We start from the raw sequence: 139,294 nt of genomic DNA, 5'->3' as shown, positions 1-139,294 counted from the left end.
GTTACTCTCTGCACCTACTGCAAGCCCCCTCATGGCACAGCCCCTTTCTGGGACCTGTCCTGGTGCCCTCAGGGGGTATGGCAAGAAACCCAGGCCTGGGCCTGGCCCTGGCTCCAGGACACTCCCAAGTTTGGTGGCAGTAACGAGGTATGGAGGAAGGGCTGCCTCCCACAAAGACCAGGTGAGCGGCCCTGGGTGACCAGCTGGCAGGCGCAGAACACTAAGGCCACACCTAGTTCTCCAGCCCCTCACTTTGCCTGGGAACGGAGATGAGGCTCTGACAGCACGCAGGAGGCAGAAGGTTCACAAGGGAATACAGAGGCCTGGGCCACCTCAGAAGTTGCTGTGCTCCAGAAAAGCCTGGTGCCTTGTAGGAGGACAGGGGGCAGTGAGGAGGGAGAAGGTGGTGGGTGTGGACGGGAAGCTGGTCTCCTAACTCAGAAGGAGGAGTATTTGCCTAGATGCCGCTTGCGCCTGGCTGGTCCTGGCATATCTAACAGTCCTGCCTGGGCCAGGACTAGTTTGTCCTGATTGCAGGGTGAGGTGCCTGGATTGGAGGGATGGAGCCTGTGCTGGCTTCTAGCCGCAGTCCCCTCCAGCCCTGTCAAGTCCCCCTGTGGCTTTTGGCCATAGGCTCCAATTTGGCGCAAGTGTGGATGGTGATGACGCCTTGACTGCAGGGGTGCTGAGGGCGAATGGAGAGCTGCCTGGGAGGACGAGGCCTCCACTGCAGTGGTACCTGCTGCCTAGGTTTCCCCTCCTGGCCAGGGCAAGGATCTGATGGTCAGTGCTGGCTAACGCCTCTCACTCAGGAGCCACCCTCATCAGCACCCCCTGTTCTGTCTTCAGCTGCGGCTAGGTGGCCCATGGCCAGAGTACTAGAAGCAGCTCCAGGAAGCAGCTGCAGTCCTCCAGGGCTGCTCCAAGGGCCCGCACCCTCTTCTAGCCACTCTGTCCCTGCATGGCCATGAAGTGCACTGCTCTGCTCCCAGCTCTCCTGCCCCCCCTCCCACCCCCAAACCTCTGCCTCATTCCACATTCATTCCTCGCCAGTGACTTGTGGGCCCCTCTGTGCCAGGCACTGGGGCACGGAGATAAGCAGCATGCAGTCGTAGGCCCTGTCAGAAGGGGGCAAGCCCCCAGGCCAGGACATGCACCCCCGAGAGGCAAGCCAGGGATAGGGAGAAGGATAACACTGGGGCTCGGAGGGGGTGCAAGTTCAGACCGCTGGGGCTGCACACAAGCCTGTGTGGGACCTCTGGCAAGTCATTTGACCCCTATGAGGCTCTGTTTGCTCATCAGATGGGGTAGTAACAGTGGCTGCCCTCAAAGGCGGAGCGTGTTCTCCAAGCCTCTGGCACACAGAAGTACTTCGCATACTTCTAGAGCAAGTATACCAGATCCAGGGCTGGAACAAGCATACTGCTGCAACACGCTTGCTCCAGCCCTGCAGCAGCACTGAGCAGAGAACAAGTGTCTGCCTGGGTGGCTCTGGGCTCACTGCACACAGGGAGACAGTGGCTTGTGGAGGATGCATGACGCTGACGCTAAGAGCTAGCACGGAACACCCCAGTCAGTGTTCCAAGTGCTCACGAGTCAATCACTTAATGTCCGTGACAGGGCTATGGCCACTGTTCAACTGGGGAAAGGAGCTACAGAGGAGTGAGTGAAGCAGCCTGCCTGGGGCCCAAGGAACCCACAGCCAGGTCAGAAGCAGGGCTACCTAGGCCCAGGCAGCATCAGGCGGCATGTCATGCCTGCAAGCTCTGGTGTGTGTAGGATAAGTGAGTCCCTGTGCCTAGAACTCAGGGTGGGCAGGCAACGGGGCAGGAGAGGCAGGGGCCTGGTGTGGAGGGCGTTGGTGTCAGGGGTTTCCACTGCTCCTAGAGGTCAGGGGCATATTTCAAGCTTGGGAGTGACATGGTCTCGGTTTTTGTGTTAAGAAGATGCAGGCTGAGGAGGGAGGACCGCCTGAGCCCAAGAGTTCGAGGCCAGCCTAGGCAACATAGGAAGACCCATCTCTTAAGAAAAAATAAAGAGAGAAAGAAAATATTTTAAAAAAAGAAAGAAAAAATGCTGGTGGTCTCATGCAGCCTTTTGGTTTGACTTATCACCTGTGTGCCCCGGCCTGCCTGCTGAACGCCAGCCTCATACCTCCACTGCCCACCAGACACCCCTACTCTATGGCTCCCGGACATTTCAGACAGCATCGCAAAACACAGCTCCTGATCTTCCTCAGCCCTCCTTTGCAGCAAACGGCTTCTCCATCCTGCTAACTCTCAGGCCAAACCTCTGGGAGCCATTCTTGACTCTGCCATGTCCAACATGTGAGTCAGGCACGAATCCTGTCTTCGCCACCTTCACAGGTGTCTAGACCTGCCCACTTCTTGCCATGCCCACTGCATCCACCTGCTCATGCCACAGCCATCTCCCCTCTGGATCTCTCCCCGACCACATCTCCCTGGCTGTGTCTCCGCCCCCGTCTGTCCTGCACACAGCAGCCAGCAGGGCAGGTCCCCCATGCTGCGCAATCCCTCGGTGGCTCCCGTGTCCTTCAGGCTGAAAGCCAAGGTCCTTAGAAAGGCCCGAGGCCCTATGTGCCCTGCCGCCCTTACCTCTCCAACCCTGCTTGACACTGCCAACCCCAGACCTTGCACTCCTCGGCCTCCTTCCTGCCTGATTTTTCCCACAATACTTATCACCATCCGACACCTCAAACGTGATACTCATGTACTGTCCATCTTCTACCATTAGGACGCAAGCCCCACAAGGCAGGGATTTTGTCTCTCTTGTTCACTGCAGTATCCCCACAGCCTAGAGCAGGGTCTGAGCATGGCACCCGTGTGTGCTGACTGGAGTGGGGAGACAGGACGGAGTGAAGGTAAACAGAGCACGTGGGCTGGTGCAGAGAGAAATGCAGGCGCTGGGCTTAGCCAGCATCACCCACTGAGTCCTCACAATAGCCCCCTGAAGTGTGTTATAATGTCCACCTTCCACAGGCATGAAAACAGGATCAGAGAGATCAGGTCACTTGTCCAAGGTCGCACAGCAAGTAAGCAAGAGAGTGAGGTCTGACCTCAGAGCCCAGGGCTGCTGCATGGCACAACTCCAGGGGACATGGGTCGTGGGGAAATGAAGTTGGGGTCATAATCCCTGCACTGTGCTGTGTTGGTCCCCACAGGGCTGTGAGAAAGTTGGGGAGGGAAATGGCTTGAGATAGCTGACTCTCCATCAAAAGGGGCTCTGCCAGTCTGTCACTGGTGAAACAATCTGAATGGTTCAGCCAAGGAACAGATGGCTCAACTTCTACCCTCTTTGAGATCATCTATATTTTGAACAGGAGATGATGGCCTTAACCTAGTAGTTCTCAACCAGATAGGGTCGACTTTTTTCCGCCGAAAGAGATTTTTGGCAGTGTCTGCAGGCAGTTTTGATTGTCATGACTTGGGGAGGGGGTTACTACTAGTATGTCATGGGTGGGGGGCCAGGGATGCTGCTAATAGGCCTACAATGCGTAGGACAGCCCCCACCATGAGCATGATCTGGCCCAAAACATCAGTCATGCCGCCGTTGAGAAACCTGCCTTAGCCAAAGAAGTGCTCTGTGACCCATTGCCCCCCGTACTGTTTCCAGAGAGCATGTGGGTGCGGGTCTCAGATGAGGAGGGCCCATGGCCCTCACCAAAGCCTCTAAGGGCTCTGAGACCCCCAAAGGTTAAGAGCCAGGTGGGTCTCTTAGCTCCTTGCTCCTCAAAGCGTGGTTTGAGGCCCAGCAGCATCAGCATCTCCTGGGAGCCAGTGACAAAAGCAGTCCCTGCTCTGCCCTGCTCCCACTGGACAGGAATTCGGGTCCAAGCCAGGTCTCAGGGGTTTGTTTGTCTTTGCTTTTTTTTTTCTTGCTATGGACTAGAGAACCAGGCGCCTTGTACAAACTTCAGATATGAGAAGCCCTGAACTAGCCGAGATGACAGGGGCAGCTCTGGACACAGACCTTCTCCAGCATGAACCTCAGGGACAGGCCCAGCCAACTGAATGCCTGGGTCACACACACTCCACACCAAGGTCAACAGGAATTATGCAGAACACTGGGGCAAAGCGTCTTTTTGTTTGTCTTTTCTTTTCAGAGTGGGTCACAAAGTACCTGCTCCCTGCGACTCACCTGGGCTGACCCAGGCCTGTGGTGGAAGCAGAGGCTGGAAAGCATCTGGGAGGTCACAGATTCCATCCTCCACCCCTTGGCTGCCCCCAACTTCACCACAGCAGGCAGCTGGGCACCCCCAACATCAAACGCCTCTGCCAGGCAGCCCTTCAGCTCATTCTCTGGGTTAACCAGCCTGAGTGTAACGAAAACCTCCGAGAGACTTGGGGCTGACTTAGCATAGAGAACACAGCCCTGACAGGCCAAGGGGCCCCAGCACTCACTTGAAGATCTCCCTGCTCTTCCCCAGCAGGGACTCCAGGTAGGAATAGCCCAAGGCCCTGTAGAAGCAGTTCCCATCCCCTTTGGTCTTGCGGATGGCGGTGAACCTTTTGCTGAGTTCCTGAGGGGGACAGAAAGAAATGTGGGCATTTGCACCAACAACGGCTCTGTGTGGTTTGGGCACTGGGACTGGCCAGGTGCCCCCCATCTCTCCCAGGAAATGTCTGCTCCCTCCCTTCAGGCTGCTATCCCCTCAGCCTCCCACCCTCGTTCATTCCCCTGATATAAAAATACACTGCATTGCCCTGTGTGTCCGTCCCTGCCCCCAGGCAGCCTACGGTCTGGGAGGGAAGATGAATAATTAGACAGTGGCATTGTGAGGGGACAGGAGTGCCTGGCTGGGTGCCACGGGGCACTGGCATTGCACTGGATTTTGGAAGTTGGGGAAGCCTTCCTGGGGGAGCAGCACTGAGAATCGGGAGCTGGCAGAAGTAGGGGGTGGGGGTTTGCATGTGTGAGCAGGGGCGGGAGGGGTGGGCTCCAGCTCCACCCCTAGCAGTAAGTAGGTGTCCCTCTGAACTGGCCTGGAATCCCCTTTCCTGCCTCATGGGACTATAAGCAGCATTTTGACAGCAGAGGATGGTTTTCAAGGGGTCTTGGAGTTCCTGTTCCCCCCATAGCCATGAGAAGGCTCAGAGCCGACTTGGGCGCACCTGAGGCCAGCTGGCAGTGGGGAGGCAGGCACTCTCTGGAGCCCCTGGCTCATCTCCCAGGAGGGCTCTGGGGGACACAAAAGTCAGTGGGCTGCAGAGCCCAGCTCCTGCCCTGGAAGTGCCCCGCAGCGGCGTTCGGATCACATGATGCCCACACCACTACCCCTGGCTGCTGATGGACATCTGACCCAAGCTGGACCTATCCGAGTCTCTGAGGATAAGTAATGGGGCCCAGCAACGGTGCTGCGTGTCTGAGAGGAACTTGAAGGGAAGGGCCTGTGGGGCCAGTGCCAGAGCAAGCCTGTCCTGCAGCGAGAGGAAGACCTGCAGAGTGCAGAGAGCGGCCGGGGCCTGCTACCAGAGGGACAGAGTGGGCACCCAGCTCCTCCGCCATCCACGGGTGAGTGCTCCATGAGCGATCCCTGCAGCCTTCCCATACATCCCTTTAGCCTCACTGGCGTAAACTTTCCCTCCAAGAGGTCTCCCAGCACAGCAGTTATGAATGTGGCTTGAGACTCAGCTGCCTGGGTTTAAATCCTAGCTTGGCCACTCATGAACTAAATGGCCACCACTTAATTTCTGTGCCTCAGTTTCCTCAGCTGTAAAATGGGGGTAATAAAAGTACTTACCTCACAGAGTTGTAATGAAGTATTGGTGAGTAAATAAAACATTAGGATAGTGCTAAACTTTTCAACAAAAAAAAATCCTTTTTTTTTTTTGGAATGAAAGGATTTATTGCTAAGGCAAATGTCCAACATCAAAATATCCTAGGAATCCTTTCATTTGCCCAGGAACCTGGCCCAAACTATCGGCCTTCAAAGAGGCATCACCATTACACTCCCAACTCCAGCCTGTTTAGTTTCGGATGCTCTTCTCCCTGCCCTCTGCCTCACCTCGATTTTCCTCCGGTAAATCCTGTTTTCAGGATGGTCCCGAAGAATGGATAGAATGTCACATTTTTCTGATATTAGGTTGAAAGATGTTTCACTCTGAAAGATAGGGAAGGAAGAAATGCTGTGACAATTTCAAAAGCAACGGACAGGACTCCCCGAGCTGGTGGCCTCTGAACTGCCAGTTACAGACAACAATGAATGAGACCTTCCCACCTTCTCATGCTGGGAGTATGTTACCAGCATCCTAGATGCCCGTTGGGATCACCGCATTTCCAGGACAGGGATAGTGAGGGCCGGGGCCATCGTGAAGAGATAGCCCTGGTTATAAGGAAACTCATCTTTTTACTGGAAGCCTGATTCATTTCACAGAATGTGTACCTCGAACTTAACGAACCTTCATGCTGGAGGATAAGGCCCTTTGTCTCCTTCCATCCCTCTTCTCTCATTCATGCATTCATTCATTCGTTCATTCATTCTTTTATTCATCCAACAATTCCTGAACATCCACATGCCCAGCACTGTGTCACATGCTGGAAATACAGAAGGAAGGACGTCTAGCGCTCCCTCACCCACAAGGCTCACAGTCTACAGGGAAAAACAATCAAGATAGGGGGTGATAAGGTCACCAGAAGAGGCCGCAGTGTGTGGCACTGGTACATGGAGATGCCAGAGAAGGTGTCAGAGATCTGAGCTCAGGGAGCACAGGGCAGGAGGGCATCTTCATGCACCACCTACCGGCGAAAGTTTATACTACAGCCCAGCTCTAGGTCTAGGTCAATTCCAACCCAGAAAGACAAGCCTCCTACAGGCAGGGTCTCTCCAGACCCGAGAAGAAATTGGCGGACAGAGAGGAGGCAACTGCAAAAGGAAGCTTCAGGGTGAAGGAAACTGCAGGAGACACGTTCTAGCAGCCAGCTCCCCGTGGGCCTGTTCTTTGCCTTGTGCTATCTTGTCAGCAGGGCTCAAACAAGCAGGAGATGCATCTCTAGCCTCCAACCCACCCAGAGTCGCTTTGATTGCAGCATGAACATACTGTGAGAGACATGGTGTTAAAGCCACTTATAGTTTACCGCTTAAAATAAATGAGGCTGGCTCCTGCACACAACCCAGGGAGACCATTTTTATGCAATAGAGCACTGTGGATGGTCACTGTTAATTAGGATTTTTGTAAATAGTAATCTAGTTTTCCATTCATTTATCACCATCATTGTTGACATGCAGTTGTAACTTGCCTTTTTCATGTCACACCGGCCACAGTGGCCTTCCCTGGTAGCCTCTCAGCCTCATCACTGACTAGATAATGATCTCAACCCAACACCATCCTGCTCAGAGAGGAGCCCTCTGATGCTACAAACCCCTTTCTCCACCTGAAGAAATATATCCGGATTTTTGATGATTAGCTTTTTCCAAAGCTCAGCCCACAGAAGCAGAAAGCTGGGCCATGAGATTAGATAATGAGGCCTAAATGACTTTTGTCGCTCCTGTCTCCACATGGGACAGATGGCAAACTTCCATCTGGCCCTGATCCTGTGTCCAGTATCAGGTCAGGGGAGAAGCTGGGACTGGGCAGGGGTGTTTTTAGGGGGCCTGGAATGACAGCTTGTCATACTGTCTGCCATCTTCCATTCACCCAGGGCCTGGCACGGAGAAGGGGGTGAGATATTTTTCATACAAATGAATAAAAGCTACCTCCTCCATGAAGCCTCCCTGATCTCCCCACCTCATCTGAGTCAGGCTTGTGCTCTCCCTTGAACTTACACTTTATTCTGTTTCACCCTTTCTGGTGGCACCAAACATGATCTCCCCCCGACATGGGGGATTCAGGGCAACTTCCCAGAAGATAGCTTAAGAATAGAGGATGAATTCATTGTCCTAAAGAACTGGATGGGCCAGGCACGGTGGCTCATGCTTGTAATACCAGCACTTTGGGAGGCCAAGGCAGGTGGATCACGAGGTTGGGAGTTCAAGACCAGCCTGTCCAAGATGGCGAAACCTCGTCTCTACTAAAAATACAAAAAAATTAGCTGGGCATGGTGGCACATGCCCGTAATCCCAGCTACTCAGGAGGCTGAGGTAGAGAATTTCTTAAACCGGGGAGGCAGAGGTTATAGTGAGCCAAGATTGCACCACTGCACTCCAGCCTGGGTGACAGAGCGAGACTCTGTCTCAAAAAAAAAAAAAAAAGAAAAGAAAAGAAAAAAAAAAAGAACTGGATGAAGAATGTTTCCAAAAGAGGAAAGAGGAAACAGGGCATGCAAACACTTGGGGGGTGGGAAGAAGGGATTCTGGATTTTGCTTCCAGAAGCTTCCACTCTGTACCAACCCTTCTTTGCGAAATTAATCCAGCCCCAGGCTCCTTCCTTCCTTCTGCCCTGACATCATAGTGTGGGCTGGCAAAGCAACAGGAAAGCCATCAGGAGGAATCAGACAACACTTGGGGGCAGGTGCCGAGGGCTTCTGTCTCATCAGCTGTGACCCGTTTCCTCCCCACTAATGGAATCCCACAGCATGATGAAAAATGACTGGGTAAGTCACAACAATCCTACCTCTTTCCCATTTTCCTAGCCTCCCTTGCAGCTATGGGCAGCCAGGTAGCTGGGGTTGGCCAGCTGGACCCATGAAAAGTCTGCTGGGGACTTCTGGGGAAGCTTTTGGTTTTGGATAAAAGGAACAGAGATGGAACGTTCTACTCCTTCCCACCGTCAATGCAGATGCAATGTCTACAGCAGCCATCCTGCGAGCGTGAGGCTGAAAGTCAACACATGGAAGATGATCTGGCAATCTGCTACCCTAGGCCCAAGAGGTATGAAGTGATAACAGGTGCCATTATTGTGCAAATACTATGTGCTAGGCTCAGGGAGAGAGGCTGACACGTCCCCATTATCTCACTTAATCCTCACGACCACCTCCCGAGATGGGTATTATACCCATTCTACTGACAAGCACAGGTGCCCTGTGCTAAGAAGTAATTTTAGGCAGATCTATCTGACTCTGAAGCCCATGGAAATTCTACCATGCCAAACTGCTAGGCAGGCAGAGCGCAGAGGTCTTGAGGGACCAAGGCTGCTGAACACAAAGGAACATTCCACGCAGGGCAGCCTAGGGCCTTCTTATCAACAGGCCAGGTCCCCACCTCCTGCCTCTGAGGCCTCACCCAGGAAAGTTCTCCATCCAGCTCCTGATCCTGGGGGCTCAGTGTCCACAACAGCATTTTCTAGCCCAAGACATGCTCATCACAGGTGGAACAGGACACGATTTACAGGCAATATCCAGACACGGTGGTAAAATACATCAGTGATATCTGGAAGGAAAGTGATTTGCCTTTCCACTTCCTTCAAGCCTTCTGATCGCATCAAGGAGAAAGACAATCTCTAGCATACCTTGAACTCCTTTCTACTTTGCTAGTCTCTCTTCTCAAGAGTGGGCAGGCCTCTGACTTGGAGCTTAAAATCATTCCATTTTCATTTGTGTTTTTTCTTTTAACTTAAACCAAGCCAGATTTATTGACTTCAAAGGCAAATTTATAAAAAGTTAACATGTTTTGGTCTATTCTAAATCATGAAAGATTGACATTACTAGCATAATAACAATTGCTAGTTGTACAATTAATTTGGCACTCATACTGCGTGCTAATACAGCAAATATTCATAGGATTCTATACATTTCAGAATGAAAGCTCTCCCTCTGCTGCCTTGTGTGGATGGTAAGAGGACAAACAGGTAATACTGAAAAACAAGCACACCTGCTCTGCCCAATTCGTTCCCACTCACGCACCCTCTGACTTCATTCCAAAGTCCCGTTATTTATCTAACAATTTGTTTATACTGTATAAAAGCCTTGTTGTTTATACAGACAGCTGACTTAAAATGATGGCTTGGGTCTTTTTAAATCATAGATCAAAAAGTAGAACAACTATAGTTAATACTGCTTGTGCTTGGACTGCCCGAAACCAAAACCAAAATGGCAGAAGGAGGACACAAAATCAGCTACATTTCCTCTGCAGGGTGTCTGAGGAGGTAATCAATGGAGGAGGGGAATGGATTTAAGGAATTAATCTTCAACATGCAGAAATAAGTACTTCAATGCAGAAAACTGCCATCAACAGTTAAAATGAGGAATATTTAAAGGTGGATTAGGAATGGGGGTGGCACCTATGCCAGGAAAGTCAAGTTAGGTTTCCACTTGCTCTATTAACATAAAATTTGCATTTTTGACAAATCTACTTAAGCTCTTTAAAAGAGCCAAGTTAAGGGAAAATATTACATAGGGCCGGGCTCGGTGGCTCACCTCTGTAATCCCAGCACTTTGGGAGGCTGAGGCGAGCGGATCACGAGGTCAGGAGTTCAAGACCATCCTGGCCAACATGGCGAAACTCCGTCTCTACTAAAAATACAAAAATGAGCCGGGTGTGGTGGTGGGCACCTGTAGTCCCAGCTACTTGGGAGGCCAAGGCAGGAGACTCACTTGAACCCAGGCAGCAGAGGTTGCAGTGAGCCGTGACCGCACCACTGCACTCCAGCCTGGGCAACAGACTTCATTTCCAAAAAGAAGAAAATACTACATAGCAGTTCGGAGCCCTCCCGTCTGCTAAGAGCTGAGCTCACCACACCTTCAGGACACACTGTGGCATCAGCCTCAGGAAGGAATTTTCTCAGGTTTTGTTGTCCTTTGTCCCTGATCCCTATTTCCATTCCTCCATGCCCCCACGCCCCTATAGGTGGTCTCTATGGCATGTCTTTCTAGATATATTTGTTTTTTATTACAATTATGGTAAAACATACATAGCCAAAAATTTATTATTTTAACCATTTTTAAGTACACAGTTCAGTGGCCTTAAGTACATTCACACAACAGTGCAACCCTCGTCCCCACCCATCCCAAAGCTTTTAATCGTCCCAAACTGAAACTCCCATACCCATTTTTTTTCTTCCGTGTACTTATGATGAATCTCTACTCATTAAACACTAACTCCCCATCCCCTTGCCCCCAGTCTCTGGCGACCACCTTTCTACTTTTCTGTCTCTAATGAATTTGACTACTCTAGGTACCTCTTATAAATGAAATGCATTTGTCTTTTTAAAAAATACAGACTTGTAAGTATGCATGCATTTTAAGTTTGCATAATACTATTCTATAGATATTCTGGATATTTTTTTCCCTTTACTCCACACTATTTAAGAGCTACCCCTGCTTACAAATGTCTCACAGGTGGGCTACCTCCATCTGCAGGTGATGGAACCTTGGGCTAGCTCCAGCGCACCAGTGGTCCCAGATGTAATTATTGGGGGACCTGGGGACAAGGGGATTCTCGCTTTGGCCCTTCAAGTCCCCACCTGGCACCTCCAGAATGACCCAAGTCCGCCGAAGTTGGTCCCCTGCCACTCCCCACTAGCAGGGCTCTGGCCACACCCCTGGCAAGACCAGAGACTCAAGCTCCCAGAAGAACCCCAGGCACACCCTCAATTTACTAGCCCATAAATCAGGCATGATGCTTGACCTGGCTGACTCTCATTCGTAATTGCTTTTAAAACCATGGCTGAAAATTTCTAGGATGTTATGGAGAAAGGACGGGCCACATCTGACAATGTCCTGTCAGACCTAATTAGGCCACCTAAAAGGACTTTAGCCCTTTAATTGCTGGTTTGCAAATAGATGCTAATTAATTAAGTCAGATAGCACTGTGGCTTGGAAACAGATTTAGCAGCTTGCGTGGAGGAATATATTTCAAAGTGAGAAAAGGATGTTCTTTAATCACTGCTTTTCCCCAGTAACCCTGGGAACTAGCAGAAAGCGCTAGGACGTGGGCTTGGTGTTCAGACTGGCTTTGAGTCTTTGGTGGGAGCCAGCACTACATCTGTCTGCTGGTCCTTCCTCCTACATCCCTGGAACGCCAGCTGAGATTAAAGAGCCAGGGTATAAAACTCCCACCATGACGCTGGAGAGGTTGCCCCTGATACCCCATCCCTAATCCATGTACCGAGCCCCACCTCCAAATTTAGGGAAAGTACGAGTCCCCACTGTCTTCTGGTTTTCCCTCCCAAGCCTCTGTATGTACCTGAAACCTGCCCACATTACCTAAGGACTCCTCAAGCAGCCCGCAGCCATGGGCCCAGCACTATGGACTGCTCCAGGGGCTGGAAGGAAATATCCCTTCAGATGTGTACTCAGGGGTATGATATGTGACATATGTATGCATGCAGTGCTCAACATTGTTTTCTTTTTCTTTTTTTTTTTTTTTCTGAGATGGGATCTCACTGTGTTGCCCAGGCTGGTCTCAAACTCCTGGGCTCAAGCAATCCTCCCACCTTGGCCTCCCAAAATGCTGGGATTACAGGTATGAGTGCCTGGCCTCAGAGTTTTTGTATTGATGAGGTGAGCGATGATAATTGTTTGGAAGCCATGGATTTGGGGGCAGCCGAGTGCCCTGAGTTTCCTGTGGCTGCTGTAACAAAGGAGCACAAACTTAGTGTCTCAAAACAACACAAATGTACGATCTGACAGTGCTGGAGGCCACAAGTCCGAAAGGAGTGTTGCTGGCCTAAAGCAAGATGGCGACAGAGTGGTGTTCCTTCTGTGGGCTCTAGAGGAGAATCTATTTTCTTGTCTTCCGTTTCTAGAGGCTCCCGGGTTTCCCGGCTTACACACCGGCCCCCACCCCCCCATCACTCTGCCTTGCTCTCATAAGGACACTTGTGATTACATCATCGCTCCTACCTGGATAACTCAGTATCCTTAACGGAATCCCATCTGCCAAGTCCCTCTCACCACGGTAACATAGTCACAGGTTGTGGGGATTAGGACGTGGACATCACTGGGGCCATTGTTCAGCCTGCTACATGTCCCTTCTCTGCTGCTCCACTAAGAAAAGTGACAAGACCCTGCACTGAGGCTTCCCCCCCGGGTCAGTTATTGGCTGGCTTTGCAGAGACCCTGACCTGGGCCCGGGCCTTCCCTCTTATCTTATGCCTAGACTCACACAGCATCCTCCCAACAGGCCCTCAGATCTTCCTCTCCGGGCCTGACCTCTCCCTAGAGCTCTGACTCCACAGCCACTCCTGCTCAGAAGTCTGAGAACATTACTGAATTAGCGTGTTCCTGACTGCTCTCCTGCCCACCTCGCCCCCAACCCCCGACAGACTTCTCCACCTCCCCATCCAAGCAAAGCTGATGCCAAGACCCAGAAGTGCTTCTCCACTCCTCTCTCCCCGACCTCCCCATTGGTCCAAGCTGCCATCATCTCCCCCCAGGGAGGCTGCACCAACATCTGCCCAAGGACCTCCTGGTTTCCACTCCTGCCCCCATCCCAGCTCATTCTCCACAAGCAGCCAATACAAGCTGCTTAACCAGCAAGGGCACACCCTTCCCCCATGCCCTCCACTGGACTCCCTCACTTAGGCCAAGACTCAATCTTTTGACAACGACCTCCCATGTCTGACCCCATGTGGCCCTCTCTGTGTTCCTTCACAAGACACACTCTCACCCCAGGGCCTTTGCACGGCTGCTCCTTTGACCTGGATTCTTCCTCTGCCTTTCCCAAGATGCAGGTGGCATCACCTCCTCAGAGAGGCCTTCCCATGCCCCACCCCATCCCTCTCACCTTTATTTCTTCATGGCATGATCTCATAGGCTCGCCTGTTTACCCGCATGCTGCCCGGCTCCCTCCACTGGAATGCCAATTCCATGAGGGCAGGGACTTTGTCTGCCTGTCAGTGCTGGCTCCTCAGTGCCTGGCACACAGCCATGCTCCAGAAATGTATACTGAGTGTTATGGGTTGAACTGTGTCCCCCCCACCAAAATTCATATGTTGAATTCCTAATCCTTGGTACCTTAGAATGGGATCTTATTTGGAAATAGGGTCATTGCAGATGTAATTAGCTGAGATGAGGTCATAGTGGAGTAGGGTGGGCCTCTAATTCAATACGACTGGTGTCCTTATAAAAAGAGGAAATTAGGACACAGACCGGCATACAGGAAGAACACCACGTGAAGATCAGAGTTCTGCAACCACAAGCCAAGGAGCTACCAGAAGCTTGGAGGGAGGCCTGGAACAGAACCTTCCCTAGCGCCTTCAGAGGGAGCATGGCCCTGCTGACACCTTGATCTTGAGCTTCCAGCCTCCAGCACTGTAAGAATCCATTTCTGTTGCTCTACACCAGTTTGTGGTACCTTGTTATGGCAGCCTGGGAAGCTCACACACTGCATGAATGAATAGACAGATGCATGCATGGGACTAGCCAGGCTCTGACTCCAGCCTGGCTACCTCCAACCCTGTGTCCACTTCATCGTCAGAGAGGTCGTCCAAGTCAACCATCTCTTACTTGTCAAAATTATGTTATGGTTTCCCCCTCATTGGTGGAATAAAACCCAAACCCCACAGCACAGCAAGTGAGGCCCTGCACAGAACATCCTGACCCCACCGAATTTTCTAGACTCAATTTCCCTGCCTCCCTCAATCTCCTTGCATCTTCAGAGGCTGTTCACCTTTGCCAAAATCCCCCATTCTTGACCGTGCTTCAAGGCCTGATAGCCCACTGTCCCCCCGCACCCGCCAAAAGGAATGTGCCCTTCCCAAATCCTTCTTGAACACTCATATACATCCTTCAACTCAGCTCAAAAGACCTCCTCTGCAGAACCTTCCAACACCCCCACTCCCTCAGAGCATATTGACCTCTCACTGTGTTCCCAATGTCCTTAGGCCTCTTAGGCCATGACCTGTAGCTCAGACACTGCTTGTGTCCAGCTGTCTTGGCCAGCAGGCAGTGAGCTCCTACAGCGGGCAGGCACCTTGTCTTTCTCATCAGTGTCACAGTGCCCAGCACAGGCCTGACAAAGGCGCCCACTGGGGGCCTGTTTGACAAATAACAGAACAAAGCACAATAGGACCCTGTGGTTTTCCTGCTTATGTCTGACTCATTCATTCGTCAAACATGAAATGCACCTTGAGTGCACGAGACCCCTAGCTATTTGCAGTCCCTGCCAGAGGTCTGGTCCTTGTCTCACCCCTACCTTCCCAAGTGTCTTTGTGTCTTCCACGGGGCGCCCTTCCTCAAGCTTAGCCCAGTGATGTAGAAACAGGAAAGCAAAGAAGATGCTGTATTTTCCAAGGATATTCCTTCTGTCACCACCATCCACACAATGCAAGTTCAACATAAAAACCCACCATGCAGCACAGGGCCCAGTATGGTCCCCGCATGCAGTAGGTGCTCAATAAATGCCATGTGAAGGGAAGGGAAAAGACCCTGCATGGCCTCCACCCCTGTGATTACCAGACAGACGTCATATTTTAGTGGGTTAACCACTTCATCCTTCTCCAAGGCACCCAAGCCCCCGGTGAGGGGTGAGGGCTTTGGACCCCATCTGCCATCTAACTTCCAGTCTCCTGAGTCAGGGCAGATAGGGAGCAGAGTGAGCGGCCTCACTGCATGGCACAAAGAGCAGCTACTGCCTCTGCTGTGCTCTCAGCTGCCGAGTGGTGGCCAGAGGGCATGCCAGCCTCCAGCTCCCGGGTGGCTAAGCCCATCATTACCCCAGCTCCACCACTCCCTGGTGGGTGATGCAGAAACACCTGGGCTGCCTTCCAGGAGCAGCTCAACCAGGTAAACCCTTGGGCACCAAGTGGAAGCAGGAAGCTGGTGCTTCCAGATGCTCCAGAGGCCCCCAGCTACGCCCCAAGCAGCAGGCTGGCTTGGCAAGGACAGTCCCAGCTCGAGTGCCCTGGCTGCCTATGCCACACCCAGATCATGCCAGGCCATGACCAGGCTTTGACCCATGCCCCAGCCCGGCAGCATGCTGCCGTGGTGACCCATTTTCCTGCCCAGTCATAGGAGAGAGGAGGCTAAGCTTGAAGAACCAGGCATCTGTGCACACCCATTTCCAGGACTCTGTTGTCACAGGAAAAGCTCCAGCTAATCATCTCACATGGTTCCCATGACACAGATGTGCAAAACGGTGCTGAGGGGGAGAGCGGACCAACCAAAGCCTCTTCGCTTTCCAACAGGTGGAAGTGAGACTTGAACCTGGGGCTGTGTGGCCCCGACTCAAGCCACCCAGCCCTCACTCCACAGGCTCCCCCTGCTCAGGGTTGAAGGGTCTTAGGCAGCCGTGCCACCCAGTCCCCTGCAGGATGCCTGACCCCACGGCAACCTGGAAGGTGAGCCGATGTAACACAAAGAGCACTGAACTGAGAGTCCAGAGCCTGGGTTCAAGCCCCAGGTCCACCACAATCAGTACCAGCCCTGCCCTGTCTGGCCTCAGTTTCCCCACCTGCCCAAGCCCAGGGTTAGCCTGGCTCAGAGGGTCTCTGGGCCTCGTTCTGCGCAGACAAGGCTCTCCATCAGGGATTCCTGAGTATTTTCTTTTCCCCGACCCCTAACTCATGCGCCTCACAACTTGAGGCATCCTCTCTACGTGGGTCCTGACTCCAAAGATGGAGACGGTCTAGTCGCCCACGGAGCAGACGACCTGGTCCCCCGTGCAACCCCTAGATCCTCCCTTGGGGTTGGGGCAGGGGCCAGGAGGTCTTTGACGGCCGAGCCGTCGGGTGGGTGGGGCCGTGGACTGCTGACTGGGGGGCTACTTAACAAAGAGGAGGCGACCCGTAGTGCTGCAGCCTCCCTGTCCCTGCTTCCGTCGAGGGCGCCCACCCAGCGCCGTCGAGGCGGCGCCCCGGGCCACCTGGGGCGGACACACTGGGGGCGGGGGCTCGGGGCCGAGCTGCACCTCCTTAGCTGCACATCCACGGGGTACAGGGGGGCGCGACTTGGCCCTCAGTGTCCGTCCGGACTCCGTATTTCAGGGGGTCGGAAAGCGGCGGGGGCGAGCTGGGGGCTGAGCCTCGCGTCCGACCCCCGTCCCGCGGGTGCACCCGCTCCGGCAGCGACCCCGCCCACCGCGCCCCCTGCCCGCTCCCCCTTCGCGATCCCCCACGATCACTGACCATAGTGACCAGAGCCGCCAGGCCAGGTCCCGCCCCAGCGAGGAGCGATCCGGTGCGGGAATGCCGCGGGAGGCGCGGGCGGGCTCCGCCGCTGGTTCGGTGGCGGGGACCTCGAGGGCGTGGGGGCGGCGGCGAATACACCCGACCGCTCCGCAAACCAAAGGTTAGACCTCCACTGTGTCCCAGCAAGACACACGCCCTGCGATTGACGTCTCAGGCGGGCAATCAGAAGCCGGGACGCAGGACGTCATAGAAAGTGGGTGGGACTTCACGTGCCTTCAGCCTATGCGTTAGGGCCCATTTGATAGGATGCCTCCCCCTTTTAAAGACACAGAAAGCTTTTAACTAGCAGAGGAGTTAGCTCAACCCAGAAAGACAGGTCCTCGTTTGTAAAGGCTGAAGGGCTTTTGCGCAAACCTAAAATTGGAGTCTTCTGAAGGATTAGCTGGCCGTCATTAATTCATAAACAAGGTCACATAAGTATAGTTTGCACAAGATCAGAGGATAGGCGCTTAGGGAACACGTGTCCAATAACATTAAGTATGGCTTCTATATAATATTTTACCCTCTTCCAACTCATGAATCAGTAGGTTGCCACGCACCCAGTTAATGTTTGTTGAATGAATGAATGTCCAGGATCGTTGACTCTGTGGCTCTGGAATTGTAGGGATATCCGTGAACCAGGTCTAGATGACTTATCTTGCCTACAAGCTCATTATTAATGGACATCAAAATAGGAATATTTATCATTCAAAGATTCATTCACCAGCCCTTGAGTCCTGGAGGAGCTGCTTGGGTGTGGGAGGGAGGGTTTGTAGGGGAGGGGGGCTCAGTGCATTGCATGCACCCACTTCAAAAAATTAATATTTCCAGGAGCGTGTATTGAGCAATTCCCCTTCCTGCTGCTGCCCCCCGCCCCTGCCCCCCGCACCCCACTCTTACTACGTAAGTCCCAGGTACAGTGCTAGGCTCTGGGCATACAGACATCTGAGTCTTCCAAGCATGTATCATGTCCTGGGTAGGGAGTGTGAGGTCAATGGAGGCTCAAGGAGCACTAACAATAGCAGGTAATTTTTTACAGTTATTTACACAGTTATGCAGAACACCTACTATGTATCAGGCGCTATCCTGAACTCTCCACATATACAGAATTATCTTACTTAATTTCCTCACAACTGGTTTATGGGGGTAGGTCCTGTTATTATTATCCCTATTTCACAGGTGAGGAAACATGTACAGAGAGTTTAAGTTCCTTGCCTTAGTCACATAGCACTGAAGTGGGATTCAGTCCCAGGCAGTGTGACTCCAGAGCTGGTTTCGAATTCACTCTGCATGTGACTACAGGGGCTGTGTTACCTGCCCCCGCCCCTGACCCCCATTTGTTTTCGGGGGGTTTCTCTTTTTTTTTTTTTTTTTACTGTCGAGGAAGGCAGAGAGGTGACAGGAGCAGCCCAGTGCTGCTGAGCTAAGAAGTGGCCTGGCTGGGCTGGATGCCCGGACTCCTGACTCCCCAACCAGTGCTCATTCCAAGGCGTGTTAGCTTCCCTCTGTGGAGGAATGACTGAGCCAGGTTCCATGGTGTCTGAGTGAGGGGTATGGGTGAAGAGTCTTTTCAGCCAAGGCTTTGATGAGCCCTCAAGTTTGGCTGCACTAAGCCCGGAGTCCTGGGCTCACTCTCTGCCCTTCCTCAGGCCCCAGCAGTTCCAAACCAAGCCAGCATGGGAGTGTGGAAGGAGCACTGGGCTGGAGTCCATGAGGAATTCTGGGCCCTTGGGCTCTGCCACTCACTGCTGTGTGACCCCAGGCAATGCCCAGGCCCTTTCTGGTCTTCTGGTTCCTCACTCAGTGAGAGGGTTGGACAATCTGGGTGGTTAAAAATGTTTTGTTTTGTTTTAATATTTGTAGTAATGAAGGCTTTAAACACACACACACACACACACAATCTTACAAGAATCTCAGTGTATGCGTAACAGAATATTTCCTCAAATTTAGCTCAATTAGCAGGGAAAATGTAATTTCCTTAGTCTAACTAATCAAGATTCCTCGTAAGCTCTCTAAAGCCTGGTTAGAAGGAAAAAAGTTGCAGAAGGGTTCAGTGGGTTTTCAAGCTGGGTCTGCATCGAAAATGCGGACAGCATCGTTAGGGGCTGCCCATGGCAGGGGATCCATGTGTTATGTCTGGAATGAATTTGCTCCAACTTTCCTGCACCCCTTCTCCCTGTTGTCCAGGTGTCTGGGTGGAGGGGTCAGGGAATGGCAGCTGGGGCTTCACAAGTCCAGAGAAGCAGGAGGCTTTGGGTGTCCTGTCTTCCAGCAAAGGACCTGTGTACCTGGGTACTAGATGCCCCAGATTTGAGGGCTGGGTTCTGCTGCCCATGCCACTCACGGTCTGGCCCTTCTCAGCCTGGTCAGACCCAGAGAGCTCTCCCAGGTTGACGTCATCCCACTCTCTGCAATGGAGCCCCAGCCCACCTTTCTCACCTTCTCTCCCTGACTTCCCCACTTGTCCAGTAATACATGAGCTTACAGGGATGGCTTTGAGGGCCTGGAAACTTCCTTGTGCTTTCACACCTCTCTGTACCTTTGCTCCTCCTGGAATGCCCACTTGTCAGATACCACCTGTCCTTCAAATCCTGGGTCATTGTCCATGAGGCCTTCCCGGATTGCCCAGATGGTCATGAATCCCTTTGAATTTCCCCACCATGTCTGTCCTCCTTTGGTGCTGATCCCTTGCTATTGGGATTTGGAGGGAGCAGGAGGCCATGGTAATTGAGTGTGGGCAGCGGAGTCAAGTATGTTCATGTCACCCTTCCCATGGCATTACTCCTTGAGCAAGTCATACCTCTCTGGGCCTCGGTTTCCTCACCTGTAAAGTGGGAGTGTTCATTCCTATCTCAGAGATTACATGAGATGATCGTGAAAAGCACTAACATTGTACTTGGCATTCAGTAAGTGCCTAACAAATGTGGGCTTTGCTTGGTGGCTATTCGGGGCCTGAGTCTCCTTCCTCCTGATGTGACTAAGCCTAAAGGGGACAAGGTCACCATGAGGCCTGAGACTCACAGCTTCTGTTAGCTGGTATAGATTTGCATGTGACAGGGAGGAGCCCCAACAAGGATGGTGTTTGGGTGCCTGAAAAGGGGGTTGTCTGCCATTTCCCTAGATCAATGGAATGAAGCTATGATGCAGGCATTTCAGGCAGCCACACCCATGCTGGCAAGAGCGGCCATTTTCCCAATGCTGGTTACACTGTGCTATTTTATTCACTTGACAACGCCTTCCCCACCCCGCCAGCTGCGGGAAGGGTGCTTGGTAGGAAGACCAGGCCCCCAGGAAGTAAAGCACTTCACCTCCATGCAGAGTGCAGGCTCGACTCAGACTTTGAGTTTCCTCTGCTGGGTGTCAGCACTCTCCTCCTGCAACCTTGAGCTGGAAAACTTGTTGAGATACAAATTCAGGTGTTGTTTCACTGCTGGGAAAGATCAAAAAGAAGAGCTAGAATTAGCCCTCCCCTCACTCCTCCCTTGCCCCAGTCCCAGGGAGCAGAGCTGGGGGCTGGCCCTGGAGCCAATGGCTGTCCTGGCTCCCACCCCCAAGGGCAAAGGTGAGAAAGAGGCTTTTGTTTTTGAGAAAAGAGGATCTTTCTAGGAAGAACAGTGGGACTGGGGGGATTAGGGAATGGGGAGGTGGATCTGGCTGAGTAGGGATAAGTTTCTGGAATCCAGGAAGGGTAGAAGCAGGTGTCCTAGGACAGAAGAGACTCGTAGTGCAGTACAGTGACTCCTCACTCACAAGTCACATGTTGGATCCTGAGAGGACAAGCCTGTATTGCCTAAGGGAACTCGGGCCCCTAGCCTGGCGGAGACTCCTTTGTCCTTCCCTTAGGAGCATGTTTTGGGTGAGGGGTGTAGCAACAAGGCAAAAGGCATTCATTCAACATTCCGCAAAGAGTTACTGGACATCAACTATGTGCCAGGCACCCACTGCACATCACTGCATGAAACTGACGAAAGTCGCTGCTGTCACTCAGCTTACATTCTCCTGGGGAAATAACCTCCAATTGTTCTGCACTAAGTTGCCCCAGACTATGCCACCCCAATGGGGTTGGGGGTGAAGATGGGGAGGGAGTTCCCCCAAATAACTGAGAGTTAATTTTCCACCAGCCCAGGGATACAGGATATATAGTGCATTCGTTTTTGAGAGGAGAAACAAAAGAACTGTGGGATTTCTTGAACCCCCAGAGAGGGCCCCAGAGGAGGCATGAATGGCTTTTCAAGTGTAAGGCAAGAAAATCGGGAGGAGAAGTCATTTTGTAAGGCTGGGTTAGGACCATGGCATAACCCCCTCTTCAGTTTACACACAGCCCCAGGAGGGTAACAGATGGGCCCGTTTTCCAGCCATTCACCCCTTTGTGGGTTCCGCAGGGCCTGGGTTTTGAAAGCTAGCGTTTTTCAGCTCACATGGCAAATGCTTGTAACCCATTCAGCCTCCTGGGCTGGGCAGGAAACCATCTCTAGTTTCTATGGGAGCAGGTGCATTTGCTGTGGTTTTCAGAAAGGCCAAGACCAGTAGCAGGAGGCCCCCAGGCTTGGAGAAAGCTGCCTGTTCCTGCCCTGTCCTCGCTCCCTGTGGTGGGCACAGAGAGCCCAGCTCCCAAAGGCAGCTGGAACACATTCTAGCGACGAGAGCTTGGGAAGATTATGTGACCTCTGTGATCAGTAGCCTCTAAATGGTTCCCAGTGACTACCCGCCCCCTCTATCTCCTGTGTTCAAGCCCTTGGGTAATCTTTTCCTTTGAGTGTGGGCTGGACCTTGCTTCTAACCAATACAGCACAGCAAAGTGATGGGCTGTCATTTCTGAGATTAGGATTCCCAAAGCCTGTGGCTTCCAGCTTGCTGGCTCACCCTCACTCCCTCAATTGCTATGTTAGGAACTGCTCTATGGAAAGATCCACAGGGCCAGGAGCTGAGGGAGATACCCCCACCAACAGCTGGCAAAGAACTGAGGCCTTCAGTCAAACAGCCAGGGAGGAACCTCATCTGCCAATGGCTGTGTGAGTGAAATTGGGAGCTGATTCTCCCTGGTCGATCCTTCAGGTGAGACTGCAGCCCTGGCTAACAGTTTGATCAAAGCCTCTGGAAAGACCCAGAGCCAAAGGACCCTTCTCAGCCATGACCAGATCCCTGGCGCATAGGAATAAGATAATAAATGGTGATTGTTTTGCTAAGCTTTGGGATAATTTGTTAGGCAGCATTAGATGACTCACACCGCCTCTCTTGTTCCCAGCCTCAGTCAGTTCCTCTATGGCATGGGTTAATGATACATCTCTAGATGATTGTGTGGATGAACACAGGCTTGGGGATGGGGACACCTCCCCAAGCTCCCACTGGAGGCAGAGTAGGTATTCTACAGCACATTCCTCCCCACTGCTCTAGTTGCACAAATCAATGTCTAATTGCAAATTATGGCAAGTGCTGGGGAAGAAGAGAACAGGGAACTGTAGAGCAGATGAGCAAGGGCCTGGCCTGTCTAGCAGGGAGGGGAGGCGTCTCAGAGGAGGTGAGTTTTGAGCTGAGGTCTAAGGATGAGTTGGAAGAGGCTTCATTTGTCCTCTTCCCTGTCCCCACCCTGATAGTCTCTTCCATTGCACTTTGCTATTTCCCATCCTAGCATTTCTCACAGTTCGTGATTATTCCCGTGTATCTCTCCACCTGTTAGATAATAAGCTCCAAGAGGGCAAGAACTAGGTCACCACAGTACACTGAGTACCTAGCACAGTGCGAGGCACGTAGCAGGCACTCAGGAAAAATGCCCTGAATAAATGAGTGGGAGTAGGCAAGGGCTAAAGGCACAACAATACAGTTAGCTAGGACAGTATCAGTGAACCTCCTGAAAAGGAGCCTGGTGAATTCTAGCAACTGGGAGGGGCCAGTCTGGCTGGAGCACAGGAATAAAGGGGAAAAGTGAGTGCTTCATATCAGGCTGGAAAGGTGGCCAAGGCCATGCAGGCTTTGTAGGCATTGGAAAATGGGTTGACATGTGGGCAATAGGGAGCCATGGAAGGGGCAAGAGGGAGGGTGGGCACGACTGATTTTGTTTATTTGAGGAATTGCTGGGGCTGCTGTGAGGAGAATGGGTTTGAGAGGGCAAGAGTGGAAGCAGAAAACCAGGAAGGAGGCTGCTGTAGTGGTCCAGGCCAGAGATGGGCGTGGTCAAGTCCAGGTGGGGCACAGAGATGGGGAAAAGTGGAAAAAGGTCCAAGAGCAGGAGGGGACATGGACAGGGCTTGGTGGTGGGCTGGATGTGGAGCTGCAGGAGAGTGGGGGCCCACCTGGCTGGCTGGATGGGGCAACCGGACACCAGCGCAGCTCAGCCTCCATTAGACGGAGCAGAGCGCAGTGCCTGAGGGAATTCCCCAAATAACATCTCCTAGAACATAAAAAATGGAAAAGCTCGAGGCTTTGTGATTTCGAGAAATGCTCCAGGCCCCTGGAGAGCAAAGCTCAGAAAAACTTGGGCTTGGAGTGGTTGGTAAAAACTTCTTGAAACAGGAGCCTGTGTTTACAGATAGTGGAGGCTTGTGTGGGGTGAGGGCAGCTACTCCCTAGAGGTCCCGGGTCTCCAAGCTCTGCCAGGTGGGACTTGAAGTGCAGCTTCCTGGATAATTTCTTTTACTGTGAGATTGTTACAAGGACAAAACATAATTTTTGTACTAGAGCAACGCATTATGAAATAGAATGCAAATTCACTTATATAAAATTTTCTGATGAAACTGCAAAGAAATCCTGTGCTTCCCCTCCGGCCTCCGCGCCAGTGCCCTGCAGGTCCGAGTTCACTCTCCTTTGCCGTTAGGGATGTTGGGGGAAAGTCTGAGAAGCTTTGATCAGGAAAAGCATCCCAGCCTTAAGGTCAGCCAGACTTGGGTTCTGCTGCCTGTTTGCTGTGTGACCTTGAGCTAATTACTATCTCCCTCGGAGCCCAGGCATCAGTGTTGGTTGCCCTTGAAAGCACCTGCCTTTCCCAGGCTGACCACTTGTTCCTGTCAAACTGGCTTTTCGACTCTCGCAATTCTCACCTTTATAGTATTTGCTGGAAGAAAATTAAAGTTTGTTCATCTTCTAGATAGCAGCATCTTGCCTAACATAATTTCTTATGGGTGCTCATAGGAAATAGAAAAATTGAAATCAATCATGCAGAAACAAATAATGATGGAGGACACCTCACACCATATCCAGTGCAGGACGTGACAGTAACATTTAAATTGTTAGAGGTCTTATATCAACTTTTTGAAATTTAAAAAAAAATTTTTTTTATATTTTTGAGACGGAGTCTCGCTCTGTCTCCCAGGCTGGAGTGCAGTGGCGCGAGCTCAGCTCACTGCAAGCTCCGCCTCCCGGGTTCACGCCATTCTCCTGCCTCGGCCTCCCCAGTAGCTGGGACTACAGGCGCCCGCCACCACACCCGGCTAATTTTTTGTATTTTTTTTTAGTAGAGACGGGGTTTCACTGTGTTAGCCAGGATGGTCTCGATCTCCTGACCTCGTGACCCGCCCGCCTCAGCCTCCCAAAGTGCTGGGATTACAGGCGTGAGCCACCGCGCCCAGCCTTGAAATCCTTTCAATGATGTGCTACACTGCTCTATGTGAAAGAAAAGAAAGTTAGAGAGCTCTCGACCTCACCCCCTCATCAGCCAATTTTATAGCTATCATGAGATCTTATTTTTAGTCAAATCTTCCCAAATCCATTCTTTAGAATTGGTGATAATCTATCCAGCCACCGTGAATAATCTAGGAACAGACAGTAATTTAAATACACGCACACACACACAAACACACCGCCCTAGGGTGCCCATCCTGTTTTTCTAGCCCTTCCCATCCCAATTCCATGTTAAAGGTCAGTAGGGCCAGGGAGTCTGAGGGACTTGAAAGGGCCCCATGGGCCTGTTTGGCTGCACTCAGCCCAGGATAAGTCCTGCTGGCTCCCAGGAGACAGATGCCATCCTCGCCTTGGCTCATGAGTCTTCTCCCTCCATATTCCTTGGCAGCAGCCTAGGGTGACAGGTGACAGAATTCCTGTGATTTATGATGCTGTGGAGGCTGGGCGAGGGAACTCTTCCCCCAGTAATTCCCCTGGAAAACTCATGGGCACTTGGCCGGCTGCGCAGGGCTCCTCCAATGGGTGCTAGAGAGGCAGCTCATCCCGGGAGGTGGTGTGGTGCCCTGTGCACAGGACACAGTTGATCCCGAAGACCAAGTTGTAGCTAATATTCTTCTGCCCTCCCTTAAATATCCCTCACTTTTGACTTCTACACCTTTCTTAAAATGTTCACTTAGAGATTTACTCCTATTCTTGAGAATTTCATTCATTCATCATGTGTTCTGAGGACATGAGGATGTACAACACAGATTTACCGAGGGCTTGTTCTGGACTGGGCTTCACACTGGGCTCTGGGTATGTGGTTAAGACAAAGCTTTTCCTCTTGAGAACTTCTCCTTCCAGCGGGGAAGAGAAGAGTGTAAACAACTAAGTGATGACTGTAACAAGGCAGGTGCTCTCAGGAGCCTGTGGGAGAGGCTGGAAGCCCAGGGAGAGCTCTGCTGTCTCTGCCTAGGGCAGGGACAACTGGCAAGGCTTCATGGAGGAGGTGAGACAGGAAGTGGCCAGGGAAGAGAGGGATGGGAAAAACAGCCATCAGGGCAGAAGGAAACTCCCCAAAAGCACACTCAGGACTGGGGCTTATCCCGCCCTGTGTCCTGCAGCTTGAGTGTGTGTCCACACCAGTGCAAGCTGGGGGTCGAAGGTTGGCTGGCCAGGGTCCTCATGTCTCTTGGGTCACAGCCCCTGCAGCAGAAGCCTTGGATGATGCCAGCTGTCCACAAGAGTCACTTTCTCACTGGAAGGCAATGCTAGACTCAGACCCACCTCAGAGCAAATCCGACCAGCACTTGCAACCCTTACCGCGCACACGGATCGCCTGGGGACCTCACTTGAATGCGGATTCGGCCTTTCTCACAAGCTCTCAGGGGATGCCCATGATGTGGTCCTCAGACCACACCTGGGCAGGGATACACAATAACACACTCATCCCTTGATTCTGTCTGTGGGCTGTCTTCCATTTGCGCTTGAGCCATCCAATCTGCCTCTAGATCACGATTCACTATCATGCTCCCTTCAGCCTATAGTGGCTGAGAGCTCTAACTCTGAAAGGAGGCAGACATGATGGCTGTGTGACCTTGGGAAAGCTTTTAACCTGTCTGAGCCTCATCTGTACAATGGGATAAACACTCCTGCAGGGAAAGCTGCCTAAGCTGTAATGAGCTTAGCATCCAGCAAGCATCCCACACGTGAGCTCTTGTTCTTACAGTTCCTTTACTACTGAACTGTCCTGTGACAGTGACAGTGGTTCAATTTGGAGCCCAATGCACTTGCATTCATGTCCAGGCTCAACCACTGACTGTCTGTGTAACCTCAGACAAGGCACATTTTCACACTGAGCTGCAGTTTCCTCCTATAAAAGGGGATTAGGAAAAACTTTCTGGCTCACAGGTTGCGGGGACAACTCAGGGACGCACGGTAGCCAGTTAAGCAGCATTCTGGTACCCCGTGAGGAACCTAACTCCCTTGTTCATGCACACACGCACCTGTTCCTTCAACACCGAGCACCACCTGCTTTGTGCCAGCCCCCCGGGTAGGCACAGGGAGTTGGAGACAAAGGACACAGGGCTCCTGCCCTCAGCATGTGCACTGTTCATGGTGCTGGAGAGCAGGTGGGGATGAGGCTCCCTCTCTTGGATCTGTGAATGCAGCATCCCATGCATGACTGAGTCCTACAGAAAGTCCAGCAGCCGCCAGCGAGGGCTGAGCAAGTTTTGGCAGCAAAGGGCACGGCAACAGTGCCAGCACCTTCTGGAGACTCCAGTCAAGGGAAATGGAGGAACCCCCAGGTTTGGAGACGTTTGAGACATTCCCATGGAGTGGCTTTGGCCAGACTGGCACTTACAGCCTGGGAGCACAGGCCTCCCAAGTGGCCTGGCTGCTCCTGAGCCAAGAGCAGGGCTGGGCCGGGCATCTGGCCCCCAGTGAAGGGGGTGGGAGTGGAGCTGGAATGCCCAGCACCTTTTCAGCTGAGGCCATGGCAGGGAAGCCTCTCCAACATATTTCCTGTAATCCCTGTCTGGCCAGCCTCCTTACCTGGAGAATAGGACTCAGGTTGGGACGCCAAGATTTAAAGTTAGAGACCAAAGGGGACCCCTTCAGAGAGCAGGAGCCAGTGGTGGTGGTGTCAGGGCAGGTGCTCATACAAGAACTAGAGTTAATGAACTTTGAGAAAACCCAATATGTGGAGCGCCAAGTACCTTTCTCCAGAGACTTGAAGACAGTTACGTGGGTGAAGGATTTGACAATTCCTCTTGTTCTTGGGGACACCAAGGGTGAGGATTGGTGAGGTGCCAAGAAGAGTTGGTTTCTAATTTTTTAATACAGTATTTCTTTCTGGTTATAAAAAAACGTGTTAATCACAGAAACTTTGGAAAATACACAAAAGTATAAAGAAGAAAATAAAAAATCCTACAATCTGGAGATAACCACTGTTAACACGGCAGAGCTCTTCTCCACTTTTATGCATCCCAGCATTCCTGAGACACAGGATCCATGCCCTTGGATGGCCTGGTTTCCCACAAGGGGTGATGCTTAGGTTGGAGAAAACACGGAATTTGAACAAGTGTGCAGGTGTCTCAGGCAGCTATTGCTATCATGCTGTGTAACAAGCTACCTCAAACTTGCCCTGGCTTGCAGGTAGAAGAAGCATTTGTCTCTCACTCATGAGTCTGTGGGTTGGCTGAGGATTGACTGATTTAGGTGCCTGCCAGCTGCAGGTTGGGTCCATCTCTGCACCACATGACTGTCATCCTCCTGGAAAGAGGGGGGGCTCCCTGAGGCAGGTTCTCTTCATGGGCGAGCTCACGGGTGGTAAGTGCACTGCACAATTATGTTTTAAGCCTCCGTGTCATAATCCACTGATATTTTATGGGCCAAAGCACACAGCCAACCCAAGTCAAGAGATGGGGATGACTGTTCTGTCCACCAGGAGGCCTGGCAAGAGTGTGGATGTACACTACTGGGGCTGATCACTTCGTCTACTACACTAGGTGGGTCTAATATATGCTGCTCTCCCCAAGGGTCTTGATCCTCCTGCTTAGAGCATTGTTTTAGTAGATTTCCTTCTACTCTTATATATGTATAATTTTTACTAAATTGAGTTTCTAGTCTACCTTTTTAAAACTCCTTCTTGGTTTCTGTTTTCACTTAGCTTTATACCTTGTACATTTTTCTAACATTAAATATTTTTGAAAATATGTTAATGGCTGCAGAATCTTAACATGTTTTGGCATAATTCGTTAATCTCTTCTTCTAGGATTCTTAGGGTTTTCCAGTTGGGGCTACTATAACAATGTGATGAACATCTTTGTGCAGAAACTTTGTTGGCATCTGTCATGGGCATTTCTTGCTTCTGTTTGCCCAGTACCAAGTCCAACCTCCCCCTGAATTCAGTGAGTCAGTGCCCTGATTTCCCTTTGGGGGAACCGCCCCTCACCTAGTTTGATTCCGTGTAGTTCATGTGGCATCCATCACTGGCTCCCGGGGAATGGCCTCTAGCCACGAAAGGTATTCCATCTCACTAAATCTCAAAAATTGGGCCCAGGCCTGGCCATCCAGAGTATGGAATCCCCCTCATTACAGAGATTAGTTCAGGAATGACACAGTGCCTAGTCCCGGCTAATTAATGGTTGTCTAAAAAGAGGTGCATGACCCAAGGTGATCTAATCAGAGTGAATCCTGAGACTGGCCAAGGAGTAGCTAGGAAGAGGCATTCTCTCTTCTCTGACTTCTGCTTCAGAGGGTGCTGGCAATCCTGAGGTTGCTGGAAGCGTCTTGTTTACACTGAGCCTGAGAATAAAGCCAAGACCTGGGCGATCAAACTCAGAAACGAAGAGACTGGATTCTGCTGACATTGTACTCCTGATTAACTGTGCCTCCAGCAAGAATCCCTGCTCTTTTCAGTTTCAGAGGCCAATGCGTTTCATTTGTCTCCTAAACTGAGTTGTGCTTTCTATCACTTTCAACCAAATAATAGCTCGGTGCTATTGACAGAAGTTCCTGAGCTGGAATTTCAGTTGTCCCTCAGTGTCTGTGGGGGATTGGTTTCAGGACTCCCCCAACACATATAAAAATCCTCAGATACTCAAGTCCCTGATATAAAACGGTGTAGAATTTTATGCACATCCCCTCATATACTTTAAATCATCTCTAGATTACTTTTAATACCTAATACTATGATGCTGTATAGTTGTTGTACTGTATTTTTAAAATTTTGTGTTATTTTTAATTGTTGTAATTTTAATTTTTAATGTTTTTCTTTTTTTCCTGAATTTTTCTTTTTTTTTTTTTTTTGAGACAAAGTCTTGCTCTGTTGTCCAGGCTGGAGTGCAGTGGCGCCATCTTGGCTCATCGCAACCTCCGCCTCCTGGGTTCAAGCAATTCTCCTGCCTCAGCCTCCCGAGTAGCTAAGATAACAGGTGCGCACCGCCATGCCCAGCTAATTTTTGTACTTTTAGTAGAGACGGGGCTTTGCCATGTTGGACTGGCTGGTCTCAAACTCCTGACCTCAGGTGATTCGCCCTCCTAGGCCTCCCAAAGTGCTGGGATTACAGGCGTGAGCCATCACGCCCGGCTTTTTTTTTTTTTCTTTGAGATGGAGTTTCACTCTTGTTGCCCACTATCTCGGCTCACTGCAACCTCTTCCTCCCTCATGAGCGATTCTCCTGCCTCAGCCTCCCAAGTAGCTGGGATTACAGGCGCACGCCACCATGCTCAGATAAAGTTTTGTATATTTTTAGTAGAGATGGGATTTTTTTCTGAATATTTTTGATCTGCGGTTGGTTGAATCCAAAGGTGTGGAATCCATGTATACAGAGGGCTGACCATACTGAGCTGAAGGACATAAACATTTTTTAAGCCTCTCAAGACCTCTTAGCAAATTGCTTTCCAGAGAGTTTATACAAACAATTCTACAGTGAGCCTATCTTAAAAGCATTTGTCTGTTGCTTTATTTTGATAGGCAATAATTGTATGGTTGAAATATTTTTATGTTTATAGGCCATTTTATTTCGTGGTTTGCTGAATATGAGCAACTGGTGTCAATTTTTTTTTCTTTTTTTACTTCATAAGTATCAAAAACATTGATATAAATATCAAAAACATTGATCCTTTCCCAGATTCCTCACCATTTCCCCCCAGCTTATTGTCTTTTGATATTTTGATGTACTCTGAAGTAGATGTATTTGTAACTTTTTTTTTTTTTTTTTTTTTTTTTTTTTTGAGACAGAGTCTCACTCTGTCACCCAGGCTGGAGTGCAGTGGTGCAATCTCAGCTCACTGCAACCTCCACCTCCTGGGTTCAAGTGATTCTCCTGCCTCAGCCTTCTGAGTAGCTGGGATTACAGGCGCCTGCCACCACGCCTGACGAAGTTTTTGTATTTTTAGTAGAGACAGGGTTTCGCCATGTAGGCCAGGCTGGTCTCGATCTCCTGACCTCAGGTGATCCACCTGTCTCGGCCTCCCAAAGTGCTGGGATTACAGGTGTGAGCCACTGCACCGGGCATATTTGTAACTTTTATGTTGTCAGTTTGTTTTTGGGTGTTACTCCTGTCGTTTCCATGCTTTCAAAGTCCTTCCCTATTGAAGGCCAGGTGAATATGGACCAAGTTTTCTTCTTTTTGACATTCAGGACTGGGCACAGTGGCTCACACCTATAATAGCAGCACTTTGGGAGGCCGAGGCGGGCAGATCACTTGAGGTCAGGAGTTCAAGACCAGCCTGACCAACATGGTGAAACCCTGTCTCTACTAAAAACACAACAATTAGCCAGGCATGGTAGTAGGTGCTTATAATCCCAGCTACTCAGGAGGCTGAGGCAAGAGACTGGCTGGAACCCAGGAAGAGGAGGTTGCAGTGAGCTGAGATTACACCACTGCACTACAGCCTGGGCTACAGAGTGAGGCTCTGTTGAAAGAAAGAAAAAGAGAGAAAGAAAGAGAGGACGGGAAGGGAAAGGGAGGGGAGGGGAGAGGAAGGGGAGAGGAAGGGGAGGGGAGGGGAGAGGAAGGGGAGGGGAGAGGAAGGTAAAGGAAGGGGAGGGGAGAGGAAGGGAAGGGAAGGGGAGGGGAGAGGAAGGTAAGAGAAGGGGAGGGGAGGGGAGGAAAGGGGAGGGGAGTAAAGGGGAGGGGAGGGGAGGGGAGGAAAGGGGAGGGGAAGGGAAGGGAAGGGAAAGGAAGGGAAGGGAAGGGAAGGGAAGGGAAGGGAGGGGAGAGGAAGAGGAAAAGGAAGGAAAAGGAAGAGACATTCAGATGCCCAGTGTTTCTCTGCCTATGATTTGGGAGCTGTCTGTGTTGGAATCACCTGGGGAGAATGCTAAAAATCCAGATTTCTGGGGCCTCACCCTAGAAACAGAGTCTCTAAGAGGAAGCCACAGTTCTCTCCATTTTTAGCAAGTCTCACATGTGGTTCCAGTGAACACTAAAGTTTGAAAACCACTGCTCAAAAGAATGATAGGACACAATTTGAAAAAGAACACAATCCAATTCCCCCCTCCCAAGAGCCAACTTCCCCAGCACCAGCCATTTGGCAATAATCCAATTCTTCCAGGATAGTCTGTGGGAAGAATTTCCTCATGCTTGAAGTTGCTTAAAGCTGGGATTCACTGGCAGGTAATGAGCTCTTGGTCTCAAAATGTCCAAGCCTGGGACTGTTGGTGTCTTGGGATCCCATGGTCCAGTTGGAAGGTCAAATGAAATGACATTTCATAAGTTACCTGAACTAGTGCTTTTTATTTTTTCTCCAAATGCCCTTGAAGGTTTTTCTCCAGCTAATATAGAACCTATGAGAAAAGTGCTTTGAAGGTGCAGGGTCATGGGGGAGTGAGCTTTCTGTAAGACAAAAAGCCAAGAAAGGAGAAACAGCATTCTGGTACTTACCAGCAGCCTGAGGTAGCCGCGCTGTTAAGCGCAATGCCGTGTCCAATTCATGGCCCCAGCCCTGCCCAGGGGAGGCTGGGAGCTCCCAAGGTACCCAGATGCTGGCTGCAAATGTCGACTGGTGGCCAGGCCATTGCCACGCCAAGCAACTGTACCAATCCCGCTCCTCCCCAAGGAGTGTGACAAAATATCTGAGCTAGATCAAGCACGACAGGTGCACAGCAGGCAGGTGACAGGGGACAGAATGACATAGAGCCCTCGAAGGCACAGTCAACAAGCCAGAGAACTGCACCCTGGGCGTAGAAGGCGGTGCTCTCTCCAGCACCTCCCGGGAGGTCAGACAGGATTAGGGCAGCCCTCCTGGAATGCCCGGTCCAGCCCCATCGTGCAGAGGGAATTCCGAAGTCCAGGCAGGGGTAGTTGGTGGTCACAGTGGAGCAGTGCCTGGCTTCAGCATGTAGGATTTGCCATTACTCTAAAGCAGTGGTTTTCAAAATGTAACCCCAGGACCAGCAGCATCTGCCACATCTGGGGATTTGTTAGAAATGCGGATTCTAGGGCCTGGAAGTTCTGGAGGTGGGTCCACACTCTGCATTGATACAGGCCCTCCTGATGCGTGTTCAAACCTGAGAACCACCAGCTTAATCCTCTGCACTGGGGAAGATTAATGGGATACTTTAGCTTGCTTTGGAAAGAGTGGGAAAGACAGAGAACAGAGAGGCATGAGTGTGTGAGGCTCCCCTTGCACTGCCCTTGATGGAGTCTAAACCTCAGCCTGGTGTTTGGGGCTCCACGTGGTCCCCCAGCCCACCTTCTCAGACTGCTCAGGGGGTTCCGCATGCTCCAGCCAAAATGCAAGTCCCTACTCTGGCGTTTCTGTCCCTTTTCTTTAGTGCAGCCTCTTCCTTCTGAAATCCCACTCAAGCCCTACCTGAGGTGCCCTCTTTCCTCTGAAGGTCTATGAGACAAGAAACTCGGAACAGCGGCTCCCTCCTGGCTCTCCTTTTAAAAACTACACTACTCACCGGGCACGGTGGCTCACGCCTGTAATCCCAGCACTTTGGGAGGCCAAGGCGGGTGGATCACCTGAGGTCAGGAGTTCGAGACCAGCCTGGCCAACATGGTGAAATCCCATCTCTATTAAAAATATAAAAATTAGCCAGGCATGGTGACACGCGCCTGTAGTCCCAGTTACTTGGGAGGCTGAGGCAGGAGAATCGTTTAAACCCGGGAGGTGGAGGTTGCAGTGAGCAGAGATTGTGCCACTACACTCTAGCCTGGGTCACAGAGCAAGGCTCAGTCTCAAAAACAATGACAACAAACAAACAAACAAACACCCCAAAATATAACTATACTACTCTTAAAACCTGGCCACAATCAGCCTTCCTTCTTCCGTGTATCTTTCCTATTTAACTCCCTGGCCAAGCCTGACTTATCCCCCACCCTCTCCCAGCAGCACCTGGAGTCAAGCGGGCTTTCGAGGTTCTTGGCTGACAGTCAGCATCTTTTCTTTTCTAAAACTCCCCTTTGAAAGTTCATGTGCTGACTCACCACTGTTCACAGCTCAGCAGCTGCTCTTAACTTTCTGCCTTTACCTAGATAAATTAACAGCAGCTGACCTCGAGAGTTGAATTATTTTTGGGGCTGTGGTGGTTGCTGGAATGATTTTACCCCAGTGGCACAACGAAAGCAAGCAAGTGCCTTCTATGCAGACCTGGCTTTTCCAAACTTGACCTAGAATGTCAGACTGGCGTGGGGGGCTTAAACATCCTTTCACCACCACCCCCATTTTTTTTAAAGACAGGGTCTCGCTCTGTCACCCACACTGGAGTGCAGTGGCACAATCACGGCTCACTGCAGCCTTGACCTCCCAGGCTCAAGTGATCCTCCCACCTCAGCCTTCTAAGTAGCTGGAATCACAGGTGTGTGCCACCATGCCTGGCTAATTGTTTCATTTTTTATAGAGACAGGCTCTCCCTATGTTGCCCAAGCTGGTCTTGAACTCCTGGGCTCAAGTGATCCTCCTGCCTCTGCCTCCCAAGGTGCTTGGGATTATAGGTGTGAGCCACTGTGTCCGACACTGTCTCCCAATTTTACAGGTAGAAAAACCAGCCCAGAGAGGGACCTTGCCTTGCCAAGGTCTCCCTGAGAGTACCAACCATTTCAGGCAGCTCAGACACCTGCAGGATGGGCAGAAGGTATCAACCTGGTACTCAACTTCTGGAAGAAAGTGATGAGATGCCCCCTACACATTCAGCACCCCCATTAGCTCTGCAGACTGCTGTGGGCAAGGTGAACTCCCATGGATCCCACGGCCCTGGTGGCTCTTTACAGTGTCCTGTGACTGGGACATTCCCAAGAGCCAAGCATCCGTCCAAAGCTCCTCAGTCTCAGGAACCCACCATGAAAGTGAGAGACGCAGCCCCGGCTCCCAGGAGGGAGTCTTCAGCCCAGGATCTTCCAGCCTGGCTGCTGCCCCCAACTCGGGAACCTGCCTCTCTCTCCCCGATCCCAGGCAGGCCTTACCTGGATCCCTGCCAATCCCCCAGGATGGGGAGCAGCACCCCCAACCCTAGCTGAGCCCAGGACCCTGACCACCCCCTCAATGCCCCCAGACTCTCTCCCACTGGCTTAGAGATGTTGGTGGTGAGAAAAGGAGGCAGGCAGGTAAGGAGAGGTCGTGATGCCGCGGGGCCTGCAAGGCGCAGGCTGGTCAGTACAGGCCGGAGCACTCTGAAGCATGGGGGCTGGGAAAGGGGGTCCTGGGGGTGGAAACCCGCCACCTTGGACATTTCCTGAAGGGTTTGGGGTGTCTTCTGAGCCACTGGTCCCTGAAGCTGTCCCACGACCAGCACACTTTGGGTTCCGTGAGCAGTGCGATCAGTCTTACAGTCTCCATTTTGTCCAACATGAACTCCTGGGAGGGAAAATAAATCTCTCACCTGACAGTGTTTTGGCCTCTGGATGCTGCTTTCTAGGTACCAAAGCATCATCAAAGGCTGACCTACTTCTCCTTTAACTCTCACAAGCGCCCTGCAAAGGATGTGGTATCAATGCCACTGGGCAAATGAGCAAACAGAGGCTCAGAGAGGTTAGGTGACTTGTCTGATGTGGCACAGCCAGGAGTGACAGAGCTGGATGAATAGGAGTCCAGATCCTGGTGTGACTTCCTGAAAATGGTTGCCTGCCTCTTCTCACTGCCTCTTCCAAGAAGCCCACCCTGACTGTCCCCAGCCTTCCTCTCCGAAGGGCATTCGTTTCTTAAGGACCAGATGGGCCTCCATCTCCTGTTGCCTAGCAGAATGCTGAGCATATTCAGGTGGCTCAATTCATGTTGGCTGAGTGACTGACAGTTGTCAATCCAGAGGCCCAATCTGATTGTTGCTTGGGACCCTGTGACATCACCACATAATTTCTTCCCTTTTCTTGGGAAGAAGATGAAATTAATACACTGTGACTATTTGGACAAACGTGTCCTTACTCAGAAATCTCATTTCTTTGCAATATGAATAAGTTCCAAGCTGTATATAACTAGGGATGCCAATTACACAGACTTCAACTGAATGGTGCCCACTGAGTTGTGCCATGCAGCAGCCTCGGTACTGCCTGTGAGGCTCCTGGAGAAGTCCTTCTGAACTGAGCCACAGGCTTGCTCACTGCTGACTGTTGCACTGGACACTAGGGAAGAGACCTGCCCCTCAGTGTTCCTGGGGAGCTAAGTATCCCGTGTTTGGATATCTGCACGGAACCTGCCTCAAATGAGGTAAGCAAGTTCTGACTTAGGATGAAGTCAGTGCTAAAGGTAGAAGACAGGAGAGCATGGAAAGGATGGGTCTTTGATGATGCCGCTGAGCCTAGGATCACACCATGCCTGAAACCCACCCAGGCACCAAACTTCCACTCATGACACAAGATGTGCCCTGGTAGAGGAGCCAAATGACCTCAGAAAAGAACGAAGTTGGAAGACTCACACTTCTCAATTTTAATATTTATTACAAAGCCACAGTAATCAAGACAGTATGGTACTGGCATAAAAACAGGCGTAGCGATGAATGGAATAGAATCAAGAATCCAGAAATAAACTTTTCATATTACGGTCAATTGATTTTTGACAAGGGTCCTGAGAAAACTCAAAGGGGAAAAATAGAACTTTTTAAACAAATGGTATCAGGACAACTGAATATCCTCATGCGAAATAATGAAATTGGACCCCTACCTTGCATTATATTAAAAAATCAACTGAAAATGAATCACAGACCTAAACAGTAGAACAAAAACTATAAACTTCTCACAAGAAACAGGTGTAAATCTTCATGACCCTGGATTAGGTAATGGCTTTTTAGATATGACTCCTAAAGGACAAATACATACACATACCCAAAGTAAAACTGTTGGATTCTCGGCCGGATGCAGTGGCTCACATCTGTAATCTTAGCAATCTGGGAGGCCGAGGCAGGTGGATCACTTGAGGTCAGGAGTTGAAGACCAGCCTGGCCAACTTGGTGAAACCCTGTCTCTACCAAAAAATACAAAAATTAGCCAGGTGTGGTGGCGCATGCCTGTAGTCCCAGCTACTGGGGAGGCTGAGTCAGGAGACTCGCTTGAACCCAGGAGGCGGAGGTTGCAGTGAGCCAAGATGGCGCCACTGCACTCCAGCCTGGGTGACAGACTGAGACCCTGTCTCAAACAAACAAGCAAAAATACAAACAAACAAATTGGATTCCATAAAAATTCAAAACTTCTGTGCTTCATCAAGATAGTAAAAAGATAACATGCAAGATAGAAAATATTTGCAATCATATATTTGATAAGGGACCTGTATCCAGAACGCAAAAAGAATTCTTACAACTCAACTAAAAAAAGACAAATAGGCCGGGAACAGTGGCTCATGCCTATAATCTCAGCACTTTGGGAGGCCAAGGCGGGTGGATCACTTGAGGTCAGGAGTTCGAGACCAGCCTGGCCAACATGGTGAAACCCCATCTCTAATAGAAATACAAAACTTAGCCGGGTATGGTGGTGCATGCCTTGTAGTCCCAGCTACTTGGGAGGCTGAGGCAAGACAATTGCTTGAACCCGGGAGGCGGAGGTTGCAGTGAGCCGAGCGAGAAGCGCCATTGCACTCCAGCCTGGGCAAGAGAGTGAGACTCTGTCTCAAAAAAAAAAAATACAAATAATCAAATTTTTTAATGGGCAAAGAATTTGAATAGACATTTCTCCAAAGGAGAGATACACATGGCCAATAAGCACATGAAAAGATACTCAACATCATTAGTCATCAGAGAAGTGCAAATCAAAACCACAATGAGATGCCACTTCACACCCATTAGGAGGGCTAAATTAGAAAAAGTTGACAATAGCAAATGTTGGCAAGGATGTGGAGAAACTGGAACCCTCGTACATTGATCATGGGGATGGTAAATGGTGCAGCCACTTTGGAAAAGAGTTTGGCAGTTCTTCGAATGTTAAACATAGAGTTAAGAGATGACCCAGCAATTGCACTCCTAGGTATGTACCAAAGAGAAGTGAAAACATATCTCTGCATAAAAATTTGTACACAAATGTTCTTAGCAGTAATATTCATAATACCTAAGGAATGTAACAATCCAGATGTCCGTCAACTGATGAATGGATAAACAAAAGTTCTATCCATATAAATACGCCCATACCATGGAATATTCAGCTATAAAAATAAAGCGCTGATTCGTGCTGGGACATGGATGAACCTTGAAAACATTATGCTAAATGAAAGCAGCCAGACGCTAAATGAAAGCAGCCAGATGCAAAATGTATCTTTTTGGGGGTGATGAAATGTTCTGGAATTAGAGAGGGGTAATGGCTGTGCAATTTTGACTATACTGAAAACACGGACGTGCATAATTGTAAGGGCTAAATGTTATGGTATGTAAATTATATCTCAATAAAGTTATTATTTTAAAAAGACATGCTGTGTTGTCAATCAAAGCCAATCTGATCACGTTTTCTGTTACTGCAGTAACAGCATCCTGACTGATGGGGGCGATGAGGAAAGAAGCCCAGTGGACTGACAGTGTGAAGTTTAAGGTGAGGACCCTGTGCAAGAGGCTCCCTCAGTCACTGAAATGCCCGCTGCCAGCGTTCTCATATGTGTAAGAGTGTGATCATACCTGTTTGCATCTTCGTGCGTGCAAGTCGATGTTTGTGTGCTTATTTGCAGGTGTGTCTGTGTATGTCTCATGTGTGGGTGTGCAGAAAGCACACATGGATGTTGATGGGTGTATACTTTGTGTGTGCGTGTGCCTGTGTGTGATGTGTCAGTGTGGAGCTACATATGAAGACCAGGTGGGAAGTTCCTCTATGCACCCTCTACACCAACCCTTCACCTAGTGGGTGCTCAAGTTTGTAGACTAATAGAGACCTTAGGACCTTACTGCACCAGGCACCAATGTAGCTATGGAAAGAAGAGCTGATGGGGGGCTAAACACAAATGCAGCCTGGGCTAAGGAGCAGGACTAGCTCAAGTTGGAGTCTTGCCTGGGGCAGTCAGGAGCCCCGCAGCCATCTGTCTATCCTTACCTTAATCAGATCGAGCTTGGAGAAGAGATCCATGCTCTTGGGCACGCCGTGGGCAGAGGGGCAGCACTGCCGGGCCATGTTGGTGATGGTCATTTGCATGTAGCCGAGCAGCTGATCCTGCAGGAAAGAGAAGGAGGAGGTGGTGGCTCAGGCTCTCTCCCAGCATCCCCTGCCCCTGCCCTGGCTCACTCCAGCCGGCGAAGTGTCGTGGACAGAGCTGGGACACTGGGAGTGTCCTTCTCATCATGGTCTATATTCCTCTCCTGCGGGGCTCGGTTGAGTTCCTCCCTACGTCAGAGCCTGAGCAGCCTCCTCTGCAAAGAGGCAGGTTGGACTAACTCCTTTCAGAAGGGCTTCCTGGCTGGAGGCATCGGGGTCCACACCTCGTTAGAAGCAGAGGACTGGGAAGGGGCATGGAGTGGGGCCCTGGACTTCAGACCTCCAGGATCCTGGTCTGCTGCAGCAGCTTAGAGAGAAAGACCTCAAAGGGGCTCTGTAGACTGTGACCCACCCAGCTCCCTCCCTAAGCCCCTTGCCTTGGCTGGAGGTCAGCAGCCAATAGCCCCCAAGCCTCGTCTTCCAAACTCAGATCCCTCGAGGCCCAGTCAGTCTGGACCTGAGCAGGTCTCACACTCACTCCATGACCTCATCCTGTGCAGGGAAGGTGTGCCCAGCGCAGCCCTGTGCCCAAGCCATGGTCCTAACTGTCCTCCCGCAGTCCTGGAGGCCAGAAGAACATAGACTGTTGCCTCCGTTTATGGTGAAGAACCGGGGTCCAGGGGTGACCAGACCACACTCCCAAGGCCAGTAAGGGGCAGTGCAAGAGCTGAATTCTGGAATCCCTGGAATTCATGGCCATGGACTTTGGCCATGACTTGTTCTTTCTGAGCCTCATTTTTCTCATTTGTAAAATGAGTGTGGGTAAAATTCACCAATATTTAAGAACACCTACTCCAGGTCAGACTCTCTGATCAGAGAGACACCAGGGTTACTGAAGACAGTACATAACAACCACTCACTTAAACACTGTTATCTTATTATTAACCACAAACATTATACAAGGACTAAGAGCTCGGCACAACACCAAGCCCTGGGACTGGGCTGGTGGATCCCGGCTCTGGTTCTTGGCAGAGCTCTGTCCTGAAATATCTGTGGCCTCAGTTTTCCCATCTGTGAAGTAACATCGGACCCCTCAAAGAGAGGCCCTTTGAAAGCAAACTGTCACCAAGGAGAAGAAAGTGGTGTGGGTCTGTCTGTGTGTGTGTCTGTCTCTATGTATGTCTCTGCATGTGTCTTTGTGTGTGTATGTGTCTGTGTGTCTGTGTGTGTGTTTGCATGTCTGTGTGTGTGTCTGGCTGTGTCTGTGCATTTGTGTGTATGTGTCTGGCTGGGTCTGTCTATATGTCTGGTTGTGTCTGTGTGTCTATGTGTCTGGCTGTGACTATGTCTGTGGGTGTGTGTGTCTGGCCGTGTGTGTGCCTGTGTGTCTATGTGTCTGGCTCTGTGTGTGTGTGTCTGCGTGCGTATGTGTCTGTGTGTTTTGGGATTGATGATGGAGACATCGGCTTCCCCTTCCCCACCCCTAACCCCACCCCCAGGCTGAAAGACTGGACTCACATTATAGCTGCTGCTGGTGTGTGTGTCAAAGTCAATGTCCTTCTGGTAAGTGATGCTGTGCTTCAGCTGCCACCACTGCTCCTGCTTGCGGTAGCACTTCTTCTGCAGCTGACACAGCCGGATCTTGAGGCTCTGGGGCAGAGGGAATGGGCCATCTTGGTACAACAAACCCTCCAGGGCATGCGCCCTGGTTTGAGTCCCCAGGGTGGTCTGTGCAATGACAGGATAGGAGGAAGGAATACTTCTGGGTGGCTGGGGCCATTCAAGGCACCAGAGATGCAGAAAAGGGCGTGTCCAGGCTGATGGAGTTTACCTGAGCCCCAGTTCCTGACAATTTTATAAAGGGCAGTTCCCCTACACAAATTCTCTTGCCTGCCACCAGGTAAGACGTGCCTTTGCTCCTCCTTCACCTTCCACCATGATCGTCAGGTCACCCGAGTCATGTAGAACTGCGAGTCCATTAAACCTCTTTTTCTTTATAATTTTGTGGTTTTTTTTGAGACAGTCTCACTCTTTTTGCCCAGGCTGGAGTGCAGCGGAACAATCTTGGCTCACTGCGACCTCCGCCTCCTGGGTTCAAGTGATTCTCCTGCTTCAACCTCCTAATTAGCTGGGATTATAGGCGCACACCACCATGCCTGGCTAATTTTTGTATTTTTAGTAGAGATGGGGTTTCACCATGTTGGCCAGGCTGGTCTTGAACTCCTGACCTCAAATGATCTGCCCGCTTCGGCCTCCCAAAGTGCTGAGATTACAGGCGTGAGCCACCATGCCTGGCCCCCTTTTTCTTTATAAATTACCCAGTCTCAGGTGTTTCTTTATTAGCAGCATGAGAAGGAACTAATACATGCCCCCAGCCAGGCCCTGTGGGTTAGGAATTTGAAAGATACAGAACAGGCCAGGTGTGGTGGCACACGCCTGTAATCCCAGCTACTGAGAAGGCAGAGGCAGGAAAATCGCTTGAGCCTGGGAGGCGGAGGCTGCAGTAAGCCGAGATCACTCCACTGTACTCCAGCCTGGGCGACAGAGTGAAACCCTGTCTCCCAAAAAAATGAAAGAAGGAAAGAAAGAAAGAGAGGGAGCGAGAGAGAGAGGGAAAGAAAGAAAGAGAGAGAGGGAGCGAGAGAGAGAGGGAAAGAAAGAAAGAGAGAGAGAAAGACGCAGGACATACCCCCGTGGCCCCGCTTCTCTGAGGCTTACTTTCCTCCCCTCGAAAATGGGAAGAATAGCATGGCTGGACTTGCCTTTCCCTAGTCCCAGCCCTTGGAATAGTAGCACCTACCTGGAGGTGCTGGCGTGAGATTTAAGTGAGATAAAGCATGTAAAGTGCTTCACGCAGTGCCCAGCCCATCCATGAATTCCATTCTCCAAAGAAATGGTACAACGTGGTGCAGGCTTGCAGCGCTGCCACTAGGGGGCAGATGCTCTCTCCAAAACTACGCAGCAACCCTCTGCAGTGAACCAACCGGCTGGTCATCCTTCCTCTGGGATCCCGAAGTCCCCGGTCCCAGTGGCAGCATGAATCTTCATGATGCCACCACGCCTTTGTCAGGGCAGGCTCTTCCACCTGGAGTGCCCATCCCTCCCAGCGGAAGTCCTATTTATTATGCGATAACTACAAAGGAAGGGAAGGGAAATGATGTCTCTGGCACTTACTTTGAGGCAGTTTGTGTTTGGTGCCTCGCAAGGACCCTAGCAACTAGGGTGTGTTGCCCCCACTTGACAGATGCAGAAACTGAGGCTCAGAGAGGCTACAAACTAGTCACACAGCTAGTCAGTGGCTGAGCTGGGAGCCGAGCTCCAGTCCCTCTGCATCCAGGACACCTGGCTTTTCTACCACGCAGAACAACGTTAGGCACGAGCTGAGCCTCAGGCAGCAGAGGGGAGAGGAAGGGGATATGGAAGGCGGCTCAGGAGCGACAGCCCCACCGAGGGCCCCCCAGCATTACACCGCTGCTCCCTCTAGGCCTTCCCCAGGGCTATGCAGGAAAGGGGGCCCCACGCCCCCAGCTCCCTGGGCCACGGGGAATGGAGCAGACTTCAGGCAGCTGTTACCAACATGAGAGCCCTGTGATCCTCCTCTAGAGACTGCAGGCTCCGGTGGACAGCCTGGCTCATCTGGGAGAAGGCCTCGAGGCGCTTCTGCGTGTCCTGGCTAGCTGTGAAGAGCTTCCCGTAGTGCTTCACCATGGCCTCCACCGGCACCTCCTCCGGCTCCTCCCATCCCGTGCAGCCTATGGAGACAGCGCCATGGCGGGATGGGTGGGTGCCCCTGCAGTGGGCCATGCCAACAGGGTGGCCAGGAATTCCAGCTGGGGCCACAAAATTGAGAGGTGCCAGACAGTCCATGACAGTAGGATGACCCCAGAGAGTAGGATGGTCCCGGAGTTCTCCGGGCTTGCCATCCACACCCGTCCCCCGCCCTCCCGCCCCCTCCACTTCAAGGGAATCCTCAATCTTGGAAAGTTCAGCCAGAGACTGAGACAGGGATTCTGGATCAAGACCACCGAGCGAGGCAGGAGATTGCCCTCAAGGAGACGTTGCTGCTTGGAGCAGCCTGAGAGGGGGATAGGAATTGTTCCTGTCCTGAGCGAGCAAGTGCCAAGTCCTGGTGGTTATGCATTTTGGATGGGTTGAACAGGGCAGAATTGCTGAATTAGGAAGGTCCCAAACCACAAGCAGCACTGGGTGCTGGGTCTGCCGCAAGCCCCATGCTTGACCTGCAGCCCTGACTCCTCTTTGGCTCAGTACTCAGTATATATCCCCAGCCTCCCAGCCACATCTCCCAGCAGCCGGGAGCTCACCACCCCCAAACCCACCTCGCAGCCCTATGGCTCCTGCCTACATTTGTGTCCCTCCCTCTGCCTGAGGGTCATTCTCCTTTGCTGCACCCATTTGAGCCCCATGAGAGGTCACCTCCTCCATGAAGCCTTCCCTGATCTCCAAGGCAGAGTTTTTGGAGTTTCCATAGCTCCTCTCATTCTAGCACTTAGTACAGTGGCTATGAAGTCAGACGGACCAGAGTCTGAGCCCAGTGCCACCACTTCCTGACTGGGTGACCCTGGGCAAGTTCGTTACCCTCTCTGAGCCTGAGTGACACAGTAGTGCAAAGCTCATAGGAGGGGTAAAAAAGATTTGCTAAAGAGCTTAGCACAGGGCACATATTTAATAAATGGTAATAATTATTATTGATGGTGTTGAAATAATAATGATAACAATAAATATGTGACTCCCCTTCCCTTTTCTAATGAGTTTCCAGTACTCAAAAAACAACACACAAAACCTCATCTCAGATGTCCTTATACTCTTAGTTAATAATAGCAAAACAAAAACACAAAACCAAAGACAAACAAAATAATAATAATAATGGCCAACGTTTACCAGGTACTAGCTAAATGTGGGGCCCTGTGCTGTGCTTATAAAGGATGACTTCATCTAGTCCACAAAATTATTGCTGTTCCCATTGTACAGATAAGAAAATCAAGGCCTTGAGAACTTGCCAGAGGCCACACTGTTAGCGACAGTGGAGCTGGAGTTGGGACCAAGCAGTCAGACTCGGCTGCCTGAGCCCTTCCCCACCACTGTGGGGTTGGCCTTTGTGGATTCCCATTCTGTAGATGAGCAGCTCGTGGCTCCATCAGGCCACACACCGTGTCGCAGTCCTGCAGCCAGTAGGCGGCTGTGGAGAGAAAGGGCTTTCCGAGGAAGCTGTGTACATACCCTCGGGGATTTTCTCAAGGACCTTAATCAGATAGTCTTCAAAAAGCTTGTGCTTCTCGACTTCTCTCTTGAGCTTCTTCTGCCTGTAAAGCCAGATGCAGGAACATGGCCTGGAGGCTCCCAGGTCACGCAGGACCCCCTGTGAATGAACCTGGACCACCATCTGTGATCTCCTGCTTGGACGTGCACTGGGCCGGCCACGTACCACTTTATCAGTTGGCCATAGACTTAGGAGTCTCTGCACCTTCATTTCACTGCTGAGCAAACTGAGCCACAAGCAGATCAAATAAATGCCCATAGCAGCATCTCCCAGGCAGCAAAGAAGGCATCTGGGGGAGAATGAAGGCTGAGCCTTTCTGGCCAGAGTCTACAGTGCCTCCCCTGGAGGCTGTGCAAGTGGCTGCCATCTCAGGAGACAGGCCGGCCCCTATTAGCTGGTGATGTGGGGCCAGCTGCTTCACCTCTCTGTGCCCGGGTTGCCCATCTACAGCAGGGATGATGTGAGCTGCTGGCCAGGGTCATGCGTGGGGCTCCCAGTGCCTTGGGAGCACTCCATCAGAGGTGGGGGCCCCACCAGCCCCCAGACGGGAGACGGCCACGTGCTATTGCCTGACCATACTTGACTCTTTGGGGAATCCCTAAGCAAGTCACCAACAGGTCACCTGCTCTGGACCCAGCCAAGGTCAGCAGTCAAGGGCAGAGACCAGAGTGGGGCTTGGCCTGGCCAGCTGGCCAAGCTCCCAAGCCACTCTGACTGTCCAACAGGGGCTGTGCTGGGGGTTTCTGAGTGGCCCAGGGCAAGCCACTCTGCTTCTCTGGGCCCTCCCTCTCTCATCAGTATGGTTCTGAAAAGTGCAGGACAACATCATCCTTCCCACAGATACCACGTGGGGCCCTGTGAGCCGTGACAGTGCTAAACCGTATTGGGATCAGGAAGGCCTCTGCATCTGTTGGGTCAGCCCTTTTCTTCATAAAACTTTGCATAGACACATCCTTTTGCATCGAATTCAGGCTTTTGTGGGTAGCCTGAAATGTCTTATCTCCCCAACCTCCCATCCCCATGGGGTGAGGACCCAGGGTCACCACTAAGAGTCAAGGCGGCAACCTCGTAGACTGGCCTTAGAGGGGCCGAGTGGACAGGTGCAGACGGATGGTCACCCACAGTCCTCCTTCCTGATGTAGAGGCTCAGCCTGCAGAGAGCCCGGGACTGGCCCAAGATCTCAGGCCAAAGGGCAATAGCCACACCTCTTCTCTCTCCCGTCACAGCTGTTGCTCAGCCCCACCCCGCCCATTTGCTTCCAAGCCACACTGCCCTCCTCATCCACCCCCTGTCCTGGCCTCCTCAGGGACATGTTTGCTAAGTCCAGCCACTTAGCCCACGGGGGAAGCACTGGGGCTGGGGCTGGGGCAGGGGTGGGACAACACATACTTAGCCTGGAGCTGGTAGAGTTCCTGCCACAGCCCTTGAAGGTCCCCTTCCTTGTCACCAGGATTGCTTGGGTCAGCTCTCTGGCCTGTGTCCATGGCTGCCATCACCTCACCACCGCAAGCTATGCAGGAGGACAGGAGCCCCGTGAGCCAGGCAGGATGAAGACAGACCGAAAAGGGACAGTCACAGCCGCAGCTTCCTCTTCAGATCCTTGGAAGCCAGGGTTAGCATCCCCACCTCACAGAAAAGGAGACAGAGGTTCAGAAAGGGGCTGTGACCAGCTTAAGGTCATCTGGCAGGACTGGATGAGGACCCAGGGCTCATTAAATCCCAAGTCCAAGGTCTTCGGGCTGCATCCCCAGCTCTGGAGAGGTTGAGGGTGCCATTCTGCAGGGGCCTTGTTTCCCTTGCAGCCCTATAACTGGTACAGCCCCATCACCCCCAAGTCTTCAGTTCCTGGCCACCAAGATGCCTGGGAACTTTCAACAAGTGCTGGCTTCAAATAAATGATGGAAGAAGTCATAGGGTCAGAGCCGGAGTTGGTTCAGAAAACAGCCTGCTTAAGGAGGAGGCAGCTTCATCATCATCTCTGCCCACCCACCCCCCATCCATGCATTTATTCACTTAACCAATATTACATGCTCTGAGCTCATACAGGTCTTACAGAGCTACAGTGGAGACTGAGCAGAGATGCTTTGAAGAAGCTCATGGTCAAGCTGGGAAACTGGTCTAGTTACAAGTAGCTTCAACACAGTCTTGCAAACCATTCCTGAGCCACTCGCCCAAGGCCAGTATGCAAGCATGACCCTCATTGGTCAACTGCTGAACCAGCCCAGTGCGTTGGGGAGAGAAGGTGAGGGGCTACAAGGTCAGTCTTTCTAGCCCCAAGCATCAAACATAGGTAGACAGGCACTGGAGGAGGAAGGGGCCTAGCTGACTCACCTACAGCTCCAGGAGCACAAAGCCACAGCCAGGCTGTGACATCACAATGCTGGCTTCTGTCCTTATGATGTGTCCATTGCAGGATCCACCTGTGGGTGGAGGGCCAGATTCTCCATGGTCCTAAAACCTCCCACCCCCAACTCCCAGTCCCGTTCCCAAGAAGATGGGGAGAAAGGGCACTGGCAACCCCGTGTGAGACTTGGGCTATTTTTGTCCTTTCTGTCAAGGCTGGTCTGCTTTATGTGCTGCCCAGTTCCCATTGACCTGTCCCGGGACTCTCCCTTGACCCCATCCCACCTGATTTTGGTGGCTGCAGCTCAGGCATTTCTCCATCAGCCCCCACAAGGCTCAGCCCCACCCATGACTCAGGACCAGGCCTGGTTCCGTGCAGGGGGTGGGAGCAAGCTGAAGGACCCATGTCTGGGAACTGCCCTTGCCTACGGCTTGGCGGTGAACCTCCTGTTGGAGCCACTGGACCTGTCCCACCGGGGAAGGTGGGGTGGGGAGGGCTGGGCCTCTTGCCCACCCTGACACCCCACCCCCACCACACGCACCACCCTGCTGGCTGGCCTGGCCTTCCCCCTCAAAGGCTTCCATTGGCTCAGAGCTGGGCAACCTCAGATGGCTCCTGGGAAGCCACAGCTCAGTGTGGGCTCCACTGGGAGGAACGTTGTGGGTGGGGAAGGTCCCCAGAGAGGGTGAAGGAGGCAGGAGCCAGGGCAGGGCCTGAGCCAGAGCGGGGGCCAGGAATGAGGGAGGGGCTGGGGTCTCTTCGGGGGCAGAGCAAGGGCCGGGGGTTCAGGTCTGTGGCTGGAGTTGGGGCACGGCTGGAGCAAGATCTGGATCAAAGGCTTGGGCTGGGGCCAGGGTCGGGGCTGGGCTCGGGGGCAGGAGCAGGGGTTTGGACTCATCCCCCTCACGACCCCTTACCAGCAGGCAGTGAGATCAGCCCCAGCCAGCCCAGGAGTCCCTGACAGGTGCTCAGGGCTGCCTCTTCATGGTCCTAGAGCTCCTCGCTTGTGTGCTGAGCACCGACTGAGAATGAAGGTGAAGGGTCCTGGCTCTGGCCTTGGGTTCAGACTCAGGAGGGAGGTGGATGCAGGTGTGGGGGACATGGATGCAGAGGGAGAGGAGCTCAGGGGCTGGGGTTGCCCAGAGAAGGAGTCAGCCCAGTTCGAGGAGGGGTGGGGGAGTCCCCCAGAGTCAGCAGTGTCCGAGGTGTTTCACGAGGATAAGAATGAAAGGAGAAGGTGGGAAGGGCATTCTGGCAGAAGGGATGGCAGGGACAAAGGTTCGGAGGCACGGAACAGCTTGCACATCCTGCGCAAACCGTAGGCAGAGCCTTCAAAGCAGAAGGGGGAGATCAGGGTGGGAGTGGTTTGGACCGTGGCTGGTGAAGCTGTTGGCAGGAGTCAAAGGGTATCAGCCAGCAGCAGAGACTGTCCGGGCTACTCTGGGCAAGGAGGGATGCATGGGAGGCTGTAGGGAGGTGCAGAATCAGAAGAAAAGCTGAAAATCCAGAGAGGACAGGGGCTCAGGGCAGCCCTGGAGATCCATGCGGCAGGAACTCAGGGAGGCGCCCCCAGAATGAATCCTTCCCAACCCCTTTTCATCATCCTCTCCATTCTCAAGAATCAAGAGAGGGTGCCCAATTGGCTGAGCCTGGGCCATGTGCCCACCCCTTGGCTTGACTGACAGTCATATCCTAAGAGCCCGCATTGGGGCCCGGAAGTTTCCCAGTGCAAACCCTGGCGCTGTTCCCAGGGAATCAGGACAGCTGAGCAACAGAACCCACAGGTGCTCCTCCATGGAGGCTCAGGGACAACAGGCTGAGGAGGCTCAGGGACAACTGGGCTGCATCCCCAGCTCCGGATAGGTTCAGGGTACCATTCTGTAGGGGCCTTGTTTCCCTTGCAGCCCTATAACTGGTACAACCCCATCACCCCCAAGTCTTCAGTTCCTGGCCACCGTGATGCCTGGGAACTTTCAATAAGTGCTGGCTTCCAACAAGTTCTGGAAGGAGTCACAGGGTGAGAGCCGAAGCTGGTTCAGAAAGCAGCCTGCTTAGGGAGGAGGCAGCTTCATCATCATCTCTGCCCACTCAGAAATGGTCAGAGCATTTCTGAGCATGCTGTCTGGCTCAGAGTGGCGGTGAGGCTGGCAGCGTGGCAGCGGGAGTGACTCATGTCTGTGTGGCTCAGGTCTAAGCACTTCCATGCAGGGGTTCATTCATCTTCATGACACACCGACGTCAAAGCTGTTATTTCACAGAGGGCAAAACTGAGGCCCAGAGAGGCTAAGTAACTTGCCCAAAATAGTTCCGATATTAATCCAGAAAGTCAAGATCCAGAACCATCTGGGAGGTTGAGTTGTTAGGACCTTGAAAGTGATGGATAGGGGGTCCCACAGCGGGAGGCTGTTCTTGGGGAAGACTCCATTAGCACCTCTGGGTATGGGACCTTCACTGGGGACAGTCAGACCACTGACCCTCCTCTGGCCGGAAGCAGATGCTGGAGAAGGCTCGCCAGACCCTCGTCCCTTCCCACGCTCAAAAATTCCAGGACTTTTCTTCCTAGAAGTTCAAGGCTGTAAACCACTTGACCCCATAGGTGGGGGTGGGCAGGTAGGTTTGGAGTGGGGATGGTGGCACTATTTGTTTTCCAGTGACAACTTCATTTTTGGCCTGAAGTGTCCCATAGGCGCTGAGAGAACACACAGATAAGGCTGGGAGAGGCTGCAGCTCCTCGGGAGCCATTTCTCCCACCCAGGCCCCTAAAGAGTGACTGTCACAAGCACCAGGGATTGAGTCCTATCACGGATTTGCCACTGCCTGACTCTTTACCGGGAGTCTCTCGTTTCATTCTCAGAACGGTCCCCTAGGGTGGTGGTAGCACTGCTCCATTTTGCAGATGAGAAAACTGAGTCTATGAGGCGAAGTAACTTGCCCAAGGGTACACAGTTAACACAAGGTAACAGGGCTGGCTACACAGTTTGTGGGGCTCAGTACAAAATGAAAACGCTGGGCTCCTTGCACAAAAATTATTAAGAATTTCAAGATGCAATAGCAGAAGATAAAGCCAAATGTGGACTCTTGCGAGTACAGATCCTGCATAACTGCATACGACCCACGCTGGGATTTGGACCCAGGTCCAGGGATTCCAGATGTAGTTATTCTCCATCCTGCTCCTTAAAACCCACAGGCCTGCCTCAGACCCCTCTTCACCGCCCTGGCTCTTCCTCTTCTTCCTCCCCCTTCCCCAGCCTCACTCAACCAGCAGACCCCACCCTTCCCTAATTAGGGGAAGACTCAAGCACTTACATGGAGGGTGAAAGGAACTTAAGAAGAAAAGAAATGATCAAGGCAGAGAGACAGGAGCTGGCAAGGTTCCACAGCGGTGAGGGGCGCAGGTCTCTCACCTCCCAGACTAGCCTCTACCCCCTGGGCCTTGGGCAAGAGAAATCCAAGGCAAGTCTGTCTGTTACAGGCAGCTGGGAATCTTGGGAGCTGGGAACCTGCTACAAGGACAGAGCTGCAATTAAATGGCAATAGGACCCCTTTTCAAAAACCTTAACAAGGACTCCTGGGGCTGGAATCTGCCCCCAGGCTTGGGTCACCAGGCACAGCAGAAGGAAGGGCCTGATCAGGCCTTCTGCAGAATTCACCCCATCTGCTCTACAGCCCCAAATGCCCCTAAACAGGGCCAAGGCCGGCCCTTCCTCAGCCATTGACGCTCAGGATGCAGAGTGGGGCTGCAGGTTGAGGCAGGGCTACCAGCTGTGTGGCCTCAGGAAAAGCACTGACCTCTCTGAGTTTCAGTTTCCTGAAAGGCAAAGTGTGGGTAATAGCACCCATGGATTAAACGAGATAATCCACGTACAACACTTAGCATCTTCTCGTTTTTGTAGAATTAACCCATGTGTGCATAGGAGAAAGTCTAGAAAGATATGAATGAGCATTTTATGTCTTAGGGGCAGGGAAAAGGGGAAACTTTTAAACTGGTACAACTCTTTAAGAGAGTATCTGTTCTGACCCTTTAGGAAAGCAAGCAGCCCAGAGCTGTCGTAGGTATTCGATGGGCGTTAGTTTTGTTTCCTGCCCACCTCTTCTCTCCCCCTCCAGAGGATCTCAATGGGCTGATCCCCTAATACAAGAGCACAGGAGCTTCAGCAGAGGTTGCTGGGGTTGGCTGGCAAAGGTGGCTCTGGTGGGAAGAGGTGAGAGGGTGCAAGGGAGACAAACTTGGCCTGTTGATTCGGCCAGAATTGTACTAAGACCTGGCACGATGTAGCTCCTCCCCCGTTGAGACAGAATCTCAGCAGTCTACCTCTGTCCCCTCCTTCCATTTCTAGCACAAGAGGCAAACCCAGGGCATCCTGGGCCCAGGAAGCTGTGCTGGGGCCCCACCTCCTCTGAGGCCCTCAGCCTGGCCCAGCACCCACTTCCCTGTGCCCCTACCCTCATCCTTGCTCTGCACCAGGAAAAGCTCCAGGTCCCAGAGCTGGGGAATCACCCAAGCAGGTCCTAGGACACTGTAAGGCTGTCTCCAGCTCAGTTCTCCCAAGACAGGGCCTTCCCGTGGTGGAGGATGGAGGCTCTGGTCATGGTCCGAGGGGCCACAGTGGAGTTCTGGGCCTTCCGGTGTCTATGACACTGACATCCTGCCACCCCTCACCTCCCTGGAATAGCTCAGAGGAGATGCCCTCCCAAGAGGCGGTGTGGGAAGGGGCTGCTCTGACCAGAGGGAACCAGGGCTGAGGGGCAGCCAGGGCATCATCAACTGTTTTCTTCTGTCCCAGAACCATCACCTTCCTAGGAAGAATCACTGAGGTGTGGGGCACAGAATGAATTTAGGGACCCTGCAGGCCTGGGTTCAAGTCATGCCCCTCCATGCCACCTTGTCACCTCCTGCTATGAATCTCTTGGTGGGGGTTGGCCCGGCAAGGCTGTGAGCTCTGCCTCCAAAGTCTCTGGAATCTCTTCACTTCTCTTCACTGGCCCATGCTGGTCCCACCTGGAGCAAGCACTGGCCTTCCCTGCTGTTCCTTCTGCTCCTGTCCCCTGCGGGCCACTCTCCACCTGGCAGCCAGAGAGAGCTCGTCTTAAAGCGAAAACCAGATCTCCCCATTTCCCTGCCAAAACCAGTGGTGTTCAGGTCAACAGTGAATGGGAGAAAAGCCAAGATGTATGGCATTCATCAGTTTCTGTGGTGTCAATCCGCCCGCCATGGCTGATTTCAAGCTACTAACAATTTAACAACCTGTTTGCAAAATGCCTGAAGACTTAACACTGGCTCTTATGAGCTGGTCTGAGCTGGCTACAGCACACCACCACTTTAAAACATGACAGATGAAGTTCACATTCTGGCTGATGAGGCTCCAAATGCCCTGGCTCCCCCTTGCCTATTCCTCTCACAGTGGCTTTTCTGTTCTCCTTCCTGGCCACAGGGCCTTTGCACCTGTGGTTCCCTCGGCCTGGAGCACAAGTCTCCAAGCTCTTCATAGTACTCTTTCCCTCTGGTCTTCCAGATCCCAGCTCAGAACCCACCTCCTCAGAGTGGCCTTCCCTGACCATCTCAGGTACCCCAACCCCAGCTTACCCTTGATGACCTCACCCCTGTGTGGCTCTATTTTAGCACTCCTTCCTGTGGAGTTTCTCCCTCCCCACTGGAATGTGATCTGCATGAGGTCAAGGACTGGGACCGAATTGTCCCTGCTGGAGTCTCCGTGTCTAGAAGAATAGTACTGGACCCACAGCAGGCGCTCGATAGATGTATGCATACAGACAGAGCTTCGGAGATGCACGGCTTTGGGTTTGAGTCACGATTCTCGCACCAACCACCTGTGTAGCCATCATGAATCACTCAATCTCTTTGAGCCTCTGTGTCCTCGTCTGTAAGTGGGGGACAACAACATTGCCTATGTGATGGAGCTGTGAGGGCCTAATGATGACATAGGTAAGGCACTCAGCACAGTGTCTGTCATACTAGGATCTCAGTAAATGAGAATGGCCTCTTCACTTCATATATTCAGTGATGGGCAGCTCATCCCCTCCCACGGTAGCCTCCTCATCCACCTCTGGGTCACTGTGACCACTAGAACATCTGCCCTTTCTTGTATTGAATCCAAATAAGTTTCTTCCGATGTCCCCTGCCTCAGTCCTAGTTTAACAACTTCCCACACGGAAAGTCTCTTGCTATTAAAACCACTTTCTTAATGTTGGCATGAAGGTTGATAGAGTCGTGCTTCAGCATGAAAAGAACACTAATGGCAGGTCAGGCACCCCTTGGCAGCTCTCATCAGTCATGAGCTGCCTGGCCTTGGGCAAGTCCCTCACCCTCACCTAGCCTCAGTTTCTTCCTCCATGAAATGAGATTAGCAATATTACCTACCTCCTGGGGTTGCTGTGGAGATGAAATTAGCTGGTATACGTAAAGCATTCGGCATCTAGCCCAAAGAAAGTGCTCAAAAGACATCACTATTGTCACTATTATCATGCCTGGTGCAGGACCACTCCCAGATCTAGCATCTGTGGCCTTTTTCTGCCCCAAAGGCCAGGCCTCTCCTGAATGCTCTCCAGCCAAGCTGGAGAAAGGGCCAGTTCTGGCTCACCCACCCCAATGTGCACCCCAATCTGTCAGAGCTGCCCCCTCACAGTCCACTAGAGGGTGATTCGGAGCTTCCCAAAATCTCCCATGGGACTACCTGACCCTGGGCAGTCATTCCATCTACTGGGCTTGGAAGGAGATGTCCCCAGCTCCTGGAAAATAGGCTGGCCTGGAGCAGGAACTGAGAGTGGCTCAGTCCACTCTGGGCTGGGGTGGCTTCTGCCAGCTCCCTGGGTGGCCTGGACCAGCCCTCTTTCTTATCATTTTTTATGGATTCCTGATGTTCTTAATGGTGGTAGGAGAACACGGCTAACGAGGTCAAGTAGGAGGCGAAGTGAAGAAGGAGGAAGACCAGGAGAGTGGTACGCTGAAAGCCGAGAAGGAAACAGACTCGAGATGGTCTAGGAAAGAAACAGATCTAAGAAGCCCCCAGGATTCCCCTTAGTCCCTGGGGCTGTGAATGTGGTGAGCAGTCACATCTATGATCATGTCACCTTTCATGACAATGGGGATTTTGCAGATGTTGTTTACCAATCAATTGACCTTGAACTAGGAAGATTACCCACGGGTCTAACTGATTACACAAGCCCTTTAAAGCAGAGCATTTTCTCTGTGGCTGGTAGAAGAGGAAGTCAGAGATTGAATGGGTGAGAGGGATTCAATGGGAACAGAGAACAGAGGTTCTCATTGCTGAGATGGCAGGGGTCATAGGGCAAAGACCAGAGAAGCCACTAGGAGCTAAGAACAGGCCCGACCAGCAGTCAGAAAGGAAACAGGGACCTCAGGCCTGCGGCTGCAAGGAACTGAACGCTGCCAACTACCTGAGTAAGTTTGAATGTAGATTCTTCCCCAGGGCCTCCAGATAAGAGGCCCGACCTTGACTTCAGCCTAATGGGACCCAAAGAAAAGAACCCAGTGGAGCCCTCCCAGGCTTCTAACCTACAGCACATCGGGGCTGGTTCAGCAAAGACCCTCTAAGACCTACAAGACTCACTAAGAATGAGTCTTGATCTTGGGTTTTGATCTTGGGGGCCCTGGGGACCCAGGTGGGCATGAGGAACAAGGTCAACGTGAGTTTAAAGGCTATTATTTGACCTCTTTCAATTCTAAGTATCCCAAAGCCAGGAGAATCATTGCATCTGGATGAAATCTTGATGGCTTCCTAGGAAGGGTGTGGAGGAGAAAGGCCATCCATGTGCCCCACTGAGCATGCCAGGGCCACTGATGGCTCCTGCGTGTATAGGAGCACCACACTCTGAGCAGCATCTGCCTGAGGGAGAGGCATGGGACTGGACAACTGAGGCAAGTGGTGTGTTCTGATATCCAACCCAGTGCTGGATGTCACTGTGCGTCACAGAGCAGCCTGCAATTTTCATAGAGTCTGTGCTTCTTATCCTGGGTCTTGGGCTGCAAAGCCTCTGACCTAGGAGCCAGGTGTCTGGGACAGCGTTAAAGGGATGGCTGACCCTTTTGAGGATAGTCAATCTGACTCCCTAGGGTCTGTGGCAGCTGTCAAGCATCTCAGTAACTCTGGCTGGAGGATGAGGCCTGACTTTACATAAGGTGGGTGCTATTTACCCATGTGTTCATTGAGACTCCCCTGCCCTCTCTCACCATCTCTCACATGGACCCCAAACATTGCAGTTTACACAATCTTTTTGTATCAGGATCTCATGGATCTGCAGGCACACAGCGTCCCGCACTCAGAAGTGCTTGGTTTAAGGCTCTGCTGTTGCTGTCTTCCATCCTGTCTCCCATCCCCTCCTCCCATTCCCTCCTCCAATCCCTGCTCCCATCCCGTCTCCCATCCCCTCGTCCCATCTCCTCCTTCCATCCCCTCCTCCCATCCCCTCCTCCCATGCCCTCTCCCATCCCTTCCTCCCATCCCTTCTCCCATGCCCTCCTCCCATCCCCTTCTCCCATTCCCTCTCCCATCCCCTCCTTCCACCCCCTCTCCCAACCCCTCCTCCTATCCCCTCCTCCCACCCCTCTCCCATCCCCTCCTCCAATCCCCGCTCCCATCCTGTCTCTCATCCCCTGGTCCCATCTCCTCCTTCCATCCCCTCCTCCCATCCCCTCCTCCCATGCCCTCTCCCATCCCTTCCTCCCATCCCTTCTCCCATGCCCTCCTCCCATCCCCTTCTCCCATTCCCTCTCCCATCCCCTCCTTCCACCCCTCTCCCAACCCCTTCTCCTATTCCCTCTCCCATCCCCTCCTTCCACCCATCTCCCAACCCCTCCTCCTATCCCCTCCTCCTATCCCCTCCACCCAGCCCCTCCTCCCATCCCCTCTCCCAACCCCTCCTCCGACCCCCTCTCCCATCCTCTCCTATCCCCTCCTCCCACCCCCTCTCCCATCCCCTCCTCCCATCCCCTCTCCCATCTCCTCTCCCACCCCCTCTCCCATCCTCTCCTCCCATCCCCTATCCAATCCCCTCCTCCCATCTTCTCTCCCATCCCCTCCTCCCATCCCCTATCCAATCCCCTCCTCCCATCTTCTCTCCCATCCCCTCCTCCCATCCCCTATCCAATCCCCTCCTCCCATCTTCTCTCCCATCCCCTCCTCCCATCTCCTCCTCCCATCCTCTCCTCCCATCTGCTCCTCCCATCTACTCTTCCCATCCCCTCTCTCATCCCCTCTCTTGTCCTCTCTCCCATGCCCTCCTCTCCCTCCTCCCATCTGCTCCTCCCTTCCCCTCCTTCCATCCTTCCTCCCATTTCCTCCTCCCATCCCCTCCTCCATCCTTTCCTCCCATCCCCTCCTTCCATCCCCTCTCTCATCCCCTCTCCTATCCCCTCTCTCATCCCCTCTCCCATACCCTTCTCCCATTCCCTCCTCTCTGGCCCCACCCCTCCTCCAACTCCTCCTTCTAGACTCCCCTACCACTCACTTTTCCGCCCTGACCTTCACCCCTCCTTCCACCCCCTTCCTCCCATCCCCTCCTTTCATCCCCTCCTCTCCTCTCCGGCCCCACCCCTCTTCTCCTCTCTGGCCTCACCCCTCCTCTCACTCCTCCTTCCAGATGCCCCCACCTCCCTACTGTTTCTCCCTGGCCCCTCCCCTCCCCCACTCCCTCCTTCCCACCTCCCTCCCACGCTGTCCTCCCTGAGGCTGTACCTCCTGTGGGTAGGAAGTCTATATTCCAGGAGCTGACACTGCTTCTGGCACTTAGCAGGGCTCATGGCATTTAATTTGTGCCTTGAGGATAAAAATAATAATAGTTCCACTTATTGGGCACTCGCCTCCTGCAGCCCCTGTCACGGACTTGCTGGAGTGTTACCTCTTTGAAGCCTCACTCCTGCCCATTAGGAAGCTGCTGCAGTCCTGACTCCTGCGTCACAGGTGAGGACCTGGGGCTGCCCGCCTCCAGAGAGTGGAGGGAAGAGGGAGGGAGCAAGGCTGCTGGCCCAGCGCCCACACCAACCCCACGCCAGCCACTCCCAGGGCCCACACGGCCCAAGGGAGAGGGCATTCCAAGCCCAAAAGGGTTCAACAGGCCAGACACAGATGGACAGACGGTGGGGCAGAGGCAGAGCCATGAGGAAGAGGAGGCTGCGCAAGTCGTCTGGGGCTGACCACACAGGCCGCAGAGGCCCTACCAAGAAGATCTGGCAAAATGCAGTCACCTGCTTTGATTCTCTCCAGGCCAGCCTTTCCCAAAAGGCAATGCACAGCAGCCCTCGGGTTGGACAGGCACCTGGGTCAGAAACCAGACCTCTGGGTACTGCAGTGTGGAGATCATCTGAAGGCCTCTGCAGTCCTTTCCTGGGACGTGTGGCACGGCAGACATTTGATCCCACTGGGCCAGGCAGTGCTGTTAAATATAAAGCCAGAGGCCCTGAGGGCAGGGCAAAGACAGAGAGGCCAGCTGGAACGCCAGGAGGGCCATGGGCAGGCCCTGCACTAGCATCCAGTCAGCACTCGTCCCACGAGCCCGGGGCTGGCAGTGCCCTGTGGGCTGCAGTGTATCCACCCTCAGGGCACAGCCCTGGCTGTCGATGTGACTGCCCAGGTCACACGCTCTTCAGGGGCCAGGCCAGGAGCTATGACAGTGCAATTTGGAGGGGATGTGGCTGGCTTCAGTGGCACCAGGAAAAGTGGGAAGTCAGGGAGAAAGGGCAAGGAAAGACAGAAAGAAATCTGGACCCTGCATTAACGGACTGAACCTAGAAACATATTTTCAAGTCTCTGTGCTTCCATCTCCCTAGCTGCGAAGCAGAGATGGCCACTTTGGACCATGAGAAATATCAATATCAAACGCCCTTTCTTTTCAAGCCCTCATCTTCCTCACCCAGTGTCAGCTCATATCAGGGGCCCCTGAGCTTCCTGGAAGGTCACCTTACCAGGTGCGTACAAGACCATGCATGTGCACGAGTGTGTATGAGAGTACCTGTGTGCACAAAGGTTGGCAGCAAACATGTTTGTTAAATGAATTCTTTTTTTTTTTTTGAGACAGGGTCTCGCTTTGTCACTCAGGCTGGGGTGCAGTGGCACAATTTCAGCTCACTGCAACCTCTGCCTCCTGGGTTCAAGTGGTCCTCCCACTTCAGCCTCCTGAGTAGCTGGGACTACAGGTGCACACCACCATGCCTGGCTAATTTTTGTATGTTTTTTGTAGAGATGGAGTTTCACCAGGTTGCTCAGGCTGGTCTCAAACTCCTCCTGCCTCGGCCTCCCAAAGTGCTGGGATTAGGCGTGAGCCACCATGCCCAGAGGCTGAATTTTATCCAACAACCAATTATTTTGAAATGATGTGGAACAGGAGGTTGCATCCCAGGATTCACAAACTCTTCCAAAATAATTATCCCATCTTTTATTTCTGTTTTTGAAAATATTTAGGTATGCTTGATTTAAATTCCAACTGACTTATGATTAAAATTTTTATTCTCAGAGAAAAAAGATTGGTGGATGCAGCAACTTTCAGTTGCTCATCTGGTTTCAGAGGCACTCAGAGTGTGGAAGGGCCTGTATTCCTAAGAGCTCCACAGTCCACTCCCTTCCTCAATTTCTCAGGGCTCTGGAGAGGGGAAAGGTTTGCATAGGGTCAGAACTTTCCAGAAGGGTGAAGAGCAGCACACTGGTGGTTAGGCTCAAGTCCTTTCCAACATGTGAGGTGCCTCACATGCCTGTAGAGTTGTTAGTTTACACATCTCACATGTGCTCATACGTGTACACTGGGGCAACCACACACACACCTGCACACATGTGCGCCAAGAAAGAGATGGAGTGTTGTATTTGTAGAAAACAGGAGACTTCAACAGGTAGGTACTCACTATTTTTAGAAGACTAGTTCGGCTGGGTGCGGTGGCTCATGCCTGTAATCTCAGGACTTTGGGGGAGGCTAAGGCAGGCAGATTACCTGAGGTCAGGTGTTTGAGACCAGCCTGGCCAAGATGGTGAAATCTCGTCTCTACTAAAAATACAAAAATTAGCTGGGTGTGGTGGCAGATGCCTGTAATCCCAGATACTCAGGAGGCTGAGGCAGGAGAATCGCTTGAACCTGGGAGGCAGAGGTCGCATTGAGGCAAGATCGCACCACTGCACTCCAGCTTGGGCAACAGAGCAAGAGTCTGTCTCAAAAAAAGACTAGTCCATTTGCCCACTGTCATACTAACTGGTGGGTTAAATCCACCTCTTCACTTAAAGAATGTAAACTATGTGTGTGTGGTGTGCTGTCAGCTAAGCACCATCTGTATGTGTGTGTGTGTGTGTGTGTGTCTGAATGCACCAGCTACAAGCAGGGCTGAGACCTGCCTAGGGCTCCCCTTTCCTGCTTAAAGGAGGACCCCAACCTGCACATGGTCACTATGGCTGTTCTTTCTGTGCTGCTCAAACCACAGCCACGTGTCCCCCTGCTGGTGGCCTTCAGAGCGGGTTTACGAGCCCCATTCAGTGAATCATCCCATTATATAACAGTCACAAGGCGGTGGAAATCCACTCAGTTCTCCTGGTGGCAGCTATTCCCGAAATCCAAACCTACCCCTTTGTCAGCTTGGCCCAGGCCCTGTTCTACTCCCTAAGAGCCACTTTCCACCGCCCCTGCTCTTCAGCCAGGCCTCCTCCCCATGGCACTGTGGACATTTGGGCCCTAATTCCATGGGGCGGGGGGCGGGCAGGCATGGGTCCTGCCTGGTGCATTGTAGGATGTTTAGCAGCATCCCTGGCCTCTGCCCACTAGATACCAAGAGCATCCTCCCCTTTCCCCCAAGTTGTGGCAACCCAAAATGTCTTCAGGAATTGTCCCCAATTAAGAACCACTGTCTCCAGCCAACCACCATCCTCTCTGTCTCTGTCAGCAAGTTTAAGCTAATAACAACCTCTAACATTTATAAGTCTTTATTCTAAGGGATATATATATATGAATATGAACATACATATATAAATATATGAATACTATATATAAATTATATATGATAACATATATTATGTATATATTGTATTAATATATACACATATTGTATATCTATGAGTGTATACATATATATATACACACATATATATACACAGAATGCTTGGGGTACTATGTCGTATAATTTAATCTTTGCAAACTTCCTGTGAGCTATGGATAATATTATTCTCCTCCTCCCTGCAATGTATATCAGGAAGCCAAGGCAGAGAGTTAAATAGACTTTCCACGGTCACACAGCTAGCAAGTGGTTGAGCTGGCAGATGACTTCAGAGTCTAGGCTCTTAGCCACTGGGTTCTGAAGAGGGATCTGGGGCAGTCACATTACCAGCAAGTCTGTGCTGGGAGTGGCCCCCAGCCTGACCTCCTGTGGTTGGGAACAATGAGGCACAATGACACTGACACCCGAGATGCCTGGGCTTGAAGCCCCTGGCTCCTTGCTGGGGCTTGTGATCCATTGCAAACCACAACCTCCTCACCCCTAGGCACTTCTGGGAGTCTCCGGGGGGTAGCAGGCATCTTGAATGTGCCCATGAGAAAGTCCAGCCTGCTGTCTGGGCTCATCCTTCTCCAGTGTGGTGAGGTTCCTGCCAATGTGCCCCACAACCTGGGTTTAAGGTCTATGGCATGATGAGATTATCATGGGAGGAAGCTATGGAAAAGCACTCCATGGGTTTCTGGAAGTCATGGCTCCTACAAAGGCCTGACAAGCCCCTCTTATTCTCCAGACTCGCCTCCCCTTTCCTCAGGAAAAGGATGTTGGAACATGAACTGCAAGGAGCTCCCAGGTGTGACATTCCCGGCTGTTCTGATCTTTCAGTCCTCTGCAGGACCGAGGCTGTGTGGACGGAGGCTGTGTGGACGGAGATCCCACCATCACCGAGTTCAGGCAAGTCCCATGAGGGTCTCAGCTCCTCATCCGTAACATCAGGATGATAAAGCCTCCCTCGCAGGATGGCCGTGCGAGTGCCCACATCCCAGGAGAAAGCTGGCAAATGGGCATTCCCTGCCCCATCCCTTCCTACCTGCACGGAAAAGGAGAGATGGCCCAGCCTCAGGTCATCAGGACCCTTGAGCCAACCCTGCATCTCAGCCCTGACTCCCACCCAGAATGCCGGCCTTCCTCACCAAGGGTCTGACTGACACCTCTGCGATGCTCATCACTAGTCACTTGGGATTCCCTGGTGATATGGTTTGGCTGTGTCCCCACCCAACTCTCATCTTGAATTGTAGTTCCCATAATCCCCATGTGTCATGGGAGGGACGGGGTGGAGATAATTCAATCATGGAGCGGTTTCCTCTGTCCTGTTCTCATGATAGTGAGCTAGTTCTCACGAGATCTGATTGTTTTATAAAGGGCTTTCTTCGCTGGGCACTCATTCTCTCTCCTGCCATCATGTGAAGAGGGTCTTTGCTTCCCCTTTACTTTCCATCATGATTGTAAGTTTCCTGAGGTCTCCCCAGCCATGCGGAACTGTGAGTCAATTAAACCTCTTTCCTTTATAAATTACCCAGTCTTGGGTATTCCTTCATAGAAGCATGAGAATAGACTAGTACACCTGGGGAGCAAAGCCTAGGGTGAAAAGTGAAGCTCAGAGCAGTTACCCTCCAGCTGGAGGCACCCCCCACCACTGCAGGTGCCAAATGGGTAACAGCTGCCTGTCTGGAGCAGGTGAATCGTTTTGCTCCCTGCGAGCTCAGGCTCTAGAATGGCTGAGCCAGGGACTGTGTCCACGAGGCACCCTCCTTCCCAACTGCCAATCACAGTTAGTGCTGGAGGAGACTGGTCTGACCTCAGCTCTGCCCACATGGCCCGGAGCTGTTGCATCCAGCAAGACGTGTAGGGTCCGACCCAGCCACAGCGCATCCCTGGCGAAGGAGGCTGGGCTGCTGCACTCTAGACTGGTGTGGGAGAGGCCTTTCCCCCCAGCCAAAGGGCACCAGAGAGCTCCAGCTCATGGAAAACCTGTTCCCAGCAGCTAACTTGGGCCTGTGGGCCACTCAGGGTTTAATTTTGTCCCTGAGTTCCCAAGGGTGATTCAGACAGGATGAGACTGAGCCCTGGAGGGGCCAAGTGACTTGGCTAGACAATAGAGCCAGTGGCCTCCAGGAAAGTGCAGCTCAAGGCCTGAAGACAGCAGGTGGGGAGGAAGAGGTAGGATTAGTGGGTATCTCCTACGGAGTCCTGGGATCTCATTTAATCCCCCTAACAACCGTGGGAGAGAGTCATCACTCCCCCAGTTTCAGAAGAGGAAGCTGAATCCAGAGAGTTGCAGGGCTGTAGCTGGGGGCCCACAGCATTCAAGGAATGGACTGGGATCATCTGACTCCAGTGCCTGGGCTAGAAACTAGATGGGGCGGTGCTAACTTGGATTGCACATGGGTGGCATCTTCAACAAGGAAGACACCATCTGCACCGGGCTTGCCAAGCGCACTCCCAAGCGGGAAGCCCAGGACCAAGTAGGCACTCCCACCAGGGGCAAGGTATTCATGAGAGACAGTCCTGGGCTTCACAGGCCAGGGCTTCTGCTGTGGAGAGGTCCTTACTAAGGGCTGGAATGGGCAGGCACAGTGGCTAAATCAGACAGCTTACCATCAAGGGATAGTGGCTAAATCAGACAGCTTACCAGTCAAGGATGGCTGGAGATTTGTACGAGGGGTTGGGGTTTACAGCAGGGGCTTGCAAGGAAGGCTGAGGTCATAGCTCTGCCCATTCTTTCTGTCCCACTCTTCTCTCTTAGCTACTCTTGCCTGAAGGAAAACCCCAGCCAGCTGCAAACAGCCCAGTGTCCCGCAATGGACTTTGCTCCTCAGAACTGCTAACTTGGGTGACACGCTTATGAGATCCCACTGGTGCCCCCACTACATGCATGTGGGTGTTGGAGAGAACAGGGCCAGGGTTAGGCCTAGTGGGGCCTGGGCACAACAGGAGACACAGGAGGGGAGGCCTCCAATGCCACCCTGAGCCAACTGCGGTCAGCCCTTCACTGGTCCCTAGGGGACATTGCTGGATAATGGATCCTCACCTTAGTGGGTGTCCCCCTACAGGTAGAGTGCCATAGGCTGGAAGGCTGCCCTGCCCCTTCTCTCCCATCCGAGGCATGTGGCTTCTGCCCTTGCTCTGCTCTCGATAAATGGGGAACACTGTCTTCTCTCCCTGGGACCTGGCTTGGCCCTCTGAGCTGGCAGGTAAGCTGGGAGCTGGTTCCTGATTGCTCCAGAGCAAAGGCCCATTTTGAAGAAGGAAGAGAGGACGTCTCACTCTTTCCCTGGCTCCTCTCCTCCCCTTCCATGGATGCTCCTTCCTCCCTCCCAGGACTTGGGGCCTTTGTCTGGCCTCCCCCATGCCCTGCTGTCTGCCCTCTGCCCATCCCCCTTCAGAACACCACCCAGGGTGAGGATCAGACTCTTGTCTGTCCATCTTCAGCTTGGTTATTTGAAACCAAAATAAACTGATAGCAAGAGGCAGCCAGGGCTGGGAGCCAGGACGCCAGGACCGCAGGGGTGCTTATTTTAGCGATGATGTTCCATTGCTGGGCTGGAGTCCGCCCAGGACTTGGCGCTGACTCACAGCTCAGCTCCCGGGGGCTCTTGGCTGGCTCTTCCTCCTCCACTCTCCTTCCCTCCTTCTGGAAGAGGTGTCACTGTCACAGAAACATGTGCTGGTCTTGGTTCCCCCTAGACCCGACTAGGTATAGGGCCCTGCAAATGGCCTCTCCAATACATACATGCACCCCTTTATTCCTGGGCATTCAGGCTGACATAAACAGAGAGGGATGTCTGGAAGGGAGAGACCTAAAGTGTGTGTGTGTCTTTGTAGCCACCGGCCAGGCTCGGGCTGGCAGGCAGAACCAAGGCCCTTCCCAATTCTGCCTCAGGGACTGTGGGCTTGAGTGTGGGCACACATGTCCAACAGTTATGGAATGAGCATCTCTTATGTGCCAGGCACTGCTATAGACACCGACACACAGCAGTGAACAGAAGGACAAAGTATTCTAGATGGAAGAAACGGGCAATGCACATATGGGAGATAAATATAGAATAGGTCAGCAGGGAGGATAATGCCAGGTGAGGGGGTAGAGTAAGGGAGGGCAGGTTCTAGTTAGGCTTGGGAGAGTGAAACCCACCTTGGTGCCAGGTGTGAGTCCTGGGGCTTTCCTGTGGTGGCCACATTCTTCTTCCCACTCCCTTGCAGGTTGATCAGTTGCATAGTTTCTGCCTCTGCATTTTTATTCTCCTTCTATTCCCTTTGTTTCCCCACAAAAACCCTCCCTGGAGGGCTGTTCCCGGGGTAGCTGGTGGACCTTGTGCAAAGTTAGGGACCCCGGAAAGGCTCCAGAGATCACTGAGGCCAGGGCTGCTCAAATGCTCACGGTAATTTGTCATCAGGGGTGTGCAGATTAAAACTGCAACAAGATGCCACGGATGCCCATCAAAATAGATAATATGAAAAAAGATGGAGGCTGGGTGCGGTGGCTCGCGTCTGTAATCCCAGCACTTTGGGAGGCTGAAGCGGGCAGATCACCTGAGGTCAGGAGTTCGATACCAGCCTGGCCAACATGGTGAAACCCCATCTCTACTAAAAATACAAAAAAAATAGCTGGGCGTGGTGGTGGGCACCTGTAATCCTAGCTACTTGGGAGGCCGAGGCAAGAGAATCGCTTGAATCCAAAAGGCGGAGGTTGCAGTGAGTCGAGATCTCACCACTGCACTTCAGCCTGGGCAACAGAGCAGGACTCCATCTCAAAAAAAAAAGAAAAAAGATGGAATCTACCAATTGTTGGTAAGGATATAGAGTGACCGGAACTCTTATGCCTGGTTGATGGGAGTGCAAACTGACACAACCTTGGAAAGCCATGTGACAGTTTCACTCAAGTTGAAAGAAGACCTAAACTCTGACCCAGTGATCCCCACCCAAGAGAAAGGAGTATGAATATTTACCAAAAGACATGTACTAGAATGTTCATAGCTACACTCTTCATCATCACCCAAAACTGGGAACCACCCAGATGTCCATCAACAGTAGAATGAATAAATTGTGATATATTCATAGCATGGAATACTACACAGCAATTAAAATAACCATCTACAACTCCATGAAACAATATGGGCAGGTCTCGCAATGTGTTGTTAAATGAAACGAGACACAATGATTTCATTCACATGAAGTTCAAAGGAACCTGTCCTGCTAGCAGTCCGGAGAGTGGTCACCCCTGGCAGGAGGTGGTGGGTGGTGGGAGCTCTTGAGGTGCTTGTAATATTCAGATGTTGGGTGTGTCCAGTCTGTGAAAATGTACTGGGCTGTACATATGTGAAAGTTGCACTTTTTTGTGGGTATATTGAACTTTAATAAAAAGTTTTAAAAAATCGGTCCTGTTTGGGCCTCGACACAGATTATTTAAATCAGAATCTCTAGGGTGGGGCAGGCATAGGTAAGTGTAATATGATTCTAATGAGCAGCCAGGGCCAGATCCCAGCACAGTTCTCTTTCCTCTGGGTCACACTGCCTGCCCTCCACAGGCTCGAGTCAGATGCTTGAACGCTGTCCCTGCCTTTGTCAGGAGCGTGTCTGTGCTTTAGGACATCAGCGTCTGATCCCATGGGGCATGGTTCCCACTGGCATGGCTTTCAATGTGTGAATTATTCTGCCCCCAAATTGCCAGGTGATCTCAGAGAAGGCACAGAACCTCTTGGGGCCTGAACTAGTAAATGAGGGCTCTGAACACCAGGATAGCCAAGAGTACCTCCAGTTAGAGGGACCACAATTCCCCTGTAAGACAGAATCTCAGCCAAAAGGAGCTTCTGGTCTGATAAACCCAAGAACTGGGAAATGACTTGGGACTACATTCTTTTGTAAAGAGTGAGGTAAAAAAAAATTTAGTTTGAATCTGTTTTTCTTCTTTTAAATGGAAACAAAGACAAGTGGAAAGTCAGAAAAAAGTTCATGGGTAGCACACGAGAGCTGAGGAGCATGCAGCTGAGACCGCAGTGAATATTTGGTGAGTGTCTGGGTTGATTATTACTACATATCAAACTACCTCAATCCCCAGTGGCATGAAACAACCATTTTATCATAGCTTGTGGTTTATGGGTCAGGAAGTTGTGGGTGGTTTTTCTCTGCTCCACGTGGCATTAGCTGTGGCAGCTGCAGGTGAAGGATCCACCTCCAAGAGGGTGTCTTCACCCCTCTGCCTGGTGCTAGATGCTCTGGGGGCCCTGGGTGTTGCTTGCTTGGACTTCCTCACAACATGGCAGCTACAAAGCATCTCATGACCTAGCCTTGGAAGTCTCAGGACATCATTTCCACTGCATTCTATTGTTAAGTCAATCACTAGGCCACCCCATATTCAAGGGGAGGGAAGGAATAGACACATCTTGGATGGAGTTTGGGGTGTGTATGTGTGTGTGTGTGTGCATGTGTGCATGCCCATGAGGCAGAGGGCAACCTAGGAAGGGCCTTGCCTGGCCACAGCCCACCTTCCAGGTCGGATTGGGAAGGGGCAGGTGGTGGGCAGGAAGTAGAGGAACCTGTGTTTTGCCTCCAGCAAGGAGCCCAGGAAAGCAGCCCGGCCTCAGGGAGCCGTCCCACAGAGACGTCTCTCGGGGAACAGCCTACTGGGTAGCAGAGTCTCCAAAAAGTAAAAAGAATCTGACAGCCCCTTCTCTGCCATTCTCCTACACTCCCTCCATAGCACATGGGTCTGGAAGGGGCTGAACTTGAGCTAACTTTGAGGGGCCACCCAGCCACAGTGGCCTGGGAAGACTGACCCAGCTGGGGTGATGAGCAATTTGGCAGGTACCAGGGAAGCTGGGGGACTGCCTGGGGACCACTGGTGTCCTTCCCATCTTTAGCACCAGTCAGACCTCCAGAACCTTGACTCAACCCCGTGGCACCTTGTATACTGAGATGTAGTTCCTTGTGGAATATTCGAAGTGCGTGTAAAGGCATCCTGAGGTTTCCTGAGTTTGAATCGGTGAGAAATCATGCTGTGGCCATCATAAATCCACATCCTCCAAGGGGAATGGGCCACTGAAACAAAAATGATTCTCCCCTTAGAGGAACAGACCAAGTCATGTTTCTGGACCCCTAACTCTGAGGCATGAGATGTGAACACACGGGTGGGAGAGTAGGTGCCTGGCCATGTCCTGTCACATCCCGGATGCTCAGTGCATGTGGCTGTGTATGTGTTGTCTTTGACATTTGACCTATTCCAGAAATGGGACGTTCTTCCCTAGACCAGGAGGTAGGGCTCTCTTCTGTTGTATATCTCTGCCCAGGGCTTGCCCGCATGCCTGTGTGTTTGTTTGTTGGCTCATTTGTACCCTGGCCCTTTGTATCCCCAGCCCCACCCCACAGTATCCAGCAGCCAGACACCTGCTATCCCCAAATGCTGCCACAAGCTCAGCACCAAACCTTGATTTCTCCAAAGCCCTTTTACAGCAACTCCTTCATCTCCTCTCTCCCCTTCTTCCCTTCTCTTTCACTCCATCCTCTTCCTTCCTGCTGTCTTGCCTTCCCTCCTTTGTTGCCTTTTCTTCTCCTCTTCCCCTTTCTTCCTCCTCCCTTGCTCCTCACTCTTTGTCTCCCAACTATGCGTCTCCTCGTCCTCGTTCCCTGCCTCTGTCTCTGACCCACTGCATCTCTCTCCTGTCTGGCTCTCCCCTGGGTAGTTCCAGAAACATACCCATATATGGCCTCCATGTCAAGGATCACAAATGATGATATCACGTGAGGGCCAAAGCTCCGGGATCCTCTCTGAAGTGAGAGTCTGTATTCGATGCACCCGGAGGAACGGAAGGCAGGATTGCAGCTTCCTCAGTGCAACCTCCAAACAGGAAATCTGAGATGTATAACATCTTATAGTTTGGCTTGTCAACGTTGGTCATGCGGTGGCCCCAAAATAAACTCCCTGCTTCAAAGGAGAGCGTTTCAGAACTGCCTGGCAGAGCAGCCAGAAGCTTGGGGCCAGGGCAGAAGGAAAACTCGGGGAGCATGTTCTGAATTAAGACACTTTCAAGAAAATCCTTTGTATTACCCTGAATTGTACCCTTGTTTCAGAGCCTAACAGGTAATGCATGCTTTCAACTTTCTTATACAGATCTTGCAAAAGATTCTTTGGCTGGTGGGGATTTTCGGCTGCAGTACTTACTGGAAACCTCTTGTAGTCAAACTGTGATGTTGCTTTTCCCTCTCTCTCGTATTTTCTTGAGTTATACAGCACGCTGGTGACTTTCGTTTTGGATGCAATGAACAGAGACTCAGCAATTTGCATGTACTTACCCATTCTTCTGGAGGACTCTTGCTCAGAATATCACTCTGCTGTGCACTTCTAAAAATGGAAATGCAAAAGGACTTATCAATGATGCTATTGTTGGGTCTGTAGGTCTTGGGCAGTATCTGTGTCAGACAAGTGACTTTCAGAAATGCTTTCAGGTCGGGCGCACAGATAGAGGTTTTCATGGGTGGGAGTTAATTTAATGTAACTGTTGCAGAGTGCCTAGGCATGCACGGTATTGTGGGAGACCATAGCAGCCAAGGTGCCATGGGCTCTGCTTTCAACTGTTTGGGGATTAGGAGAGGAAATGGAGGAATGTTATTTATGTGAGATCCAACAAAGCTGTGGAATGCAGGGATGCAAGAATACCATGCATGTGTGTGCACACGCGTATGCATGACACATTTAAGGAGGCCATGGCCTTTGAAAGGATGGGTGGGATGCCTCAGGGTGGAAACAGAGACCTCCGCGTGGAGGAGCAGCTTGGGCAAAGGCAGAGAAGTCAAGGGACCTGGGGTGATGGTGGAAAGTGAAATGTGGCTCTGGCAAAGGGTTCTGCATGTGAAAAATGGGGGTGAGGCTAGAAGGGGAGGCCAGAGGGAGAGGCACATCCTTCCAGGCCAAGCAAGAAGTTGGAACACTTTCTGAGAGTTTTTGAGCAGAGGACGGCATGCACATAGCCACATGCATTGAGCATCTGGGATATGAAGGGACACGGCCAGGCACCTACACTCCCACCCGTGTGTTCACATCTTAGGCCCCAGAGTTGGAGGCCCAGAAACATGACTTGGTTTCTGGTGCCTCTAGGTGGAGAATCATTTTCATTTCAGTGGCCCATTCCCCTTGGAGGATGTGAGATTTGGCTTCGGTGGCTCTTCGGGAAGCCAGGGGTATGCACTGGAATGAGGAGGCAAGGAGGCTGGTGACTCCTAGGGAGGGCAGGTAAATGAGGAAGGCCTGAAGCAGGGCAGAAGCTGAGCCCCTGCACAGGACAGGAATGCTCTTCTGAAGATAAGCTTGTTTCGTGAGGCGAGGGCTTGAGGGGGCTCAGAGGGACGCAGGCAGAGCCAGCTGGGGCCAGCACCCCCGCCACAGCCCTGACCTCTGCCTGGGCAGAAGCACCATGAGGCAGCCAGTGGCAGATGCTCAAGGCACTTCCAAAACAGTTGGACGGGTCCTGACAGCTGGTGGCAGGCCCATGTGCTGCACAGCGTCCCCAAGAAGCTGGCAGCAGCTCCGCTGGGTGCCATGCTGGTTTGCATCATCTGTTCTTGCACAAACAGGCCAGGTCATGAGTGCCTTGTGGTGGCGGGGGTGGGGGACACTGTCTAACCCACACATGGTGACCTCACAGTGAACAACAACACAGGCCATACCAGCAAGCCTTTGTTGAGCACTGGCCCAAGCTTGTGTGCAGATTTCTCTCATTGACTTCGGTCAAGGCTACCATGAGTTACAGGTGATCGTTACTCCCATTTTCAGGTCTGGAAACAGGTTATGAGAGCTTAAAAGTCTTGCTTAAGGCTGGATGGCTGCAAGTGTTGGAGTCAGGAATCTGACCTTTTGGTCTGCAAGGTCCACATTCAAAGCCCCAGCGTCCTGTGGCCTCTCAAGGTACTGTGGCAGTGGTAAACAGGACCATCGTGCACCCAGGGGAAATGTCTCTGGCACAGTCAAGGCATCATAAGGTGCCCGTATATTGTGGACAGGCTAGATCCAAAGAGCCTTCCCAAAGGAGGCACAAAAATATCTCTGGGCCTGCCCAGCGTCCTTCCATTTCTGCGCTGCAGAGGATCAGGCTGCCCACAGGAGCCAGCTGTCACAGGAGTGGCTTGTGTCTGTGGTTCTCTTTCCTTAGCACCATTGTTTGGAATAATTAACGCCCAGGAATATAAATGAAGTTATTAAGAGCTTTGTGGTTCGGAGGAATGTTTTTGGGGAGGTGGTGCTGAAATAAAAGTAAATTGAAATTCCTAAACTACCTGTTTTTTAAAAAGAATGGGACATAGAGGAGTAAAAAAGGAGAGAGGAAAGCAGAGAAAAGAGAAGAGAAAGATTTAAATGGAGGCGGGGTCAGGGGAACTCAGAGGAGAGAGGATAAAAAAGGAAAAAGAACCTCGCCGATTTGGGTGAGATCTAACTTAAAAGATTTCCAGCCAGCCCTGCAGGTGAGGAGGGGCTATGGAGGATTCCCCCTGCCCTGCCTGAGCCTTCCCGCTCTGCTGCCTGGAGTTAGAGCCTCCAGAACCCCCTGTGTCTTCTGCCACTAAGGAACCAAGGTGAGGGTCCGCCGTCTTTGTCTGCCCAAAGGACAGAACAGGGCTAGGCGGGCTGTGCTAGGACAGGGGTGCTGGGGAGGCTCAGAGGTGGACTGACCAGCCCCGTCCACCCCTGTTACCCCCACCTTCGGTCACTGGCACAGATGGCAGATCCTGGCATTGGTAGAGCCTGGGCAGAATATGGGTCAGGGGCCTGGAATCCTGTGTCCTGAGCTGTGAGTGTCTGAGCCACACAGTTGCGGGGAGGGGCCAGCCTCTGGCAGGGCCAGGAGGCAGCAGAAGGGCCCTTCACTCAGGAGGTGGAGAAGAAGGTCACCCACGGGCCTGGAGACTCAATAGCTCAGGGGCCCAAAGAAGTAAACTGGAAGCTTGACCTTTGTGGGTGCTTTTCTTAGCTGGTGGTGTGGGCACTGCCGCAGGTAGTGGGCATGTCCTGTGCAGAATGGATGCTCATCATTGCAACAGGGCACTTTCCACATTAAAAAAACCTTCTACAGGGAGGTTTCTCCTGTGTTTTTCCTTCTTCCCTCTCTTCCTCTCACCATCATTCTTGCTCTCTTTTTGGAGTGGCATTCTCAATGTACATCAATAAGTAAATAAATTACCAAGACTTTTCGTTAGGGTCTTAGACTCTTCGGGAGAGATTCACCAAGATTTGGATCAGCAAGAGGCGCTCCATTTCAGATGCAGCCTCAGTCTCCTCCTCTATACAATGGGCACAGAGTGTCTGCTGGCGTGGGAGCAGAGCCAGCTTTGGACAGGTTCAAATCCCTGGTTGTCACCTCCTACAGGGTTATGTAGGGGCAGTCACACCCCTACTCCATACAAAGAGAAGAGCCCTGTCTTGTGGAGTCAGCTGGGGCCTGCAGCCCTGAGCACACCTCTTGAATCACCTCCAGCAGCCCCAGCCCAGCCTTGGAAGCCCCAAGGCCCTGGCACCCGAAAGCTGGGAGCTTGAAATCAGCATCAAAAGGTCTGAGATGACGCAGCCAGTGGTGGTGGTGGCTGGGGGTAAACTGGAAGCTTGGCCTTTGTGGGTGCTTTCCTTAGCTGATGGTGTGGGTCTGAGCAAAGGCTCAAACTCCTAGCAGCTGTGAGGCCCTAGACACCAGGCCCCAGGGCAGCCAGAGGCTTGAGAGCACTGCCCCCATGGCCAAAGGCCCACCCTGGCTACGACTTGGCCACTCATAGGGGTCAAGGGCAAGGTGGCTGGGATTCCATTCCCCCTTCCTTACCAAGGCCAGATCATTTCTTAGCCAGAGCAGAGATGAAGCCTCCAGAGGGATGAGGTTTAGGGTCACAGAGCAACTGACTCCTTGCCATGCCCTTAATGATGTGTCAGAGGGCCTGATGTAGACGGCGCAGGCTGACGTGGTTTCAACCTCTGTACCACATACATTCCAGGACTTAGTCTCCTCATCCACGCCATGGGAAGACCACTCTTCTCCCTAGTACTGAAAAAGTAAAATGAGGCAACCTGTGAAAGTGGCCTGGATGGAGACAGGACAAGGACCCACAGGCACCAGCTTAATTTTTATTGATTAGGTTTTAAAACAACAGGACCCGGGAACGGAAGAGAACAACGTCCTACACCCCCGAGCACTCCAGCTGGAAGCGTTTCCTTGGGTTTCCTAGGACCACCCTGGATCCTGGGGGGAAAGGCAGATCAGAAAGATAAGTTTTGGCAGAAGGAGAGAGCATTGCAAGGAAGGAGGTCGAGTGCCCTGGGTGCCAAGGAACAGCCCAGTTCCCGACTCCTCGTGTGTCCCCAGGCTAGCCCAAGCAGCCAGGCTTCAGGATTGCCTTAGCTATGGGTCATGTGATATTTGGGAGACCTTGAAGCTTTTGGAGTAGATTTATAGAGAGTATGTATATGTGTGTATATTATATATATAATATATATTATATTATTAATATAAAAATATATAATTACCTATTATATACTTATATATTATGTTATTATGTGTGTATATTATATAATATATATAATACATGTAGCGTGTATGTAGTGTTTTTGAATATGAACACACACACACACACACACACACACACACACACACACATAGTCTTCAGTTTGATTCTGGCCTTCACTCAAATCTTGAAAAACATCCGGCGGTTGCTATTCATTGTGTGGGATGAATACTTGGTGTAAAATCAGATGTAGCCTCTAGTCTCTTCCTTGTCACTTTCTCCCTTAGTGTGCCTCAGTTTCCTCATCTATAGAATAGGAACTATAATACCCTTATAGATTTATTATGTGGTTCAAACTAAAGACAAATATGAGAGAGAAATTCACTGCAAGGGAAGGTGTTATGGTTATGATTCTCCCCATACCTGCTGCAGTGGGACGTAGTGACCTGAGGGTGACACGTGGATCTGAACCACAGGCTTTGCATAAGAGCTAAACCTAAAAGGTACAAGTGAACCCTAACCAAAATACTCGTGCAGCACTTGCTCTGTGTCCAGCACCGTTAAATGAATTACGTGCTCACTAAATGGCTGCTCTTGTCATTTGTTGGCAGTCACCTCGTGCAGAAATTCAAGCCTCCAAAGTCTAGGGCAGCAGATGATGTGAGCAGAGAGGGCAGGGGGACAGGAGGGTTCCTGGAGAGTGGGGAATCTGAAAGGAGTGTGCAGAATCCATCCTGCACCCAGGCTGGCTTCGGGGGAGGGCGTGGAGATCCCCCTTCCTCCCCAAGCTCCAGCCCCATGATTGACCCTTGGGACCACCCGGCAGGCTCTGCGCACAGCCCGGGGAGCTGACAGTCACAGCGGCAGTTTTGACCACAGCTGTCACGCGAAGGCTGGGCTTGGGGCTCATTTTCACTTTCACTCTCAATCTTGTTAAATGGAGGAGAGCTTGTGGGAATTCAAATGCCTTGGATGGAGCCTCCTAGAGAACCGCCAGCTGGGCACGAGTTTCAGGTAGCATCCTCCCAGCAGGAACAGGTTTAGGCTGTTTCACCCACTTTCTGGGATCATGGCAGAGAATCGCAGCATCTTGGGACCTGTGGAATAACACGAGCAGATTTTTAGGGGCCACCAGCTGTGTGCCAGGTGCTCCACATTTATACCTGTCACCTCATTTCACCTGACACCTCCATAGGCAGGATGCCATTAATATCTTCATTTTATAGATGAGCAAAGTGAGGCACCGAGTAACCTGCTTCACATCACGTGGCCAGGAGGTGGCAGAGCTAGGGTTGAGTATAGGCAGTGGGGCACTCGGGCCGTGCCACCGTCTACCACTGTGCAGTAAACTTCTCCATAACAGCTGTGCTTCCAAGGGCTTGAAGCACTGTCATGATCCTATCGTTCATTCACCCGTCTGTCCGGCATTTATTCAATACCTATTGTGTACCTGACTTTGGGTTAGTTCCTGGGGTTACAACATGAGTGCGACATAGTCCTGCTCCTCAGAAGTTTCTAGACTTTCTAGAGAGACAGGACCATAGCAGGCAGTCCAAGCAGTAGAATGTGAAGGGGGCCCTTGGAGGCAGCAGAGGACTCTCAGCCATCAGGGAGGCTTCCTGGTAGAGGAGATGCTGGAGCTGTTTCTGGAAGGGCACCTTCAGGGCAGGGTAGGCTGACGAGCAGCTCCATCCACAAACACAGCCAAGGATGCTAAGTGGCTTGTGCAGCCTCACACACCCGACCCAAGTCCCTGGCATGACCCAAGCCTCTGGTGGAGCTTGGTGTGTTGGAGGATGGCTGCCAGCCTCCTTCTTGGCCCCGCCTTCCCAGCTGTGTCTCCTCCAGCCCCCAGTTTTCTGCTAAGACATCTGGAGAGTGACCACCTCCCACCCCAGCCCCTCAAACAACCACATAGACCCACCCCATCCACCGCCAGTTCCCGGGCAGACCCTGGCTGTCTGCAAACCTGGGTTGGTAGAGAGGGGAAGGTACTAGGAGGAAAAGACCACTTTTTAAATGCAATTTTGGTCCTCACTATAACCCTGCCAGGGTCCATGTCTCTTTTCCCATTTCACAGATGTGGAGACTAAGGCCCAACTTAGAAGACAGCCGGCTGTGAATGAACCAGGTACTGCTCTGAGTGGATTTGCCTGAGTAATTTACGTGGATTAACCTAAGTAACCCTGTCACAGCCACTTTACAGATGTCACCTGGGGAAAGTTGGGGCTTCTCAAGAACCAATGTTTGGGGTTCTGCAAAGAGGGCAGGAGAGGCACTCCTGAAGGCCCTGCGGGGCCAGGCCTCCCTTGCTCCACACCGGCCTTGGACTGGCCCCTCCCTCTACCAGGAAGCCTCCCTGATGGCTGGGCAAGGGCTATTAGACTCCTGCTTTCCTTGGGAAAGGGCTATTTTTGATTCCAATCAGCCTCCCAGAGTGTCCCTTGAGGCTGCTGGCCTCCCTCCAAGACTTAGGCCCAGAAGGCTGCCCAACCCCCAGACAGAGGTCTCAGAAATCAAGCTGGGCAGCATCTTCATGACAAGGGGAAACTGAGGTCCAAAGAGGGGCAAGGCATCACCCGAATCAATGCCCTCTCCCAAGAGATAGGTGCTCTGACCTTGTCCATTTTACAGATGGAGAAACTACTCTTCCAGAGGCTCTCCTGGCTAACAACCAGCAAAGCTGGGATGTGAACTCAGTCAGGCTGGATCCACACACTGCTTCATAACTTCCCCCTCTTGCTAGGGCTGAGCAGCACCTCCTGTCCCCCAGGAGACGCCACCATAGCATCCCTGACAGTTGTCACCAGCCTACTGCATCCGTTCAGGGACAGGGAGTTTCCTGTCCTGAAGCGGCCCGTGCATTGCACACTTACTAACAGCCAGACCCACAGCTGAGCCTGTACACACATGAGCCCTTTTGACTCTACCACCAACCCCATAATAACACTTGCTAATATCTCCATTTTATGCATTTTATCCATTTTACCCATAAAGGTGGGTAACTTACCCAAGAACCCTTGAAGGCTGAGGACCTCAGTGGGAAAAGCAAGAGATATGTGGGTCCACAGTGGGGTAGGAAATTTGCCTCCTCAAAGGCAGAGTCCCTCTCTCTCAAGTAAACTCCATAACAGCTGTGCTTCCAAGGGTTCGAGCACTGTTGTGGTCCTATCATTCATTCACCTGTCCATCTAGCATTTATTAAATACCTTTTGTGTACCCAGCCTTGGGTTAGGTCCTGGGGTTACAAATATGACATAGTCCTGCTCCTCAGAAGTTTCCAGACTTTCTAGGGAGACAGGCCTCTAGCAGGTATTCCAAGGAGTAGACCTTCTCAAGGTCCTGTCAAGGTTAAGCCCTTCTCCTCCCTCTGCATGTACCCTCCATGCAGCAGGCAAAGAGGCTGGTATGGTGCCCAGGGCACAGATATAGGCCAGGGGGTGCTGGGCAGCTGGGAGGATAGCTGGCTGCAGCTGGATGAGGACAGGTCTGCTCCAAACCCATGTGTGTGTCAGTTGCTTGGGTCAGTGTTCCTGGAATTGCCAGAAAGAGCATTGGATTTGAGGTTGGAAGATCAGGCTTCAAATCCCAGCTTTCTAGCTGTCTGTCCTCCTATAAACCCTTCCCCTCCCCCTCTAAACCTTACCTGCCTCATCTGTAGAATGGGACCAATAACGTATGAGCATCAGGGTCCTTTTGGAAGGAGAGCGGCTGTAGAGGAATTAAGTTAATTCAGTGAAAATCTTCCTACCTTCCAGGGCTGTGTGAGGGTAATGACATGGATAATTGGCCAATGTAAAGTCTCTGAGTGGTGTCAACCCATGGGAGAGGCTTGGGAAGGGCCTGGTGAGTCTGGAATTAGCTTCGGGATTGGTGATTCTGGGTGACCATTACCTGGCTGCCTTCGCCTCCAGGAAGGCACATGGTCAGGGAAGGGCCACTGCCGCCATGTGCTGTCTATGAGTCTCTGGCCCATACCAGGCTGCAGGGCCAGCAGCTGCCTGGAGATGATGAGGGGTCCCCACGAAATAATCATGTTACCCCTTACAAGCTGCCTACACATCTTAGCTCACATATGCTTCTACAGCATAGCGAAGTAGCTTATCTCCTTCCCATTTTTATTGATAAAGGAACTGAGGCCCAGAAAAGGGGAAGTGACTTGCCCCAGGTCATATAGCTAGTAAGTTGCAGAATTGAAAGTAGACTTAGGGGTCCTGACCTCCAGACTCAAGATCCCTCCACTCCCCCTGGGTTTTCTGTTCCCCCATGGCCAATACTAACATCTTTTTGTCGACATGGCCATAGGGGATCCCCAGGGACAGAGAATTTGAGGTTTAATAGCACAGAGCCAAACCAAACGTCTCGCTGAGTTGCAGACTCTTTAGAACTGAAAAATCTGCGGAAAACTTCCAGCCCCAAATCCTCCTTTTGCAATGAGAAAACTGAGGCCCAGAGTGGGACAGGGACTTAGCTGAGGTCACAAAGCACTTTGGCATTAGCAGGGCAATTATAGCTCAGCCTATGACTCTTAGTGCAGTGCTCTTCCCCCTTGTGCCCTGGCTTTGAGCAGACACCTTTAGATGGTGGCACCAGGATGCCAGGCCAGGTCCTGGGCACCAGCACTTCCTGCTAGTTTAGCACCATGTGCACGGAGCCCCTACCTTGCAACCAGGTGGTGGGGTATGTAAAGCCAAACCAGCTTTAGAGAAGAGAAGGGTGTCATACCTCACTGGGCAGAGCCCCTTCCCCCCCACTGAAGGCAGACCTGGGCCAACTCAGACCTGGCAGGGACCCCAGCCTCAGAGAAGCAGCAAAGGAGTGGGAAGCCAGGCCTGGGCCAGCTGGAGATGGGGGCTCCACTCAGCTGCACAGGTACCTCCTGCCAGTACGAGGGCCAGAGGACAGGCTCTAGTCTACCCTGCCATTTAACAGATGGAAAAACTGAGGACACAAGAGAGGAAGAGAGGCGCTCATGGCTGACTTGGGACAGAAACCCAAGTCCCTGGGTTCCCTGTCCTGGGCTTCTTTCACAATAAATAAAACTGCTGCTACTGCTGTAAATAACAGCACTCCAAGCATCGGGCATAAAATGATTGTGAGGTCATGACCCTTCCACTCCTCTAGTGTGGACCACAGACTGGCCACCTGACATATTAATCTCATTGAGCAGGGGTTCTCAACTCTGGCCACACACTAACATCACCAGAGAAGCCTCTAGCATTGCATTCCCTGGGTCCCAGCCCTGAGGCTTTGAATTCATTGATCTGGGGCTGAACCAGGTCCTTGACATGTTTTCAAGACTCTCAGCCAGGCCTGAGAGCCATCTGTTAAGATGATTTGACTGCCTATAAGAGAAAACCCAACTAACATTGGCTAAACCACAAGGATCTTCAGTACCTAACAAGTAGGCTAGGGTGGGCGGACCCAGCATTGGTTCAGCAGTTCTGCAACATAATGAAGGACCCAGAAATACTATTATTCATTATGCCAAACTCATTGTATCAACCTGTCATTCACTGTCCCCCTCATGGTCACAAAATGGCTGCTGCCACTCCAAGCGTCAAGTCCTCCAAGCACTAAGCAGAGGTTGGGGAAAGGAGTCATTTTGTTCACTACTCTGTCTTTTATTAGAAAGGAAAGTCTTCCATAGGAGCACCCCAGCAGATTTTCTGTTATAACTCTTTGGATAAAACTAGGCTACAGTCCCATCCCTAGACTTGTCACCAGCTGAGGCGGTGAGATTGTCCCACCTGGCTTGAAGCAGTCATGACTCATCCATGGGACAGGGCACCCTGTTGCCTAGACAAAGCCAGGTTCTGCTATCAGGGAAGATGGGGGAAATGGCCATTGAGGGGACCTTCCACAGGATCTGCCACACCCTATGAAAATGGAGCTGTTTGGCCAGCCATACGGTGAACTTTGACCTCCTCACATAAGGTGCTGGCCTTGGAAAGAGGATCCAGGGTCAAGTCCACCCATGAACTACTGACCACAGCTCAGGAGAAGTTCCTCTTCCCAGAAGGAACTGGGTAGGCTTCCCAGAAGAGGGGCACTTGCCCTGGGCCTTGAAGAAGGAGAAGGCTCCTCTGAGGAGGTTGGGCTCAGGTGCCCGGGTGTGTTCTCTCTGGGGCCTAGGCTGAGGGGCAGCAAGCTCCAGTGGGAGGCTCTTCTCTTGGTGATGGCAGAGGAGCAAGAGCAAACCCCAGTGTACATACTTGTCATGTGTATCCTTGACGCATGTCCATCAGCCCTCACAGGCCAGGGCAAGTCATGCATATTGAGACCCATATCAACAGGGAAGGGTGGGGAAAGATCTGCCTTTAGGGAAAGGGAGTGAATATTTGCTGAACAAATCAAAGTAATGCACTGGTATTCGGGGTATTTTTTAGAGGGCCATGTGATTCAATGTTCAGCCAGGACCAAGAACCATTGACCCACACAGTGTGAGTCAGCCAGCCAGAATGAAAATCAAGCTTAGTTGATTCCACTTCATATTCTTAAAGCACTGGCACCCAACTGGAGTCTATTACTCTTTGAGGCATTTTTAAGAAAAGAGTCACTGGAATTAACACGGGACGTTATTTTAATGACTGATTTTAACTAAATCATGTGATTTGAAGTAATGGGTCTGTGTCTGATTCATCTCTGGTATTCTCAGGCCCATCACAGTGCAAAGAAATGGAGAAATGCCAGGATCTATGCTCTTGGTAACTGGTATGCAATCCTGTGTAAGCTCCATGAGGGCAAGGATTTTTGTCTGTTGGAATCATCGTTGTATCCTCAGTGCTTAGAAGAGTGCCTGACACAGAGTGGGTGCTCAACAAGTGAGCATAAATACATGGATAGATAGGTTATCTGGAATGGAAAAATAAACAATGGATGAGTGGATGATTGGATAGATGGATGTATGGTGGATGTGATGATGCATGAATAAATGGATGGCTGGGTGGACAGACAGGATAATGGAGGGATGGGAGGACAGTTGGATGGATGGTTGGATGGATAGAAAGATGAATGGATGGATGAATGATGAGTAGTGCTGAGAGAATAGACAGATAAATGGTCAGATGAGTAGACAGATGGATGGATAGGAGGATAGATGGAGGGTGGTTGAGTGGGTGGTTGGATAGTTGAATATATGTATAGAGGGGTGGATGGATGGGAAGGTAGATAATATACAGCTCGGTGGGTAGATGGATGTATGGGAGGATGCATAAATGGATGGATGGTGAGATGGGCTGGTGGGTAAATGAATAGATGAGTGGATGGATGGATGGATATATAGATGGATAGGTGGTTAGGTGGGTCATGTGACCAATGAATAAATTTAGAAATGAATGTGTTACTGTCAGTGAAATGCACACCCTTCCCTGAGGGTAAACATAGCTCTCCTGCAAAACTGTTCATGACCAGGATGGTTTTGGTTTCCTCACAGGGTTTTCTGATTTGCTGTTCCCTCCTCCCCACTGGGTGTCTGTTCTGGAGGCCAGGGTGAGAGGTGGAGGAGGATGGCCACGCAGATCAGCACTCGGGGCAGCCAGTGTACCATTGGGCAGGAGGAGTACAGCCTGTACAGCAGCCTGAGCGAGGATGAACTGGTGCAGATGGCCATCGAGCAGAGCCTAGCGGACAAGACAAGGGGCCCAACCACTGCTGAGGCCACCGCGTCTGCATGTACCAACCGCCAACCTGCCCATTTCTACCCATGGACCAGGTGAGCAAGGCGAGGCTGATGAGGGAAGTGGGGCCATCCAGGACATCCACAGACTGTAGATCCCTAATGCTGTTAATCCAAAACCACGGTATCCTGGTCTCTAGGTTGCCTTTCACACCTTTCCCATTTACATTTGTTATCTGAACTTACCGAGCTCTGGCTGTGCCAGGTACTGAAGTGGGTGCTATACACACTCTGCCTCCTTTCATCCGCTTAAGGACCCTCTCAGTGGGCTCTGGGTTATAGACCCATTTAAAAGAGGAAACTGAAGCTCAGGGCTGAAAAAGAGGTCCGAGGTCACATAGCCAGTAGATAATGCTGCCGAGATCAGAGCTGCCTGGCTCCCTATCTTACAATACAGCCTCCCTTGAAAAACATATCTGGTGAGCAAGGGATGTCTGCCCAGCAGAGCCATCCTGTCTCCTTCTTCTGGCTCCCCACTCTCAGCCCCACCTCATCCTCTCAGTCACAGGACTTTCTAAAGCAGCGCCATCCAGATATGACACCAGCCACAACTGCAATGCACGGATGCAATTTTAAAGGTTCCAACAGCCAAAAAAGTAAAGAGAAACAGGTGAAATTAATTTTCATTGATAGTTCACATCTGAAGTATCACCATTTCCACCAAGAGACTTATATTTCCATCAATATAAAATTATGAATGAGATTGTTACCATTTCTTTTTGCCCATCAAGTCTTTGAAATCCAGTGTGTATTTTACACTCACAGCCCATCTTGATTCAGACTGGCCACGTTTCAAGCGCTCCCTAGCACATGTGGCCAGTGACTACCTTATCAGACGGTGCAGATCTAGACGACACCTCCTTTGTAGGAGGTGGGAGCTAGAGAGGTGATTAAGCAGAGCGGTGATTGATCTCAAAATGCATTTGGAAAAGACCTCTATAAGCCATAAAATTGCTTTTGCTCCCCACCCCCGTCCCCAGCCAAGGTCAAGTGTGTTTGGGCATGAATGGCAGGGCATGGGAATTGCTGTGACAATTGTGTTGGTGTTACTTTGAGGCATGGGCCACAAATCTCATTACGTACAGCAGCCAGCTGGCTCCCTGCGTGACCTCAGGCAAGTCACTTAACCTCTGAAAACCTCAGCTTCCTTCTCAAATAACAACAACAACAAACAGACTTTTTCCGATGTGCAGTCACCGTCGACAGGGGACGAAGGTGGGTGATGGTGCGTCTCAGCCCTGTCCCCTAAGTGACTTTGCCCTTGTCGAGGCTGGACCATCTCTGTCAGGCTGGCTGGGCAGAGGCCCAGAGCTGAGGAGCCCCTTTTAAAGGGGAAGGCAGGCAGCTACTTTGGGCAGCCGGAAAGAGTACGAAGACTCCAGGTTACTAAGCTGCCCCCGAGGATGTTCCATTCTGAAACCCAATCTGAGAAACAGAAACCTGAAGCCAAGGACTGGGTTCATCTTGGCTCATGCTCAAGGTGGCCCTGGTTCCTGTTCTGGCCAGTTCAGCGGAAGACAGGCCACAAGTTCCTCTTCCTCAGGAGGGGGTCAGATAGAGATAGGGCATCCTTCCTCTGAAGACAGGGCCTGCTGCATGAAGCCAGCACGTCCCCTCAGGTGTCTGCAGCCTTCTCCCCAGCATAGCAGCCCCCTCAGGAGTCCCAGGGATGCTTGGACACATTAGAAAGAAGTGGGCCCTCGGCATCCAGACCCTGACTCTGCCTTCATCTGGAGGGTAAGGAAATGGAGGCCCACAGTGGGCCATGAACATTTATTCAGCTTCCTGCGGAAAAAGCTCTCCTGGAGAATTGAGACCATTTCTCCCAGGTCAAGCAGCCCTCATCTGAGGTCCAGCCCCACAAGCAATATAGCAGAGGAGGGTCAACCTGCATCTTGTTACTCTAGGAGTGACCTGAAACCTCCTAGGTTCGGTTCTGCGCCTTCGCCTCTGGAAGGAGGCTGGGCTTGGGCCCTGCTGGGAAGAAAAAGCCCTTAGATAGAATGTTTAATGAAATTCTCCTCCCCCCAAATGCACATTGAGCACCTCCCATGTGCCTGCCACACATTAATTCACTTAATGTTTACAAAAGCCACCCAAAGTGGATTGCTTCTGTGCCCATTTTACAGACGACAAAACATGCCCACAGCGGGGCCAGGCATGGAACCAAAGTCTGTCCCGCTCTGAAGTTCAGACACTTCACCAGGCTCTGCTGATGCTGTGAAGGCCTCTGTTTCCTTCCCCTACCCCACCATGAGGTGAGGTTTTGACCTCATTACGTCCGTCTCCCACTCACAGAGGCCCAGGGTCCCCAAATTCACACGGCACACACGCACTTGTGCCCTCACACCCAGACACGCATTACAGTGGGTGCAGGACCCGAGACAGTCCTTGTTCACTTTTATCTGTCCAAATGAATTCACAGCAAGTTTAGCAATAGGTTGTCACCCCTGTCCCCAGGCAATCCACATAGCAGCTCCTTCTCATCTTCAGGTCTGAGATTAAGCATCACCTCCTCAGCCAGTCCTGCCCTGACCACTCTCCCGGGCCAACTGGTTTTTCACCTCTTACTTGCTCTCATGGCTGTTTCCTTTGTGGCCTTGACCTTGACTTACGATTCTTATTTATTTCTCTGCTTCTGCCATTAACCTACGCCTCCAGTGAAGCGCTGTGTCTGACCTGTGGCAGGCACCACATGGCTATCTGTGAATGAGTGAATGGGTGAATAAAGGAATAGATGGAAAGGCAGCAGAGTGGAAAGAGAAGTAGGTCTAGAGATTCAAATTCTTCCTCTACACTTACTGGCTGTGCAACCTTAGGTGGGTGGCTAACCCTATCTGAGCCCCAATGGCCTCATCTTTATAACAGCAACAACAAAAACATGCTGTGCTCCCCTTGCAGCATTCCTGTGAAAAGCAAATAAGATGAGGTGGGCGTTGGAGCCTTCCCACATCTTGCAGCTCGTATTGACCTCCCCGGGCCCTGTCTGAGTGCTCCAGCACCAACCTCATCATGGCCTCTGCTTCACAGACAAGCTTCTTGGGTCTTCCTGGGACACCCTCCTGAGAGTGTTCCCAACTAGACTGTGACCTCCTTGGGGACAGAGAGCTGAGCTGATACTGTTTATTTATTTATTTATTTATTCATTTATTTATCTCCAGTGCCCAGCTTAGAGCCTGGATCATTGTAGCTACTTAATAAATGTTTTTAAACAAATAAATACCTTTGAAACCAATAAAAAGCTCTAGCAATGCAATTGATCATTATTATATTGTGACCAAAATGGAGTCCACTGAGTCTTCTGGATCTTAGAAATGAAAGATCAGTATCCCAAAGAAAACAGAATTCTGTTGAAAACCATTTCCCAATTTGCTTCTGTCTCACCTCAATGTAAGGCACAGAATTTGATGAGGATCAAATGAGGATCATTTGCCAAGCTTTGGTCCCCTAAGGGACCCCAAAGGGACAGACCTAGCTTCCTGTTCCATGGAGAAGTGGGGTCCATGAACCCATGAAGTGCAGAGCCCAAGGTTTCCATGAATGGACCAGCCAGAGTGAGTCCAGGAGGCTGGGTCTTCCTAATCTTTAAACTTCTGCATTTCATTTAAGATACATTTCTGAGAAGACAAAGGAGGAAAACATGAAGCAGGAACTGGCTGAGGCTGTTGTGTGCACAGCTTCAAACAATTCAAATCAAGCCACCCACACTTACTGTGCACTTATGATATGCCAGGTTGTGAATCAGGGCTGGGTCCTGCTCTCCCTAAGATCACAGTCTAATGAGGGTGAAGGCCCAGAACTGCCTGATGACACAGCAGGGAGAGCACAGCTTCCTCAGTTACAGAGGGACCCTGGAAAAGGTCAATTCACTTAGTCAAGGAAGTAGGCTTTGCAGGATGAATAGGAGTTCATCAAGTAGACTAGAGGAAGCAAGCCTCTTTGAGCCTCAGTTCTCTCATTTGCAAAGGAAGCCAATTACATCTCCTTCACCAAGTGGACTGGGGAATTAAATGAGATGCTTGGTGCAATGTGCCTGTTATAACAAGTGCTCAATGAGTCACATGTGTCTCACGGCACAGTGGCGGGCGTGGGGTGGACTCGTGGCATGGAGTGGGTGTGGGGTAGACTCATGGCACAGTGGCGGGTGTGGGGTGGACTGGTGACATGTTGGCAGGCGTGGGGTGGAATCGATTTTGTTAGCTCCCTCCTCTATTAAGGTGCCTACCTGCCCCTTGCATTCAGCCAGGCCCAGCCCAATCACTGCCTCCCTGGGGGTGACCTGGGCTTCTTACTAACTCAGACAGAGCAGCCATCCATTGACTCACCGAGAGGCTAGGAGCACTGTCCTCCCAGCCCATTCTCTGCTCTCACTGAGGCTGACCGTGCCTGAATTCATGACAAGCTGGACTCCAGGGTCAGGTGACAGTGACACACTCTCCACCCCAGAACCTGCCCAGTGACACACAAAGGACAGAGGCCCTACCTGGGGCTCTTCCAGGGCATGACCTACACCCACATCCTGCCGAGGCCAGGCTCCTCTCGCCTATGATGACTCAGCCCAGGAGGTTTGCTCTGTTGGGAATTCCCCTGCTTGGGGCCCGAGGGGAAATGGGGCCTCCAGCCTTGATTGGCGAGAGCACGAAACCCAGCCAGGGGCCCTGGCTCCCCAGCCAGCCCTGAGACTCACGACTCAGTAACTCTGAGCGGTCACCTTGCCCAGTTGCCAGCCCCAAAGCCAGTGGATGCACCCGGATCTCAGTGCTCCCAGAATGAGCCCTTCTGCCCCGATCTCAGCCCGTCCTCTGTGACTCTGTGGCTGTGTGTGGCCTTGTCTCCCTCTCTGCTGACTTCCAAATATCCTCAGGATCCACAAAAAGATAAATTTTAATGAGCTGCATCACCACCCAGAGTGGGCCTGGGACTGAGCCAGAGCTGGGAACTCTTTGTTGAATGGAACTCAGTCTGTCTGTTTCCTCATCTGCAAAATGGGAACAGCACACCCGCTGCTTCCATCAATGGTGGCAGGAGAATGGAAATGCGGAGAGGCTCGGCATGACTTTGTGAACATTTGCCCTGCACAGTTGTTAGAAACTGTCATCATCACCAGCTCCCTCCACCTCCATCAACCTCAACATCTCGGCCACCATTGCTGCTGCCATTACTATGCAGAGACAGGTCCTCGTTTAGATGGTGCAGTGGGCTTTTCCCCAGTGCTTTATTATCCTGCTAAAAACATTCTAACAATGGCAGGTAATTGGAGGCCACACATGCACTAAGTATGAGGGTGGCCGTGACCCAAGGATCCTGGGAGGTGGAAGCCCAGGGCCTCATCAAGACGACAGGGCTGGAGACAGCTGAGGTGAGCCTGGCCCCAGGCTGCCTCCACCTGCCGGCTGTCTCTCCTTCTCAGGACCAGGCACTAATGCAAAGGACACTGAACCCAGCAGCTGTTAGGGCTGAGGAGGGGCCCTGGCTCTGGGATCTGTTGGACTCTGAATCTCTCCACAGCTACAGAAACAGTGTGGACATCCCCAGTCTGGTCCTGGTCCCACTTCTCCATTTTGCAAATAAGGAAACTGAGGCACAGAGAGGGGATGGGGCTTGTCCAAAGTCACAGGGACAGTCAGTGTGGAGGTCAGAGAGCTGGAGAAAGGATGAAAAGGCAGGAAGAGGCCAGGCCTTCAGAGGCCAGGGTGGCATCAGGAGCTGGGCAGACAGTGGCAGTCTGAACCTCTGTTCCACTCGCTGTCACGCTGCAGGTGACCCTGCACAGTTAAGTCCCCTCTCACAGCCTCTGTGTCCTCATCTGTAAAAGGCACCCCCATCTACGGTTGATGGATGTGGATAAATGAGGACACATGCAGGCGGTGTCCTGCCCACCCCAGTGCGGGTCAGTAGAAGGCCAGAAGCAGGGGATGGGAGAAGGAAGGTGGGAGGGCATGACAGCGGCGAGGATGAGGAAGGCAGCCAGGCCTGCAGGCAGCCCTGAGAGGGTGAAGCAGAGGGGTGAGCAGGTTCCCCTCCTCCTGCTACCCTTGCTCCTCTCTACCAGGCCCTGGCCTTGCTGGGGTGTACCCACAGAATCTGTAGGCTCTGGCCTGGCCAGAAAGAGTGTGGGTGCTTCTCAGGGTCATAATTACCCCATGCCCCACAGGGTGTGAGTCACTGGTAGCAGAGTCCTCCCCAACCCCCCCCCAGAAGAGTGTGGTGAAAGGCCCGGGCCACTGGGGTGTCGAGAGTGCCAGGCCTGACCTACTGGGGGTGGTGTCAGTAGGGGCCATATACCCTGTTCTCACGACAACCCCAGGCCAACTCAGATTTGTGGAGCGGCCATCCCACCTCCTTCTGGCTCTTCCACCCTCACAAGAGCCTGGTGGGTCGGGAAAACTGAAGCCTAGAGAGGCAAAATGATGATAAAATGAAGAGTGAGTACATGTGGAACACCCTCTGTGCCTCGCACTCCACTAAGCTCCTCACACCATTCACTTACTCAGGCCTCACCGGCCCTCGAGCACAGGCTGTTTTCATGCCACCTTGCAGGAGCGGGGACTAAGGCACAGAAAAGGTCAACCTGTCTCACGTCACACAGCCAAGGAGTGCCAGAGCCCGGATGTGAACCTGTGTCTGTCTGACTGCAGCCCTGGTTCCGATGCCCTTCCTCATGCATCCTATAATAACACTATAGAGGTTACTATAGTGTCTGCTCCTACCCCTGGGACAAGATCCCCTAATGAGCTGGCAAGTGGGCGTGGGGGCACAGGTACAGCTTGGCTTCTCAGCTTTGCTCCCCATCCTCTGCTTTGCCATGAATCTCTCATCCAGCCCTGCAGGGATCTGCCTGGCCAGCAGTGAGCCTGAGCCCCTTTCATCCTGGGACCTGCCGACCACGGCTCACATCCTCCTGGGTGAAGAATGTCACCTTGCTTCCTATCTGCCTCTTTCGTGGTTGGCTGGGGAGGGGGACGGGGGGGGGGGGTGGGGTGAGGTTAACCTCATTGTTGTCTTATATGGTCATTTAAATCTCCCAGGGCTTCCTCCAAGGGCCAAAAATAATCCGGAGACACAGCAGCTGTGTCCAGCACACAGAGGACCCAGCCATCTGCTTTGGTTCAGAGCCCTGTGTCTGTCTGTCAGTCAGTCTCTCCCTGGCTCTCCCTCCATCCTCGTTCCTGCCTGAAGCCATGACCCGCTTCTCCTATGCAGAGTACTTTTCCCTCTTTCACTCCTGCTCTGCACCCTCCAGGTCCACTGCACCTCCTGAGAGTTCGCCGGCCCGGGCCCCAATGGGCTTGTTCCAAGGGGTCATGCAGAAATACAGCAGCAGCTTATTCAAGATCTCCCAGCTGGCGTAAGTGACTCCTGTCTGGCCCCAGGACCATCCAAGTTCACTCCCCTAACTGGGATGGCAGGGAGGGTGGGAAGCAGGCCCACAGCCCCCAGGAGGGCAGAGGGCACTATGGAGGCACCTGCCAGGCAAGCTCCTTCTAGGGGTGCCCCCCTGGGGCCCCGCTGCTCCTGCTGAGATGGGCTTGGTGGCCACAGACTTCAGTCCTCAAGGAACTGCCAGCCAGGCATGCTGGTGATCCCCCCTCAGATGCCCCCAGCATGGGACCTGAGTGCTGGAGGAGCCCCATGGGGCTCTGAAACTGGGGACCCAGCACGAGGGAAATTGGGGAGATGGCCTTAGAACCCCAGAGGCCCAGGAGAGCTTGGAGTTGAACTTGATGAGTTGGCTGCACCCTTCTGTTTGTCCCAGTCTCACTTTCCCCCATGCCATCGCTGTGGGTACATCCAAAATGCCCACACCCACAGCCTTTGTTTTGTTTATTTGCCCTTATTTGTGAAGTGCCAGGTGCTAAAATCCAGAAATAATCTAAGCTGCAGGGGTTCTGTTTGCCTGGCACCAGGGGGCAGGGCTAATGCGTTCCTTAGAAAATAATTCTGCCTCCCTCCCCTCTCTGTACCCCTGGAATAGTGACCCCGGAAGCAGCCAAAAGCAAAAGAGGGACCCTATCACTGGAACTGCATTTCCTCACTCAGTTACGTTGTAGAGAAGGGAGGAGGCAATTGGCCAATATTTTCTTTCTCCTTCCCAGCCTTTTTCAAATCCTGCCGCCCTCCACTTCCTTGGTGTGGTGGGTGTGTGGAGTGGTTGACAATCTGGAAAAGGGAGACCCAGTGCTGGTCTCAGCTACTGCCACCTCCTGCATGACTGCCTGAGAGTCGCTGTCCCCTCTTAGTCTCCCTTCTCTGCAGGACACGGCTGGAGAGGGCAACATGACCTCTAGGGTCCCGTCCAGCTTACTACTCTGATGGCCTGACACCCCCAGCACCCTCCCCCACCCACAGGGCGGGGACTTTGCCTGAGGTCATGGAGAAGCTGTGAATGTGTGGGCTGAGGGCTCCAGGGTCCTTGCATCACAGCTGGAGAGACCCAAGCTGGGCGGCAGGTCCTGAAAGTGTTCTCACGACACTGCACCGCGCCCTGCTCGCCAAGGCCACGAGAAAAGCCAGCCCTCCTCCCTTCCACTTCAGCTGGGGTCCCTTTGGAGACACTCCAGGAAAAGGGGGGCACATACCCCCACTGGGCTTTTCCTGATGCTGACAGGGGCTGCTCTGCCTGTTCCTAAGTGGAACTCGTCAAGGTGCCAGTGACGGTGCTGATGGGGACCGTAGGACTTATCTGGTCAGTTTCCCATCGTCCTTGCTGAGTCTGTTGCTTCACCGGCATCTGTGCTCTGACACTATTAATAACCACAGAGCCTGAGAGTCAGGAGGAAGTGCTGCTCACGCTGGAGGAAGTGGCTGGGAGAGTGCAGGGGCTGGTGGCAGAGACCCCCCAGAGCCCATCCTAGCCCAACATGGCGTGGGTGTCCTGGGAATGAGGCCTGCCTCCAGCCTCACCTTCTCCATCTGGGAAATGGGATTATTGATGCAGAAGCCTCCCCAAAAGTGGATCTGAGAGGCATAGCCATCGTGGTTCTCACAGACTCTCCAAGGATGAGGTAGGGAGCTCAGTGAATGAATGAAGGAAGGAAGGAAGCAATGAATGAACAAAGGGACTTTAACAAGCCAAGCAAGGAACGGCTTCACTTTAGCCCTCAAATCTTTTTGACATTCAGAAGTTTTAAATTGTGAAGGCTTCAAATTTATTAATCCTTCCAGTATATATTTTTTTTCTGCAGCTGGATGTACTGGGAGTAGGAATAAGCGACAGGGCAAGGAGAGGAGTTGGAAGACCCCAGAGATATGCTCAGGGTTAAGAGGGGCCCCCGAGATGGGCGTGCCTGGTAAATGCTAGAGTGCTATACTCAGGGAAAGCATTTAATTATCACAAGTGCCTCACATGTGGGTGGTTAGCCACCATCTAGGAGGCTGGCATTGTGTGCCTGAATCCTCTTGGTAGAATTGGTTTTGGTATAACATTCACAGCAGCCATGGAAAGCCACAGAGATGGAGGGGTCCCCCAGTCCTCTTGCAGCCACTGGGCTGCAGGGGGCTGAGTGCTGATCCTAGAACCAGCAGGGACGAGGACCGAGTGACTCCACTGCCAGCACTCCTGGGAGAGAGGCCCCCTGGCCTGGCCTTGGCCTGACCTTGAGGACTGACCCACTCCTTCCTCTCACAGGCCTGTGGACCCCTTGATAAAGGCCATCAAGGATGGCGATGAAGAGGCCTTGAAGACCATGATCAAGGAAGGGAAGAATCTTGCAGAGCCCAACAAGGAGGGCTGGCTGCCGCTGCACGAGGCCGCATACTATGGCCAGGTGGGCTGCCTGAAAGTCCTGCAGCGAGGTGAGGGCTGGGCTCTGATGGTGGCAAGAGGTGGGAAAGGGACTGGGGGAAGGGCTGCCGCTCCTGGGGCTTCATGTTCTTTGCCCACAATCATCTTGGGAGAAGGGCAGGCAAGGCTGTCACTTTCATTTGTCAGTTAGTCATGGAGTTACGAGAAGGGAAATGAGTTGTCCCCACCCCCTGCTGCCACCTCTCCAGGCCTCCAAGGACAGGAGAGCCTAATTCCTAGAAAAGGAATGAGGGAGGGCTGACTTTTAGAAGAACCACCGCCAACTTGTTCCAGAATGTCCCAGGGGCTGATTTGGTGTGAAAAATACTGCAGCTGTGCCTGTGCCTGGCCAAGGCTATCCCCCACCTGCTGTGGGACCGCGGGACAGCCATGCCTCCTCTCTGAGCCCTGTCCTCCTACTGAGCCAGGTTCAGAAGGGCAACTCCTGCAGGCAGGTGTCACCTCTGCCCTGAAGCAGCACAGACCCCATACGGCCCCCGACACTCCAAGAAACCATGGCATGTAACAGTGGGTTTCCAGCAATGGCTGGTGTGAGTTCGAGGGAAGGACAGGAGTATTCGAAGAGGGAGGGGCTCCATTAGGGAAGGCTTCTCAGAGGACGTGGCATCTGAGCTTGGACGTGTACGACCAGGAAGCTAAAATGGCCCTGTGAAAGGGCCAGATGAATGCAGTCTGTAGTTGGTAAATTTCAGAGGGTGTCATACATTGTTCTTGAAATTGGGAGGCAATCGGGAAAGCCTCTGTGTTGCGGGGCTGAGTATCTTCCTCCTACATGAATTTCCCGGTGGGCCCTCCCTAGCGTACCCAGGGACCATCGACCAGCGCACCCTGCAGGAAGAAACAGCCGTTTACTTGGCAACGTGCAGGGGCCACCTGGACTGTCTCCTGTCACTGCTCCAAGCAGGGGCAGAGCCGGACATCTCCAACAAATCCCGAGAGACACCGCTCTACAAAGGTGAGGTCCCCACCCCGGAGTGAGCTTTCCTGAGGAAGAATCCAGAAGCTGGGTGAGCAACAGGGAATGTTGCTCCCGTAAGTGCATAACCCCCAACGTGGCCCTGCTCAAATGCACAATTTATGTAACTGAATCATTCATTCCTGCATGTATTTTACCAACATTTTCCAACTGCATCCCATGGGCCAGGATGCTGAGGGACACTGAGGGCTTGGAGCTGAAAAGCTATAGTCCAACCTGTGCACCCTCCCAGCCCTGTAGGCACCCACACACAGAGAGCAGTAAAGGGCTTGGCAGGAGGCACTGTGGGAGCATGGGGGAGGGGCACCCAGAGGAGGGGTGCCTGAGCTGAACCACAGAGGAGGAATCACCTGCTGGCCAAGCAGCGGGAACCGCACAGGCAAAGGCATGAAGGTATGCGAGAGCATGTACCTCTGGGACATTTGTTTAAGAAAAACAAGGCCTCCTGGCTTACTCAGTACATCATCCATGGACATTTGTTGGCTGCCCTAGCAGTACCCAGAGTCAAAGTCTAAATAATCACAATAGCTAGCATTGATTGAGTGTTTAGTATGTGCCAGGCACTGTTCTCTTATGGACCCCTCATGTCCATCTGCACATGAAGTAGGCACTGCTGGTATCCCCTTTCACATATGAGGACCTAAGGCACCAAGACATTAAATGGGTTGCCCAGGATCACACAGCTAGCAAGGGGTACCCCAGTGGTTTAAACTCAGGGAGGTGGATGTCACACTGCCCTCAACTACTACATTCTAAAGCATCCTGTCCATGCCTACATGCTGAAGCAATCAGCTGGGGTCTTACAAAAATGATCAGGCCTTTGTACTTGGAAAAATTACAGATATCCCTGATTTCCTATGTGTCTATCCAGTGCTTGGAACAGCTTGGGCAGCAGGAACTGAGTAGTAGGTCACTGGATCCACTGCAGACCCACCATGGAAGTGTCTTCCCTGGAATCCGTGCCTGCCAGGGTGCCATGGCTATCACCTGGAACCTCAGCTGTCCAAAGGGAGTGCCCAGGAAGCTGGGCAGCCCACAGCCAGAGCTTGGCCCTGGTCTTGCAGTAGGCCTTGGCCTACTATGTGCCAAGCACCATGCTCATGCCTTACACACAGTCTCACTCCCATAGCATCTGCTCAAGAAGGTTTTATTCTCTCCATTTTACAGGTGAGAAAGTCAAGGCTTAGAGAGGTAGAAGGCTTGGCCTATGGTTCTATTTGAAACAGTACACAGGCAGCCCTCCTCCCCCTGCTGCCAGTCTCCCTGACCCATTCCTCACTCCTCTTCCCACTGACACGGACACAGAGAAGCTTCCAGGGCTGGTTAATTTGGAAAAGTGCCCAGGTGACTCCAATACCACCTGCAGCTCCTGGTGAGAACTCTGGGGCCAGAGCCAAGGGCACGTTTGGGGTCTAGAGAGAGATGAGGCTTATAAAGGAGGTTAGAGCAGGTCAAGAAAGACTTGTGGAGCTGTACTCACAACGTGCATTTTACCCTGAACTAAATTAGTAGCCTTTGCTGGAGCAGGGGGAAGTTCAGCAGGATTATGACACCGTTGACTCCTCATCTAGAAAGATTCTTCCAGCCTTGGTAATGTGGAGGACTGAAGCAGGTACCACTGGAAGGGGAAATGATAGGGACATCCTGGGACATCCCAGGGGACAGAGACCTTCAGCCTGACTACCTGGGTTTGAATTCCAGTTCTGCCACTTAGTATCTGTGTGACTTTGGGCAAGTCACTTACCCTCTCTGTGCCTCACCTTCCTTATCTGTGAAAGGGGATAACATCACTACATCCTTTAAGGGGATTTGGGAGGATTAAATTAGTTAATCCTGTAAAATGTGCTTAGAACAGAGAGCCTGACACAGAATCAGTACTATGCATATGAATCAGCAGGTATTCTTGCTAATGTTAGTATCAGTATTACTTTTAGTCGCCTATCCCAGGTTCAATGCAGGGATTGGAACTTAATACACATGCAGTGGAAAGCTGAATGAGTGGATGAGTGATTGGACAGGCGAATGAATGCAGTCTCTGCTGGCCAGTTCCTGCCAGGCCCTGCTGACCATCCCTGCTTCCCCCTGAGCACAGCCTGCGAGCGCAAGAACGCGGAGGCCGTGAAGATTCTGGTGCAGCACAACGCAGACACCAACCACCGCTGCAACCGCGGCTGGACCGCTCTGCACGAGTCTGTGTCTCGCAATGACCTGGAGGTCATGCAGATCCTGGTGAGCGGAGGAGCCAAGGTGGAATCCAAGAACGCCTACGGCATCACCCCCTTGTTCGTGGCCGCCCAGAGTGGACAGTTGGAGGCCTTGAGGTTCTTAGCCAAGTACGGTGAGTGGCTAAGGGTCCCTAGGTCATGGAGTCCCCAAAGGGCACACGGGAAGGATGTCAGAGGTCAGCTCTAAGGGAAGGCGAGTTAGGGGTCATCTTGTGGGCACACTGATGGAGTGAGAGTTTCCTCCTAGAGTGCTGTGTTGAGAAAGATGCTGAGGCTGTGTCCAGGCTCAGTGGGAAGAGCGTCAGGATCCACTAGTGACATCTGCCATTAGAACAAATATGGGGGGGTCTGGCCCACGGACCACCTATTTGCCATTTATAATCTAGTCCAACATTTTCATTTTACAAACGAGGAGTCTGAGGCACAGAGTGAGGAAGTGACTTATCTATAGTCCTATAGCAAATTAATTTTAGAACTAGCTAGACTCTTGGTCTCCTGACACCCCAACCGCTTCTCTTTCCACCACATCACACTTCAGGGCCAGAAGGAACCTCAAGCAACATTTAGATCACCTCCCCCTTTTATGGGTGATGAACTCAAGGACCAGGATGGGAAAGTGATTTGTCCAAGGTCACACAGCAAATTAGTGGCAGAGCTGGGACTTGAACCCAGCTCTTTGCCCTCTTTGCCTGTGAAATATCTTAATGGGAGAAAATAACACAATACGGCCTGCATTATGATGGCCCAGTAGCAAAAGACCACGAGACATGGCAGACTTGCTTTTGGTTTCAGAACATTATATCCTGATCTTCCCCAAGAATGCCTTTGATTTCTTTTCTCTCTCCACGGGAAGTAACCCTCTCTCTAGCAACAGAGAAGCCAGAGGTAATCCAGACGCTGAGGCTGAACTGTAGGAATCTGTTGAGGACTTGCTAAGTGTGAACACAGATCGGGGCAATGGAGCTTTCCCCGTAGCCCCATGTGGTAGGTAGTATGCTCGTCCCATTTTATAGATGAAGAGACTGAGGTTCAGAGAGGTTAACTAATTGGTCACAGTCCGAGCCTGGATGCTGACCCACTGCCATCTGACTCCAAACTGCACATGCTTTGTGCTCTGCCAGCCACCCTACCCTGTGAGAGTCGGCAGCACGGGACTCTGCCCAGGTAAGCATCCATGCACTCAGCACGCGCCTGAGCAGTGGGGAACATAGGTGCAGGCCCTTCCATGCAGCCAGGAACAAATCTGGACTGCCCAGCGTAAGAACAAAGGGGCACAGGCAGGGTCCTGGGAGCCCAGGCCGGGGGTCCTGGTGAAGGACAGCATGCTCAGCAGGCAAGGGTGACCTCAATAACTCCAAACATCTGTCCAGGTCTCCCACCGACACTCTGAGTCAGGGTGTGTTCACTTTGTGGGCTGAGTCCATTTTCCAAACCAAATATTTTTCTTGTGCAAGCAGGTGGCTTTGCTGGTAGGGTCCAGGCTCTCCAGGGCACCTGCCTCTGAGAGCCCAACAGAGGGTTAGGGCGGCTCAGTGGCTCTCCCTCAGGCCGGAGGCAGGACGAAGGCCTCTGCCCAGCTCCTTCCATCCTGAGCAACTGGCATTTGCTGAGCAGCTTCCCTGTGGCAGGCACTGCGCTGAGAGATGTGCTTACACTATTTTGTTTACTCCCTGCAGTAACCCCGAGGGGTAGGTACTATTATCCCTGGTCAACAGATGAGAAAACCGAGGCTCCTAAAGGCTTTCTGAGACTGCAGAGCTTGTGAGCCATGAAACAGATGCCTCAGCTGATTCTCATCTGTCGCCAAAGCCTGTGCTGTTTCCGCTGGATCAGAAACTGGTCACACCATCATCAAAAATAATAAATTACCAGAAAGGCTGAGATCGGCAACATGCTTAGAGAGATGACCTGTGGTTAGCAGATGCTTTTGATTTTAGCCCCACTGACATCTTCGAGCATCTTAGTTCCATGTCCTTCCAGAACAAGGAAGGACTGCTGAACTCTCTTTCTGCAGAGAAAGCTGTGTGCACATCAGTTCTCTCCCTCACCCCCTGCCCGAGGAGATGAAGCAGGTGTAGAAGACTGAGCTGAAGGCAGATTGTCACCAGGCCTGATTCCTCCTCCTAGCAGCATGGATTAATGTTTTCTGGGTTTTGTTTTGTTTTTGTTTTGGGAACAGGGTCTCACTTTGTTGTCCAGGCTGGAGTGCAGTGGTGTGATCCCGGCTCACTGCAGCCTATATCAACCTCCTGGGCTCAAGTAATCCTTGCACCTCAGCCTTCCAAGTAGCTGGAACTACAGGCATGTGCCACCATGCCCGGCCAGGGGCTACTCAGTAGGTGTAGAGAACAGAGTCTCATTAGGTTACCCAGGCTAGTCTTGAATTCCTGAGCTCAAGTGATCTGCCCGCCTTGGCCTCCCAAAGTGCTGGGATTACAAGTGTGAGCCATTGCACCTGGCCTAGTATTTTCTTGGGAGGAGACAGAAAGTAATTCTCTTATTCCTTGAAGTGAAAGGCAGAGAATTAGCAATTAGCAAGCATGCAGGGAATACCTAGCACAAGGAGCACTAGTGATAAGAGCTGGAAGTTATTGATAGCAATAAGGATCAATATTAATAGCATGGTAATATTAGCAATAATAATAGCAATATTAATAGCAAATTGCAATTAATAATGTTATTGGGGTTTTCCTTTATTAGGGGCTCTGTGCCCTCCTAGACCTGTGAGGCCTCTCTCAGGGCAGAGCCCAGGCCCTCTTACATGGAGTGAGGGTTAAGAGCATGGCCTCTACCATCAGAATATCCACCATGGCCTCTGCCATCAGACCATCTGGGTTCAAGTTTGGCTCCATCTTTATGAAATGGGTGGTCTGAGGCAAGTGGTCTAGGTGTTCTGTGCTTCACTGTCCCCATCTGTAATCTGGAGATAAGAGCAGTACTGACCTCACAGGGTGACCACCCACTGTGGATTCAGATATAGCCTGTGGAAAGCACGATGTTCAGCACGTAGTAGGTGCTCAGGAAAAACCAGCATCATCGTGGCTGCTTGTAGCCTCTCAGAGGCCTCTGTTCGGGCTGGCAGGCCCCTGGGTCTTTTTTTTTTTTTTTTTTTTTCTCCAGACGGAATTTCACTCTTGTTGCCCAGGCTGGAGTGCAATGGTGCAGTCTCGGCTCACTGCAACCTCCACCTCCTGGGTTCAAGCGATTCTCCTGCCTCAGCCTCCCGAGTAGCTGGGATTACTGGCGCCCACCACCATGCCCAGCTAATTTTTGTATTTTTAGTAAAGACAGGGTTTCACCATGTTGGCTGGGCTGGTCTCGAACTCCTGACCTCAGGTGATCCGCCTGCCTCAGCCTCCCAAAGTGCTGGGATTACAGGCATGAGCCACGCCTGGCCAGGCCCCTGGGTCTTGATGTTGTTGAAAGAAGCTGGGGGTGGCCCCAGGTAGACTCCTCCTTCCTAAGGGTCGTTGTTAAAGGTCCCGTGCATTACCGTGGTTAGCACAGCAGGCCCAGCACGCGGTGGCGTTACATTGAGGACAGCAACTTCCCGGTCACTTGGCCACTTGCTGATCTCTTCTCCTTCCCCAGGTGCTGACATCAACACGCAGGCCAGCGACAACGCGTCTGCCCTCTACGAGGCCTGCAAGAATGAGCATGAGGAGGTGGTGGAGTTTCTGCTGTCACAGGGTGCCGACGCCAACAAGACCAACAAGGACGGCTTGCTCCCGCTGCACATCGCCTCCAAGAAGGGCAACTACAGGTCAGCCCAGGCTCCGCCAGCACCCAGGCAGCTCTCCCGAGGCCCACACTGGGAGTAGGGGATTGGAGGGGTGGGCCTGCCCTGAATGTCCCACCCACAGGATTAGGGAGGCCCAGGAGAGGTCAGAATGGACATCACCTTTCCCATGGAAAGGAGGGAAACCCCTTAGCAGTTAGCAACATGGAGTGAATGCCTGTAACAACAGCAACTGCAATAATAACAGCAAACCCTTATGCAGCGCTTACCAGTACTTCACATCAGAAACTTATTTAATCTGCTTAACAGCTCACTGAGGTGGATATTATTATCTCTGTTGTTTAGATGAGGAAGCTAAGACACAGAGAGGTTGAGTGACTTGCCCAAGGTCACACAGCTCATAGGCGGCAGGTACTCACCTGCTCCAAAGGTGACAGCTACAGGAATTCTATCCGGGGGGCAGATATGAGTCTGAGCTAATGAATATTTCTGGGAGTACAGGAATGCAAGGATAACCTCTCAGGCAATTAGCAAGCATGCAAGGAAAACCTACAATAACACAAATAGCACCAATGATAAGAACTAGCAGTTATTGAGCAATTACTATGTGCTAGATACTCTGAGTGAGAAGAGAGAAGCTTAAGTTCCCAAGGAGCAATCTGGAGGAAGGGAAGAAGCACAGACATGTGCATTCATGACATCATGAAAGAGCATGCCGAAGAGCTGCACGGCTCCTGTGGAGACAGACGAGCCGGGGCTAGAGGCAGAGGTGTACTAGAGCCAGCTCGTGCCAGTTCTCAGGAACCGACTGCACACCTCTTCCCAACTCTGTGTTTACTGACCTCACATTGATAGCTTAAAATTGGCCGTGGGGGAATATTTACAGCATGGAAATAGGCAAATGCTACAAACCAGAGTCCTTTCCCCCTTCTCTGCCCTTGCTTGAGCCAGTTTTTAAGCATTCCCAGCAGCACTGCTACATGGGGAAGCCTGGGCCGCAGAGGTGGAGCTCCAGCTGCCCTTGAAGGATGGACAGGGCTTGGTCATTTCCAGAGTGTGACTCATCTGCCTCCCATGTGAGCCTCACACTGTGCTGCGGGTATGCGGGTCAACCCGGATTTTCATTTTACAGGACAGGAAACGAAGACTCTGGTAGTTAAGAGATTTGCCCCTTGAAAGCCCCGTCCCCAGGGCTAGGACTTAAACCCCAGCATCTGACCCTTTTTGCTGGACAGTGCTTCCCAAACTGTCCATTCACAGATTTTCTTCCTGATTTTAAATATCTATACTCTCATCGTTTAGTATTTTTTCCTTTAAATAATGTTTTTACTTACAATGAATTTATTTTGAAGAGGAAACATTTATCACACTAGTATGTTATCCATTTACAATCAATTTTAAAAACATTTCATTTAAAATCCCATCTCATGTACCCTGATGACACTTGGGGAAACACACCCGAGTCTTCCAGACAGGCAGGAGAGTGAGAAGCACAGACTGCGTGTATTGGGGCAAGTTTGTTGTCTTCACTAAGGCAGAGGGAAATGGGGTCAAAGTGACATTCCAAAGACTGAAATGAAGACTCAAGCCTTCAGAGCCGCCCCTTAAAGCTCCAGCCCCTTCTGTGCAGGTTGCCTGCACCAAGACCACCCAAAGATGCCCTCCCCACTCCCCACACCCCCCAGTACATACACAGAGGAGACCCAGCCTTTTCTGGACAGCACAGCTGTCCACAAGGCTGACAGATCTGGGTGTGAATCCCTGCTGAGGCCATTGGGAAAGTTGCTTAACCTTGCTGAGCCTCATTTTCCTCATTTATAAAATGGGAAATGGTTACACCTGCCTCATGGGGTTGTCGGAGGACCAGTAAAATGGATACGCACGGATATATAATGGAAAAAAGCACCTAGCAGAGCGCCTGCACCCAGTGTGTGCTCAGGCGTCCTATGCTCACCCACTCTTACTTAGGGAGAGTGCATTCCATGATTGAGCGGTTCAGACAGCAGCTCAAGCCAGGCAGTGGGCATGGACAAGACGGCTCCTTTCTCTTCAGTTCCACAAATCATTGGGCATCAGTCAGAGTTGGGCAAATACAGTTTACCTTGAGCCTGACCCCAGAGAGATCCAGAGTGAACACACGGGAAGTGGGTGCACTTTGGAAATCTCCTGGCCCACTGCCCCCCAATTCTAGCCTGCACATCCATGTCCCTCTGGGCTATTTTTAAAATGCCATATCAGATCCAGTGAATCAGAATCTCCAGGAGAGAAGGAGCCCCACTGTCTCTTTGAAAAGCTCCCTGAGCAAATCAGATACAGCCTGTCTATAGCTGCAGGGACCATTGATCTAATTCAGGCCCTGGTTTTACAGAGAAGGAAGCCAAGGTCAGATATGGAAGTGATTTTTGAGATAGCGGCAGGGCTGGGACCTTCATCTGGGCTGCCTTCAAGTGAACCCAGAGGTGTTGGCAGTCTGGCCCCAGCTGGAGGAGAAGCTGAAGGGGCACTAGGTGGCCTTGTGGATGATCAGAGAGCAAGGCGCGTCCTGCCTGGAACACTGTGTACATGGCTGATGTTCCTGTAAACTCACCTACCTTGGATTCACGTGGATTCCCAGGGCGAATTCCCTGGTTATTCAACCTCCACCCCCGGGCCCCATTTCCCTCTGTCCCCCAAGGCTCAGAGGGGCCTGGGCCATATTTAGGGCTACGCAACAAAGGGTTAAAGCCTGGTTCCCAGCAGCTTCTGCCACCAGGCAGAGCCCATGGCCAGCAAGCCCCGAGCTCATCACTCCCTCCCTGGGCATACAGCATTAAAGGCCCTCTGCTCGGGGATTTGATGTGACATTCCATAGGCATTCCACACTCTGCCACCTGCCAACACACCCTGGCCATCCGTCCCAGGCATGGAAGGCAGCACCAGGAGCCGAAGGCTGTTTGCCAGATGGTGTCTTCTCGTCAGCACACTTAACCGCAGGGGGTGACATGCGGGTGTGTTGAGAAAGGAGCCCTAAAGTCCCGATGTCGCAGTCACCTCCAAGACACACATTTTCCTGTTGTTCATTTCCAGTTTAGCAAAGCCACCGTATGAAATCAAAGATCAACACCAAAGATAGACGTATTAAGAAACTGTGTGAGTTAGCCCAGAGCAGATGCCCCAAGAATAGCACCCAAAACAGTAGTGTCCAACCTTGGCTGCACCAGAAACCCTGATGCCTGGGCCCCACCTGACGAGATGGCGCTGCCGCTGGTCTGGGCCGTGGCTGAGGCTTCAGGGTGTCTAAGAGCTGCCCGGGAGATTTTACTGTGCAGCCTGGGTAGAGAATCAGGATCTTAGAGCCTCTTCTGTGGCCAACAGAAAACACAGACTTGCATTCTGGGCCTTACTTCTGCCTCCCTCGTTTTTAAATATTCCTTCTCTTTTAGTTCCAACATATAACACTTTTGCTGTATTTTATCAATCTTTGCAAGCCACTTGAAATTCTTCCTGGAATAAGGCAAAATAGAGAACACTTAACACATTAAATTAAAAAGCAGCTTATAAAGCACACTGACAAGCAAGTTAATATCCCCATTAGTTAAAAGAGAAACTGAGGCTCAGAGCTCAAGACTTCATAGAAAACAAGTCAGGGTGGCACAGTGAAGCTCAGAAGTGTTGGCAATGGAGCCGTCTGTGGGCAACTGGTTCCCATGTCAATCCTCCAGCCAATGTTTTTGTTGTTGTTTGTTTGTTTGTTTTTGAGACCGACTCTCTGCCACCCAGGCTGGAGTGCAGTGGCACAATCTTGGCTCGCTGCAACCTCTGCCTCCTGGGTTCAAGTGATTCTCCTTCCTCAGCCTCCCAAGTAGCTGGGATTACAGGTGTCCACCACCGTGCCTGGCTAATTTTTGTATTTTAGTAGAGACCGGGTTTCATCATGTTGCCCGGGCTGGTCTCAAACTCCTGAGCTCAAGTGATCCACCCGCCTCAGCTTCCCAAAGTGCTGCGATTACAGGCGTGAGCCACCGCGCCCGGCCCTCCATCCAAATTTACACTGAACACTGACAAAGGTCAAACCACAGTGACCTGGTGATCCAGAATGCCTCTGTGTTTAGGGTAGCAGGGGCAGTAGGCTGCAGTTGTGGTGGTGGTCAAGATACCAACAGCATTGTTCATTCACTGCCAACTACGGGCCAATCAGATTCATGGGAAAGATCTCATTTATACTCAGAAGCAGCCTTGGTGAAAGATCATTACATTGTGCTTTGTAACCTGGACCTGGGGTTGTAAGCAGTCCTACCTTGCTGGATTGTTATGAGTAAATGAGTAAATGAGATTAAGTTCTTAGCTCTGAGGGTCATGCTAGGATTAAATGAAGTAAACAAATGTGAGGACCACTTTAAATGGTACCTGGCACACAGTAAGCGCTCAGCAATATTAGCACAATTATGACTTAAGAAGGTAAGGGGTAAAGTGCTCACAGCAACCCACTGGAGCTCAATAAAGGGTAGCTATAGCTATCATCATCATCATCATCACTATTATTACAATTAATTACCCCTCTGCTTTAGGTGCGGTTCAGAGAGGTTAAGTGACATGCTTGCGCTGGCCCAGTGCTGAAAGGCAGAGCTGGTGTGTAACCCATGTACCCCTGACTCTGAGCCTCCCGGTTTCCCCACTGCCCATGCTGGGCCCCTCTCTAGCTAAGGACAGCTTGCGTTGGCTCAAAGCTCTCTGCCCATTCCCCTGCTGTTGGGCTAGATTCAGGAGGGACATCAGAGCCAGGGCCAGGTGGTATGGCAAGGCTGCTGCTTTGAGGAAACTAGAATCCTGGAGTGGGAGCCCAGACCTGGGGCAAGGATGTCAGGCTTCAGATACTGGTGGGTCCTAGGAACAAGACAAGAGCCCAGTGATTCGGAATGAGGTCCAAGGTCAGAGACAGCTCAGCACCTGCCACACTGCTGCACTGGGTCTTCCTGGAATGACCCTGAGCTGGATCTGCTCTGGTCTCAGGGCCCAGACAGGAAAGGCTAAGCTGGTAGTTGTGGCCTCTGCATTGGGGAGGGGACAAGGAAGGGGTAGGGGGCCATTCTTCCAGACACCTACGGCTCTATCAGACAATAGTCACCTTTGTTCCTCTTCATGAGGTGCCGCTTGAGCAATTATACTCTGAGAATCCAAAACGTGCCTGTCAGAGAAGTGGGAAGAGTCAGACTGTTTGGTGGGGTCAACCCCTTGTCCTCCTGTCCTCTGCCCCACAAAATGGGCTGGGAAGAGGAGTGATGATGTGCAGTGGGGCTACCAACGTGGCCGCTCCCATAGTTGGGAGGAGAGGGGCATTGTAGAAGGCCTGGCCCTGGATATCCAGAGACCTGTATTTTGCTCTTGTGCACCACCCACCTTCTGTCCAACCTCACTCTGTTCCCCACCCCAAGCCTGGGCTTCAGGTTTACTCTGTGTAAAATGGGAAAGCTGGACGCACTGATCTCCAGAGCCTGTCCGGCGTTACACATTCACTTTCTGATTGGCAGAGTCCTGCCGCAGTAAGATGATTCACCACATAACTGAGACAATGCTCAAGTTCCCACATTTCTGCCACTTTCCCTTGGTTCATGGAGAACTGCCGGAGACCAGCTGTGACCTGCCAGAGATACCAGCCCCATCTGGCCAGCGGCCCCGGGGCAGCCCCTCTCACTGTTCCTTCCCGTTCTTGGGCACGTTACAGCTGTTAGCAGAGCATTTGTTGGCCGTGGCCGCCATCCAGGGTGAGGCCCAGGCCTGCCTTTGACCAGCACCTCTGCAGAGCAAAGTCAGGCCTCCTGTGCCTACACAAATAGAAATTAGGAGGCAATTAGCCCCCCGTGTGTGTGAATTTCCTTTTGAGGTTTTAGAGTCAGATTTTAGCCAAACACAGCATCACTAACAATCATAATACTTTCCACTGAGATCCCAGCAGGAGGTCGCTGGCATCAGATTTCCAGGAAGCCTGTGTGCCAGGAGGCCAGAGGCGTGGGAATGGGCCTGGTGGCACCTGCTTCTCTCCCCTTCCCCCACCGCCCCACCCCCTGTAATGGCCACCTCCTTGGAGTCCCACAGGAGGCTGTGAGGTCACCTGTCAGCAGGGATTGGATGGATTAGGGTCTGGAATCATATTGGTGCAGGAGCTTGTTCTTGCAGGTGGCAGGGCTGTAGGAGAAGAGAGCCAAGAGAAGGGGTAAAGAGTCCTGGGGTTGAGCCCCCAGAATTGTCTTATGACCCCTGATTAGTCACTTCGGCTCTCTGAGCCACATCTGTTAAAAAGAAGGCCACAGGCCTGCTCCGGCCACTCCCACCCAGGGCTGAAGTGAAGGTAAAATGGGCAGGCAAGTTAACACATTATGAAGACTGCAAAACCCCGGGATATATTAACTGTCACCCTGACTGCTACACAAGAGGTAGGGGTGTTGTTAAGAGTGTAGCTTTGGGGTCAGACTGCCAGGGTTCAAATCCTGGCTCCATCACTTACTGGCTGTGTATCCTTGGAGGAGTCACATACCTTCTCTGGGCTTCTGTCTCCTCATCTCTGAAATGAGGATATTACAGTACTCACTTCAGAGGGCTACTGGGAGGATTTCACAGATGAATAGAGGTAAAGTGCTGAGATCAGTGCTCGTGTTTTAGGGAAGAGAGGAACTGGTGGTTGCAGGGAGCTCAGGCTTCCGCAGTGGCTGACCAAGTTCTCCACACCCAGAAGGTGAGGCAGAGAGACTGGGAGAAGCTAGCGTCAGCCTTCGGGGAGGGAGGTGTTGAGACTGACAGGAGAGGGGTGTAAGTGACCTCATGGTCACAATGGGCTGGTTGGGGCCTGGGGCAGTAGTAGTTGGGGCCAAATTAGTTGGGGCCAAACACATTTGTCCCCTTTTGTCCTCAGGATCTCGTGGCTCCACTGGGGTCCCAGGACAGCAAGATAGGGACAGCTCAGCCCTGGAGTCAGAGGAGGGCACACACCCTGGTTCCCCTATTCTGACTGTATGACTGGGCAAGCCCCTTCATCTCTCAGAGTCTTGACTCTTCTCATCTGCAAAATGGGAATGATGAGCCTTGCTTTAGGGGTTATTGTAAAGATTAAACCCAATCGCACTTGTAAAGCCTTTAGGAGCCTCCTGGCACACGGTGGGCTCTGGGATCTGGCTGTCCCTGTCCGTCCTCCCCCAGAGAGAGCAGGGTCTGGCTCCAAACTTCGCCACTAGGCTCTACTGCCTCCTGCAGGGAGGAGGTTGGACATTCATTGGGTTTGGGGGCCTTCCAGGCAATTCCTCCAAATAACTGAGCTGGCAATGGGCAACAGCGCTTAGCCTGAAATAAATTAGTGGGAGCTTCTTGAAACCCTAGTGCAGTCTGGCTGAGGTTTTTAAGAACTCAGACTTCGGAGGCCAAGGGTTCTGGGTCTGAAGCCCAGCTCTGCCCCTTACTGGCTATGTGACTTTGGGAGGGTGGCTGAAGCTCTCTGAGCTTGTTTCCTTATCTGTAAAGCGGAGACGGCAGCCGACCCACCCTCCCCAGTGGGGTGAGAATGGTTGACCCGCGGCGCCCCCTGCCGGTGGGATCCGCGTCGCAGCCCGCGGTCAGGGCGACCAGCCGAGCCTGGCGCCCGAGCGCTCCTGCTGGCGGCGCCGGCCCTACCCGTCCACACCCCGACCCTCCCCTCACCCGCGCCCGCCCCTCGACCCGGCAGGATCGTGCAGATGCTGCTGCCGGTGACCAGCCGCACGCGCATACGCCGTAGCGGCGTCAGTCCGCTGCACCTGGCGGCCGAGCGCAACCACGACGAGGTGCTGGAGGCGCTGCTGAGCGCGCGCTTCGACGTGAACACGCCGCTGGCGCCCGAGCGCGCGCGCCTCTACGAAGACCGGCGCAGCTCCGCGCTGTACTTCGCGGTGGTCAACAACAACGTGTACGCCACCGAGCTGCTGCTGGAACACGGCGCCGACCCCAACCGCGACGTCATCAGCCCCTTGCTCGTGGCCATCCGCCACGGCTGCCTGCGCACAATGCAGCTGCTGCTGGACCACGGCGCGAACATCGACGCCTATATCGCCACGCACCCCACCGCCTTCCCCGCCACCATCATGTTCGCCATGAAGTGCCTGTCGCTGCTCAAGTTCCTCATGGACCTGGGCTGCGACGGCGAGCGCTGCTTCTCATGCCTCTACGGCAACGGCCCGCACCCGCCGGCCCCGCAGCCCTCCAGCAGGTTCAACGACGCGCCCGCGGCCGACAAGGAGCCCAGCGTGGTGCAGGTGGGCAGCGCGCGCTGGCGGTGGGGAGCACGCCTTTTGGGTGTGGCCCAGGGACGCGCGCGCGCATGGGAGGCGGGCGGGGCCGGGTGAGCAGCGTGGACTAGTGATTAACACCCTTCGGGGGAAGTGTGGCCAGCTTTGGAGGCAGCAGAGCACGGTGGTTAACCTGCGTCCTGGGTAGCGTGGGTTAGCGCTTAGGGCGCTTTGGAGGGAGCTTTGGAGGGAACTAGGGGTTAGCTCACTTTGGAGGCAGCGGAACCGGTGGTTAGCACACTTAAGAGGCCGCAGAACTTAGTGGTGCATTGGAACGGTGAAATCCTTCTTGTGGTCCACTGCGTTGGGGAATTTAAGGAACCAATGATGGAGCGGAGAACTCTGCCAAACTAAGAGGCTCGTCACCTCCAGCAAACCTACACCTGGAATGCGATGTGAAACAAGCACGATCTGGAAAGGCATGTCAAGAGCAGGCTGGTGTAGGGTCAGATCAGAAGCAGAAAGCCAGCGACCCAGAGGCAGGACACGTCCATGTTGTTACTTTAAAAGTCAGAACTTGGCCGGGCGCGGTGGCTCACGCCTGTAATCCCAACACTTTGGGAGGCCGAGGCCGGCGGATCACGAGGTCAGGAGATCGAGACCATCCTGGCTAACACGGTGAAACCCCGTCTTAACTAAAAATACAAAAAAATTAGCCGAGTGTGGTGGCGGGCGCCTGTAGTCCCAGGTGCTCGGGAGGCTAAGGCAGGAGAATGACGTGCACCCAGGAGGCAGAGCTTGCAGTGAGCCGAGATCGTGCCACTGCACTCCAGCCTGGGCACAGAGCGAGACTCCGTCTCAAAAAAAAAAAAAAAAAAAAAAGTCAGAACTTAAAAGGAAGTTAGACACACTCCTCTCCTGGAGCTCATTATTTTAATGGTTAATGGCGATCATTCATGGGCTGCCTACTGTGTGCAAAGTTTATGTTCATATTACCTAATTCTCATGTTAAATCCCCTTGGAGTTGGTTTCATATACCTATTTTATAGATAGGGAAATTGAGGCTCAGAGGTGATGTGACTTGCTCAAGTTGCCCGTCTTCCACTTTGGGCAGCAGAAGCCTGTGTTGAGGGGACATGGTTCAGGGGATCCTAGCCTGGGTGTGCACAGTGTCTGTGCTTGGACACATCCGCTGCTGTCCCTGGCCGCAGGCTCTTGCAGGTGGGATGAACTCACTTCTTGGTCCCGGTGTGTTCTCTTTCAGTTCTGTGAGTTCGTATCTGCCCCAGAGGTGAGCCGCTGGGCGGGGCCCATCATCGATGTCCTCCTGGACTACGTGGGCAACGTGCAGCTCTGCTCGCGGCTGAAGGAACACATCGACAGCTTTGAGGACTGGGCCGTCATCAAGGAGAAGGCAGGTAGGGACTTGCTGCTGCTGCCAAGGCTGGCAGATCTCCCTGCCTGACTCAGAGTCCCAGGCCTCAGGGAATGCGACTGTTCCTAACCCTGTGAGCACCTGCTGCTTGCCAGGCTCTGTAACTCCTTGGATGAAACATGAGGAATCTGCCTCTCAGAGAGCTGTGCCACCTGGGCCAAAGTCACAGTTAGTTAGTGGCAGAGCTGGGATTAAAACCCAGGTTTGACCAACCCCAGAGTCTCTCCGCTACATCTTTCCATGATGTTTTAAACAGCTACAGCTCCCTGAGGGGTACCGGGACCTTCAGGGTAGGTTGTGAATGATTTGGGGCCACCAAGAGGCATTGTAGGAGGGGACAGGGGAGGATGGTGGTCTAGGATGTCTCAAACTAAAGTGCACATGAAGCACCTGAGTGTCCTGTTAAAAATGCAGCTTCTGATTCCGCAGGTCTGGGGCGGGGCCGGGGAGTCTGCATTTCAACAGGCTCCCAGGTGACACCAAGGCCGTTGGTGCACAGAACACCCTGGTGTGGGAGACAGGCCCCTGAAACCTGGAGCCAGCCTTGCCAGGGCCTTGCTGGGTGAGGCCTCTCCCCACCTGAACAGAGGGGCCTGGGCAGGCTCATTGTCCAGCTCCTTTCAGCTGGACCGGCCTGAACTGTGCCAGGCACAGTGAAGTGGAGTTCAGCCACTGTCCCTCTGATGTGTGCAGAGTAGATGGGGCTGCCTGGCTAAGTCAGGCTGAGGAAGCCAGAATCCCTCTTAGGCATTTTTGGAGCTCACCTGGGCAAACAGGATGCCACAGGTGACAGAAATGGGTATCTGTGCAGTGGCATTCCAGCTACCCTAGGGCTTTCTCTGGCTCTGAGGGCACAGTCCTGCCCTGGCCAAGTGTTTACAAGGAGGCTGACCTGCAGCAGGTCATTGTCATTCCACCACTACTGCTCCTGTCCCCAGGTGGGACTGTGCAGCCTCGGGGAGCCCACCCCTGTGCCCCAACTCTGACTCACCACATTCCTCCTTGATCCCCACACCCCTGTGAACCCAAATGTGCTGTAGGATTTTTCATTGGCACAGGTGCCTGGAAGCCACTTGAATTGAAGCCTTTGATAAAGTTTCTGGGGCAGTGATGGAGGAGGGAGGCGTCAGCTTGCCCATTCACTCAGGGCTTAACTCTGGACGCATGATAAACCTTCAGGGAACTAATGAATAATTAGTTGCTGTCACCACGATCCTTGGCCACTAGAGGGTGGAGCAGTCTATGCCTAGGTATCAGTCCTACCCATTCTGTCACCTTCTCCTGCCTTCCTTAGAGAAGGGTGGTCCCCCACAACTAAACCATGCCCCAGGGAAATCCCTGCAGAGACCTTAGTGTGCAGTACGCCTTTGTTAGCCAGTAAAACCAATCGTTCTTAACCAATATCTATTTGGGTTACTTTAAAGCCCACTTTCCACCTGCAAGACAGTCCCCACGAGCTTGTTTGTTTAATGCTACAACGTTGACATCCTTATTCTGGGAAGGAACTACCCAGAGCTCATGGATTGGCCAGCCCAGCCCTCATGGTTCCGTGTCCTCTGCTCACCAGCAGCCTGTGCTGAGTTTCCCAGAGGGGAGGTTATGTTCTAAGCTTGTTACCTAAGGGTTTCCCCCATCTATTTTCTGGACTATTAAAAAAGTGTCCTAACTGGCCTCAATGCCTGTAATTAGTTATTCCAATTCAGCCATTAAATGAATATATATTCAAGACCTTCTATGTACAAGGTAACCACATTATTTTTTATCCAGACCACAGCATTTAGGAGATAGAAATAGGAACTAACCAGGCAAGATGCCCGGGCAACAGGAATGATGCTTCCCTGCTCTTTGGCGTACTATGTGGTAGAAAAATCTGAGCTCAGAAGGCAGTGAACTCAGAGGGCAGCTCAGAGGGCAGTGGAAGTGTCAGAAACACAGTGATGGGTGTGTGAATGCTTCGCTAGGCAACGCTGCAGCCGCCTGGCCCTCCGCCCTTGCTCCACATCCCACCTGCCCCTCCAGCCCCAGGCTTGCATGACTTCCTTGCCTTGCCACTTGCTGTTTTCCCTGCTTAGAATGCCCCTGTCCCCCTTCCGTACCTGGAAATTCCTGCTGCCCCCCCAGGACCTCACTCAGAGGGCACCGTCTCTTGTGGAAGCCTCCCCTAGAGCCTCTGGGCAGGCACCTCTGCATATCTGGCCCAAGCACAGAGCTAGGTGCAGCAGAGGGGCTCAGCATTCGAATGAATGAATGAATGAATGACATTCTGTGATTCTACAAGCCCTTTAATTACTCCGTTACTGGATGCGTTCATCCCTGCTCTTACCTCTACCCACTCCCCAGCTCAGAAAACTCCACTATGTGGCTCCTGGGGGAGGCAGCCAGGTGGGATTCTGGGGCCCGAGGGGAGCTGTCAGTCTCTGCCCCCTTATCCTGGCCTCTCAGCACCACCGGGAGCTCCAAGTTGAATTCCACGTGTAGGGGAACTTAAGTGGTCAAACCCTCTGACCCCATTGCTAAGGCTGTGTTTGGGGGCCCAGGCTGTGTGTGAAGAGGAAGAGGCTCAAGAGGAGGGAGACACCACCACTAGTCCCAGGAGGGATCCTGGGCAAGGCTCAGAACCTTGCTAAGCCTCGGTTTCCGCACCTGTGAAATGGGTGTGCTAACCACGCTGTGCACTGCGTGGGCTGTGCAGATCAATGAGGGGTGAACAATGGGAAGGTGGCTTGCTGGATCTCTTTAGTTGGCAGGGACTGGGGTGACCAGCAGCAGGCACTCCCTCTCTTACCCAGCCACATCAGCTGGGCACCTCCCATAGGCTGGGGTCACAGATGCAATCCCTTTGCTTATTGCAAATGACAAATCAGCCTCTGTCTTTCCCTCCTTTTTTCAGAACCTCCAAGACCTCTGGCTCACCTTTGCCGACTGCGGGTTCGAAAGGCCATTGGGAAATACCGTATAAAACTCCTAGACACCTTGCCGCTCCCAGGCAGGCTGATTAGATACCTGAAATACGAGAACACCCAGTAACTGGGGCCACGGGGAGAGAGGAGTAGCCCCTCAGACTCTTCTTACTAAGTCTCAGGACGTCGGTGTTCCCAACTCCAAGGGGACCTGGTGACAGACGAGGCTGCAGGCTGCCTCCCTCTCAGCCTGGACAGCTACCAGGATCTCACTGGGTCTCAGGGCCAGAGCTTTGGCCAGAGCAGAGAACAGAATGTGTCAAGGAGAAGAATCATTTGTTTACAAACTGATAGCAGATCCCAGACCTTCTCTACCTTCAGGAATGGCAGAAACCTCCATTCCTGGGGCCAGGGCAGAGCTTGAGGTGTTCTGGGGAAGGTGGGCTCAGAGCCTTCCCTGTGCCCCTCCACTTGCTCTGGAAAACTCACCACTTGACTTCAGAGCTTTCTCCCCAAAGACTAAGATGAAGACATGGCCCAAGGTAGGGGGTAGGGGGAGCCTGGGTCTTGGAGGGCTTTGTTAAGTATTAATACAATAAATGTTACACATGTGACACCTGCCCAGTGAAGTCCCTCTCATCAGACTCCCTGAAGCCTGAGGTCCTCAGCCTTGCTCCTGGCAGTAGCGGGAGCGGGGCAGATGTGGGGACGGGGCACAAGGACCCCTGAACGTGTCACCTTTGGGCTCCTGAAAGACCCAAGAGGCTGTGTCCTTCACTCCCCAGGCAAGACCGGATGATGGCCCAATGGGTTTTCCTCTCCTGATTCAATCACCATGGAAACAGGTGCTCCATCACAGTCTCAGGGCCCACATGTCTCCCGACACCTGGGGTTGTCTTACACATGTTTCCTGGCACTCTGTTTTCACACGCTGCTCACCCCTGTTTTGCTGGTTGTTGAGAAACTAGGAAAAAAAAATTAAATACTGGCCACTGTGAGCAACGGTGCTAGAGTGATGGCTATGGTCAGCCTTTGCAAAGGCACCAAGCCTGAGAGTGCACAGAGCTCTGGCCCCTGCGTGCCTCCCTCTGTCTTCATGTGGCCCTGTGGATTGAGTAGAGCAGGAATTGTCATCCTGTTTTCAGGTGGTGCAGGGCAGAGTTAAGGCTCGCCACCACGTGGCACTCTGGGGGGTCTCTCCAGGCCCCGAGGGCTGAGAGGTAGCATGCCCTATTTCCATGGAAGCTGCGGTAACTCATCGGCACTCCCTTTACAAGTGTGAGTGAAGCCGCTGAGTCCAGGCTACTCTGCAGCAACACCGGAGCAGGCCACCCGGCCGAGAGTCTGTACTAAGCCAGCCCCAGGATCTAGTAGTGTCTTAAACAAGGTCAAAGGTAGTTTCTGGCCTTTGGAAAATAAGCAGCTAGATTGGTGGAAGGGAGCACTGGTTCCGGGCTCAGCTCTGCCATTGGCTTACATCTCTGGGGCCTCAGTTTCCTCATCTGTATGGTGAGACATGATGGCCCCTGGTGGCCTTGCCGGCTCTGACACGCTGGGTTTCTTTTCTTTTTTTTTTTCGAGGCAGAGTCTCACTTTGCTGCCCAGGCTGGCATACAGTGGCATGATCTCGGCTCATTGCAACCTCCACCTCCTGGACTCAGGTGATCCTCCCACCTCAGCCTCCCAAGTAGCTGGGACTATAGGGGCATGACACTGTGCCCGGCTAAAGACACACTGGGCTTCTATGGAATCAGTAACTCCCAGAGAAAAAGCCTTCCAAGCAGCGCTTTCTGGCCACAGGTCAAAGGGGGCTCAACCAGGTCTTGCCCACTCCTTCATGGTACAAATGAGAAACTGTCCCCGAGAGGGGAAGGGACTTGCCTGGGCACACACAGCAAGTCCCTGGGGTTCCAGCTCAACAGTGCTGGGCCACAGTCCCATGCGGCCTTGCTGTATACCAGGCAGAACCTGCGGGGATCCTAAGAAAGCCCCAAAGGAAACCTGCACTCTCCCCCACTGGGGATGCTCAACCCTGAGAGCCCAGAGGGTAAATTGCCAAGGAGGGTTCAGCTGCCAGGGGAGCTGACTCTGAAACCCCACATGACTCTGATGGAAGAACGCCTTTGCTCACCCAGAAGCCAAAGGGAGGGCATTTGCATGTCTGGTGACTGCTGGTCAAACTGACCCGAGGGGTGGCAGGTGGTGATGGAATGAGGCACACAGGGCCAGTGTGTGAGTTGTTTGGTGTGTGTGGACTGAGACGCGTATTGGGCAGACTCTTAACCCACAGCATCTCCTGGGCCACATTATGTCCCAAACAGTCCTATGGCAGCAGCCACAAATCTCCCAGCCCAGAGACCCAGGCACTGGGAAGGACAGTGTACGGGTCTGAGGGAGGTGCCACCCTGGGGGAGGTGAGGCTGAAGGGGTGAGTGGGAGGTGTAGGGGAGGGGTTCAGCCACTGTTTTCTCTATAGTCACCATTTGCAGGATGTGGCACCTCCTGGCCTGGGACGCACGAGTGCTACATTTGGGTTCTTAGAATATTAATGTACATGCGTCCATGCCACTTAGTCAAACACTGCTCAGGACCCCTCCCTGCAATTGCCATGCCCAGCCTTGGCCTTCTTAGGTCCCTGCCCCCATCTCCCCACAACCCAGCAGCTAAGGGGTTCGTTCCTGGCCTGGGACTGCTCCAGTGGGTTGGTTCCAGTTGGTCAGTGCTCACATTGTGCCATTCATTATGTATTTTGACCATCACTCCTGTGTAGAGCACTTTACAGCCACCTCCCTCTGTAGAAGCGGGCCCCTCCTGCAGCCACACCTGCCCAGCCCCAAGAGGTTTGCAGCCTCAGGGACATCTCACAGCATCGTAGACACAGCCCTGAAAGTCTGGCACAGATTCCCCTTCGTGAACAGGAGCCTGTTTGACCCAGCGGTGGGTGTCGGGGATGGCGAAGGGGTAGGGGGAGGCGTGCCTGGACTGGCTCTGGGTTTTACGTTGAACCAGCGCCGTTCACTTTGTGGTTAGGGGAGTATCTGCTGTTATTACTGCAGCGGGATTTAAAACTGATTTTTAATACCAAAGCTTTCCTAAATGCATGTGTTCTGCCTACCTCGCTTCCACGTGGGGGCATCATGTTGCCAGGGGCTTCTGTCAGGCCATGTCTTAGTAGAGGTTTCTGCTTCCCAACTTTTGAATGGGTGGATCATCAGGTACCCCCTGGGGCTGCGAGCAGGGACAGGCCAGTCTTATCAGAGAGACCAGAGCTTTCTCCCCAAAGACTAAGATATCTTAGTCTAAGACTAAGACGTGCCTCTGGAGCTCATGTCCTCTCTAGCAGGTGCGGTTGGTTGGGTGGTCCAGGCACATTATTCCCTGGGCAGCACAGCCCATAAATGGTATTAAAATGTCAGCGTGACAGGACCTACAGACACCGCCAGATAACTACAAGAGGCGACTTGTGGTTGGTGAAGCTTTTGAGCATCTGGGTAGCACAGTGGGCCAAGCACTCACATTGGCCTCACAACAGCCTATACAGCAGGTCTGTTATCAATCACATTCTTCAAATGAGGAAATTTCGGCATGGAGAGGTTAAGTAACTTTCCCAAGATTGCACAGCTGATAGATGGCAGGCTAGGATGCAGGCATTTAAACCGCTGCTATGCAGTTTGCAGGGAGCTGAGGCTCATCGACATGGATCCAGAGGGCCTGCGTGATGCCACACAGAGGGCAGAGGAGGGTACCCCCCCCCCAGCCCCTTGCTGCTCTTTAAGACCAGAGCAGTCTGAGGCTGAGGGTCTAGGTTGAGGACTGTCCCCATCCCATGGCCAGATAATGACTCTGAACAGCTCTGCCCAGGCCATGCCTGTTTCTGTGGCTCTGAAGTCTTCAGAGGCCATTGGACAGAAACCACTGGCTGGCTTCCTGGGGCTGGGGCTGCCCCTCCAGGGGACTCCCCAGGCCAGGGGAATCCTGGAGTAAAACAAGGCAAGTAGGAGGGGCCCTTGGTGACCATGGATCCTGCATCCTGTGTTAATGAGGAAGAATCAGAGGCCATGTCTGGACTCCAAAGAAGGGAGCCTGCAACCAGCCAACACTTGCCTGGGGTGAAGAAGAGGTCGTTGCACCTGTTTCCTAGTCCCCCATTGTACAGATGAGGAGACTGAGGCACAGAGTGAGGATTAACTTGCCCAGCATCACGCTGCTGATGAGAGCACCATAGTCCCCAGCCGGGACTGGCCCGCTGCACCCTTCTTAGTTGTGGAAACTGTGTTCTGATAAAATAAGCAGCTCGGCAGGCCAGCAGGCCCACCCTCTCTCAGCCATGGAGCCACGTCCACAGCAGCAGAGAAAATCTGGGCCTGTGTGCAGGTGGAGGCCCCTCAGGTAGCTTTGCTAGTAGGACACTAACGGCAAAATCCAGAGCCACTTCCTGCCACCAATGCTCCCCTCTGCACTGTCACAGGCAGAGGTCTCATCATTCCATTGATGGGGCACCTGGTGTGTGCCAGGCCCGGGGAGAGACCCATCAGCAGGTAACCTGGAGTCTGAATTAGCTAGAGAGGATCCTTTTGTATGTGCCAGAGAGAACGAGGTTTAGGGGAATTCGCTATTATTTTTTAAATTGATTTATTTTCCCCATGGACATAGACTCCAAGACCATGCTTACAAGAGAAACAATTTGGTCAAGCCCCCTGTTTTGTCCACAGGGACCAAACTCCTGTTTGGCCTGATTTTCCCTCTGACCAGAGTTGGGCAGAACCAGCTTGGCACAGAGGCTGCCCTGCGGCTGTACACAGAGCAGAAGACACTGCAGAGAGACCCGTTCTTGTCTCATTGTCCTGCAGGTGGGGCAAGGAGACCCCCAGAGGAAGCGTCTGGCCCCACAGCACAGGGCGGCACTGATACTGCAGCCCCACCTCCCCTGGTTCCAGCACCTATTCTCCAGAGCACGCCAGCATGTCCTTCCCTAGTGGCTCCTCCGCTCCCCTCCTCACCCTCCTTCCTTTGAACCAAGATCTTGGCCCCCAGCGCCCATTCCCGGATATCTCAGAGGTTTCAGCCACTCCTGGCCTCCCTGAAACCAGCCACCTCTGCCAGCAGCCCTCAGCCTGGGTGGGGCTCATTCAACTTCATGACACCCAAGATATGGAAACTCCAAAAGAAATGTCTTTATTCTTTTAACTTTCTCAATATTTACAAAGAACAAGAAGAACAAGAACAACAACTGAGATTGGCTCGTGGAGTGGGTGGCAGGTGAACAGATGCGTCTCTCTGGCTTCTGGGGTGACTGCAAGGCAAGGAAGGGCAACATCCCAGTACCTATGGTCTGCACAGGGACAGCGGGACAAGCTGCTGGGCCCTGGCCTGCTTGGGGAGGGGCCAACCAGGTCCAGCCTCCCAGCTTCCAAGGCTGCAAGGCTGAAGGGTCACTGCCTGAGGAGCCCTGCCCCAATCCTGCCCTCCACTCCCATGCGCACACAAACGGAAGAGGCCACACTGTGGCCCAGCCACCTCCTCACAGGAGAGCGCCTCGGGGACCTCGACACTCCTGCAGGCCAGAGGTGGGGGCTGAGGCCCTCTCCGCGTGGCTAGAGGTAGCCAAAGACATTGAAGATGGGTGGGGGCACAGCCGGCTTGGTGGGGATGGGTTTCAGCACCACGGGCCTGCACACCTTCTGCCCCAGGCCGTCCGCATCCTTGCAGAGGTGCGCCAGCTCCCCGGGAAAGGCTGGGCTCTTCCTCCAAAGGCCCAGGCTGGGGACAGGACTCTGAGGCAGTGCCCCCAGGGGGCCCGGATAGATGGGCTGTCCATGGTACTGGAAGGGGCAGCAACTCCAGGCATTGACGCGGCCCACCAAGGAGACCCCAGGCATCTTGAGCGGCTCCTTTTCATCCAGGGCCCTTGGAGACATGGGCACCAGGGTAGTCTCAGGTCCCAGGGGCTCCAAGCCCTTGCAATTTTTCTTACCCTCATAGGGAGGTCCCTCCCTGGGGCCCAGTCCCCCCTCCAGCCCCACATGGTAGCTGTGGGTGGGCCTTGGCTCTTCCCAGAAGGAAGCGGGCAGCTGTCTTTTCCTCATGGGCACCTGGCCAGGCTGGGCAGCTTCTGGATGCTGCCTCTGTGGGAGCTGCTCCTTAGCAAGACATTCCTCCCTGTAGGGGTTCCTCAGCACCTTCTCCTTGCAGCCCCCACCCCCGCCGGGGCTGGAATCAGGGCCCAAATCCAGGAGCAGCCTCCTGGGCCGGTCCTCAGACCCCCTTTTCAGGTAGGGCTCAGCAGCTCTGCCAGGAAGGCCCCGCGGGAGCCGGGAATACTTCTGGGAGAAGCGCTTGAGCTGCTTCTGCAGGTACTTGCGATGGTCCACGGAGCGGCGGCAGGGTGCGGACTTATCCAGGGCTGCCTTGATGTCGCTGGATGCCAGGTTCACGAAGTTCAGCAGCATCTTCACATCACTGTCGGATGCCATCACCAGGGGGCCACTGCACGAGGCTTTCCATGAAGAGGGTAGGCTCTGCTGGTGGCGGGCAGCTCCAAGGAAGGGCACCGAGCTGACCTGGGGGACAAAACAGGCCATCGGAGTCTCTCCAAGCAACCACACCCAGCCCTCCCAAAAGACCACAGCACCTGTCTACAAACAGTGTCCCCACCCCAGCACCTCTCAGCCCTAAACAGAGTCCTGGGTAGAGGGATGTGGGTGCAAGTGGCTGAGCACTTCCTGCACACCTGGGATGCGGCAGGCACCAGCAGAGCCTCGCCCAGCCTGCTTGGGTCTGGTGCCCCTTCTTGCAGCCAAGGCTCAGAAAGGTCAAGCAAGTCGCCCAAGGTGACCCAGCTATAGGTGGCATTGCTGGGGCTGGCACACACTCCCAGCCTGCCCCATCTCCCACACACCACGCTGCCAACGTGTGCAACTTGCCAGCAAGGTGTTTATTCTCTGAGCTGAGGCAACTGCTCCTCTTTAAAGCAAGGCCAAGCCCCCTTCCTCACTGGTGGTAGCCTCCCCCTCCCACCACTCCTGCCCCCAGCACGAGGAGCACCAGCCCCCCTCCTCAGTCCCCACGCTCCACCCCCAGCTCTCACGCAGGACCAGGCAGGACCCCTGTCTGGCACTTAATCGAGACCTGCCTTGCGGGCTGATCTCAGGCTGCGGGCAGCAGGGACTCCCCCGAAGAAGCATCTGCAGCAATTTCATGCCTCCTCGGCCGCCACCCACGGCACCTCGCCCCTCCCCCAGACCCCAGCCTGCCCCCACACCCGCCACCCAGTCGGGCCAGAGCCACCGGGCCTCCACACTGACCGAAGGTGCGGCCCAGGCCCCACCAACGTGGCCCGGCAGGTTCCCCACTGCAGACCTGGGACAGGCCCCGGCACAGCCGGCCGTGCTCCGTCCGGCTGGAAGCAGTTGTGCAACCCTTGAGTGGGCTGAATGGAGGACAACTCCCCGGAGCTGGGGGGCCCCTCAGGCCAATCAGGAGCGCCTCTCCAGATACAAAGCATCCCAATCAGGCGGCGGCGCCCCGTTCCCACATTCTTTGCCGTCACAAATTGTCACCATGGGGACCATCACAAAAAAGACAGCTCCCAAATGCAATCATTTCCCGGTAAATTTCTACCCTTCAGCCCCACTCTCCTCAGCCTCCACGCCCCTCCTCCCCTTGACCTCGGTTCCCTGGTTTCTCAAGGGGGTGGGGTGTGTGTGTGTGTGTGTGTGTGTGTGTGTGTGTGTGTGTTTAAAATGTCCAGGATCGAGAAGGGGCTGGGCCTAGTGGAGACAGGCTTGCAAACCTCCCCCAAAGACTCCAGGCCTACAGCTGCCATGCTCCAGTGCGGACAGACAATCGGACGGGGTAAGCCGGGGCGGGCTGCTTTTCCCGCTGTCCTTGAGTGTTGAGTGGCTCTCTCGCTCTCACTCTCTCTTCTCCTGTCTCTCTGTCTCTCTGTCTCTCTCTCTCTCTCCCCCTGCCACCCCCACCACCCTCCCTGCCAGGATCCCCCAGGGATCCGGGGATGGAGGGCCTTCAAGGTCGGGAGGTGCGCTGATGCCTGTCGGAAAAGGTGGCCGAGGAAGGACTCTCTAACGAGGTGCTGGGATATCCATGGGAAGGGAGCTGGAGCTCTCAGGAATCTTGTCTTTATGTTTGCTTCCTCAATTGAGCTGCACAAAGCCTGAATTGCCCATTCAGCGCAGCCGGACAAAAGGTTGGCGTTGCACGGTCCCCTTGCATTTGTAGTCAAACAGTTAGGGACTTAAATCGAGTCGTCATGATGGAGAAAGAGGTGGACAAAGCCCATAGAATTGCCATCAGCAAACATTTTCCTGTGTCATATTAGCCAGTTTCCATGGCTCCCCCTGGCCTGCGGACAATGGGACAAGTTTGCACACTTGGCTACTGTCACCGTGCCAACGCCGGCGGGGCTGCAAGCAGGGCCGCTCTGAGCAAGCAAGGGAGCCCAGAGCCGCTGTTGGCCCTGCCCACCAACTGGCCAGAGGGAAGGTGAGGCTGAAGGCGAGGGCGGCCGCCTGGGAAATGCTAATGGTCGTGCCTCCGTGCCAGCCCAGCTCACGGGCCCCTTTCACGCCTCGTCATTTTTCTGCCCAGGCTCAGCCTCCTCTTCCCTCCTTCTCTCCTTCCCCTTCCTTTTCTCTTCCCCTTCTACTGCCTTCTCCTCCTGTCTCCCTCACCAGCCAGATGGCTGGTGGTCTGTGCGCCAACCCACACCTCTGTACTACAACCTAAGATTTGACATCTTAGGTTGCAGGACTCCTCCCTGGAGTCTCCCTACCCAGACTGGGGGCATTGGCAGGGCAGGGCCAGGACCTCCATCCAGGAGTGATGGCCCCGCTCCTTCCCACTGGCCAATAGACAGCTGCTGTGGCCTGACTCCAAGCCATCTCCCCTACCCCCGGCCTGAGGGTCCTTACAGGCAAAATGAAGGGTTTGGAGGAGATGGCCCGGTGCTGACAAGCTGTGACTCAATTTAGGCCTTGAAAGCCAGCACTGTATTCTCCATGCCCCTACCCTGCTGCGGGGTCGGGGAAGTGTGGGCCGAGATGGAAGTGCCGCTGGACTGACGCATCCTAGATTGTCGGCCACTACGTGCCCTGGAGGGTTGCTCCTGCCTGCGGCAACCTTTGCATGGGTGAGAGCCAAACCATCATCATTTTAAGCACCAGAGATTTGAGGGCTATGTATTTCTGCAGCACGTCCCAGCCCACCCTGACTGGTACAAGCAGGAAACATCCTTTCTGCTCCAAAACATCTGGCACGCGTGGCTGAAGAGAGCGCCCTAAGGGCCTGTGGCCACCAGGGCCAGCTCCCTGCTGCCTACTGCATGAGGCTGGTGTGCACAGCCAAGAGTTTGAACCTCTCCAGTAGCTGGCATCTGACTATGTAACCACCTGCTTTGCTGTGCTCGCCCTTTTCTCCCCAGGCCTTCTGTGATTTGTGTGGGCTGCATCATTCCTCTCTCCAGAAGATCTTCTCTCTTCTAAGGGCATCAAGACATTTTAGAGCCACTCAGCTCAGCTCCCAGCTTCCTTGAGATCCCACGGCACCTGCAGCCCTGCTGGCCCATTCTGCACTGCCCGCTCATGAAGCTGTCTCTCCTTTCTTAGCCAGTAGTAAGCCTCCCCACCAGGCCCGTGGACTCCGTGGGAGGTGAGTCGGTGTCTTACGAAAGTCTTTCCAAAGCTCTTAATGTGGGCTGTTCTTCCACCAAACACTTTTTGAGGAAAGAGAGAAGGAAGAAAAGAGGGAAGAGAGAAAGGAAAGGGAGAGAAAAGTGGAAGAAAATGGATTCTTTGTGGACACCCAGCATGTGCCAAGAGCCGTATTCCACAACCACATGAAGACCTCACCTGACCCTCGGGGCAGCTCCGTGAGGGTAGTGTTGTGGTTGCCCTGACAAATGAAGTGAGGTTGAATTACTTTCCCAAGGCTTCACAGCTGTTAACCTGCAGAGCTTGAACTTGAAGCCAGGCCCGTCTGTGTCCAAAGGCTGAGTTGGATCTGCCTGGCCACATTGCCTCCTGGAGCTCCCGCGAGCATCAGACGCTGCCTAAGCGCTGCCGGCCAGGAAGACCAGATTTTCTCCATGCGTCCTGGGTTCCACTCTTCTAGCCCAATGTTGGACGTTCCCGACTCAGGAATACGGGAGCTGCAGCTTTGGGAAGTCAGGAGCAGGGAGAGGAGACAACTGTGGCTTGAGGCCAGGCCTCTGGATGCCTCTGACCCACACAATGGAAGGCTCCTCTGTGTTTTTCTGATGGGCCATATAGGCAGGTGGAAAGACAGCAGTAATCACACCAGTCATAAGACTCTCCCCAGTGTTCTCTCATTATTGTCCTGGGTCTGGGCAGAGAGGGGATTATTTTTCCCGTTTACAGTTGGTGACACACCCACAGAAGCCTCAAACCTGATTCTTGGGCCCAACTCAGCCAACCCTGTCCTCTCAGCCATTCTTAAAGGCCCAGCTCAAACACCCCCTCCTCCAGGATGCCTTCCGCCAACTCCTAGCATTGTTAATAACACCCTCTCCCATCCCTGTGTTCCTAGAGTCAAAGATGAAGTCTAACCTCCTTAGCTAAACGCAGAAGGCCCGTTGTAATCTGACTCCTACTAGAGCCTGGCACAGAGTAGCTTCTTACTAAATGTTTTATGAATTAAATACTTTGCCCATTCCAATGAGCAGGATTTTTCCTGTGAACCGTAAACAGCTGCTTCCTGTCTTATTTTTTTTAATTTTGTCTGTTTATTGTTTGCCCCATCCAGGTGAGCTCCAGAAGGGAAGGGAGCTCGTTCACAGCTTTCTCTCTCTGTATCTCCTGTGACTTGAATGGACTCAGCACACAGCAGGCCTGAGTGAAGGATGCTTGTGGTTGCTATGGCTTACATGACAACGAATTGTCTGTAATCCTACAGGACTATGGCACATGAAAGCTGGAAGCGCTTCTTTCCAACTGCATCGCCCAGCACCAGAGCCCGAGTTCTGTAAAGCTCTGTTAAAGGCACATGAGCTGTGCTGGCTTCAACTGCTCTGAACTTGGATAAGCTGGGTCGCTGATGGACCCTTCCCAACCAGTTGTTGCTGCCTTGGTTTCCCGACAGTCCACTGTGCTGAGCCTGCCGCAGGGACTCCCAGCTTTGCATCAACTCCATTCAACACCTACTGTGTGCAGGGACCAGAGGGTGTGGAGGTGGCATTCCCTGCTTTATCTTGATAAGTAAACGTTTGTCTCCTGCCCACTCATCAGTGAAGCAGAACAACTACGTAGCAGTCTCCTGGGAGCCACCCCTCCAGAACCTCTGGATGTCAACAGACACCATCTACTTATGGGATTCAGCCAGCACATGTGTAGACTGGAGCTGCAAGTGAGAAGAGGCATATGGCAGGGCATGCACAGGCCAAGCCTTAGGGACCCGAGGAGCTCATCTGGGGCAGTAGGTTTTCAAATTGCTTTGAAGCAGAGATGCCCATTTAAAAATATGTGGAGATTCAGCCGGGCGCGGTGGCTCACGCCTGTAATCCCAGCACTTTGGGAGGCCGACACGGATGGATCACCTGAGGTCAGGAATTGGAGACCAGCCTGGCCAACGTGGTGAAACCCCATCTCTACTAAAAACACAAAAATTAGCTAGGCGTGGTGGCGGGCGCCTGTAATCCCAGCTACTCGGGAGGCTGAGGCAGGAGAATCGTTTGAACCCAGGAGGCAGATGTTGCAGTGAGCTGAGATTGTGCCATTGCACTCCAGCCCGGGGGACAAGAGCGAGACTTCATCTCAAAAAAAAAAAATGTGGAGATTCAACGTGTAAAACCATGACAACTGTGGGCTATGAGTACAAAGTTATTTTCCATGCTCAAATGCATACCTTCTACTTATTTGCAAACAATGCATTAGAACAAGGAGTCTGTTCTGATGATATAAAACTTTGAAATCAGGAGATACGGATTATGGTCTCACAGCGGCCATCAGCCATACTTTGTTTTGGTTGCAGAACATTTACAAAATCTCGGTTTAGAGAGAGAAGCAGTTGAGATGTCAACTTTTTAAAAAAGTTTATCTTTTAATTAATTTATTTTTGAGATAGAGTCTCGCTCTGTCACCCAGGCTCTAGTGCAATGGTGCGATCTCGGCTCACTGCAACCTCTGCCTCCCAGGTTCAAGTGATTCTCCTGCCTCAGCCTCCTGAGTAGCTGGGATTACAGAAGCGTGCCACCACCCCTGGCTAATTTTTGTATTTTTAGTAGAGACAGGGTTTCACCATGTTGGCCAGGCTGGTCTCAAACTCCTGACCTCAGGTGATCTGCCTGCCTCAGCCTCCCAAAGTGCTGGGATTACAGCTTTCAGCTACCACGCCCGGCCTAAAAAAGCTTCTCTTATGATCTTAGGATGGTCATCAAATGAAAGGAGTCCCTGGAAAAACTATTACCTGGTCCCCACAGGAGTTAACCTGACTGCCCAAGTTCACCAGTCGGCAGCCTAGCGTGTCACCTTGTGAGTTAAAATGCATTTAAATGTATCTGTTTGTTGGTACATGTTTGGTAATGTTTTAAATTGCCAAAAATAAATGTTAAAGGAGATTTTACATTTTCACACCTCTACAGAAAATTCAGTTCCAAAAGATGGGCTGACTTCTCATTTTAGAGATGAAGACAGAGAGGCCCAGAGAGGGGCAGAGATTCATCCAAGGCAAAGCCAGGCAGAGCCAGGTAGGAGAAGCACCTGGGAGGGAGCTCTGCTCTGCCAGCCACCCTGTGCTGTTTCTCACACCTCATCATATGAGTGTAAAGTCCTACTTGATGGAAATATGTGTCATATATTGTCATTTGTCCTTCCCAGTTGCCATGGTTACTCTCTTTAATGGATGAGGAAGTTGAGGCACAAATTGGGCTAGGAAACTTGCTGAAGGTCCCATGGGCAGTAAATGACAAAGCTAGGGTGGGAGTGATCCTAAGATGCTGCTCCCACCGACAACTGTGAACCAATGTGAGGGCCCCGTCTCCCTCCCAGGGGCCTTGCTAGCCCAGGGCTGCAGACTCTTCCCAGCCACCCCTGCCCTGGAGAGTTAGGCCCGACAGACCACACCAGCTCGGGGAACATAACAAAGGCCACGCGGAGGACAGAGTGGCCCGGCAGCGCCTCTGTGGACATGCGACGCAGACATCACAAGATGATTTATGTAACCTCTTACATAATGGCAGCATTTCTATCAAAGACCAGCCCGCGGCAGGCTGTCAGCTGTAATCAGAGTGGACGTGCTTCTTGCTTCCTGGGAACAGGAGGCACCAGGTCAAAGCCAACCCCTTTGGCTGCCAGGCCGAGGGCTTCCTGCGCTGGTGAAGTTGCCTGGTGTGGCTGTGCCCTCAGAGGAGGCAGAGACCTTGTAATGCCCCAGAGTAGTCACAGCCCAGCTCAGCCAGCCCCAGCACCCCTGGCTGCCGTCCACCTCCAGTGACAGAGACCACTATCAATGTGATCAAGTCCCACGCTGGAAGTGCTTTCAACCATATTATTGTACCATGAAAGGGAGACTGGCTTCAGACATAAGATCTTTGAACTCTGCCCCTACCTGGCTGTGTGATCTTGAGGTAGTCACTCACCCTCTCTGGGCCTCAGTTTCCTGGTTGAATTACATCATCAATGCTTGACCTCTGTGCTGCACACATGGGTATTGATACGGTGCTATCATGTGATACGGTGCTATATGATAGCGTGCCACAAGTCGGTGCTACTTATATTTGGCAAATGATTTGGTTTTTCCTAGTGTAAATCCGAGCAGATTCAACATCATAAAATCAGGTAAGCCCACTTACACTCCCCTGTGCATTCTTGAAAGGGATATGAATGAGTGGGGTTAGAGCTGGTGAGTCTGAGGACTCAAGCCCCAGGAAAAGAGGAGAGCTCAGCCCATCTTCACCATGTGGAGTCTCAGGAGGGATGGGGTTCAGGCAAAGAGTTCTATGTTGAAGAAGAGTGGTGCAAACAGACCTCTTTGTCTTGTTCCTGATTTTAGGGGAAAAGCTTTTGGTCTTTCACCATGGGATATGATGTAGCTGTGGGAATTTTGTAGATCCTCTTTATCAAGTTGAGGATACTTTCTTCTATTCCTAATTTTCTCGGAGTTCTTGTCGTGAATGGATGTTAAATTTTGTCAGATGAATTTTTTGCATCAATTTATATGATCATGTGTTTTTTTCTTTAGCCTATTTACAATTCGTACTATGCTAAGATATAACATCATAACATTTACTATTTTAGCCTGCCTTTCTGTCTTTTCCTCCCTCCCTCCCTTTCTTCCTTCCTTCCTTCTTTCCTTCCTTCCTTCCTCTCTCTCTTTCTTTCTTTCTTCTTTTTTTGAGACGAGGTCTTGCTCTGTCACGGCAGTGCAGTGGCACAATTGTGGCACACTGCAGTGTCTTGACCTCCTGGACTCAAGCAATCCTCCCACCTCAGCGTCCCAAGTAGCTGAGACTACAGGTTCACGCCAACACATCCAGCTAATTTTTAAAAATTTTTTGTAGAGAGGAGGTCTTACTATTTTTCCCAGGCTGGTCTCAAACCCCTGAGCTCAAGCTATCCTCCCGTCTCGGCCTCCAAAAGTGCTGGGATTACAGGTATGAGCCACCACACCTGACTGCATTTCACTTCTGATATCATAATCTATGTCTTCTCTCTTTTGGTCAGCCTTGCTAGAAGCTTGTTAATTTGATTGATCTGTTTAAAGAACCAGCTCTTTTTTTATTTTTTATTTTTATTTCTTTTTCTGTTTTCAATGTCATTGACTTCTGCTTTTATCTTTATTACTTCCTTTCTTCTTCTTGCTTTGGGCTTATTTCACTTTTCTTTTTCTGAGGGCATAGCTTTGATCATTGATTGAGATCTTTCTTGTTTTCTAATGTAGGCCTCTTAGTGCTATAAAATTTCCTCTCAGCACTGCTGTGGCCACATCTCACAAATTTTGATATGTTCTGTTTGCATTTTTGTTTGGCTCAGTATATTTTTGTTATTTTCTTTGAGATGTCCTCTTTGGCAACAAGAAAGACCTATGTGGGACTTTCTTGGCAACAAGAAGACCCATGTGGGACTTCCCTGGGGAGTCGACAATGCTCAACAAGTGGTTCTAAAGCATTTAGTGAACACCTATTACGTACAGGACATTCTCTGAAGTGCTGTGGGTAGCAAAATGAATACGAAATCCATGCCAACAGCCTTGAAAATAGTTTACTCACCTCTTATTAAATGCTAATAATGTTTCAAAAACTTCCTCTTATTAACTCCTTCATAATGAGGTGGATATTGCTATTATGCCTACTTTACAAATGAGGACACTGAGGCACAGGTTGACTAAGTGACTTGACGAAGACCCCACAGCCAAAAGGGGTGAAGCTGAAGTGCAACCCAAGCCAATTACTGTGATTTTATGATTAATCATCATGATCAGTAAGCTCTGAGCCTCCTATTCCTCACCCTTGAAGTGGAGCTAAGGGCAGTTCCCTGGCAGGGTTGATAATGAGGATTAAGACATCAGCCATGAAAACTCAACAAACACATCAATCTCCTGGTTCATAGTCGGTGCCCTTCCCTTGCCTTCGCCTCTCCCCTGGGCTGGATATAATGGCTGCTCAGGTGAAGCTGTAAAGAAGGGCTGGTGGGACAAAAGTGACATGGTAGTGGTGTCTGTGCCCTGCGGGGCATCCCAGATGGACCACCGCCCCACATTCACACCCCTGCTCTGCACGCTCCCCCACCCCCACACACCCATCACCTTGACTGTGTCCTCCAGCACTGATAGGCCTCGTCACTCTCCCAGGCACCAACCAGGAATGAAAAGTCTGTTTGATCTCAACTGTCATCTCGGGTTTGATTGGCGATGACTGGCAGGTGCCCTGTGGAGAGATTCCAAGGGCTCAGTAGACAGAACACTCTGATCTACTAGTGATGTCTTCCCTGAGGGAGGATGGAGATGAAGCCGGCTGTGTGCCAAGTGTCCCTGGATCCAGGTCAGAATCACAGGATGGGAAGCCAGGGATGTCAATACTTGGCATTCTGGTGATCCAAGCCTGCCATTTTAATCAAGGGATTGGAGCCCCTTGAGAAAAGCAGTGACTTATTCAAGCACGTATTCCTGCGACCAAGATTCAAGTTTCCCACCTCCCAGGCCAGAATTCATCAGGTCCATTCAACAGACATTTGTTACTAAGTTTCAACTCCAGGCCAGGCACTGACTTAGCCATAATAGATATCTTACATATCTCATAGTATTTATTCTCACAACAACCTTCTGTGATAGATCCTAATGTCATTCCCATCTGGCAGATGAGGAAACTGGGGCTCAGGTAGACTAAAGACCTTAACAGCTAGTGAGAGACAGAGCCAAGATTTGAATCCTTACCTCCTGACTCTGAACCCAAATCCTTCTAACATGCTGCTTTGTTTCAGGGGTGAGAGGCAGCAGTGATGGCTACAGCCATACCTTGAGTCAAGGCACTGAGACGGAGAGTGTTAGGCATTTTGGAGAGCGGAGACAGTGAGAAGCTCAGTGCAGCGGCGAAGAGAGGTCGCTGCAGGGAGTGAGGTGAGATAAGGTTAAGTAGAAAGGTTGAATCCCCCATGTATCTTTGCATGCAGTAGGCACATAATACATGCTTAATGACTGACTGACTGACTGAATGAATGAATAAACAAATCAGAACATAGAGTAAAATGGTTGGTTGGCTCCTGAGCCATTTTAGGAGCTCCAACAGCCAGTCATAAAACAATCTGTAAACAGCAAGTGCACCCTCAGTGCCTGGCTCCCACCCCTCCAGCCACACTGTCCCTCAGGTATGTTGCACAAATAGCACACCTTCGTCGTCAGAGAGGATCCCTTGCCTCCTGGGATGGGAGTTTCCAAGGGAAAAGTGATGGGGCAGAGGTCTAACTCGCATTGAATACTGCAATGCCCCAAGAGTTAGATATTTGCCATCTCATTTAATCCTCACTAAACAAATAAACCAATGAGTCAAAATGAGTCAATAAAACCCGAGATGGGTATTGTTCTTCCCATTTGACAGATTCAGAAACTAGGACCAGGGAGATAGAACTCTCCCCTAGTGGCAGAGGAGCTGGGGTTTGGGCTCAGCCGGTGTCTACAGTGCCCTTAGGGGAAGGTGGGGTTGGCGGTGGGCATTGTGCCCTCTTGCCTTACATATTCCCAGCCCCCACCCCAGCCACCTGGAGCACCTGTCCTACTTGAGTAATAGAAGACTCTTCATCGGCATCTATCATTTAGTTCCTGGCCTCTGATCACAACTCTGTCTGTAGCCCAAATCTAGCCCATAACAGACTTTTTCAAAATTCTCTGAATATGCCATCATCTCTCAGGAAAGGGGCATTTGCATCATCAGCAAAAGGGCCATTTTCACCTGCCTCAGCATTCCATTCCCGTGCTCCCTGACTTGGTCCTGGTGGGGCGTGCTGGCACTGTGAAGAGTTACTGCTGTGAGCGCTGCGGCCCCCTTACCTCCACCCTAGCACCAAGGTGAGCTCTCCTAGACCAACGTTGGCCCCTTGGATGGCATTCCAGTGCCTGGCACATGGCAAACCCCTTGAAGCATGTTTGTCACCCACAGAGGTCACTCACACACCTTAGGAGTCAGACAATTGCATTTCGTTCCTGCCTCGCTCATCTGGGCAGTGATTTCATCTGTGCGGGCCTCACACTCCTCATCTGATAAGCTAGGTGGAAACAGTGCCCAGCTCCCGGGCTGGGGTCCCTTTCAGCAGGCTAAAGGATGAATAGGGATTGTTTTAGCTCTGCTGGTCTGGGGAGGAGGGGAGACTGGGAGGAAGAGCGTGAGGCAGGAGAATAGGGTCTGGAGGCAGGGACCCAAAGGCAATTCACACGGACCTCCTAGAACTGAATCAAAAGGAAAACACCATCTTTCCACACCCAAGTAACAAGGATTAGAGGCTACTCCCTTTGCAAACCCTACCCGTTTTCCCACTGTGTTGCACATGTAAAATGTAAAATACCTCTGATCGGTCACCTCCTGTCACCAATCAGACTGGTCATGGGCCAAGTCTTTATTTACATAGGGTGTAACTCTGTATAACCAATGGGAAACCTCTAGAGGGTACATAAACCCTAGAAGATTTGCAACCAGTGCTCTTGAGCCACTTGCTCAAGTATGCTCCCACTATGTACTTTCATTTCAGTAAATCATTGCTTCATTCTTTTGTTGTTTTGTTTGTGCATTTTGTCCAATTCTTTGTTCAAAATGCCAAGAACCTGGACAACTTATAGTCAAGACCCTCCACTGGAAACAAGCATATAGATAAAGGAGAAGACTGGGAAGACGTGGGCTAGAGGGCTGTAGACCACTCCCAGGGTGAGAATTCTTGCTGATGTTTCAACAGATCTCAGCCAATCCTCCCCAGAGCAAGAAGCATGGCAGTGGATGTGAGTTCAGGTGTATTCAGTGGACCTTAGAGTTGGGTCTGTAGCCACATCCCCAGGGTGAGGGTCCCTGGATGAGCCCTGAACAGGGCCAAGTCAAGCAAGAGCCTCTTCTCTCCCTCTTCCCTGTTCCATTGCCAGTTATTTTTCTAACCTTATCCACTGGTCATCCTTCACCAGCCACATCCTTTTTCTTGCTGTTCCTCAGGCACTAGGCTCACTCCCACCCAAGGGCCTTTGCACTTGCTGTTCCCTCTTCCTGGAATTCTCTTCCCTTAGCTCAGTGGTTGCACTGATAGGCTTGCCACGTGTTTGTGTAAATAAAGTTTTATTGGAACACAGCCAGGCCAGTTTTATTGGAACACAGCCATAGACATATTGTCTATGCTGCTTTTGCCCTACAACAGTGGAGTTGAGGGTTGTGACTGACCCCAGAGTGCACACAAAGCCTCAAGTATTTATAGTCTGGTCCTTTAGGGAAAAATGTTGCCAGCTCCTGCCTTGGATACTTGCACGGCTCACCCTCCCCAGCTTTTCTGTCTTTTTTCAACTCACTCGCTAGTGCGGGCTTCCCACTCTCCAACCTCACCTCTTTCTCTGCTTTCTTCCTCTCCCTGGCGCTGGGTACATGAGATCTCTGGGTATTGATTGCATTCATTGCCTGTCTGCCCACCACAGCACAGGTCCCACAGGGGCAGGGACTTGGGTTCTTGTTTCTTGCTGTATCCCTATGCCTAGAACAGAGCCTCACACCCAGACGTGCACAGGAAATACACTGTCAATGAATGAGAGCTTCCTACACTCCTGGGCACTGGCTCAGCCCACGCCTCTTGGCCCCTGTCTCAGTTTCTCTTGCCATGGAGCCAGGGTCTTGGCAGGTCCCTTGCCAGGTCTCTCCCCAAGGAGGTTGAGTCCTATCGTGAATGGTCACAGTCCCCAGAAACACCCTAGCTCCATGCTAGGACGCAGGCTTCTGACTCCCGCACAGAGCTCCCTGGTACAGTGCAGGAGAGCATTCTACTCAGGACCTCGGACCTCGGACCTCGCCTGGATCTCCCCCTCCCGTACAGCCCTGCCCTGGGGCCTGTGACCCTCCCATTGAATGCTGGCCCATCCTAAGCTGATGCTCTGAGACTTTTAAGCCCCAATAAGAGCTTTGATAACATTCAGTTCACAGAGGCACACAGGGCCTCAATCTCACACACCGACAGGGCTATCCGGTCCTTCTTGGTAACCCCGCTGTACAGAGGAGGAAGCTGAGGCACAGAGTGACCTGCCCAAGTTCATGCAGCTAGGAATTGGCAGACCTGAGATCAGAATCCACGCCCATCTGAGCTCAGGGAGCTCCGTGACACTTCACATCTGTCTCTTCCTAGGGGCCAGCTCTACACAGATGCGCCAGCCCACGGAGCAGCTGGGAGTGTTATTTATGAACCTCCTAGGCTTGGCCCAATCACCCCTCAAGGGCCCCATCACCTCAGGCAGTGCATCTGAAATGCAGATGCTCCAGGTAAACTGAGGCAGTGGAGAAGAGATGGGTTCTGGTGTCAGCAGGACCTGTTTTCCAGCCATGGCCCCACTGCCGTCAGATGCGTGCCCCTGTCACTATTGCTGTAGCAACCTCCCTGAACTCAGCGGTACTCATGGGTCAGGAATTCAGCAAGGGCAGTGAGAGCCACATATCTCCATCTGCAATGTCTGGGGCTGGAAAGACTCAAAGACTGGGGGTGATGTGACAGCCGGGACTGGAGCCATCTCAAAGTCCTCCTCACTCATGTCTGGGCCTTGATGCTGGCTGCTGGCTGTGGCCTGAGCTGGACTGTTGCAGGCACAGCTCCAGTGACCTCTCCTTGTGGCTTCCTGGCTTCCTCACAGCATGGCGGCTGGGTTTCAAATGTAAACATCTCAAGAGACAGGAAGTGGAGCCTGCTAGTTTCTTATGACTGGGGCCTAGAAACCAAAACCAGCACCACATCACTTCTGTAGTATTCTCTTAGCCAAGCAGTCACAGAGCCCGGACTCAAGAGTAAGGATGTAGACCGCATCTCTCAATGGGAGGAAGGTCAAAGAACTTTGGAGCCATGTTTTTTTCTTTTGTTTTTTTTTTAATTCTTTTTCTTTGTTTCTTTTAAAAATGTTTCTGGAGGGGCCATGTTTTACGACTGCCACATTCTGTGACCTTGGGCAAATGGCTTGATCTCTTGAGGTCCCAGATTCCTTGTCTGTAAAATGGGGATAGTGGTGTCCACCTCAGAGGGCTGTTGTATACGGTGAACTGAACTCTCAGTTAATAGCAAAGTCAGGCCTTGCACTGGATCCTCAGGCCCCACAGCCAGTGCTACTGATACCACCTGCCCTTCAAGTTGGGGCACACATACTGCTTCTTCCAGGCCTGAGGCAGCTGGGAGGACGGTTTGCCTATGAAGTCCAGTTAGGATGTGGGCGAGCCTTTCCACACATTCACTCAAAAGTGTGCCTTGAGCACCTACTATGTGCCAGCACTTTCTGGGCTTACAGTTTTGATGAAAGCAAGATCTCTGCCTGGGGAAGTTAGCTGTACATTCAGACCCTGTATTTGGGGGATGATGAAGCCCCTGCACAGAGCAGCCTCTGGGCCTTTGGTTCTGACAGTGGCAGCTCTGCCTCATCTCGGTCCATTCCCTGCTCCTAGCTGGCCCTGATCCTGTCCAGCTAGGCAGGACTGTGGGGCATTATCCTTGCCAACTCCCAGTCTGGCCCCCTCCCTTCCTATCTGTGTTCTATCTATCTATCTATCTATCTATCTATCTATCTATCTATCTATCATCTATCATCTATTCATCCATCCATCCATCCAATCCCCTTGTCTATCTACTTACCTACCTATCACGTTTCTGTTGTTTTCATGGCTTATTTCCCACCAACCACTTTATAAGATGACTATCCTAGGAACTCCAGAGGCCTTGGGAGGACACAGAAGAGATCTATCTGTTCCCAGGGTATTTTCACATTGCTCAGACCCCACGGGACCTTAACACAGGGCTGGGCTTCTGAACCAGCTTCCTTTGGTCACGAATTATTTGTGGCAATAATAGATGTGATGTGTGTATGCTGGGAGGTGAAGATACTTACCAAGTCTTTTTTGTTGATTGTTTTAAGTTATAACTCTAATTATAAATGGTTGAGCCGTGTCCATGTGGCCGTGAATGATGACAGCCCCAAGCCCTCCCTGTTAGCCCAACTCTGCCCAGTGAGCCTGCTCTAACATCTGGGAGCCATGCTAACTCAAGCCCAGCAACTGGAGTCTGTCTTGGCCACACCCAGCATGAAACCTGCTTGGAACTCTGCCTCCCCTCAAGGAGCCTCTGGCAGTAGAAAGTGCATGTGTGCTGGAAATCTCCCAGCTGGGTGTGATTCCCAAGCCTATGCCCTGACCTTTACTTTGCCTCTCTGAGCCTCATCAGTCAATGAGGATAATAGCATCCTCTTTGCAGGAATCTCATGAGAGCTGAATATCTGGGTGCTCACTCACACTCGGCTCAGGGCAAATCTTCAGTAAATGTCCCTCCTTCCCCTCTGAGAAGCACACAGCCGCACCTTTGCTCAAGCTGTTTCCTCTACCTGGACTGCCCTCTTTCCTCTCACTCCCTCATTCACTGTCAGAATTAAACTCATACATCAAGGCCACGTTTAATATGAGCCCTATTTCCAAGGCTGTTCAAAAAAAAAAAAAAGAAAAAGAAAAAAGCAAATTTTTCTTTTAAGCAACTGTCTCACTGAAGACCAAAATGTGAGATGAGTTGGAGGGATCAGCTGTGGTTGTGACTTGGGTGGGCTGGGGCGGCAGTCCCGCTCTTAAACCCCTGAAGTCCATCTGCAGAAAGATCGAGGCTCTGCGGAATATCTTAAAAACAGGGACTGGCTCTGGTTTATTTCTGGGGCCCTGACAGTCCAACTGGCTCAGAGTAGGGGCTCAGAAGTGCTTTGGGAATTAACTGAATTAAACTGAGTCATGTGGAGTTGGGAGGCAGACCCTACCAGACAAGCAGACATACTTTTTTCCCTGATCCCAGCCTCATCCCTGAAACTGGTGTGCACCCAGAGCTTCCCATACCTCCTGGCCAGCAGGGGCCTAGAGGTGGCTGCAGGTGGCAGCCATCAGAGGGACGCTGGCGCCCACTCAGCACTAAGAGGCCAGTTGTCTCAGCACCCCACAGGCCTGGCCTTGGAGTCCCTGGTGCAACTGGGCTCATGGACACCAGACAAGACCAGAGAGGCCTCCTGGAGAAACATGCAAGGATTGGGTTTGGTGGCCTTGTCACTTCCAAGGTGAGACACAAAGGAACACCTTTTCAGTGGGAGAGTATTTATGGAACCAGGTAAGATAGTAATATTTGCTAATACTCGTTGAGTACCTACTATGTGCCAGCCACTATTCTAAGCATGTGGTGTATTAATCAGAGTTCTCCAGAGAAACAGAACCAACAGCTCACACACATACGAGGATATTTATTAGAAGGAATTGGCTCACGTGATTGTGAAGCTGGAGAAGTCCCACAATTCACTGTCTGCAAGCTGGAGACCCAGTAAAGCCCACTGTGGAGATTCCAGTTCAGATCTGAAGGCCTGAGTGCCAGGAACATTGAGGGCAGAAGATCGATGTCCCAGCTCAAGCAGTCACAGGCAGAAAGCAAACTCACTCTCCCTCCATCTTTCTGTTCTATGCAGGCCCTGAACAGAATGGATGGTGTCCACCTGCATTGGGAAGGGCTATCTGTCTTACAACCCATGAGTAGATACTATTAGCAGCCCATCTTAAGATGAGGAAGCTAAGGCACAGACTGGGGAAGTGACTTGTTGAAGGTCACAGCTAGTAAATGGCAGAGCCAGACACAAACCCCAGCAGTCCACCTACAGGGCTACTGCCTCCATCTGCATGTGAATTTAATTCCATGCAGAAAAGGCCTGTGTCATCGAGTTGTTTGGTATATTTATTTCCCAAGCCCCCACCCCTCCATCTCCTTCATTAAGAGCTGGGCTAAAGAGTCCTCTGCTCACCGACATCTGTGTGGGCTACTGGGTGTGATAGAACCTGGAGGATAGGCTGATGGGGCAGAGGCTGGGACAGAGGAAGGGAGGGTGGGCTGGGCTTCAGGAACAGAGGAAGGGAGGGTGGGCTGGGCTTCAGGAACAGAGGAAGGGAGGGTGGGGTGGGCTTCATCCTGCTGGATGGTGGGGAAGGGACGCTATGAGGATGAGAGATGGGCTTAACAAGGGGGGATCGGGCACCAGAGGCCTCACAACTTATTCATGTCAGCGCCATGAATTGCGCCCAGATTGTTGGGCCTCAGCCTCTGGGCATGACTATTGCACTACAGTGGCCGGGGAGGGACAGGAAGGATGGGTTTCTGTGCCCATTAGGAAATAGACTTTATAGGGTCAGAAATGGGGGCACAAAGGAGAAGAAAAGTTCAGAGAGACTTGCAGGCTTGGGCAAGCAGGCAGGTGGTGGAGTCACACCCTAAGAGGGGGGACCTGGGAGGAGGGACCCTGCCATGCCCTTCAGGGTGATGGTGACCATCAGATGAGATGGGGACACTAGGAGGTCTGTGCTGTCATAGCAAAGACATAACAGTTGAAGAGCACTTACAGGTTTTTCCTCATCTCCATTTCCATGTCAAAATTTACCAGTCCTGTGTCCCGTTTCCTCCAGACCATTGCTAATCTGATGAAAAGGCTTCCCTATGGAGGTGGCATTGGAAAAAGGCTGGGTTCCCTTCTAACTTCCCCTCTCTTTTTGCCAGGGTCCTTCCTGAGGCAAATCCTCAGCCGCTGTTGCACGGGGTAAGAGGGAAGGGCAGGGTCAGCCTGGGGAGGATGTGGTGGGATGAGTGCTCAGGGGCTGAGCACCGCACACGTACCAGCCATCTTGGAAGCCACCTCATGTGCCAGACCAGATGGGCCACACCCCTGTCTCCACTGAGAGTGAGCTTGCTGTCTCCAGAGGTAATCGAGCAAGAATAAGACTGCCAGTTTGGGAGAAGATAGTAATGCAGATTTAAGCATCAGTGTGTGCACTGGGGAAGTTGCCTGAGGTGACCTGTAACCTTCCAGGTCCAGAGTCAAAGATGCTGGGATGCTGAGAATTGGAAACTCCTGGGAGTACCCGCAGGAAGGAGGGTCCATTCGAGGCATCTCCCTGTCTTTCATCTCCAGTTTGTCCACAAGGCCTCACCTCTGGCATGGCCGCCCCTCAGACTAGCCAGTCCTTTTTCCATCCAGTACATCTCCATCTCTGTACACCTCATTTCCAGGTGAAGAAGCCAGATCCTCAGAATGTCAGGGCTGGGCAGGACCTCAGAGCTCAGCCAACCAACCTTTGATTTTCAGGGGAGGACCCCGAAAGCCCAAAGTACAAACAGACAATGGCCTGCCTGTGTAGGAAAAGAGAACCTTGGCCCACAATCTCTGCAGCAAGCAGCACATGAAGCCAAACCAAACCTCTGTGGCAATGGGCCCAGAATGGTCACGGCTCTGTCAATCCTGGTCAGCTTCCCTATTGTTGACTACTGCTTCCAACTCAACACCCATGAGAGAAAGCCAAATATGCTCCTAATGCAATCACATAAGATGTCGGGCTTCCAGCTAGCCACCTCCCGCTTCCCCATGCAACAACCTCCAGTCAGGGCACACCTGAGGCCTCCCCCTTTTCACTATGATGCTTCCCCTCACCCTGCCTGCCTGGGAGTCTCTGTCAAATGCAAGTGACAGTGGCCCATTCCCTTGCCATACCAAGCACACAATGAATGCCCTCTGTTTGATCTCCTTTGGGTGGTCCCAATTTATTTCCACAACACAGAGACCCAGGAAGGGATGGTGGGTTGTTTAAGGTCACATTCCAGGTCTAGGACAGAACTCAGCCCATTCGTTATCGCCTCGTTAGAACTTTACTTCTCTGACTCCCTCTATTATTCTAGGTAGAATTGACCACGTTCTCCCTCTTGCCTCTCAGTATCCTTCACACTCTATCTCAGCACCTTCCACACATGCGATGATTTTAAAGTATGTCGAAAGCTCTGTGATACTCATCCCTTTAAGAAGTGGAGCCTAATACTCCTCCCCTTAGTGTGGTCTGGATTTAGTCACTCTTCTAGTGAATAGAATGATATGAAGTGACCATCTGTGACTTCAGAGATGAGGTCATAAGAGGCTCAGCAGCTTCCTCCTTGATCTCTTGGATCAGCTCTAGGGGAAGCCAGCTGCCATGTTGTAGGGATGCTCAAGGAGCCCTGAGGAGAGGCCCATGTGATGAGGAGCTGAGAGGACTTGAGCCAAAAGCCAGTGGAGAATTGAGGTCTCCTGTCAGTAGCCATATAAGCAAGTATTCTGGAAGCACATCCTCCATTCCCAGTCAATATCTTAACTTCAACCTCATGAAAGACCTTGAGCCTAGCTCAGCCACTCCCAGACTCCTGACCCACAGATACTGTGTGAGGTAATCCAAGTTTGTTGTTTCAAGCTGCTAAGCAATCTGTTGCAATAGATAATTAATGCAACACATGTCTGCATTTTTTGCCCTACATGTCTGAGACATATAATATCCAATAATATCCAATTAGGAGCTCTTGAGAATAAGGCACCAGTAGCTCAGGGCTCAACAATGTTTGATGGACAGACATATGGATGAATGGATGGGTAGATGAGGGTGCACAAAGTAAGCGAGGGGGCACCCTTGCTTACTTTGGCTTCAGGGTTGGATGGATGGGTAAATGGATGGATGGATGGATGGATGGAAAGATGGGGAAATGGGTGGGTGGACGGATGGATGGGGAAGTAGATGACTGAATGGACAGGTTGGATGGATAAGTAGATAGGTGGGCAATTGAATGGATGGGTGGATGGATGGAGGCATGGGGAGATGGGTGGGTGGATAAATGGATGTGTGGATGGATGGATGGTTGGACAGATGGATAAATGGATGGATATTCGAGAACTTCCAGGCTGCTCAGAGACAGCAAGCTTGGTGTGGGCAGTTGCAAAGTTTATTTTTAAAGTCTGATGATATTTTAGTTCAACATGTTTTCGTACAATGGGGCCCTTTCTTGTGCTCCTTGGTGGCCCAGAAAACATAGTTTTGATGGCTAATTGAGTGGTGGTCATAATTTCTTCTCCTGTAAAGACCGTGCTTTTCGTCTATGAGGTTTCTCTAGGCCTGACTGTCCTGTCAACTGTCTCTTTGGTTCCTATCTTATCTACCTGCCAAGATCCCACTCTCTCCTGTGAATCTCTTTTCTTCGTCAGACACCTTGAATCACAGATAGCTGGAGATGAAAAGGACCTTAGAAACCATGAGAAACACCATGGGCGAGGAGACTGGGGAGCTCTGGAGCCATAAACCTGGCTTCAGGTCCCAGTTCTGCCACTCACCAACTGCGTGGCCAAGGGTAAGTCACGTAACCTCTCTGACCCTCAGCCTCTTCCTCTGTGTGTGGCACCTGCCTGCCATCACATGTGGAGTGCTCAGCCCAGAGCTGGCCTGTGCTACGGAGCTAAGCACAGAAACAACCCATCAATGTCACTATCATCTCAAAGCCAAAGTCCTGCCATGTCATTGGGACAGGCTACAGTAACATGTGCAGAGTGTTTATCTCAGGACTCTCATTTGTGAGAGCCATTCATCTCATCCAACCCTCTTAGTTTGTTGTTTTTAGACAGTGTCTTAGTCTGTTACCCAGGTTGGAGTGCTGTGGCATGATCATGGCTCACTACAACCTCGAACTCCTGGGCTCAGGCAATTCTCCCACCTCATTCTCCTGAGTAGTGGGGATTACAGATGCGCCCCACCATGCTGGCTAATTCTAAACATTTTTTTTGTTTTTGAGATGGAGTCTCACTCTGTTGCCCAGGCTGGAGTGCAGTGGCATGATCTTGGCTCACTGCAACCTCTGCCTCCCAGGTTCAAGTGATTCTCATGCTTCAGCCTCCTAAATAGCTGGGACTACAGGCATGCGCAACCACACCTGGCTAATTTTTTTTTTTTTTTTTTTGTATTGTTTAGTAGAGATGTGGTTTCACCATATTGGCCAGGCTGGTCTCAAACTCCTGACCTCGTGATCCACCCACCTCGGCCTCCCAAAGTGCTGGGATTACATAAACATTTTTTTTTGTAGAGACAGGATCTTGATATGTTGCCCAGGCTAGTCTCAACCTCCTGGCCTCAAATGATCCGTCTGCCTTGGCCTCAAAAGCTTTGGGACTACAGGCATGAGCCATGGTGCCAGGTAGACCACTTCATTAACCAGGTGAGGAAACTGAGGCTGAGAGGTGGAGTGGTTTGCCCAAAGCAACCTGGTGAATTAGTGGCATGGTCAGGACATGAATCCTGACTCCAAGACCAGTGCTCCTCCTCTCTCTTCTGAACCCATTTTCTGCACCCTTGGCTAACAGAGGAAAATGCAGGATTCACCTGAACACTCAGCTTTGGCCTCAAATGGCCACGAGAGGGAGCCCTTGGAATTGCTCGGGGCCTCCGTGCTTCCGGTGAAAGAAGCCTTTCCGTCCGTTCTTGAAGGTGCCTAGGCCAGTAGCCCCCGCCCTGCCCCTTCCCTCCCTGTGCCAGCACCTCTGAGGCATTCCAGACTCTGGCTCCTTTTCCTTCTCTACCTCCATCCTCCACCTGGATCCCAGGATTGTCTTTCTCCTTTTCCTGAGTAGAACTGGGATCCTCAGAACCCCACAGTGGTTTTGCCAGGCAGGTGGTGCACATTTGAGGCACCCTGGCTTACTTTGGCTTCAGGGTTGCAGTGACATGTCTAGTTGTCCCTTAGCATCTACTGACACTCCCATCCAGCTATTCCACACACTTCTGCTCAGCCACGCCGAGTGGGAGAGGCCAGGCCAGGGGAGGTGGAGGAGGTGGGAGAGGAGTTTACCTACTGTGTAGCCCGAAGATGACAGTTACAGCACACAATGACAGGACATGGCTCGGAGTGTTAGTTGGACACAAGCAGAAGGGCTGATAGTAGAGGCCTTGGGGACAGCTCTGGTGGCAGATTTGAGCCGTAAAGGATGCAGAATAGTTGGCCAGGCAAATAAGGCCCACAGGTTCCTAAGAAACTGGGAGGAGAAGCCTTGCCTCTGGGTCAGGGGTGCTACCTGGGAGGACACCCCTTCTCTGGGCATTAGTAAATAGGGCTAATAAAACCCACTCTGCCTTCCTCATAGGAGGAAAAAACGTCTGAGTACATACAAATGGAAGCAGGTTGGAAATTAAATACCATGCCCATCTCGGGGATGTATTTTAGCACCGGTGTTTTTCTCTTTCCCAGGACGTTCTCCAATAAGCGTTCATTCTGTGTCCCCCAGCACCCACTTTCCCTGTCCTGACCTTCCTGCAGATGCATTTTTGAGACCACTCAGGTTCCTGGGTCACTGATGAGCGTCCCTGTGGGCCTCCCACCGTCCTCCACTTGGTGGCTGACTCCAGCCCTCTTCCCTAGCTTGGGTTTTTCCATGAGTCATTTTAAAGTCTTTGTATAAGGCCTATTAGGATAAAAACAGGAAGGCAGGCAAGCCAGCAAGCCCTGGAGGGCATCCCTGGGCTCTTAGGAGATTAAAGTCTGCAAACACAATCCCGGTGTCTGTGGGCCATCTGCCCCCGCACCTCCCATGTGCTGACCAGGAGGACCTCGGAATCTGGGATGAATGGGACACTGTTTGAATGTTGGAAACGCCCCGTTGCTCCTTTCTCTATATCTTTTTAGGCAACACAAATGGCAAGCTCTTTCCAAGTGTCATTCTCCAAATAGATTCCTTCTTGTCTAGGGTCGGCGGGGAGGGAGGGGAATAAGAGGTGAGCCCCTCTGATGCTCCAGCAGCCCCCTCTGTGGGCCCAGCAGGCCACTCTTAACATCTCCAAAACCTGTGGTTCTTGCAGGACATACACTTTGTTTCATATTCTCCTGGGCTCACTGTGCTTAACCGCCTTTGTAAGTCTCCAGTTCTCCCAAATGCATATTCTCCCTTGCAGACAGCATTTTTCAGAGAACAGGAGGGAGCTGCTTCCTTAAGTATCGCCTGGGATCACATTCAGACTGGAGATGTTGCCAGAAGCAACTCCACCTCGGTGGGGATTCTGGTTGACCCAGGAGACCCTCTGCTCCTGAGGGAACTGCTGAGGGGCTTGGGCTATGACTCCAGGACCAAGAGTTCTGGGAGAGACTTTCCTTCCCTGGACAAGGAAAAGGAAGTGGAGCTACCAGCTGCTGCTCTGGGAGGCTAGAGGCTCATCTCTCTACCATGCACCCTTTCCAAAGCTCTGTTCTGTGAGGGCTTCTGGAAATACCCGCTTTAATCAGAGTTAAGCCGGATTTGAAGGTTGAGATGATTAGATGTGTCAAAAAAATTTTACATCTAATAACACCCAACGCTGTCAAGAATGTGGAAAAAAACAGACATGTATGCATTGTTGATGCGAGTGTCAATTGGTATCCATTTTTTGGAGGGAGTTTGCTAGTATCATTAGAATGTGAAATAGATATGCTCTCAGACTCAACATTTCCACTTCTAAGAGTCAATTCTAGAGAAATATGTGCACATGGACACAAAGAGTCGGGCATGAAGATGTTTGCAGAAATGTTTGCAACTGCAAAAAACAGTAAAATAAAAAGCCACCAAATCAAAAAACCAAACACCTAGCATTTGTCCCCAGCTTTACTGAGATATAACTGACAAGCCTTGGATTTAGACACTGTGGCAGAACTTGGGTACGGTATGCTTTGCAGCCACTAAAAAGAATGACATAAACCTACAGTTGCTGACTTAGAAGGACCTCAAGATGGATCTTTTCATGAAAAAAAGGGATACAATTATAGGTACTGTATGACCCCATTTATGTTAGAAACAAAAAAGAAGAAAGGTAAAATAAAGTCAAAGGGAATGCTTGGGAACGTTTGGGACAAACACACCCCACACTGAGAATAGCAGTGATTTATGAAAGGTTGTAGGCTGGGAAACAATTGAAAAGGGTTGCATTTTTTAGTTTGTAAACTTTTCTGTTGTTTGAAATGTTTCTTAATGAGCACATATTTATGTATATTGTTTTTGTTCCCCAATATGTATATTGGATTTTGCTCCAGGGCACCCAC

General features: G+C 52.0%; 4 protein-coding genes and 3 long non-coding RNA genes across 16 annotated transcripts in view; 4 read left to right on the top strand and 3 right to left on the bottom strand.

The window, feature by feature from the left end:
• OTUB2 (OTU deubiquitinase, ubiquitin aldehyde binding 2) overlaps positions 1-27,917 on the bottom strand; it is a 30,390-nt gene extending 2,473 nt beyond the window's left edge. Inside the window, exons 1-4 of one of the 2 annotated variants that reach the window (XM_016926661.4) lie at positions 27,318-27,917; positions 20,313-20,434; positions 6,026-6,121; positions 4,422-4,540 (exon numbers count right to left, since the gene is read on the bottom strand). In XM_016926661.4, coding sequence (XP_016782150.1) covers positions 4,422-4,540; positions 6,026-6,121; positions 20,313-20,318 — 221 coding nt within the window. In that variant the 5' untranslated portion in view covers positions 20,319-20,434; positions 27,318-27,917. Of the gene's footprint in view, positions 1-4,421; positions 4,541-6,025; positions 6,122-16,962; positions 17,203-20,312; positions 20,435-27,317 lie in introns of those variants that run through there. The other variant, XM_522936.8, reaches the window with a different exon arrangement.
• Positions 27,918-34,662: 6,745 nt separating this feature from the next.
• CCDC197 (coiled-coil domain containing 197) lies at positions 34,663-46,347 on the bottom strand. 3 transcript variants are annotated; one of them, XM_016926659.4, is made up of 7 exons: positions 46,259-46,347; positions 45,317-45,553; positions 43,887-43,969; positions 42,222-42,400; positions 40,167-40,298; positions 38,550-38,666; positions 34,663-34,911 (listed from the first exon to the last, which is right to left on the bottom strand). In XM_016926659.4, exons 2-7 carry the CDS (start codon positions 45,418-45,420, stop codon positions 34,708-34,710), a joined length of 819 nt encoding a protein of 272 aa, XP_016782148.1. In that variant the 5' UTR covers positions 45,421-45,553; positions 46,259-46,347; the 3' UTR covers positions 34,663-34,707. The 3 variants fall into 3 exon arrangements, with proteins under 3 accessions (XP_016782148.1, XP_016782147.1, XP_054522236.1); XM_016926658.4 differs by having other exon boundaries at positions 45,981-46,262; XM_054666261.2 differs by lacking the exon at positions 34,663-34,911 and adding an exon at positions 35,968-36,510 and having other exon boundaries at positions 45,981-46,262.
• A 7,104-nt stretch (positions 46,348-53,451) lies between these two features.
• LOC104002147 (uncharacterized) lies at positions 53,452-60,780 on the top strand. Of its 2 annotated transcripts, XR_010151016.1 has the most exons (6): positions 53,452-53,688; positions 53,975-54,165; positions 54,361-54,426; positions 56,116-56,206; positions 57,073-57,210; positions 60,091-60,780. It is a non-coding gene; the product is annotated as an uncharacterized LOC104002147 (long non-coding RNA). The 2 variants fall into 2 exon arrangements; XR_010151017.1 differs by lacking the exons at positions 53,452-53,688; positions 53,975-54,165; positions 57,073-57,210 and having other exon boundaries at positions 54,286-54,426; positions 59,999-60,780.
• Positions 60,781-67,001: 6,221 nt separating this feature from the next.
• ASB2 (ankyrin repeat and SOCS box containing 2) lies at positions 67,002-109,336 on the top strand. 2 transcript variants are annotated; one of them, XM_001151280.6, is made up of 10 exons: positions 67,002-67,339; positions 79,172-79,450; positions 86,658-86,762; positions 89,043-89,209; positions 90,019-90,174; positions 92,288-92,533; positions 96,012-96,183; positions 103,850-104,414; positions 105,652-105,805; positions 108,713-109,336. In XM_001151280.6, exons 2-10 carry the CDS (start codon positions 79,245-79,247, stop codon positions 108,847-108,849), a joined length of 1,908 nt encoding a protein of 635 aa, XP_001151280.4. In that variant the 5' UTR covers positions 67,002-67,339; positions 79,172-79,244; the 3' UTR covers positions 108,850-109,336. The 2 variants fall into 2 exon arrangements, with proteins under 2 accessions (XP_001151280.4, XP_063649169.1); XM_063793099.1 differs by lacking the exon at positions 90,019-90,174 and having other exon boundaries at positions 67,036-67,339.
• A 4,536-nt stretch (positions 109,337-113,872) lies between these two features.
• On the bottom strand, positions 113,873-124,621 carry FAM181A (family with sequence similarity 181 member A). 4 transcript variants are annotated; one of them, XM_063793100.1, is made up of 2 exons: positions 124,497-124,621; positions 113,873-115,282 (listed from the first exon to the last, which is right to left on the bottom strand). In XM_063793100.1, exon 2 carries the CDS (start codon positions 115,193-115,195, stop codon positions 114,317-114,319), a length of 879 nt encoding a protein of 292 aa, XP_063649170.1. In that variant the 5' UTR covers positions 115,196-115,282; positions 124,497-124,621; the 3' UTR covers positions 113,873-114,316. The 4 variants fall into 4 exon arrangements, with proteins under 4 accessions (XP_063649170.1, XP_009426629.1, XP_024204659.1 ...); XM_009428354.3 differs by lacking the exon at positions 124,497-124,621 and adding an exon at positions 118,130-118,228; XM_024348891.3 differs by lacking the exon at positions 124,497-124,621 and adding an exon at positions 116,082-117,078.
• LOC104002146 (uncharacterized) lies at positions 117,122-122,538 on the top strand. Of its 2 annotated transcripts, XR_674227.5 has the most exons (6): positions 117,145-117,224; positions 118,162-118,388; positions 119,502-120,170; positions 121,120-121,225; positions 121,336-121,440; positions 121,571-122,538. It is a non-coding gene; the product is annotated as an uncharacterized LOC104002146 (long non-coding RNA). The 2 variants fall into 2 exon arrangements; XR_010151015.1 differs by lacking the exon at positions 118,162-118,388 and having other exon boundaries at positions 117,122-117,224.
• A 9,742-nt stretch (positions 124,622-134,363) lies between the features above and the next one.
• Positions 134,364-138,838, top strand: LOC107968241 (uncharacterized). Its single transcript, XR_001709306.3, has 3 exons — positions 134,364-134,643; positions 135,450-135,592; positions 138,178-138,838. It is a non-coding gene; the product is annotated as an uncharacterized LOC107968241 (long non-coding RNA).
• The last annotated feature ends 456 nt before the right edge of the window (positions 138,839-139,294 follow it).

This window comes from Pan troglodytes, chromosome 15, assembly GCF_028858775.2.
Source record: "Pan troglodytes isolate AG18354 chromosome 15, NHGRI_mPanTro3-v2.0_pri, whole genome shotgun sequence".
In the NCBI taxonomy this organism is placed as follows: domain Eukaryota; kingdom Metazoa; phylum Chordata; class Mammalia; order Primates; family Hominidae; genus Pan; species Pan troglodytes.
Note: the sequence above shows the minus strand (reverse complement) of the source record. Positions and strands in the feature narration are given on the sequence as shown.

Excerpts from the sequence above, each read along its gene's own strand:
- CCDC197 (XM_016926659.4), bottom strand. The coding sequence starts at position 45,420 with ATGGCAGCCATGGACACAGGCCAGAGAGCTGACCCAAGCAATCCTGGT. Across the intron at positions 40,299-42,221 it reads ATCACAGGGCTCTCATGTTG|AGCCTCAAGATCCGGCTGTG; the intron begins GTAACAGCTGCC and ends CCTCTGCCCCAG. Across the intron at positions 38,667-40,166 it reads ACACCAGCAGCAGCTATAAT|GATCAGCTGCTCGGCTACAT; the intron begins GTGAGTCCAGTC and ends TCTTTCCTGCAG.
- ASB2 (XM_001151280.6), top strand. The coding sequence starts at position 79,245 with ATGGCCACGCAGATCAGCACTCGGGGCAGCCAGTGTACCATTGGGCAG. Across the intron at positions 89,210-90,018 it reads CCTGAAAGTCCTGCAGCGAG|CGTACCCAGGGACCATCGAC; the intron begins GTGAGGGCTGGG and ends GGCCCTCCCTAG. Across the intron at positions 90,175-92,287 it reads AGAGACACCGCTCTACAAAG|CCTGCGAGCGCAAGAACGCG; the intron begins GTGAGGTCCCCA and ends CCCTGAGCACAG.
- FAM181A (XM_009428354.3), bottom strand. The coding sequence starts at position 118,228 with ATGCCCTTAGAAGAGAGAAGATCTTCTGGAGAGAGGAATGATGCAGCC. Across the intron at positions 115,283-118,129 it reads GGGCGAGCACAGCAAAGCAG|GTCAGCTCGGTGCCCTTCCT; the intron begins GTGGTTACATAG and ends TTTGTCCCCCAG.